Source organism: Cataglyphis hispanica, chromosome 18 (genome assembly GCF_021464435.1).
Source record: "Cataglyphis hispanica isolate Lineage 1 chromosome 18, ULB_Chis1_1.0, whole genome shotgun sequence".
In the NCBI taxonomy this organism is placed as follows: Eukaryota; Metazoa; Arthropoda; class Insecta; order Hymenoptera; family Formicidae; genus Cataglyphis; species Cataglyphis hispanica.
In genome coordinates, this window is record NC_065971.1 from 4,193,131 (window position 1) to 4,337,309 (window position 144,179).

The 144,179-nt window shown below is 35.7% G+C and overlaps 6 protein-coding genes and 1 long non-coding RNA gene across 8 annotated transcripts in view; 4 read left to right on the forward strand and 3 right to left on the reverse strand.

The window, feature by feature from the left end:
* The window catches only part of LOC126856290 (tribbles homolog 2), a 17,025-nt gene extending 11,418 nt beyond the window's left edge, over positions 1-5,607 (forward strand). The window contains exon 4 of the mRNA XM_050604690.1: positions 2,578-5,607. Within this exon, the coding sequence (XP_050460647.1) occupies positions 2,578-3,040 (463 nt within the window). The 3' untranslated portion in view covers positions 3,041-5,607. The remainder of the gene's footprint in view (positions 1-2,577) is intronic.
* The window catches only part of LOC126856328 (uncharacterized), an 8,877-nt gene extending 1,822 nt beyond the window's left edge, over positions 1-7,055 (reverse strand). The window contains exons 1-5 of one of the 2 annotated variants that reach the window (XR_007688347.1): positions 6,620-7,055; positions 2,340-2,429; positions 1,969-2,150; positions 1,005-1,234; positions 181-320 (exon numbers count right to left, since the gene is read on the reverse strand). This is a non-coding gene — a long non-coding RNA (uncharacterized LOC126856328). The other variant, XR_007688346.1, reaches the window with a different exon arrangement.
* LOC126856278 (uncharacterized protein B0303.7-like) lies at positions 6,445-10,885 on the forward strand. The gene is made up of 6 exons (XM_050604676.1): positions 6,445-6,500; positions 7,054-7,132; positions 7,235-7,364; positions 7,690-8,451; positions 8,537-8,803; positions 8,880-10,885. Exons 1-6 carry the CDS (start codon positions 6,479-6,481, stop codon positions 8,997-8,999), a joined length of 1,380 nt encoding a protein of 459 aa, XP_050460633.1. The 5' UTR covers positions 6,445-6,478; the 3' UTR covers positions 9,000-10,885.
* A 117-nt stretch (positions 10,886-11,002) lies between these two features.
* On the reverse strand, positions 11,003-14,112 carry LOC126856327 (uncharacterized). Its single transcript, XM_050604743.1, has 7 exons — positions 13,671-14,112; positions 13,295-13,473; positions 13,042-13,214; positions 12,101-12,314; positions 11,813-11,995; positions 11,554-11,737; positions 11,003-11,402 (listed from the first exon to the last, which is right to left on the reverse strand). The coding sequence occupies exons 1-7, from the start codon at positions 13,772-13,774 to the stop codon at positions 11,069-11,071; spliced, it is 1,371 nt and encodes a 456-aa protein (XP_050460700.1). The 5' UTR covers positions 13,775-14,112; the 3' UTR covers positions 11,003-11,068.
* Positions 14,113-14,236: 124 nt separating this feature from the next.
* LOC126856321 (cysteine-rich hydrophobic domain-containing protein 2) lies at positions 14,237-20,581 on the reverse strand. The gene is made up of 4 exons (XM_050604736.1): positions 20,042-20,581; positions 18,942-19,152; positions 18,730-18,846; positions 14,237-18,632 (listed from the first exon to the last, which is right to left on the reverse strand). Exons 1-4 carry the CDS (start codon positions 20,161-20,163, stop codon positions 18,582-18,584), a joined length of 501 nt encoding a protein of 166 aa, XP_050460693.1. The 5' UTR covers positions 20,164-20,581; the 3' UTR covers positions 14,237-18,581.
* Positions 20,582-60,877: 40,296 nt separating this feature from the next.
* On the forward strand, positions 60,878-108,408 carry LOC126856269 (LIM domain-containing protein A-like). Its single transcript, XM_050604648.1, has 2 exons — positions 60,878-62,762; positions 106,931-108,408. The coding sequence occupies exons 1-2, from the start codon at positions 61,637-61,639 to the stop codon at positions 107,296-107,298; spliced, it is 1,494 nt and encodes a 497-aa protein (XP_050460605.1). The 5' UTR covers positions 60,878-61,636; the 3' UTR covers positions 107,299-108,408.
* A 23,678-nt stretch (positions 108,409-132,086) lies between these two features.
* Positions 132,087-139,161, forward strand: LOC126856293 (homeobox protein Nkx-2.5-like). Its single transcript, XM_050604693.1, has 3 exons — positions 132,087-133,418; positions 137,040-137,256; positions 137,407-139,161. The coding sequence occupies exons 1-3, from the start codon at positions 132,947-132,949 to the stop codon at positions 137,729-137,731; spliced, it is 1,014 nt and encodes a 337-aa protein (XP_050460650.1). The 5' UTR covers positions 132,087-132,946; the 3' UTR covers positions 137,732-139,161.
* Positions 139,162-144,179: the final 5,018 nt, after the last annotated feature.

A 144,179-nucleotide genomic window follows, 5' to 3' on the forward strand; every position in this document is an offset into this window, starting at 1 on the left:
AATCAGTCTTTTCCCGAATGCTGCGTGAGAGAAAGAATTCGATCTATGGTAATTGCTGAGTGCATCACGCGTACATCACATGTCTCGCGGTAAAACACACGCGTCGTTGTCGAGTATGTAATGTTAGTTCAGTGAAAAGCATGATTCGGTCTCGTGACCGGATTTCTCTCTGCCACGTACCTTTCGCAACGGCACGTTGGTCCGGTTCGATGCCGAATTCAATCAGAAGGATCGTCATTCATGAGGTTAATGATCCATGCGACTAAATTGTCGGTCTCGATTCTTCGCACGCGTGTACGAGGCATTCTCTATTCTTGAAACTGTAAATTCGTGACGTTAACTTGAAACGTGAATTTGCGTTTATTTTTGCGTACATCCGGAATTACTTGTGAATTTTTGAAGAATTAAAATTGAAGAATAAAAATAGAATTAAAATGGTCATCGCTTGCAATTATAAAACGTAAACCTTTAATTTTGATATTAATAACGCTAATTATAAAGTCGCTATTTTAAAATAAAAATATGAGAGCTTCTAATATTTAAAGAATTACTATTATTCTGTTTTATATTTAAAATAAATATGTCATAATTTTTCTAATAATAATTTTTCTAAGTATTCATATGAAATTCATATTTCACACATTTCGTGCGACGTGTTTTTTAGTTTTGGATTTTCCTTATTCAACATAAAGATCGATATGATTGCGGGAAGAAAATAATCAAAGTCAATTTTGCTATTTAGAAACATTAATTCACAATCGCATTCGCGAGCGTAGTTAAATGAATTCATTAATGACTCTCATTATTTGCTTTTTTCTCATTTAACTCCACAATCATAATATTAACGAAGAAACAAGAGTAAATTGATTGTATTTAAATAACCGTCGGTTCTATAATATCGACAAACGTTTCGAGTTTGTAAATTTCACAGACTGTCCAAGAAATCAAATCGCGTCTAGAATCCGCCAAGAGGTTCTTGAACCCGGAGTGATATCGTGTCATACTGTACGCGGCTGGCGGTGAAAGTTTGCGAAGAAAGCTGCGGCCTCTCTCTTTCTCTCTCTCTGCAGTTCCGCGACCGCGTTTGGTTCATCACAAACAGTCTAGCGTGCCATCGCGCTGGTTCGATTCATTTGCTCGTGAGAGAGGCCATTGACACTCGTACGGATTGTCAAGATCGTAACTCTTTCGCGTGTATGTTCACCAAAGATGCGTTCCGTGACACTCGAATCTTCTGAAATAATGACGAATTTCAATTAATTTCATTAAAATGTCTTTGAAATGTACAATTTCATAAATTCTATAAATTATATTGTATAAATTAATACAAATTCTATTTTAATCGCTTGGTATAAATAAATATCTTTAACCTATTATAAATTTTTTTAAATGTATACTTATGAAAAAGAATATATAAAAATGTAGATATATTGAGATAAGACGGCAATTAATAGTGTACAAGTTGAGATTAAAATAATACAATACACTTTTACTAGCAAAAATTTGATTTGAGGAATATACATTTTATTCCTGATATTATGGAAATAATTATTTGACATATAATGATAAATTTAATATGACTGGGATTTTATTTCTTTCGATAATTTACTTTTTCTCAACTATTGTCTTACTAATTGCGCAGAGATATATCCTGTATACAAAATTTTAAAATAAATGAGGTATTATCATCCAATAAGTAAAATAGTTCAAAGATAACGCTCTAAAGTATATCTATGTCAGATCTTTGTAAATAGTTTAAAAATAATATATAAGTTTAAAAATTATATATAAATATATAGAGCTAAAGAAATATTTTTGTAGGAGAATATTTTTTTATATGTAATTTGTAGCGCTTCCTCGAGCTGGCTACGCCATTGCGTCTCTCCACCGAATATTGTGGGCGAGACTATGAGAACTCACATCGAAAGAGAGTTCAGAAGTTACCCAAGAGCCAAGAATATTACGTACACGCGCGACTTCCGCGTTGCAGGTTGATCAACGCAGCGGGAACAGCGACTGGCCAGCTGCGCTTTCCTCTCCTTTCCTTCTCCTGTCATCGCGCCTTATTCCATCACTACCGACGACGGACTGAGAACAGCGATGGCGATGGCTCAATCGCGGTGTCCTCTTGCTAAATTGAAATACCTTGCCTTCGGGCGCGTGCGCATAAAAGGTTGCACGATTAGAGATTCTCGGTTTCGCTTCGCAAACTCACGGCAGATCATAGCCAGGTCGATAATAAATGCAAGACTTGGCGCAACACATGCTCGAGACACGCGGAACAAATTTTGCACGACAACGAATCAGAAGGATCGTAAATCTTTAGCAAGATTTAATACCTTATTCTCTGTAGTTTGATCTTTAATCTTCTCGATACTAGGTGCCATTTATTATACGCCCTTGTCAGCTTTTGAATCGCTTTTGTATATCTGAAAAGTGAAATGAATTAAGATTAACGAAAGAAGAAAGAGACATTTAGATAAAATCGCTTATTTTGAAAGTGACATAAGAGACTTGTTTTGAAAAATTCTACACACTTTGACGAATTCTAATATCTTTTTTTTTTTGTCTTTACAGAACACGGCTTCGCTTGGAGAGTCTCGAGGACGCGGTGATCGTGGAGAACGACGACGACAAGCTGACTGATCGGCGCGGATGCCCGGCGTATGTCGCGCCGGAAGTGCTGCGCTCTGGACGTGCTTATTCCGGCAAGGCAGCAGACATCTGGTCGCTGGGCGTGTTGCTCTACACGATGCTGGTCGGCCGTTATCCGTTCAATGACGCCGAGCACGCGTCCCTCTTCGCCAAGATCTCGCGCGGCCAGTTCGCGGTGCCGGAGGGCCTGAGCCCGCGTGCCAAGTGCCTGATCCGTTCGTTGCTTCGAAAGGAGCCGTCCGAGCGACCGTACGCCGAGGACGTGCCACTGCATCCGTGGCTGTCAAAGCCGCTACGATTATACTCGTCGACAGCTTCCGGCAACAGGTCCTCGTGCCAGGACCAACTTGTACCAGAGCTACCTACCAATCCTCAACAAGACTGACTCTCCTTTGGGGGAAGAATCACTAATCTGCGCGCGACGGCGTCATTTTTGCATCCTAGTGTTTCTCTCGCGCCGATAACCGGGCCGAACTATCAGGCCGAGAGAAAAGAGTTAGCGCAATCAAAAGAAGAAGGAAGGAGAAAAATAACTTTCTTTTAACACATTGGCTGTGTCCGTAGGGAATATAGCGATAAGTTTTGACAAGTAAAATGTTCTTCGATCTGTTTGATATAGCGCCTTCGGGAAAGATAAACATGTAAAGGATTGAACGAAACCGTTATCAAAAGAGAGCAATGTGCAGTAAAAAATCTTGTTTTCAAAGAAAAAAAAAGTATAAGTTGAGAAATATATACCTTGGCAGTCAATGTGTTAATGGCAGCTGAATCACGCTTTACTCATATACGTTCAAATCGCGCTATCTCCAGTCTGTATCGAAAAATTGTATCAATATTTACGTCTCAGAAGACGCGCGGTTAAACACGGCTAAAGATGCCGGATCCTCTTTTTTTCGCCGACAAAGAACGGCCTAGAATAAGCTTCGAAATGTACTAACAAAGAACGAAAGAATAAAGTTCTCGATGGAAATTTTTATATAGAGGAGAATAACCAAAGTCTATTTTAAATTCAATTCTTTGTTTTCTTCGTTTAGTGCTGTAACTTTGGAGTTGAATGGTCGAAGCTGGAACTTTGAACGCAAGATGATATTATATCTCAATAAAGGTAAGCTCACTCTAGTCCCGAGATTACTCACGGTTGAAGCACTGAACAACGAAAATAATTAAAGGGATCCTCTGTAAAATACCGTCTCGATTTTGGTCATTCTCCGCTTACAATTTCGGAGACAACGTGACGCAAGTGATTACAAAAGTTTTTATTGGCTAAAGAATCTTAGATTCGAGAAACATTGCCATTACTTGGTCCAAGAAATCATTCGCCTTGTTGCTTACAAGTATATTCGCGCGCGTGCGAATCCTTTGTGATAAAATCTTGCGGATTCTAAGCGACGTATGTGATACAAAATATACAGATTGTTAAGCGAGCGGTTACTTGCAGTCATCTGTGTCTCTGAAGTCCATGTATATTAATTATTGTAAACAATCGAATTCGATGTTTGTATTGTGCGTTAGATATACTCGAGTACATGCTCGACTTTCTTGATATTTCGCATTGCGCATCTACACGGAATGGTTTTTACGCTATACTGGTTGATTCATGAAAAAATAGCTATATATAAATTCGAACGAGCGACTGGAACATAATGTAAATTCGAATACAACTCTAGTGAGCTTTGTATAGTATAGTACATACATAGTATAAAGCGATGAATAAATGGGATTAAAGATTGAGTCGGATTCAAATTAAAAATTCGTATAAAAAATATATATTGTATATAAAATAATACAGTACGCGAGAGTAATTGCTTAATAACAAACGTTACCAGAGCAAAATCGAACAAATTAATGAACGAGTTTCTAATCTAACATCTGGCTCATTCTTCCAAGCATACCCGTTTACTTATCATTATATCACAGAGTCAATCAAATTTACTAGACGGACATCAAAGAAGGGATACTTCTTATTTAGATATGATAAAACCTCGTTCTCTGACCTAGAAACATTGCCCGAAAAGTTCAAGACTGCTTGGACATGTGGCCTATACAATTAACTTTATTAGAAAAAAACACTAAATACATGTTGATCAGTGAATTTCTAACTTAAGAACAATAAAAATACGCTTCTGGATTACTCAAACGACGAGTATCTATGAATATATAAATGTGTTCATCAAGGGCAATGTTTTCAGGTAGAATTCTTTCTAGTTAATCAAAGACACGAGATTTACCCTCTTTTGACTCAAACCTTTGAAGTTTGAAGTCATCGCTTGCGCGATATATATGTTCAGCTCACTAGATAAAATCGTTTCGAATTTAAAAACGAAACAAAATAAACGATCGACGATCTTGTATCAGTTGCACATGAGGCTGCACATCCTATTTTGAAGAATTTTTTCTTAAGAATGAATCATCATAATAAAATTTTCTGACGAAATATTAAAAGATACAAATATTAATAACTTTGGATTGTCGATGAAATTTAGCCTCATGTGTTCCAAAGCTTATAATCTGTATGCCAGGTGACGAAGCATTCTCGTTCGTAGAATTATCGGCTTAGGCATTGAAGTTCAAGAGGAAAGCGCAGGGATGATGAGATTGTCGATCGAGACTGCAACTCGATCCTTATCTTGCTCCCTCATGTTTGAAGAAAGTACCATGTGTTCTTGTATTTAAAATACATACCTACCTACCCGAACTCTTTTCTAACTTTCGCGGAAGTAAGTAAGAGAGAAACCTTTTTTCCTTGTTATTTTATAATTCTCGTCCGGGACAACATCGGTTCCGACTTTACAATTCCTCTCGTATCATCTTAAGTCAGGATACAAACGCCACACGCGTCCATCAACTTTCAATTGTCCTAAGACACGATTAATTATTAAATCATTATCTAGGTGCGACAAGGGAATTTCCTCTTTCTGTATATAGGCAAAATAAAATGGCGTTTATGATGAAGATCGTCGTGTTCTCTTTCTCTATTTTGTTCAATAGCCAATTAATGCCAAATTTCCGATATTTTAAATTTTTTTGGAGGAAGTAAATTTTAATTTGAAATAAACAAATTAGTTAAAAATAGAAAATAGAATTCAGGAATGATCAAATGTGTGCATATAAACATAATGTGTACGATAAATATCATCTATCTATTAGTTATATAAATTCCTTAATATAACATTTGATTTGATGTTATGTGATTTATTGTTTTTCATAGCACTTTGGATAAGATGTTCAAAAATCAGTTCATCAGATCAAAAATCAATTTTATACACGGTCTACAAATATCTTAATCTAACATTTTTACCTTACATGAAAGATCGACTTTTTCATTTATAACAAAGAAAAAATATATATTACACAATTTTTTGAATAACTTGTGTAAAAAATTTGCAAGACACATAGGATTTCATATAAGAGAATCATATTTAAATAAAAGAAAAAGATTAAAACTAACATTTTAAAGAACATAAAAGATTAGATATTGAAAAAGTTTTGAGGAGGAAAGATTTAAATCTTCAATAATATTTAAAATTATATATATCGAAATAATCTGGAGAAAAAAAAAAAAAAAGGTAGAAGATTATTTTTATTACTTATCCAAATTTCTCATAAAACTTTCCAGGATGTCAAATATAGATCAAAGAGATTGCACGAATAATAAGTTTTAAATCAAAGAAATATACAGCGGTATATTTGCGATTGATTAATTAACATTATGTTACAATTTATAACGGATCATAAATTCGAAAGCGGCTTGAAGTTTGAAATTTGCGCTGTCATAATCTTAAAATGACGTCGGCTGGCGCAGCGAGCCGCGACGAATGAAAAAATGGCCGCGAACGTGAGAACAGGTGAGTGATGAATGTAACGAATTGTTAGTGCCGCAGTCTCGCGTTTCCGTTTGCGATCTCGGAGTCGTAGGCGTTTCCGTATAGCGGAAACTCGAAGGGATGACGCGTTTTGTGCTTACGTTTAATCGTTTCTCGCCGATAAAGCCGACCGAGCACTGTGTCGCAGCGAGCGCGTCGAACTCTCGATTTCTCCGCTTATGATTCCGCGAATTTCCCCTGCGATTATCAGCGGACGTGATAAGGCACGCCACGACGCTCCGTGCTCCGTTTATCTGTTCCGTGATATCTGTCTCGACGTGTAGTGGGCGTACATCGCGCGACGACACGAGCCGCATCGACGACGTACACCGGGGCATCTGTCAGAACGTGCGCTTTGTTTTGGAGAATTTTTCACACTTATCTGAGATCGCACACGAATTTTGTGTATGTGTTTGTGCGCGCGTGCGAGAGCGAGTGTGCGTGCGTACCAGCGCGTGCGAGGAACGGATCGCGTCAAAGCTCACAATCAATTGCGTCGTTTGATCTGATCTGAAGTTGTCATTGTCGCTTTCAGAGATGCGAATACCAACGCGCGCGGCGCCTCGTCCCCCTGGCCAAAGTGCGACGCAGAGAGATCCGATCTGGAGCAGCAGGTATGTTAATCTTATTATTTATATAATTCTGACCGAAAATTGTCAGATAATGCTCCTAGTAGGTTCTATTGGAAAGTCTATATATTCTTCTTATCCTTCTAGCAATGACATTTTTGGAAGTAGCTTGATGACGCAATCTGTACAAAAGAAAAAGCCACCTCCACGACCTCCACCTCCAAAATTTAATCAGAACCATATACAGTATCAGAAGGATCAGAAGTCAAGGAAGCCGGTAAGAATTATGATTTATAAAATTTGCTTATAATTTTTAACTCAATCTATTATCATCACAGAAATATTTTTAAGAAATAGTTTGTATCAATAAAACATATGCTTCTCTTATAATAGCAATACATTAACAACAGTGAAAAATATATTGTAAGCAGAATCTGCAGTTTTAAATGAAAACAAAACAAATAAAAGCTTGCTCAGAAGTGTTTCTATTTAAATTGTAGTCTGCATTGTACAGCAATTTAATTTATCAGATGCAAATGTATATTAAATTAACAAACTCAATTTTTAAATCTTATGCATATATTTTATTTTGTGCACATTAGACCAGACCAACAGAGCTACTGACTAATTTCTTTGGGCGGAAGAAGCAAGAGAATCCTCCTTCATCACGTACTACGAGTCAGTTGCAGAATCCGATATTACAATCCACAAACTCTATTGCAACGGTATCTTTGATAGATCTCAGTCCACCTGGATCACCAACATTCACAACTCGTTCTAGTGATGGGGTCAGCATCGATAGTTTTGGCAGTGATGGAAATTCCAATCCATCTGTGTTCACAAGTAGTGGAAACACATCGCAAACAGAAAGTGCCTTTGAAGATGATTTTGATTTTTTTGGTATATCCACCAAGAAAGTAGTGCAAAATGATCCATGGCAAACTAAGACAACAATACAGGATCCATTTGGACCTTTGGAAGAAACATGCTCAAATGTGCCTCAAGGCGCTGGTGGTACGTGCCTCTTTCCACCTAATTTCAACAATCATATAACAAATAGTGTGCCTTCCAATCTGATCACTTCTAAACCTTTCGTCACATCGATGCCTACGATAATCCGAGCAAGACCTCCTAAGCCTCCAGCGCCAAGGATACCATTTAAAAAGCTCGAGCCGGTACCTAAGGAATGTACCGATTTTAAAGTTTCAAAGAGCAGTATGATGAATAAATCATCGGCGATAGATTTTTCTAACGTCTGGACCAATGACTACAAAGAAAGTAATAGTCCATCACCACCTATGCCTACGATTCCGCCACCAGCACCACCTGCGGATTATTTGGCAGAATTGAATGGCGAGCTTAGCGTAAGTATTATAAACTTAAAGTTATACAGTGTGTTTAAGAGAATAAAGTATGTTTGTCAATAACATATAACATATAAATTTACAGGGAGATTCCGAAATTAAACCTTATGGTATTGCGCTGTATGACTTCCCAGCAACGCATCCAGATGATTTAGCTTTAAAAGAAGGGGATATTGTGCAATTAATAAAAAAGATCAATGATGATTGGTTGGAGGGAAGAATAGGAAATCGTCAAGGAATGTTTCCATTTAATTTTATTGATATTAAAATACCTCTGCCAGGTTTACCGGACAACATAGTTACAGCGCTTTATACTTTTGTAGGAGAGACCAGTGATGACTTGTCATTTGAAGTACGAAAAATTTTACAGCAAGACAGTTGAATGAAAGGGTCTATTGTATTCCTAATATATATCTGACATGTTACAGGAGGGTGCAAAAATTACAGTCATATCGAGGATATCGGAGGATTGGTTGTATGGTGAGTACAATGGTAGAAAGGGACAATTTCCAGCAAATTATGTTAATAGACTTCCGCATAATATCTAAATATTTTATCAATATTTTATATTAAATCTATTAACAATTTATTGTTTTACGAGATTCTGGAAATCTTCGTATTGCAAACATTATTTATCAATTATATCTTCATAAATCAATATTAAGGATAATGGAAAAAAGATAGGGTAAAAATGATTTTTTTATGATTGTGTACAAATTACTTGAAAAAAATGCAAATTTGAGAAAATTTTATCAACGGAAAGACTGAATTAAACATACGATTTTTATTGTCATATAAAAATGTTATAATGTCCAATAAAAATAATCATTGAAAGTATAATCGCGATATATTATCTTTAGAAATTAAAAGATAACATTTTCTGCGATATATTGATAAAATATGTACAATTTGTTTAGTCTTTCTAAAAGTTTTTCAATATCATATATTGTTTGCAATATTTTATAAAGATTACTGTTGAAGTAAATCACGTATAAAGTTTCTATGTTTCTTATTTTTGAGACTTTATATGAATCTATATTGAGAATTCTTTCACCAAATATCTTTTTCATATATGTGCCTTATATGTCTTCAATTGTAAAAAGATCAAAAACATCTAATTTTCATTTTCCTATTACACATATATTTTGTACAAGATTGTTTAAGATTTTCTTGATACTGTGTATCTAGTTTTGAAGAATTTATTTTAATTTATTTCAAAATCACTTTAAATATTTCAAAAAATTCTCTGAGAATTTTTTTATTTACAAAGACATTTTTGCAAAAATATATTTGAAAGTGTATTTTCTGATGTGTACAAAAGATAATCATTTAAGCATTAATTTTATATAAGGCATAAAAATGGTTGATCTGCCAAGGTTTATAAATAATCGTAATAATCCAGTTTAGTTTAAATATTTGCTTCCAGTGTGTTAATTGAAACAGTTTTGATAGTCAGTTTTATAAACAACCAAATAATATACTTTATTAAAGTATACTTTATTATGTTCTAGAATATAATTTAGTCAAATATAATTTAGCACGCAAATACAGAGTTATAACTTTTGTGTTGTACATATTATTTGAATTTAATACATCTCTAAAGGTAGAACTATTCTATACATCTTTCTATTTATGCGCTCTATACATGTAAATTTCGTTTTAAGAATAAATTATAAATGATAAAAATGATTATCCCTATATATAAGTAAATATGTTTTATATTTATATTGTCACATTTACCACCATGTATTTTGAACTAATTTAGAATTTATTTCAGTTAAGAGTTACCAACAAAAAAAAAACATAATTGATAATACTAGTAATAATATATATTACATGAGTGCATAATGGTGGATAAAGACAGTTTAGAACTATTCATTTATTCTACCTTTAAGATGAATAAACTCTTCATGTATGTATATTTAATTATATCTACATGTGAATTATGTGTAATTACATGTGACGAAATTGATTCGGTAAGCCGCATTGAAATATATTAAAATATTAGATTTTGTATGCAAAAATTTATCAAATCACTAAATTTTATAAAGAAAAAAATCAAAATTTTTCTCCTACCGAGAAAAATATAAATCTTAATTGTATATATTAATTTATCCGAGAAATTCTCATATTAGTACAGTATTAGCATATTTTTTCTAGTTATTAGTATCAAAGGTCTGTATGGGACCAGGATCTTAGCATATAAGATGAGATTAGAAAAAGCGAGTGATAATAGCAAAATTGATAGTTATATTTAAAATGTAATAATAAATCTTTACCATGTAATTAAAATGCTAATTAATTTTTAAAAACTATGCTGTTCTGCAAGGAATACCTAATGTGCAATGTGATATTTTGCAATGTTTAATGTGTAAACATTTCACATATGTGTGTATGCAAAATAAACTAAAGAAAATAAATAAATTTTCCTGTATCTGAATAAATTCCAGAATTATTTAAGAAAGTATAGATGTATATGTGAAAAAAGAAATAATTATTTATAAATTTTGAGTTGAATGTATGATGTATTTATCTTTTTTTTTTCAACAAAAGATAAGTATGAGTTGTATGCAACATTTTTATCGAAGAGTTTCTTTTTTATAAAATTATTTTGTTTTTATAACTGAGTAATATTGCTATTTCTTTCGTTAGCATTATTTCCCATAATATTATCGTCCATAAATTGTTTATTTCGCATAACAGCTCTTGCCAACAATGCACTAGAAGATCGTACCATCGCAAAATGTTTGTGACAATTATTCCATGTGTTACATTTTAAAATGTTTTTATGACATAAGTGTGAATTCATACAATTTTTCAACGTTTGCGTTACGACATTTCGGAATTTTTTTCCTGCAAGATAATACAGAAAGAAGTTTATTGCAAAATTCCAGTGGTATATGTGAAAGAATAAACCACGGCACCATTTGAGTAACATCTTCTCTTGCAACCTGAAAAGATAACATTACGTCGTCTTCAAATATATGTATGACGCAATATTATTCATGATATAAATGTCTCAAATAGAAGAAATTTGATTTCATAGCTTAGTATAATATTAGAATATTTGTTTAATACTCATATTTATAATTTATTATTTACCAGTGTATATAATGTTCATTTTCTTCTAGATTTTTAGCAGGATGTTTAATTAAAATTACATCCCAATAAAGTTCCAACGTCTCGACGATTCCGAGTGGCAGCATTAAAATTAAATGTACTATCGATACTGCAAGCAACGTCCTACTAGAATTGTGGGTTCTGTTACTTTTATATCTGAAATTATCTAAAGCAAAAATCGCACATTCTTAAATCTCTTGTCATAACATTGTACATCATAATAATCACGATGATGACTTACGAGTTAATTCGTTGTGAATTTTGTAAGACTTTCTCATGCGAATAATCAATAACAAGTTACCGATGGATATAAAAAGCAACGGAAGCCATGTAGATAGAGCGATGTAAAAGTACATAGCATTACCCCATGGTTTTATTTTCTCTTGACATGGTACAAATTCGAAAACGCTGTCTGTCTCGTATCCTATAATTTATAATTCGACGATAGAAATAATAACACAATAATAATAATAATAATAACTGAATTGCAAATAGTAAAAAATGATACGATTATGCGAATACACTTTACCGCCAGAGTACAACTTCGTTAAGGATATTATAAAGCTAATGCAAATTAAAGTTGTAATAATTATAATTGCGGAACAATTTTGGCAACTGCGAGCTCCAAATGGAAACATTATTGCGATAACGCGCGTCCACGTGAGAGCAACGATCAACCAAGTTGATGTAAATTGGAAAAGCTCCATACTCACAGAACTCGTTCCGCATAAAAATCTGCTGTTCTGAAGAAATATCCTGAGTATAATTTTTCTGCTGTCAATGAGTATCTTACTTTAACGTGTAATATTATTACAATCACTATTTTATAGTACGATATTATAAATGAACAAAGTATATATAAAGAAAATTTAATAATTCAAATAAAATTAAAATGTAAAGATTTAATCAATAAGTTTCTTATAACAGAAAGATTGAACGAAGTTTGATCGAATTTTTTAAGAGGACATATGCAATTACGAAATCAAATGACAAAATTATCTTTTTTTTATGTTCCTTTTTCTCAACTGAATTAATATTCAAATAATTTTTATCCACTTTCTTTCTCCAAATATATTTGGCTACATTTTGGTCGGTGTTTTTTGTATGAGATCAATTTTTTGGCAACTTTAATTTTTTTGTAATTTTTGATAAATTTACATTTTCTTCTCTCTTGAATCAAATGATCAAATCCTACTTTGTTTCTAAACAAATTTTTAAAAATTAATGATGGGAAATTAATAATTTCCAAGAAAAAGATACATCGAAAAACACAATTGTAGCAAAAGATTTCAAGGTCTTTGACAAAGCATTATATGTTAAATATTTTTTTATGCTCTTAAATATCAAAAAAATTATTTTATATATTTCAAAAATTGTTTAAGGAATCATTTACTTAAAAAAAAATAATTAAAATTTTTATATTTTAGTCATTGTATCTGTCCCAATACGCAAATTGGACATAATATTTACCATAAAAAGATCATTAATGGATGTCGAGTGCGATTTTGCGACGCTGATAGCATAATTAAAAATTAATGCTCCATTATCCGATATAGCAAGCGCGCTTAGATAAAGTGACAAATTGGAGTCACATAGCACTGGTATGCTCAACATACTAAAAGATACAGTATTTAGCAATACACCTATACGAAGTATACGAGTTACAACTTTATATGAGAACGGTCAAAGATTGTGCACAGTACACAGCGAGAGCATTCCTTACCGAGTATTATAATAAATGGTGTTATATAGCGAAGCAAGAAACGGACGAATCTGACAAACGGCTGCAACGATAGCCAGTAAGAACGTACTTCGCAGGGCCATTTAATTTCTAGATCGGGTTGAGTGGAATTAGGAATAAAATCTAAAACTGTTATGGGCAAGGGACATGTTGAAACGGTGCTGAAAATTAGAAAATACAACATATTACGTCAGTCATTATTGAAAATTAAAAAGAAATAATAAAGTAGTATCTATTTTTTGTTTCCTTCGCATAGCTTTTTTTGTAACATTCGATTGTCATGCTTTCAAGTGTATATAGAATACAAAAGAATATAAAAGAAATAACATATTTAATGTCGTCATATATATTTCCTTACCTGAAGATACACGTAGAGGAGAGCTCATTAGAATTCACTGATTGTGACAGCATATTTGCGACAAATATCAATGCTCGAATATTTCTTTTATGTAGCAATATCATTTTGCACTAATAATAAGCATGTAACAGTCAATCCTAATCAAGAATCTTAAATTTAAGTCTAGTCTGACACTATACTTGGAGAAGTATTATTTGTCTTGTAGCACAGACATGACTAACAATGGACTCCTTTTAATTAGAAGCTGCAAAGCATCTGTTGTCAATTATCATAATGTGATGTAGCGTTCTGATTAACATTTCGAAATGAGCAGTTGTATTGTTTATACATTGTTACGTTTAGAGTGCGTTAACACGGATATCAGAATATATATCTACTACTTTTACTATTTGATCAAAATAAGACTGCGATTAAAGCTAAATTAACTGCATTTAACTCACAGTTAATAAAAAATAGTTTGTATTATATTAGATCAGATTATATCATAAAATAATCTGATTAATTTCCAATTATTAGAAGAGACGTTTTGATAGGAACAGCAAGCTTAAAATATATATATATTTGGCAATTTTTTATAATCATTGTAAAACTTTATTTTCAAACCGAAAAAACACAGTTAACATAATACACAAATTTACATGGTTAACAAAAGGCATACGAGAAATATATAATCATAGCAGAAAATTAGTTGTGTAATAAATTGCATATTATATCAATTGTTAAAAATAAAAGCTTGCCTTAATATATTTGCGTACATTTCTCGTATTTCACATTGTCGCATCCATGAATATTATAATCCTAAAACAATTTATATCCGTCGCAAATTGATGATATGCCATTTCGATTCGTCATGTAATCTTATGCAACGACTTTACGAGTTTGCGGATATTGTTATTTTATATGCGCAATATATATATATATATAGAGGAACCACTCTCATTCTATACAAATATATTTTTTAACATGTTATTAACATATAATATTTACATTTATGATTCACACAAATTTACGAGTGAAAGGCACATGTTGAAACCACGATAGCTTGATAATAATTTTGCTACTTAGCCACTCTCGCGCTAAGAATATCTTACAACTATAATTCTCCTCTATATTGGCTTTAAAATGTGATATAAATAAATGCCTTGTCAATTACAAATCTAATATAACTAAACTATATAGTGCATTTAATGTATGATATGCGATGTTCTACAATTTTTTTTTTTCGTCTAATCTGCTATTAATGATACCTTTCATTGCGATACATTTAATTCGCATAAAAAATATTCAATCTGAAACATAATCTTACTATATTCAATACCAAATCATAAATTCGATTCAAATTTTTTTTGCCAATAATCATTATTCATTGCACTTTCCATATTTCTCTTGTATTTATCAAAAATATATTCTTTTCCTCCAATGTTCTGCAATTTAATCATTGATCTATAAATCTTGCCATGGTATACATTCCACGGATTTATATCTTCTTTACATAGTTATTATTACACTCCTACACATCGTGTCATATAACATCTGATAGTTTCATTTAAAAAATCCAATTCCTGTCCTAAGAAAAAATATTTTCGATCTATACTTTCGAATAATACTTGATCTCTCAAATAATAATAAATGAAACAAATCTGAGATGTAAACCACTTTCGGATAATTGAGTTTCATAAGATATACATCTGTTTTTATAATTCAATATAAATATTTGTTTATTATATATTTACGTAGCTTATTGAATGATATGAGTAAATGGAAGAATTTTTTTTTCGAGTGATGCTTTGACATTTTTTTCCATTCACACATCCAACATGTACATACAATATTAGCTGAGCTTCTCTATAAAACAATACGATTTGAAAAGTAGTTTCAGATTACAGAAGTATATTTGTTTAAAATGCACAGTTTCTAAAGTGAATGAACTAGTTAATTGTTATCAAACTAATGGTCTGATAAGCTACGCATAAACATCGATAGTCTATATCTACATTTAAACTATGTAAACTATGTATCGCCATGTGTGTTATTTGGACAGATAATTTACGCAGTTTTACGCTTATAATTCATTTTTCTTCTTGTTTTCAAAATAAGATCTTTCCCCAAAACACATATAATTTTTATATTTTCTTGCTGTTATTTTATTTAGGTTGAAAATCATTCGCGTTGCTGTATTTAATTATTATATATAATAATTTAATTTATATAGAAAGATGAAACATTAATGAAAAACAATAGGGTTTTTTTTTAAGTTTATATAGTTTATAATCTATGTGAAGAAAAGATTATATAAGTTTTCATATAGACAACATGTACATATAAGCTAAAGACTTAATTTTTTAGTATACATTATCCCCATAATCATATACTAAAAGATTAATAAATTAATAAGCTAAGTGCAATTGTATTACTTATATTTTCCTGATACTTGGTATACGTATTTCAAGAAAACATAATTAGACCGTATTTGATATTTAAATAGAAACACGAGCAACAGAGAATAAAGTTTGTTTCTATTTGTCAGTAAGTTAAGTAATCTTTATTCCTAAAAAATAATGTGAGAATTGTTTTTAAATGTGGTTTAGAATCATATTCTGTCTCTTGCTTTGCCCAATTTTGTAACACAGCCTTATTTTTATTACATACTATCAAGAGAATTCTGATAGCCAGTTTAGAAAGCACATATGTACGTTTCCATATTACACAGTACATCTCGATCTCTATATGTATATATAATTGAATGTTTGTTCAATAATCGATTAGAGGGACATTACATATAGAAATATTGATGCTTTACTTTGTAGAATTATCGGAAAAATAATATTTGCGTAACAATTCGATCGTACACCCGCTCGAAAATATAATAACGTGATTTTTATGAGATCACGATATAATGATCTTTATTATTTGATGTATCATTAACTATTCAACAGATCATAGAGAGTATAATCGTTCCACATTATCTCCATTGAGTGTAATGAGAATCTGTATAAATAATTCTATTTGTTTCATTTTTCAAGATATTAATGATGAATGGATTATGTCCTATGATTTGTGATTGAAATCAGATATGGCAATATATCATTTTTATTAATCTACATGACACGGACGCCTCTACTAATGCAACGCTTTTAACTTTGTCTTAATTATTCTATAGGATAAGTACAAATATTAGAGAAACAGAGTAAATCTGGATATTCTGTAAAAGGCTTTAATGTAGAGAACTTCATGAGATAAAGCACGGGCGTTATGTGTAATTGTTTGCAATACACATTTGAATTCAAAACTAGTCTTTTGTTCTCAATCACAGCCACTGAACAGTAACAGAAACATTTTATAATATTTTTACATGCATTTGCATACTTTCCTACAATCTTTTTTCCTTTTGCAGGCGCCTGGTGATGAGTAATTTTACTCCTTTTATCGGTTAGCGTAAATCCAACGTAGAGCTGATAACAGCTGCATTATTACATGTTAAACAAGTTGTTAATGGAGAAATATCTGTGCGGAACCATATTAAACTGTAATATAAAATAGTATCTACATAACCAAGTTCCTTGATGCTTTACATGGGAGACATCATCCTGATATTCCATCCCTGTTTTATACAGGTAAGAGTATATCATTAACAATAATAAAGTAAACAGTATTATGATAGCAGTGACATTTATAAATTGAGATATATTATTACTTACAAAATTAAAATTTATTGATGAAAATTTTTTCACTTTTCTTAAGATATATAATTTAAACATTAACTTAAAAAAAAGGATATATGTGACAGAAATGTCCTTGCAGCAAGTTTTATTATTATTGACCTATAATCACATGGACAAAAATCACGGCGATACATATAAGTTCATTGCTTTTTTAATCATGAAACAAGAGCAAATAAACTTCAAGGTAATCTTTCCTACGATATTTCCTACGTCCTTCAGCGTGACTATAATTGTGTTATTTGATAATTGTACTGTTTACTCTACTATTAGATTGCTATGTTTCCCAACTAAAATTTTTTTTATCGTCGACATTTTATATTTTTATCAACGAGTTTGATATCTACATTAATTATCTTAATTGCATTATAACAACGCACGCTTTCTTACTTCGGATGTTTCGTTCATGTTAAAATATCTTGTCAAATTTGTATCAGAAAGTAAAGCTGCGCTTTACATATCATACTTTCTAATATCACCATGGTAAAAAAATTAACTTATAGTTAAAATAAGTTTCTATATATGTACATGTACGTATTTACAACATGCATGTGTTGTATTACGCACAATTAGACAGATTTATTAGCGAGATTTTTTCATTTTCACTTTATTATCTGTATTTTAATATGTTCGTTGTACTGAATCAGATTAATTTCTCACCTGAATGCTTAAATTCTAGTTGACGAGTACAGATTTCTGTACATTACAAGGAACTCAGTAAGCATTATCTGAGATTATTACGTTGACACAATTAAAAAAAAGTGACAAATAAATTATCGAGCGGTATTTTCAGTGTGAAAAATATTTAGTAATAGAGAAAATGATAAAAAACTAAGATGGCGATTTAATTTACAAAATTTCAAAATTTGATATAGAGAATATAAAATAAATAATCAGTAGATTTTTATATATATTTCTTCGCTTTAAATTAATTATGATTAAATAGCTGTTTTTTTTCTTTCAATAATTTAAATTTCAATTCGTTATTATGTCGAATTATTGTACTGTGCATTTCTACCCATGGTATTTACAAAAATATGCATTGGATAAGTACCAGAAAGAGTACCTGTTATCATGTAGCGGCACTTTATCTGCTCTGCATTTCTCTGCATGTAAGTGTTGCATTGCACAAGATTTATATTGATGCATCATTAATTGCACAATTTAAATGTACTTTATATTGTTTATATACTTAGTCGGGCTTATAGATTGGAATCTTTGGAATAAATTCAATTAGAAGAACCTGTAAGAAAAAAAAGAGAAAATAATATTGGTTAATATTATTGCACAATATATATATATATTATCCTATATTCTAATATAATTTTGTAATATCTTACATATTCCATCATAGAAGAGCTATCGCATCTCTGTTTTGCCAATCTCCAATGTAATCCCAGTTTATGGTAAAGTCTACTGTTTTCCCATTCTAACAATTTGTTTAATGAGTGTTGGGTCTATAAAAAAAAATATATATATACATTTAAATATTTATATATTTTACAAATGCTATATAAAAATCTCAAGTTTTCCCATAATAATTATGTCTTACCCTTTTACTCAAGCAAATGACAGGCCACAGAGAACATCCTAGGGTACAGCAGCAACATACACAACCGCAGAATAACCACTTAACATTAACAGGTAAAGTCTTTTTCAGTACACTATTTATTCTCATAACGGTTGCCTTAAATTCTTCTGGTGCTACTCGAGATATGAGGCCATTAGGAAACTCCGATTCAAAACGATTACTGAGACCGAATCTAAAAGAAAAAGAATGTTACACAGATTAATAATCTTCTTCTAATATATAAATAATGATATAAATGTCAATGGCATTAGATAAGATTTTTTAAATAAAGCTATAATATATAAACTAGTATATGTTTTTTGACACATGTATAGATTTATCTAATCTTAAAAGTTAAGAAGCCTGGAAAATTCTGAATGTTAATATAATCAGTAAAATTTTTATTAGAAGTATTTAATAAGAGAATAACTTTCGTTATATGCCTATATATATTAAAATAATAATTAGATATAAGTTATTTTATATTATATAGATCAAATATTTAAGAAATACTGATTACAGAAACAATTATATAATGCTGAATAAAAATGCATAAATATCTTTTTATCAGAAATGAGTAATAAATTATCATACAGATCTACGTCATCTACTTATTACATGCAATTAAAAATGCAGATAAACATTGCACAGATAATACACAGATCTCTATCGACAGTAGATGCATTTTATAATCATATGTATGTATGTACATATAAAACATGTGTTTTATTTCCTTATTTATCGTTTAAAATAATATTCATTCAACTTGAAGATTGAATGTATAATGATTTCATTATATGTACATTTACATACAAAATAATCCGCGCGATCATGCTGAATATGCATTCATGATTAAGGAAAAAATTGTCTCAGCAATCCGTGATGTCAATAACAAGACGCGCGTTACGGGACATCGAAATTGACCGAAATCAGGTGATCCATTGTTTGCCTCCCTTTGTGAAAGAGCGCGCGCGTCCTCCTCCACCTCCTTCTCCCCCCGTGCTCCCAGAACAACAAAGAACTTTCTCGTATGCCCGTTTGATTAGATGCACATACATTTTTCAACTGACATTTCAACTTACACTGTCATATTGCCAGCCCCGCGAATTACGATCGGGTCCGGCACCATCGCGACGTAGTGCTCCTCCAAATTTTGCTCGTTTTCCTCCTCCTCCTCCTCGTAGATCGCATCGAAATCCGCCATCGCCGCTACGAATCCGTCGCTTCCCGCGAACGTGTAAAGCGTACAGCATATAAAGCAACGACCACGCGACGTCCGTGTGCGCGTCTCTTCCTCTCCAACTGGGCCAGGTCGACGACGCGCGGACGCGACGTTCTCGCCGAAGCGCGTATTCTCGCTCACATTCCCGCCGCGATGAGCTTCCGGCTCGTCATCGCGCTCGTCCCGTCGCGATGATCCTTACGAGCGACGATCATCTCTCTCCGCGAATACGAGGATGGGCTAGGCCAACAACTGTTAGGCTCTCGCTCAATGACAATGACAACAATCGTGATACTCTTCACCAGTGTTTACTCGTTGCACCTGCACAACCGCACGATGTGCATGACGCGCACTGCGGATATACGCGATATGTTATGTGTTCACAGCTCATCAATTTTTTCCTCGCTGCGATTCCAGGCTTGCCAACATAATCGCGCGCGCGCGCGCCGTGTCAACTAGAGTTCTATATATATATATAATATAAGAAGTTAGCGTCACATTGCTCCTCATTTGAATGTAAAGCGTAAACGGTGTGTCGTCGACGAAAACATTGGCGGCCATCTTCTCCTCCTCCTCTCCTTCCTTCCCTCAGGTATTTCCATCCATAATCTGTAACATAATTAATAGCAATTTAGCTTTGCTAAATTAATCTTTTTTTTACTTGGTCTTGCAAGATATATAAACAAAAATAAATAATACAATCAAATCCACTTGGAGCCCGGATGTGGTACTTAGGGCGTAAACAATAATAATTGTAATTGTAATTGAGAAGGACCTGAAAGGGATTGAAATAATTATAATATATTGTTAATATATTTCTAAATTACAATTATTATTGTTTATGCCCTAAGTATTGCATCCGGGCTCCAAGTGGCCTTGATTTTACTCTTTATTTTTGATTTCATCAACTTCTTTTATCTCTTAATTTTATCGATTTATTGTAAGATATAAATATAATAATAATTTAAATTGCAATTTGGTTTTCTCCCATAAAATTGAATTATCTCTCTCCCTTTCTTCCCCATAAAAATACATATTGTATTTAATTCTCTTCGTAATTAAACCAGAGGATAATTGCAAACGGTTCTTTGATAATTTTTGAATTGATTCGTCTCCGTTTGACTTATTACCTGTTGAGCAATCTTTACTCGTAAGATAATTCTCTTTTAAATAAAGAGATGATAAAATAACAATTGAATATTTTGTAGAATGATAGTAAAATAAAATAAAATCCTGTGGCTAACTATTAACGTGCTTTTTTATGTCAAAATGTAAAATTAAATATCTGTACCGACCGTTAAACTTTTAAAATTATTTCATTAGAAATAGTTCTCGAATTTAGCATACGATGGCGATAGTATTTCGATATGCCATTTGCATTGACACGCGCGCAACATCATGGTGTACAGTGCTAATTAATTTATACTAATCGAAACAATTGCATCAGCGTCGTTGCTTTGTAAGTACCGTTGCTTTGTGTGTGATTATATATTTATTAGTTTCTCTATTTTTATTGGTTTTTAGATAATATATATAATCTTATCAAGTATAAATACCATACAATAACATACGAGAGAGAAAGGAAATAATAATAACAAATATTAGCAATTTCGAAATCAATACGTGTCCGCACGCTATTCAATAATGCGATGATTTGCAAGAAAATCGGATGACGCAAATTATTCGCAAAGTATTATTATTGTTTCGTATTACTCGCGATTGCGTTGTACTTCACATACAACCTCGCCGAATTGTAAGAATAACGCGTATGCAAATACTTATCTTTCAATCGATCCTCTTTAATTGATATTTTACTCTATCAAAGAAAATATCAATTAAAGAGAGGACGGATTAAAAGAAAAGTATTCGCGTTTGCGTTTTTTTACACGAGTCGACGACATATGAAATATAATGTAATTGCAAGTAATATGAAGCAATGATTGATAGCTTGCAAATAATTCGCGTCGTCCGACTTTCTTGCGGATCATCGTATCGCATTATTTAACAGCGTGCATATCGTGCTTGGAGTTGTAACTGCGCTCCTCGAACGTGTACATTGTAATCACGGACGCTCGGTACAGTTAAAATGTGATTAAAGCGGTTACGGATGAGAGTCGCCGGCGTGAGATTGCGGCGCCGATAAAAATCACGGTGAAACAGAGGCGAGGAAAGGTGATGAGATACGATTTATAATTGTCCGACGTAAATGCAGAACGGAGAGTTGCCCCCGTCCGGACAGCTATTACCGCAAAGCTTATAGTGGAATACGCGGGAAGTTTCTTCTCTCAGATTTCAACCGTCTGTCTCGGTGACGATCTCCGCCGCGTCGTGATTACACAGCTTTCCGAATTGCACCGGCGCGATTTGCGACACGCGAAAATGTGGAGAAATTGCGAGACACACTTTTAGCTATTAATCGCGCCGAAAAAATCGTGCAACTGATAGGGTAATGAGAGAGATTGATATGTAAATCGACAAAATTCGAAGATTCTCTCTTTTTTCAAACTTCATGAATTAAAATTTTTTAAAAACTATAATCCTAACTATAGAAAAAAGCATATAAAAATTAAATAAATGTAGCGAAAGTGAAAGGAACGATTTTGTGCACAAGAATAATTCTTGTTTTTTTTTTTCTTTTATTTACATTTCTTTTTTAGATATGTATCAAAGAAAAATCGATAAAACTGTCAATAAGATTATTAGTTTTATTAAAAAATTCTTATGAGTTCATTTCTGTCGCGATAACGATAAATTTCAGCATGACATTACGTACTGCACAATCGCATACTTTCCAATTACAATTAATTTTTTATTAGCACAATTTGAGAAAATTATAATTAAAACTTTATCCCCTATGTATTTTGTCCTGAATTCTCATAAATATCTCGGTGTGTAATTTGTGATAATTTTGAGCTCTGGTGTAATTTAGCACAAAGAGTGGATCTTCTTTTTTAATAAACAAAGGGTTTCGTTGCTTTATGCTTGCGAAGAATTGTTCCAGCCGAACACTAGGTTAATTCAACTGATAATAAGCGCGCTTTTATGTACCGGCAGACGTACCATTTTTATACATTTTTACACGGCAATTTTACGGTCTGCTGAAGCGGCTATATATGGAGAGAGATGCAACCATGGCATCCTTCAACTCGCTTCTTTCACGTATAACTCATACGAAAATTTGGGAGTCGTGAGAAATTACAAAATTATTTAATTTTCACGTTACGTAAAATTATGTTCAAAAGCATGATCGGCACTTTTATTAATTGTATTAAAATCCTTTGTAAATTAAGTCGCTTATTATTAATTTACATATTATATTTGTCTGGAAAATGTAGATGAATTAATTTGCCCAAACGTGCATGATACGCGTTAAAAAATATTTTATCAATTAATAATATATCCAGACGTATGTTATACATAAACACGTTCTCGCGGCGAAAGGAGTCGGTCACGATTTAACATCGCTCATTAACCTCGCTAATAGTCTACATCATCAGGAAATTGATTTCATCTTAATTTAATCCTGACACTATCTTTTCCGTGAGAAATACAGTTTTGTATTTCAGAATCAAATTATATGAATAATTAAATTTGTGACTGAACACTCATCATATTATGCATTAACGTGTATATGGAAAACGTGAAATGTCGATGTTTTAATCAATTCTTCTGATTTAATCAATAGAAATTAAAACTAATATAAAAGGAGCTATAAATATATTTTAAAATAATTTTTATTTTTGTAGTGACTTTTATCTGATCAACGTGCAAAATCATGAGAAAAGCGCCCAGTAATTCGAAGAATGGCACAATGTCTTGAAATTTCAAGATTAAGATATCAGGTAAATGAACCATTAATTATCGACAATTTTCAAATCAAATGACAATTTATTTTTGGCATTTGCAACTCTGTGTATGCCTTGGGTCTTTAAATATTGATACTACCGTCGACCGTAATACACGATGGTTGATCCAAGCCTGTCGTAGATAAACACGAGAACATTTTACATGACGTTTTCCCTTCCCTTCACGTCGTAGGGGGGGGGGGATTAAAAAGACGGCGATTAGTCAAGCGAAATCGTCCATCGCGTCTGAACATACGAAGAACACATGCGACTTGAGTTACGCGGCACCTCTCGAAATAGAGAAAGAGAGAGTGAGAGAGAGAGAGAGAACAGGAGGAAAAGAGAAAAGGTAGCGACAGGGGAAGTCGACGAGACCGAAAGTACCGACTCGACATTCTTTTCGGCTAACCGCCTACTTAATTAAAACAACATTAAGCCGGCCGGCTTGCGCCGAGAACGATGCTGTCCATGGACCGTGCAACAGACAGACGAAACGAGAAAGAGTTGCGGTGGAGCGCGACTGGGTGGGAGGTAGGGTAGTTGCAAAGCGGCTTTTAAATCTCGGCTGCAACTACTGCCGCTGCCGCTACTGCTGCTGCGGCTGCTGAATCGGCTCGTAAAGTCCGCGCTGCTTATTAAATTATATAGCTATGTCCAATCGATTCGTGGATTTTGTGGAATCGCAAATTCGGAGATCGGCGGAGAGGCGGGATAGTCGTTCAAAGAATTTCTCAATGCGTTGTTTCTCCTAATGAGAATGCCACGGCAGGGAGAGAGAAAGACGAGAAATTTCTTTTTTTTTTTTTTCTCCCCGCGATATCATCCAATTTATATGCAGCGTGTCGTAAGTTAGGCGGCTTATTAATTTACGTGCACCTGTCGGATGGATTGGATAACCGTGACGCATTTGTTACTGGAATTTGGCAACGTTTTGTGTCGCCATGTGTCACGACGCCTCTACACTTCGGTTAGTTGCCGACTATTAACAACCACTGGTTACTTAACGCGATACATTTTCGTGCGCGCGAGATGCCGAGGAAATACGTGAAAAATGACAGAAAAGCAAGTTTGTTAAATCGTTTGTGAACATGCGAGCCTCAAGAATCATGCTGCCTGCACAATTTATTTATTATATGGCATTCATTCAAATATTTTCTCTTAGAAGTGTTATTGTATTTATCAAATATTTATATACGTATCAAATATTTATTTAGATAAGAATGACAGAAAAGAATCTTCCCGACAAATATATCAATCATCTAATTAATTAAAATTATTTGTACAGCTAAATAAATAATTGCATATCCATGCTCCACATTTAAGATTAAAAATAATACAGCCGTCTAATTTTCTCAAGTTTTATTTGTTTTATAAGAATACTGATGTGATTAACTTAAACTAAAGATCAAAGGGCTTTATTTAGTATTAAAAATAAAAGGTATATAATATATATACTGGCTACAAAGCACGCGTTAAATATATATTTTTATAACATACCTATTTGAAAGCAGCCTATACGTAGCTTTGTTGTTTCATAGATTTCTTTGTCCGAATAATTAAATTCGTATCTAATTTATGCGCGCGTTTAATCTTTTAATGGTAGATTTGCCGTTCAGGTGGCACACGTGGATATATTTCCGCGAAATCGAGCCGGTCTCGCGCCACATCTCGCGTTTAGCGCGGTTGTAGCGGCTGGTAATGGGCTAACAACTCTGCTCGCTGGAAATAGCGAGCGTATGAGACTAGCCAATTAAATGCAACGGCAAGAGGCTCCTCTTCACGGCCGTGACACTTAGCGGCCTTAAGTAGCGAGATTTAGAGGCGGCAGGTGCTCTGTTCGATAACCTACCACCCTTCGTCTTCATCCTCCTTTTTCTCCATCTCCTACGCCCTCTTCACTTGCAAAGTTTCATCCCGTTTCCCTGCCGGACGCCCCGAGGAAAAACACGTGAATGCTTGCCGCCGCTCTAGTACAAGCACCGCCTCGCGTATTAATAATGAGCGCTTGACGCCGCGCCAGAGTCAGCTTTTGCATCTCCGAAAGAGCCGGGAGAGCCGAGGCGGATGAAGAATCTCGTTGGAGGAGCCACGCGATGCGATGGGAAGCACGCGCGCGCGCGCGTACAAATTCTTCCTCATTTTATTCTGTGAGAGAATTGCGCTCTCGTTAATTGAAGGGACACGGGTTGTGGCTTGCGCGTCTCGCCGTCTCTTCTTATGAAAACTGAATTGTCTCTGGAAACAAATTATTATCGTTCCATTATTGTCTCGTATATATTATATATCGACGATCTAATAGCCTGAATAGCGCTTAGAGAGATTGACGAATGACGTTTCGAATTAAGTCAGAGTACTATGGCCGTTAAACTTTACAGTTTGATAACCGCAGAGTGTCATAAATGTGTCTAACACCTAGGTCCATTTATCTTTTATTGCATCAAGTAAATAGAAATAAATTAAAACGTTTGAAAATCTCAAAAATATTGATAAGGAGATATTTGATATAGAATCACTTTGCTAAAAATATTTTACTGTTCTGTTGCCAATATATATTTTGCAATAAAATTAATATATTTTTTTATATCTAAATGATTCATTGAAAAGCTTAACTTATAATAATAATTTATTAAAAATATGTTATAGTAATATTATAATATATGTTTAAGTGCTTTTACAAAAAAGAATCTATAAAATAAAAAAATCAAATTTTACAGTTTCCACAACAATATTACAAAAAATATTTTCTCCTGTTCTCTAAAACTTTTTGCACAAATATTTACAAAGAATGTAGCGTAGAATAAAGTCTAACTTCACTTTAACGTTATTATACTATTCTTTGTTTCTACTTGATTGTCGCAGTTTTTTTAACTTAATAATTTAAGTAGATCAATTTTTTCGGGTGAAGGGAAAAAATATAAAGACACGACACGAAGAGAATAAGAAGTCCTAATTGCGTGTCAGCTTACGATAATAGTCGTGTATATGCAAAAGGGAGCACCCTCGTGTGCATTCGTATTAAAGATGGCGAAAAAATATAAGGCGGTCTTCTTCTCCTAATATCAGGAAAAATAACCGTCTACAAGTACGTACTTAGCGAGTCGTTACGTCGTGCAGCGGAGCGTAGCTCCTTCGGGAACTCGCTACGTTCATTCGCCACAGTCGTGCTCCGTGTACATTGTGCCCAATCGTTTCGTCCGACGTGCACGTATAGTATATGTGTCTCTTTATTGCGCGAAAGAGAAAAAAAGAGAAGATACAAAAAGGAACGATCGTGCCTTCATCGATCGATTCGTCGTCCATTGCAGTCGGACTTTAGTGGTGTGATATATATCGCATCTGGTTCGAGAAAAAAAATATGTATTAATAAAACTATACTATTAATGAATGTCTCCGGCTTAATAACAACAGCCAAAAAGATGGAGTTTATTTTTAACGCCTACTTGTGTCATTACGTATAAAATATAGCTAAAGGATAGATAGATAGAGAACAACACTGATGTAAAAAATTATCATTTGATTATTAACTGGAAACGTGAATTTTTTATTCAAAGTCATTTCACACAAAAAATAATTTTTTAATTCAATATTAATAATATTTTATTATTAAAATTTTACTTTAATTAAAATAAACTTATAATTTAAAAATTAAGAGATGGTCAAAAACATTATGTGTTATCAAGTTCTCAAAAATCGATTTAAAGATATTAAAGAATCTAGATAAAGAAAAGTTAGATAGTTATTTTATATTAACAGATTTTAGGCAGAGTAATATATATATAAGCAGATAGCTATTTTTGAAAATTTATCAATTTAAATGAAAATATCATCTCCTTGGTAAGGAAAAAATCATATTCAATATACACGTATAACTCTCTCGCAATGTTTTTATATTTAAAAAAATGCAAAAGTACAATTTCTCTTTACTTGTTTTTTTTTTTTTCTATTTGCTATTTCCTATTTTCGAATTTCGTGCAACGTGTAATATGCGATCCATTTTTTTTTTTGTTCGCCGCAATCGATCGAACAGGCGGTATTTTCGTGGCGATTTTCGCCACGCTATTGGCCATCGAGGGAACATCCAATACTCTTGCGGTCGTATTCTCGTTTCCCTCTCAAGGTTTTCATTGGACAATGATCAGCTGCGTCTGTCAGGTGTCTCAATAAAGGCGCGGATATAGATGCTTCCCCCTTATTTTCGACGGATGGATCACCAGTTGAGTTCCTCGAGATCTTTCGTTTCGCTTGCCGTTCCTAAAGTAACGTTAATTCGAAGCGAAAGGTAGAAAAAGGAGTAAACAGGTGGCTGGCACAGTTGTAACATATAATAAAGACATAATTCTCTCAAAAAGATCCCCATATTTCAGGGTTATGGATGGATAGCTCTTTCGCTATTTATATTAATTAATTTGATCCTATGTATCGATCAACAAAACAAAAATATGCCGTCTCGATATATAAGTTTGCCTGTTTGTCATCAATTGGCTCGGCATATATAAAGCATATATATAAAATTATTATCTTGAAGTCTTAAGCGAAAAAAATACTACGTAAGAGTATAAAGAACCTTTGAGGAAAACTCTCTATTTATATGATAAAAAGTAAATTACTCACATATATATAGATTGTATGAAAAATTATAGACTTCTCTATTAAAACATATAAAAATATTCTTAGTTAAATATAAAAATATAAAAATATCTATGTCCATCATCAATTAGTTTGGTGTTTCTAATGAATTGTTATCACATTTTAGCGCTTCTTTAATATTTATGCAAATTTGATGAAAACTCCAACTATTTTGAATGAACTCCAGCGAGAGAACAAATGTACAGTGAGCAATTAAATTCCGTTGTTAACAACTCGCAGTCTCGTTATCCAACGAAGGCTCGGATGCGATGTCTGGGGTAGATAGGCGAACGTATGCACGGCGCAAATTAAATGTTTGGCATAAACCAACGAGGGGTTGATACTTACAATTAGTGAATACTCGGAGAATTTTTCTTTTTTTTATTTTCGTTCATTACACGTGCGCGACGAAAATTTTATTCATTCTCTTTAATGCTAAATGCACATTAACAATTGTATTAAAATATGCATTTGTTCCTGTAATTTTTTTCATATCAATTTAAAAAATCGAGAACTACCGGCAACAAATAATTATGATTTTATCTTATCTCTATTTTTTTTTAAATATAATAATTTCCAAAAAAGTATAATCCACGATTGCGTTAACGAGTTGCAGGCTATTTCGACAGAACGATAAGCTTCGGTTTATCATTATTACGACAGTCAAGTGCCGTCACAATGCGAGTCACATTGACATTCTGTATACGTCGCAAAAAATATCGTTTTTTAGCCGCATCTCGTCCGCGACTGTGGCAGAAGTGCGAAGAAGGTGGGGGGTTATAAGCGTTAAAATTGCAAAATTGCATCGCCATTGTGCGGTGATCGCGCGTTCCGAACTGTCTCGAAGGTTTTTGACATTTATGACGGCGCGTGATTTACGATTTATTTATGCCACGGACTCCTCTTTGTAATAATAATACTAGGCGCGGGAGAAAGAAGAAGAGAGACAGACGATCCTGACGCAGAAAAGGAAGCTACCTCTCTTACGAGCAAACGACAACCATTTTAAGAGACACTTAACTCTCTTTAGTGCTCCTGGGAACAACGGCAATCTCCATATAAAATTCGATTCTCGGCGTTGAGTGCCCGTAGACAGATGATGACTCGTCTCGGACCGAATGCGCGGGCGTGTCTCCCTTTACGGATGCATAAAAGTTGTATTAAGTAACGCCATAACAATGTGTTTAGAGTTGCTTGTTTCTCGCGACACCGGAATTGTTATTTGTAAATAAATCCATTCTTTCTACATGTAAATTGCTAATTTTTTTCATTTTGATATATGCATCTGTTTAAATGTAGAAAATATTGAATAGTACGAGTGAAGAAAGATAAAACAGATTAGTTTTTTTACTAGGTTAATTACATCTTTGAAAAACAAATTTAATAAACAATTTTGGTATGACATGCTTGAGCAACTCTAAATAAAATGTTAACATTTTCTTAAATAATATTTTGATTATTTTTTTAATAAATATTTGACGCACTTTGTCGCTACATGACACCAAATTACACGCATAAAAAGGAGACAGCTTTAATAAATTCCAATTTTCTTTCATAAATTCGTGATATCTTAATATCTTAATGAAACAGTAATTTTCTTGCGCAACTTAAATAATCCTCATTTATCTGGCAAATTATACTTTCTTATTTTTATAAGATCCAAGTGAGGTTTATAAATCAATATTGCATAGTTGATAAATGATACGCCATTTGCTCAAGGAAGGGAAAGCAGCTGAGTGTCGAGATACGCAAGGACACCGTGTTGTCCGTGTGTCTCAAAAAATAAGAACAGAACAGCTCGGGGGCACAATTAATCACGCCGAAAAGAGCGCGGCCTTCCGGGGTTTTATTAACCAATTACTCGGGATGTAGTATATTCGATGCTTCGAATAAATAGCCGGCAAACAGCGTCCGGAATTCATTAGCGGGTTGTTCGGCCACCAACGCCAACTTCATTACTCATACTACGTATTTACGCGTATCTATCAATTAGAGTGCTCAATTTGGAGAACGACGCGAAACAAGATTATTTCGCTGCGCTGTATTAATTTGCAAATAATCGCATATTCCGCGTTTATATTTTTGCATTTGCAAACATTTGCATTTCAGCAAAAATATCGCACTTGAGAGAAGTAAGAGAGAATTAAAATGATTTAACGCTGCGCATCAACAAAAAAGCATTAATTGTATTTTCATGAGGATTGTGACACACCTATGATTTTTCGCAGAAGTCATCCTGTCTTTTAATTTGTGTAATTTTATTATTTTATTGATAATAGTAAGAAATATGCGTTTATTGCGCGTATATGAAAGAAATAATTCTTTTATTAAAAAAAGGAGAAAAAAATTGTTACATTTACAATTAGCTTAAAGTAGACAAATTAAATCGAATGCTATAACTTTGCAAAGTTATATCTTGCAACTAAAAACAATCGTATATTATGACTAAGTTGTGGTTTCTATTTATTGCGCCATTTAAAATACCGATAAAGACACATATGCGCGATTCTTTTTGTCTCCTTTGCTCAAGCCTTCTGCTTCAACCGCGCATACGCTTTTGTGAAATCATCGCCATCCTGCGTCAAATCAAAATTTTGCCAAACCACGATGGTCGGCCTCAGGAACCTTGGACGTATTCTTGCGTGTAAAAGCCACCGTTATTACTAACTTCTGAATGGTATTTCTCGTGAAGATTCGACCACTAAGGCCGGTTTTCGAACTGATTGCAGTATTTCTTTCGTGTCTCTGTTAACGCACAAGATGAAGCATGCAATGTCCACATTGTTCGCGTTGATTACCGCACATTGGATGCAATTCAATGCTCGTGTCTCTAATTCGTATATCCTTAGGTATTATTAATTCTCCTCGCTTATTTTATTCATACCGTATCGGTATTTCCGCAGAAATTTCTTACATCGAAGATTGATAAAAATAATCTTGTAATTTGTGACTCGAATTTTATTTACGGCGCGCGAAGCGACTTAAAAACGGAAGGAAGAACCGGGCCCGAGGTAAAGGCGAAAAGGCCGATAATGAAGGATACTTACTGACATTACAGTAGCGGCAAATATTATTATGATCATTATGGAGGTAGCACGCAGCATCGAATATGTTATTCGAGAAACCTTCCAGATAAACGAGGCACTTCCTTTCTCACCGTTCTCACTTATCTTCGTTAAGCGTGTCAGCTTGACAGGCTAGTATCGAACGCGGCAAGCCCGTGCCGCAGGTACATAAATGAGAGCACACGTACACGCAAGTATCGATGCCTACGCAAGCCATCGAGAGTACATTCGTGTAAATAATTTCTATAAATCATTAAGAAATTCCCTCTTTAGATAGATGCCTATATTTTACAAAGTTATATATATATATATATATATTTCGCGAAAATATTTGATACCTTTTTTAAAAATAAATGTAATTTCGACGCACATACAAGACATATAAAATAGTTTACTCATTGCCAGATATACGTCAATGTTAGAGAAAATATTTATAAATTTTTCATTTGACATGTAGCGAGATGTCAGAGGCAACGAAACATCGGGCGAGCGAATATTACATGTGGTAGCCAGTATATCCACAGTCGGGCTGTATCGTAAAGCGTTAGCGTGGTTAGCACGCGGGGCCTTAGTAACTCGCGCCGCGAGCGAGCGGCGAGCTTAGCGTGTGGCGTGCATACCATCGTGCGCGCGATGCGGTGCGATCTGTGGCGCGGTGTTGTGTTGTGTTGTCTCGTCTCTATGATCCTCTCTCTTTCTCGCTCCCTTCGCACCTCTCTTACCTCCACTCGTTGGCGCTGGGTGGTGGACGCACCGGCGGCGGCACCCTTTGATCTCCCTGGCCACGCCCCCTTTTTTCATTTTTTTCACTCCTTAAAAGGCAGATGGACAAAGTGTATTGTAAAGTGGGCAGCGCGCTCGGAAAGACAGCGCAGGTGGGAAGGAGAGAGAGAATGCGCGGGGGGGAACGAGAGGAGATGCGAACGAGGTAAGGAATAGGATGTGAGAGAGCGAGAGAAGACGAACTCGACGCTGTAGGTGAAGCTGCTGGCTCCGTGTCCAGTTACAATTATTAAGGACTCTCCTCGCCGCGCAGGAGGGAAGAGGACGGAGGAAGAAGGAGGCAAGAATCGGGCGAATGCTCCGCTAATTATCCGATCCCCGCGTCTCGGGGCTAATGGGCCGGGAGGTGAAGAGGGCGAGAGGGAGTGAGAGAAAGGGAGAGGGAGAGAAGGAGAAAGTAAGAAGAAAGAGCGACTGGCCAAGCAATATCCAATTGATCATCCGACAAACCTTCCTGATGAACGAGGAACTTCCTATCCCACCATCGTCGCTCATCTCGGCACGAACTCGCTACTCCAGGATAGGAGATGCTTCTTCGGACAGGCTGATTTCCGTAATTTTAATTTCATTCGCAAAATTTTTCTAACACCAGTTGATTTATTGACACACAGATTGCTAAACTGCATCGCGGAATTAGAGGATACATATTTTGAATATATTGCGAATTTTCACAATATTTAATTTTTTTTTTTTTTTTTTTTGTTAACAAATAAAATAAAAATCATCTAAAAATATGCTCTACATGCATTTAAATTAAGTGATGTAGGGGAAACTGTCTATTCATATCCAATAAAAGCCCAAGTCGCGTGCAGTTTAAAAACGAACGAACGAGACTCGACAATGGCACGGCTAACGTTCGCTTCATCGATTGAATCGTATACGAATTATTGATGGCCGAGAACGCGCAGACATGGCAATTTCATTGGGAATATCAGCCAATGGCGGATGGTTCTCCGTACCATAATTAGTTTTCAACTACGAAGCTAACGACGAGCACAACGTAACTCGGAAGACGTACGATTAAAGGTCGCGACGAAGGAAAGTTCGGAACTGCTCGATCGAAAAAAGACGAGGGAGAGAAAAACAAGGAAAAAAAAAGAGAGAGAGAGAGAAGCCATCTTTTTAATAATATGAAATTTACTCAAGGATGTTAAAAAAGTTGGCGTAGGAAATAATAGTTTCCCCGCGCACACATACACGGCCATATTATCTATTATGTTATTCAACGATTACTACGTAATAAGATAAGGGACATCAACGGTTATAATGTGCAATAAGCTAAGTATGTGTGTGATTCAGATGCTTACGCAGTAGCTACTTCCATATCCTGTCGATTACATTTCGATTTGAGTATGTTCACGTGTCTTATTTTTTTAGCGTAAGAAAATTTTATTAGCGAAATTCCTAGTCATAAGAGCTCTCTATCGAGGGATATGGTCTCGTTATACTAACTGCAAGTCGTCTGAATTCAAGTTCTGTTTGCTTAATTATTAAAAATTTGATGCGAACATAAGATAAGAATCAAATAGACACGTTTAGTATTAAACCATTTAAATGACTGATGAACGTATATTGGGATTTATAGGCTCGGTTTTATCAAGAACTATATATAGAAATTTAATTAAATTGCCTGCATAAGAAGACTTGACAATAGATGAGATGAGAAGAAACTAGAATGGACGAAATCAATTATCGACAAGAGATTCGAAGTAATATATATTATATGTATATCAATATATCACTCTAATGTCATTTAATTAGGGTAGATAATCTAAATTCTATGATGCAATTTTTACATTCGTTAATAAATGTTATACATATAGCATACTTTGCAATTAAGAAATATTTAAATTGATTATGTCAATATTTCTTTATTCGTTATGACAAGTTCAATATTCAATTATTAATTTAATATTTTATTATTGATTGTCCTGATTAATCTACCATTAAAGTGCGAAGATATCGTCTATTTTTATGACTTATCACTTCAATTTCTACATCTGTTTTCACTAATATAATATTATAATAACGCAGTTAACTAGTATAGTATAGAAGAATATTTACTCTTTTTTAATTTTTTTCAAGACACGTTATGTCAACTCATAATTTATAAATTTCAAGAAGTTGATCAAGAACGTGATTTCATATGCAATTCTGTACTATCTTGTGTCGATTGCATTAACTACTTGACTACCGTGCAACGAATACGAGTTCCATGTAACAGCGTAATCGCAGAAAATTTAAATTAAGTAACTTGAAACATAGAATTTTACTTTTTTTATGTATATCATCTGTCATCTGTTCTACTGTTACGATGTTATTGTGGGAGTCTCTTTATTAAAACTTTGCTTTTTTTTTTTAAATAATTGTAATTCGCATAAACTCGCAAATTCAAAGCTCTTGGACGTAACAATGTCTGTCGGATCTGTCTTTATAAAATATCTATATTTTTCGCTTTATCTTTTAGAGTAATTGGCAAGTTCATAAATGAGAAATAAAAAGTAGTACAAAAATGTTACTTCTTTATCCTGCACATCTAGATTAATTTCTTTAATATCTCTTCTATTTTTAAATTAGATAAACAATTCACGCATAATATAAATACGTTTTTTATAGTCTCTGAATTATTCTTATAAGCGATATTCTTTCGCAATAACGTACTTCCGTCATCGAAGCGTATCATCTTTTTGATATAGAAGTTTACCACCACCGCCGTATCCGTTTCAAGCCGCGACGTTTTCGCAATTACATCACTAGGGATATTATGTAATGCAGACAGGAAAATTCAATCACGTTATCGACGTTGACATGTAAGAGTTGCGCGCAAACCGCCGACTCATTCCGCAATTTCTGTCACGTGAGTGGGATCGAAACAAGACGGCAATTAGGCAGCAAAGAACTTTATTGATACGAGAAAAGTAGGCCTCCTTCACATGCGTACCGATGTTAAGCGACACTCTATTACACGTGACACAAATTTCAATTTATACGCGCATTACAAATTTAATGAATCCATTAAATCCGTTCAAATTTAAGAACAATATAAATCTAAGAATTAAAAGTAAAAATAAGAGAAATGAGATTTGATTTATGCATTAAACATTGCAGAATTCTAGTATAAAAACAATTAAAGTTTAAAATATATTGCGATAATCGTGATACGATTTATCTTATTTACGATAGTATAGAAAATCGAATATATGATTGAACAAATCATTCTCAATTGTCATGTAATTAATCGATAATTGCGCTAGCTCGTAATCATCAATCTAGGATCGAATAACGTAATATTACCGATTATTATATAGCACTAAGTCTCTAAATGCACATTATCTCATATCAACGGATCTCTTTAATAAATAGCACTGTGTTTTGTAACTACTTAATTAAACGGGAAACACATCGTGGTTTAACACGAGCTCACGTAAATGCAGTCCCTCGATCGCATAAATACAATTTACATCATTCTAGTCCTTGAAACACACGTTTCACGAGGCACGTTTGAATTTTATTTTGTGCACCTTATGTGACATACAGGGATAATGCGAGATTAACCAATCGTTCGTCTTTATACATTTGACATTAATTATCGACGAAATGTAATTTGTCATCGATCGCTGCCGCGAAGTTCAAGTGATGCAACGTGGCAAAAAATATGCATCCCTCTCTCTCTGTCACTTTCAAGTAACGAGTAACCTTTGGCAGAAAGATCAGAAAAAGAAACGAGGAGGGTCGCGCCTTCGATCTTGACTCGCCATCTTATTCAATGGCTGAAGGATGTGGTTATTAAAATTGCAGGGGAGGAACAAACCACCGACCGGACTTCCTCGAGGTAACGAGTGTGTATGTGTGCGAGCTCGTACGGGATGACGACTTCTCTCCATCGTCGTCGTTCTCCGCGTTGTCGTTCGTCGAACGGAGAGAGATGAGTCTCAGCTTGTTGACACAGAAAAATTTGCATGCACACGCGGCGGCGTGCGATTTACGGAGAGTACGCGATACGCCTCGCGTATGTACACGACGACGACGACGACGACGACGTCGTGCACACATCAACCGTCGGTTCGCATCCATCGTTATACGCATGTAGGCCTCTTTCAGTGTCCCACCGTGTCATTAGCCCAGAGACGCAAAATGGAGCGCAAAAGTGTACAAAAGTCGTGAGAGACGCTCCGCTCCGGGGCGCGCGCGGTCATTTCCCCCCCTTTTCCTCTTCCTCTTTTTCTACAAACCACCGCTGCTCCGTCACGAAACAGTTCTCCTCTCTCGTCGGGCCGTTTTACGTGTTTATACAAACTAAAAACGAGCATACAAATTGCTCGCGGCGCGCATTCACGCACACAAACACATCACACCTCGCACCTCTGGCGACAAATAAAAATTACCGCGTATGGACTTTAAAACACGTTAACTACCATCTTCGAATTGACGAGACGACGTACAGGAACAAGAGAGATGACCACAAAAAGAAGGGGTGGCTTTTTAATATTAACTATGCGATCAGGGTTGCCTCTAATTATTCATGAATGAATAAAGAAAGAATAAGATTATGAATAAAAAAGATTTAGAATGTATTTTTCTAAAATATGCTTGTGCAGGAAAAAAGTAATTATCTTTCTTTTGCTCTTATTTTTTTTTTTTTTTTACGGATTACTATGGCAAAATGACTCATTCTGATAAGATTAAATAAATTTGATTGATTATAACAAATGTAACAGTGAATGAGATTCTAATTCAATTGGAATGTAAAAATAATAAATAATGAATAATACAGAGAAAAAAGAAACGGATGCACTTAGCCGTAGGAAATGTTATTAGCGTGGCATAAAGTGATGCGCGTGTTGCTGCAGAAGTCATGTGAGAAATCTCATGCAACGTGCACTCGCTCATTTTTCAATGCAAACACATGAATTACGAACGAGAAAATTGCCGAAGCGCAAATTCTGCTTACTGTAACAATTTGAGCGGAACAAAGACATTTTTTTGAGGTTGCAATCTCGTTAAAAAGGAATATAACCATCTTATAACATATTAAACCCTAAATTATAATAATATTGTTATTACAATATGCAGAGTTTCGAGATAATCCTGACAGATTATAATATTCCTGTCAATTATAATATTAATTGCAGAATAAAAATTACAGAGTTTTCGCAATAAATTTAGTCGTAAATTGTATATATTGCACGAAAGATTTTACTATTTTTTATTTGCATTGCATGCATACGAAAAACGCAACAATTTTATACTTACGAATATTTATGCCGTTTATGTCACATTTATGCTATAATTGTGTGAAATGTCATTCAGTATAATAGAAATAAATGTCACGCGTACAGTAATTTCTCGCACAAAGACTATATGCGTGCCTTATGTCGTCCACGGACAAGAGTCCGTTGGCCGATAGATCTATAATAGTAGAAGTATCCCCGGACTTTTCTATAGTTATACTTTTATTATACACGGGTTGTTAACCTTGCGCCTTTGTACGTTATACTCGAAAGTTAGTAGGCCGTAGTAGTGACTGTAATGTAAGTACACGGTATTTTAAAAGAAAAGTTTTACGTTGACTATATATATATATATATATATAATTCGTTAATGTATATGCACTTATTAATGCGTTATTGAATATATTATATATAAGAATTGTATATGATCGATGCATGTAAAAAATTTAGATTTGTCGATCATAATGATATACAAATACGTGAATATAAATTTTTGATTCATTTAAGTATAGATTATTTTAACAAATATAAAATTACTTTTTCCTTTAACGAAAAATTAAATATCATCCATCGTTCACTTAAATCTGTAATTAAAAGCGTTTCAAAATACATTTAATAATCGAAGTCTTTTAAGAATTATTAAATTGTTTTAAAAATATATTTTGTCGTCAACTTAGAATTTTCGTTAAACTTGTCTGAAATATTTTAATGTCGAATCGCTAAAATAAAGTTACTCGCGTGTTTCGGCTTTCGAGCAATCGCTACCTCATTTCGATCCGTTCTAAATCGTGTCTATGGAAACAATAGATTTCTAATGCATACGAACATAGTTTGCTCTGAAAAGCGATGTCACATGATATAGTTAGAGTCCGTGGGGAATAAAAAAAATCGTTGTTGCTTATTGCATGATGCACACTCGGCCTAGTCTCAAGATTGCATCCGCGACCGTGACGGCTGCTAGAACGCAGCTCCGTCCGATTGACGGAGTGCACAGAGATACGTGACTTATATACGCGCTGCTGATAATGATACTAGAACGATTACCGGTGCGCACGCGAAATCCTCGTAAGCTCGTAAACGCCATACGTGCTTCGTCTCGCGACAGAGGTGTGCGATAAGACCCTCAAACACAATTCGTACACTCCTGAAAATTATACTTTAACGAGAGAGTCATTGCCGCGCGATTACGTGTGTGTGTGTACAAGCAAATCGATTTTTATGTGAATCGAATTAACCGTAAGTTATAAGAGCATTGCCTTTCTAAGAAAAGCCGTTCAGTCCGCTCCACTCGTGCGAAAGTTACGATCTATATAAACTGCTTCAGGAGAAATTCAATTTCAGAGAATATTTACGGAAGTTTTCATTCTAGAGAGAAAAAAGTTTAGAATTCAGATCTAGAGAGGATAGGAGGTTGTAAATAGCAATGCCATTCAGTTATTGTCAATCATTATCCGTTCTATGGAGGTACAATGAAAAACTCTCTAAATCCATCTTTTGGTCTGTTTGCGCGAAACATAAATTAATGTTGACAAGAATGCAAATGTTTACGAATTCACGAGTAATCTATGAATGTGTACATATAGATTGTCCCGATCGTAAAATCGGCGTTCTGAAAATCCTCTTTCTGTCGCAAAAATAAATTCGCCACGATTTTTCTTATATACAGTATTACATATATTTTGTAATTTTCGTAATAATTATTGAAAAATTATTTAAAGAAAATTGACTAATATTCGCGCTAGTATAAGCGAGAAGAAACCGCCCAAAAAATACGCGTGACGAAGCTTTAGGAGGAACGCTTTACAAATGACAACGGTTACGTGTGAACAATATCATAATGCTGGATCTTTGCATCTTAGCAACCGTATATCAATCAGATGTTCCTTCTCACTGCGGATTTATATTCATGAGAATGGGCTGATTTTTTAAAATTAATTTCTCAATAATTATTCGGAAAATCGCAAAATGATATACTACTATACTTTTCTCCTTAGTTTCACCTGCTTTATCTGCATATGAGAGGTGATACGATTATTACCGGATTCTCTTCTGACAAAGAAATAAAGCAAAACTAAAATAGCTGCTTTTGGAAACTCTCGAAAATTACAAAAGATGCCGAGGGAATTACATATGCATATACATATATAGGCTACCTCATGGACTATTGTCATAAAAAAAACCTCAACAAAGAGACTTACAACAACTCTTGCTGCTGCTTCTTATCGAAACATATTCCTCTTTAATATTTTTAATTGCTTACTCGCTTCATTACTTATAAAGGAAAATAATATTATATGTATATTATTTTAATAATTTTTATGATTTATCGAAAATTGAAAAAATCAAATCTAATATTTTGCTGTTTGTTATAAAAATCAAGAAAGATTTTATTTGTCATATACTTATATATACGTACAAGTTGAATCATTAAAGATGTTACAGACTAATATTTCTGAAACCTTAGTGATAGATTCACTCTGTATATCTACAATACGTCGAATCCTGCGATATGTCGATTCTTGAGGACATGATTTCTTGTGAAGGAAAAGCGCCACGAGAGCGCATCTGGCAGCGCGCGGCATCGAGGTGCAATCTATTACAAAAGCGGAAATTAAATAGCATCGAAAATAATAATACCACGAGACTAGAGTAAAACACGACGGGGTTGGGATGCGGCGGGGTGGGGGTGCAACGCGCGGCTGCTAATATAGTCTATCATTTCCCGTAATTCGTTTCCGGCTACCCCGCGTCACCTCGCTTCGCCTCGTCGCTGAATATTCCTCTCTCTCTCTCGATTCTTTGTAGTCGCGTTGTTGGTGCTAACGGTTCTCACTTCTCGCGCCAATAACAAAAGACCCGACATGTTTCCTGGGTGTCGCGTGATGAACAATTTCGTCGAGGGGCATAATTTTTAACTAACATACGCGCTTCTTTTTAACGACCTCGGAAGGATATCCGCTCACTCGTGGTGTGAATCTTTTCAGGCGTGAAGTTATATAATATCGATCGAGCGATTATATTCTACATATTAAGGATTTTTATAAATGAGAAGAGCCCGAAGATATTCAGTTAATTGTAAAAGACTTTGATTATCGTAAAATTCCTCGTACCATTTTTTTTTTTTTTTAATTATTCATTATATAAAATAAGCAAAAATGTCATAAAAACTAGTATACTGGAAATATATAATATTAATATCTCTTTTTATATCATTACATCGTTTTGCGAATCGAAATACTTCAGATTACGGGAAATTATTACAAAATAAGAAATTTTCTTTTTAATCTGGTACCATTACTTACAGATACTTTATAGTAAAAATATAAAAATATAAAAAACATATGTAACTAAAAATAATATAAAAATATATATGTAACCAATACATATGAAACATACAGAGAAAACATTATAGAGATGTTACGGAGAGCGCGTAAAATGCGGCGTGAAAAGGAGAACGCGAGGCGACGTTAAAGTAGCAAAGAAGCGACACTGGTCGCTTTTTTATTAAAATTGTGGGAAGAGTAGTTGGAAACTGACAGTTTAGCCATATCAACGATCATCACGGGATTATATAATGAGCTTCTATTTCTTGAATATTTGATACATTTACGGCGACGGCCATCTTATCCGCTGTGCCGTGAAGCGTTAAACAACAAGAGTTGTTAGTCTCTCTTTATTCTATAGCCCCGATCGACCTTAGTCCTTTGTCTGAGGGTGCGCGCGTCTTCTAAGAACGGCAATGATGCGTAACTTGAACTTTTCGTATGATATATTATTGCTGAATAACGATGGCAGATCTTATACACTTATCTATAAAATAATACGCCTTTTATAAGAAACTATTCGAAACTTTTATATATATATATACACGATATATTTAGAATAATGTAGTTTTTTCTCAGTCTCGTCCTTTTAAAGAAAATTTTTTGATAAGAAAATTTGTATAATGATAACGTAAACCATACCGTGAAACACAAAGAGTGATTTCAATTTTCTCCGATAGAAAGACTGATTCTTCTGAACGCTTGTGTTAAAATCGATAGTCTCTAAAAAATTTGCTACTATGTTGCCACTCGTTTCAATATTTTATGATGGAGTAAAAGAAGCAACGTGTTGCAACTCTTATGATTATACCCTTTACACCCTACGTTCACTAGTGGATAATACGAGGGAAGACAAGAAATTGCCTCGTTGAAACTAAACTTCGCCGTTTGCTTCCAAAGACTCGATGGCGAGCGATGTGCATGGCGGCAAGAGAATTCGCTTCTCGAATAAAATACATATATTATAAGGACAAAATCAATATGCCGTTTATTGCGGCTTAAACACATGTTGTAAACGATAAGAATTCTCCTTTTCTCTCTAATTTCTTATAAATCAATATACGAATATAAATTAATCATCTAAAGACACGGAAAAGTAATTCTAGCTTCTCATAAATTCTTCACATATGAAATTCAGAAGGAAAATGTAGCAGAATGTCACGTGCGGCATTCGATCAGTTGACGGAGCTTCTTGACTGAACTTTTAATTACGAATTGAACTGTGTTAAGTTCGACGTAATACAATTTGGATGCCGCGATACGATATATCGCGATTATGTTTAGAATCAAGCACGTTTCGCGCATTATGCGCGCGTCCTCAAACGTATTATTTCGCGACGACTTTCTCCTTCGAAATCTCGATTTCAATGTGACGTAATTGCACGTTATCGTCGTGTATTAGAATTCGTATTTATGGCCGCTCAAAGCAGCTCCGGTCTTTCATAAGATTAAGATTGCAGCCAATGCGGCCTCCGCGAAATGCGCCGTTTCACATAAATCATCGGCTGCTTTCTTTCGCCCAAACGAGTAACTATCAGCGATCGCGATCATTGAGATTTATGCGTGCATGTCTTATGTGCTATTTTTATTCTAAAAATAATCAAAAGCTTTATACTGATAGTGCGCCACAATTTATCATTACTTCTGTGACTATCTACTTGGTACTTTGACATCTTCAGTGATGGAGGGATATTTTTTAATTAAATATGAGCCTTTAATGCGAGACAGTTAATATTATTTTTAATGTTAAATAACTTGATATACATATAAATAGCAAAAATATTTAAAAAAATTCTTTTCTTGATAAGGCTGAAATAATACCTCGGCAAATTTTTCTCCCTTATTTCTTTTTATTAATTTAGTCTCAATTATATTTCTCAACATATGTATTTTCACACTATAAATATTTTGGAATCTGATAAAAGAATTTTTACGTAAAATATTTTATACTCATTGAATCTATACAAATATATTCTAGCACCTCAAGATCTTTTCAATCTAGACATTCTCAGTATCGCGATGAGTAAATGCTTCGTCGAAAGGTATACGTGATCAAAGGAACTTTGTCATAACGGCGGGATTCCCACGAAATTGGATGGTTAAACACGATTGACCTGCTCTCGTGACGGTATCCAGTAAAATTTGAAGTGCAAATAGAATCGCCGCGTGGCCGGAGTCGCTCGCGGGAAAATTGCAGCTCTCGAGGTAATACTTCGGTAAATCGAAAGACTCACGGGGTGTTGATGATCACCATTACAACTCATCTGCATCGTCGGAATTCGTTTCTGACATGAACAAGAGGAGTTATTTGAATGCCAATTTCTTCCCCCTCTTTACTTTTGCGATTATTTTGGGGAATATTCAATGAGAGGAATAGCATCGAGAAAAAAATCTATATATGTTATCAGAAAAAAAACTATATACAAGATCTTTTGTCCATATAAATTATATTTTACAAGAATAAAAAAGAATATATTTTTATATTTTTATTAAAATGCAATTTATATATATATATATATATATATATATATATATATATATATATATAATTGCACGTTATAAATAAAATATAATACTATGTCACATATATCTCAATGTAAAGATACAATTTTATATATGATCGTTCGCCAATTTCGACGAATCTTTAACGCACGATTGACACGTCGCACAATTTCACTGAGAGTCGGAAAAAGACGATGACAAGATAATATAAAGGAAGACCGACGAAAGGAGAAAAGGAACGTCGTAATCGACGGCGCAATGTGAGCGCTATGGTCTTCGGCGATTTTTTCGCCAGATTAATTGCCGTCGACGCGGCGCTTTTTCGTCATTAAAATGATATTATACCTGCTCCTGGAAACGCGGCGAACAATTTACATGCGGGGTAGCGGGCACCGTAATGAAGAGGGATGGTGGGAAAGGGAAGAGAAGGGAGGAGGGGGAGGAATGGATTGAGGGAGCGAGTGTATACGGGACATTACGGTATTTCGTTGATTGCCTCGAATCGCCCGCGCATCGTCCCATCCGCGCGGAATTGCCGCGCCGTCAACGGCAGCACGTATAACAGCACCGGATCGAGACTGTTTGATCGTTTTAATTACACCCGTGGCCCCGACACACACACACACACACACACACACACACACACACACACGAGGAAGCTGCGCGCAAATTAGCCTTTTCGCGGATTTTTTCGCGATTCAACGTTCCGCGTGCCTCTCGAGCCAATCGACTTTTTACCGATTTCTCAATTTGACTACCCATGAATCCTTGATTAATCGAGCATTTTTTAAATGCTTTTCAGATTCTGGCGAATGATTGCTCCGTATTTTTATCCGTTTATTTTTTATGTATCTATATTTTCTATTATTTATTTTTGAACGACAACGGAAATTATATTTAGTTTAGAATATACGGTGAAAGTGGCAGTGGTTCTTTTTTTTTTTTGTTCTCCATAGGCAACGTAGCTTTGCATGTAAGTACATACAATACTACATGCTCGATATTACAAATATTGTAATTAATGATTGTGAAGTAGGAATTAAAGCGCTGAGAAAAACGCAGCTGTTATGCAGCTGTTTTGTTTCCTCTGCGATTTCGTTCGCTGTCCCGCAATGACAGAAATTTGCGTCGCCGTCACAAATCATTGTGCGAATAGATATATTTGGAGATATATTTCGATTATAAATCGAATAATATATCGATCGCGACTTTACTGGCAGTAGAATTCATCTCTCGCGGCTTTTGTACATGATTATGCAAAAAGAACTATTGACTAACGATAAATTAAAATTATTAGCATACAATGCTCTATTTAACGTCATGTCCGCTTGTGTAAATAATTTTATAATTTATTACTAATAATTAATATCCGATGAAAATCATTCTACTGTGTTATTAATATGACGTACATCATGCATATGAATCACTACTCGCACTTTTTCATAACGTGACACATACGTATCTATATGTATGATAATGAATAATTTATAATAATAAATTTTTATCACACAAACCACACATATATCTTTGTAAATGAATAGATAAGATTATTCAAAACATCGCTTTTAATTATCCCATTTTAAATTATCTCTGCAAAGAGTTCATTTTTCAACTCATACATAAACAAGAAAATGCGAATACGCGAGTCTTGTTATCAGTCTCGTTCCTCTAATTTACAAGTTTGAAATTGTATTTTCTTTTCCACGTAATTCGTAGGATGACGCAGTGACAAGTGACAAACTTCTATTTCCCAGAAATCACGTCGACGATGAGTATCGTGCGAGTAATAATTGGAAGATGATGCACCGTCGTCGCCTTGAGCGAGCGGGGGGTAATTGCTTGTGTAATTCTTAATTTCACGTTACGCTGGAATTCCGATTGTAACGTTCCTTTACATACCGTATCTCGCATCTCGTGTTAAGCCGTGCGACGATGCACGTGCACTTCGCACGCTGCGCAGCGCGAGGCCACGTTGCGTTGCCACGATAGACAAACGCTGACACGCTTCGTTAACGTACGCGCGAGCGCGCTAATTAATTCGTAGATAACTTTTGATTTCGCGCCTGTGTAATACTGTACGGGTGATTTATGACGACGCGTTCGCCTCGTCGATCGTTAATCGAATTTCCACGTGTGCGCGATGATTGAGAAAAATAATTGCCGCGCGAGATCCTCGATTCGATCCAAGTACAACGATATAACTCGGATAAATAATAGCGAATAAATAATTGACGATAACTCGATCATTTTTTTTCATAGAAAAGAAGAGATAAAATCACCGACCATTTTTTGATATATCGCCAGACAATATAATCGCCTTTGCATTTCCTAATTACTAGGTTGTGCATTCAACAATTACACAAACGTTATAATCTTTCTTAAATATAAGTTTTCTTAAAAATAAGATTTTATCAACAGTCAATAGATTTGATTTAAAAAAAGATTCGAATAAATTATGATTAAAATTAACCAACACTAGATTACCAATTTCTGTTTTCAAATATTATTTTTACTCAATATTTGTGGAAAATGACTGTCATTAATCATGCCTAAATTAAAACGGAACTTGGATCCAAAGATTAAATAAGAAAAATCAATTAATAAAGCTTAAACGATTGTTGTCCAACGGAAATGTAAACGAATGTATATGTTAATGGGCATATGTCTTAAAATAGATTGTTAGACATTCTGAAAGAGCTGCGCTGCGTGTGTTAACGCTTTAGCAATTTGTAACAGCTCCGCAGATTATCAAAAGCTATTAAACCTCACTATAGCATTATTAATATATTCGCAGCTAATAATATTGCGTACTTTCTAATAGGAGTTATTAACACGTTACGCTTACCGCTCGAACTGTTTAACGCGATTCTCGCTACGATAACGCGCTGCAATTGACGGAGCGCATCTTTTCACGATTCGCTATCGTCGCCATTTCTCGCGCTCGTGAACTATAGCGCGGTCACGATATTATCTCTCCGATTAATTACTTCTCTCTTTCGCGTCGCATGGAGGGTATTATTAGCTCAATTATTATTATCATAATTAGCGACGATCGTCGGTTCAACTTGCATGCATAATTCGCAGAATGGGCGGACGGTGGTGACTTTTCGGGCCCTGAAGTTAATAATCCCCGAGAGAACCGAAGCGAGAATGTAACGAAAAAGTGTCAAAAGAAAATCTTTTTATTCTGTATGTAATGTATGTAATTTAAGAAAAAAAAAAAAAAAATGACATATATTCTTCTCAACAAAATGATTTAGCGGGATTCTTTAACATTGGTTGCGAAGCTTAAATCATGTTTCAGGCAATCATTGATTGTGAACTGCGAATTGAAAAAGACACGAATACGATATTAGAGGATTGAGTTTCATCAATTTTCGTACAGATACGCCCTTGGTAATTGGTAAAATGGCCGATGGAGAAAATGTATCGCGGGGAACGGAGGGTAGGCAGGAGGGGTGGGGGAGGGGAGGGGGAAAGGGTCCGGTCCCCGTAGCGCAGGAGAGGACGAAGCTTGCATGGCGAGCGAGGGGGGCTCGCACGGTGAAGGGGAGGACGGGTGAAGCAAAAGACGGTAGAGAGAAGTGACTCCCACCCAGGCGCGGGTAGGCGCAACATCAAAGGGAACCGACTTCTCGTTCGCGAGGTGAAGAACCGGCCATCTCCGGGCCACACACGAATTGCTTTATATACTTACTTTACGTTCTGTACCACTAAAGTGTGTAATACCTTTTCGGCTCGCTGCGCCGCGTGGCAATGTATGTACACGCGGGATTACGCAAATTTTGTTTACTAGCAGAATGATTAAAATATTTAAAAAATCTTTTATTTCATGCTTTTTCGGTTCATCTTCTATTCTTTTACGCTTTTGATTTTTCTGCATTGTAAGAATGAGAGAGAGAGCTTTAGCTTAATTTATGCAATTTATTCACTTATTCAATTATCAATATATTGCATTGTAAAAAGTTATAGCGTTGCATTCTTGACAAAAAATATATTCATTTAATAATCGATAATAAAAACATCTTTTAAAATTAATTCTCAAAAATTATGACTTTTTAAAGATTGTAAAACCTTTCAATTATTTTTTTCTTGCTAATCTTTTTATTTCCTTTGCATAATTAATTTTTTATTCTTAATGAATTCTTCTTCTTTAATTATTCTAAAAGAAAACTAATTTTATTTTAAACAAATTTTATGATGATTTTTATTAAACTTTTGATATACGAAAAATAGCGAGAGAGAGAGTTATTTTTAAATTAGTGTCTTAAATTTCTTCATTGAAAAAATTTGTAGAAAATCTGCAGGGAGAAATCTCTTAGCTCTGAAATTGCAATTATATTAATTCATAATTACATTGATCTTCCAAGCAAACTTTAATCAGCATCATGCTAATGTATTCATGCAATAATCAACTGCAAAAAAATTAAAACTGCGCTTTAAAAATACATCAGAGGCTTTAATTTATTTGCGCACAAACATCGGTAGATTTCGCAGCTGGTTCAACAACAAAACAATAATTGCGATTCGTTCATATTTAACTCGATTATATTACGATAAATTATTTGTCATCGCTAGCTTGTTGCAATCGAAAAATCGATATCTTAATTTTCAATTGAGAATTGTCCGGGCTCTAACTGGAGCACTTCTACAAAAAAGAATATAAAGCAGCGCGTTGCGGCGCCACAACAGCTCGCCGTTCTGACTTCCACACCATTCGTATGCCGAGTATCAAGTCATCAGCGACTATTCAGACACGTCCAACGACGAATCGCACTCTACGGGCGTGACGAATCCGTGCGGGATCCTTCATCCCCCGGTCGAGTTTTAAGAGGTCACACGACGCGCCGGGATGGGCGCGGTCCCAAATGTCATTACGGATCAAACGGACAGCCGGGGCCCCGTGCGAGGTGTGTCAAATCATCACGACACAGGGCGAGGTAGGCGCGAGCGGGGACGGAAAATTGATGGAAGTGACAAGCTGCTCTTCAAAGAGATCACTTTTACTTCCCTACGCGCACGGGCCACCAGTTCGATATTTCACGAAAATCCACAACGTCGTCCGGGCTCTTGAATGGCCGCTGGCAACTCTCGGCTTTTTCCCCTCCGGACCGAGATTGGGGGAAGATGGTTAGTGAAACTGATTCGAGTTAAATGGAGCCTAAATGGTACTCGAATTGACTGCTAGAGCCGTGCCGCGCTTTTGTGTAAAACGACATCGGCGAGATGTTTTGTAACCACCGTGAAGCTAGCTCGACCGCTTCAATGATCTCGAGCGGTCTCGAGTTTTAGAGAACTTTGGAAGATGGAAAAAATTTGGGAAAATTCGTCAAATTTAATGTCTTTTTTTTATTAAAATTAGATATTACTTTAGAGTTACAAGGCACAACTAAATAAAAGTAATTTTTTTCTAAATTTGCAATAAATATCATGTATATAATATTAATAGAAGAGTAAAACTACGTAGGCAAATGTAAATCAAACTTTTTACTCAATTTTATTCGATAAAAACATTTTATTCAATTAAAATATTTTTAGCGCACATTTAAATCATTTTTCTACATAGTTTTCACTAAAAGCTAATCATTTTTACCACCGGATTGATAGTTTTTTATTTTCGTGTGATAAAAAATATGCTGAGACTTATTTGGCATGAATTCTTTCATGTGCAATCGGTCTTGGATAAGTCCTACTACTTTTTATGACACAAAAATAAAAAGCTGCTAATCCGGTGACAAAAATGCTTAGATTTTAGTGGAAACAACGTAGAAAAGTGACTTGAGTATGCTAAAAATATTTTGATCGAATAAAATGTTTTGGAAAAAATCCGGTTTATATATTTGACTTGTCCACGTATATATCGATGATATGAGAATAAAAATACACGTATATCGCAATTATTATTAACTTTGTTGCTATAAGTATAATAATTTTGAATCAATGCTTCATCTAAGTTTTTTTTTTTTCAATATGAAGGAAGTAAATATAAAGCTTGAATTATTGGAGTCTTCAAAAGTCAAATTGTTTGGATTTGCCACGCGCGCATACGAAATTTCCCAAACAACTTTTTGTCGTGCAGTCAACAGAAGCAAGGTGCAGCGCAATTAAATTCAAGTTCGAAGGTCGGGGACCGTTCTGAGCGTGCGTGCGAGACGCTATCGAGGTTAGTGTTTTCGACATGCACGAGAATGACAATAGCAATAGGCGATTCGAATAGGCTGTAATAAACTCTCCTTCGTACGGCCTGGCATTATGCTAAGCAAAAATAGACTCACGAAGCACTTGAAAGCAGCTCTAAAAGTTTCTTATCGGCTGACCCCGCAAAGCTATGCACGATGCCAGTCGTTTATTCGATTCTAAACCATGACACTATCGCTATGATTTTAAATAACAAACATGGCCGATGCGTAAAACAGCATTCTCGTTGCAAGACGATAAAATATTTAACGATGCATAATCACTGAAGCCATCAACAACACTAACTTTTTACGCTTCGCAAAACAAAGCTCTGATTTTAAATAATTTTCTTTAAACAAATATAATTTTCTTAAAAAAAAAAAAAATTAATTTTCGAAAAATTGCAGAAATTAATCCAAATTTTTTTGACATATTTTATTTTTAACATGACATATTGACATATTGATATTTTGACATATCATATTTTTCTTATATATTTTATCTTATTATATTTCTATTGAACATTTCCTTAAAGAATACTTGATTGAGCGATTTTATTGTTTATTTTCTAACTTTTTAATAATAGTGTAATAATATAATAATAATATTATAAAAAAATATTTATTATTTGTTTTAAATCTTACACATATATCAAAATTATGATAAAATAGATTATGTCTTATATTTTTTTAAAAACCTTTATTCTGATAATTCGAAAGCTATATACATACTTGGACGTTATTATTAAAGAAAAAAAAAATCGATATATTGAGATATGTATCGTGGTATGTAATTGAGATATATCGAGGGGCGTATCGACAATAGCGTTCTAATCTTGAAAGGATTTGAAATCGAACAAACGATTGTGATGAAAGTACTTTTCCCATATATATTACGGAAAGTATGCCGACTCGAAACAACGATACGCTTGAGGCTTCGAACGACTCTGCGAAGTGCTTTTCGATACCAACCGCGGTTCACCGCGCGCTCGATGCACGGTCGCCATACGACGTCATAAATTCCTTATGTATTTCCTGTCGCGGTTACCGGCGCATTTTCAGACAAGGCAGTTGCAACCGAGCCAGCATGGCGACGTCGCGTATGGCGATCTCGCTAATCGATCCCGAGACGCATAGGATATGCGAAATTACCCTTTCAACGGAGGATGCTCGTAAAGACGGGCGATAAATATTTTTTTAGAGACCAGCCGCTCGCATGCGTGAGGCCTCTCTTCTTATATCAGGAACTTACGTTCGAGAGCGTGACAGCTCCTTCACCGCCGCAACATTTAATTAATTTTACTATCGCCGATTATGCGATCCGGAGCAAGCCGCGATGCGACTTGCGGATCGACAAACTTGATTCTTCCGCGTGATTTTCATCTCGCTTGGGAAAAGAATTTTTAGATACTCAGGCTAGAAAATTACATATGTACCTTAATACTTAACTAATCACGTAAATTTCCATACGATTTAAAAATTAAAAACGCGTATGCACGTAGAAGCTTCTCTGTAAATGGAGTCTAAATAAAAATCTAAAAATATACCATAAAATTTAACATTACGAGGCTAAAAATACTTAGTAGTAACGCGGTTGATCTTTTTGCGCGGATCGAATACACGTCCGAGATATCGAGATCCCGAAAAGATTGACTTAATCGAATTCAAGTACCACGCCATAAGTAACCGCTCTCGGAGAAGGGAACGAATTACCCCCGCATATCACCCGCCACACCGTGAGCCCTGCAACGAGTTACCGGTCGGCGGATGATCTGTCGTGCGGTCGTATAGATGTGATAAATAAATTATTGACTGTGGTTTTGCCGAGCTCTTCCTCACGGACAATATCCGCTCCTTCTCTCTCACCGCGAGCGAAATAAGATATTCCATCACGGTGAGTTACATAAATCTCCTCATTGAATGGGCCTAATTATTGCCGGAGGGGTTGCCGAGCCGAGGGGATAGATCGCTCTCGCTCTTCCGGGGACTTATTGTCAGCCTCTAGTTTAGGGCAGATCCGCCGCGCGAAGGGCGTGTATGTGCCCTTAAGGGCATCACCACCCCTCCTCTTTCCTGTGCCCCCCCCATGTAGAGATGCTCGTAACGACGCGAGTTCCTCGGCAATGACTGCCCAGAAGAACCAAGTAGCTCTCGCGCACGCCCCTAATCGAAAACACTATCATGTTAATACGTCGCTGCGAGCGCTCTTGCATAATAATTTTTTGTGTTTTTTTTTTTTTTCTCAAGACATGCTATCAGCGTAGACCGAAATGCAAGAGGCTTCTATTTCAGATATTTCCATGAAATAATTACATCCATTTTTTTTTACCATGCATAAAATCTTTACGATACAAACATCTTCGGCAAAAATATGCAATTATTGATTTGCATAATATTTTACATTTATAATGGCAAATGAATATTAATGTTATCAGAATTCTAATATTGTAATTTATACTGTTTAAATGTCACATAAAAAGCGCGCGTTGTTTCAATCAACATCAAATGGGCAAAGAACGTAGATTCATATAATATGAATGCGAAAATAATAACAGCAAGAATAGTAAGAATTTGGAAAATATATCAATGAGGATCGAATGTAACAGGCTTATCGCGATCGCGACAAGATGGCAAACGCCACGGTGTGCGAAATCATCAGCATCGCGGCAAGATTCGTGGAAGGCAGGATGGAGAAACGCTTCGTCGTCGGAGTATCGCGAATCGATCGGATTCAGAGTTACGCTCGCAAATGAACGCCTCCGGAGGGCCGAAGGAAGCGTCATCGTCATCGATGCATCACAATCTTACTATGCAAAAGACGGTACGTGTGAACAATCCGAATCGTTCGATGGATCGTCGTCGAGCCAATTCACAGATATAAAGTAGACACAAAGTAGGCAAGCGTGTCTAACGTTCATCTTAGTCGTCAGATGAATCGCGTTCCCTGAAAATCAAAAGAGAGCACAGATATTCGAGGAGATTTTGTAACAACACGTCTCTCGTCCATTTGAGATTTACATGTCACGAGCCCGAGCGATTTGTCGCGCACAGGTCGGTCCTGCGAGCACACAAAAAACCAAAGAAAATCGGCACAGAAAAGTACCGATAGACTCGTCCGATTCTGAGACGTGAAAGAGCGTTGATTGCTATGTGAATAGTCAGATTGATGGCATTATATTCATGCTTGTCCGTTAATCTGCGCGCGCCTTCGAATTAGTGCACGCAAGTGAATTGGCAATAATATTTTCTACCCAGAAGATGCAAATAAATTATTTATTATCACAATTTTGGACATGGGAAATTATTCTCTGCTTATGTAATTTATTCTGAAAAGATTATAACATAAATTTATATGTATATATATATATATATATATATATTTAATTTACAATTTTAAAATGGTAAATTTTAAAATGTAAATCTCTGTTAAATGTAATTATTTATATATATTTTTATTGTTGTATAAACGAAAAATGATATTTTATGAGCGAAGGAGCTTATAGGAAGATTACATTTAACATATTTTATACCGAGCTTTATATTTCAAGATTGAACTCGTAAATGGAGAAGACTGCTCTTATCGATCCGATGTTACGAGCCGATAAAATTTTGCAGTATCTGTGACGAAGGCGCCATTCAATTTGTCACCACCCCAGCTGTTCTTCCATCAGACGTTCTTAGGTTATATCAAATCACTTCCGGACGATGAAGCACGATCCCTCCGTCCTCCCTCGCTCTTTTCTACTGACAAGAAACCCAAACTAAGAGACTCGCCCTTTCAATAACCAGTATTATCTATTATCTATTATTCAATAGTGAAGCAAAAGACGAAAAGTGTGAAATAAACACAAAATTGAAAATAAAATATCAAAATTGTAATTATTACGTTTGTGTTGAAAACAAGACTAATCTATTTATTAAAAACATTTACAAAAAAAATTTATTTAAAAATCTCTACAGTCAAATGGTGTATGATATTAGCGTCACTCTATGTTAAAACTAAAATCATGTCAATCTTTTCAGAATAAATCTTAAGCAGATAATAATTTATGCAAAATAAATTTAAATTTTGTACGTATAAGAGGAAAGATTATTGCATAATGTTAATGAGAGATAGCGGATATCAAATTGCAATGTGAAATAATTTAATTAGCCAGATTTTAATGTTTATCAATCTGCGCAGCATGTAAACCAAAAGAAAAAAGACTAAAAAATATGCGACAGGAATTGCTTGTACATAATTCACGCAAAGCGTTTCGTCGGGTCCATATAAATCTTTCGTACGAGAACGCACTGAGAGAGATAGAGAGAGAGAATCGGAAGATCACACCGACCTATTGTCTCCCATTCGATTCACACAGTCGTGCCGCAATCATCTTCGTTCTACGAGGGTCGCGTGCCTAATAAGTGATGCTTTGGAGCTCCGTCACCTTCGCGAAGGTTAACAAAGCCGACTCGTTTGTTCGATTGGTCGCGGCCACTCAGCCGTATTGTTCGGCCGTTCAAAGACCGCTGGTCATCTGCAGGTATTTACCTCGACAGCCAGAAAACCTAGGATCATTTACTAGCGCCTTCGATCCTCATTTTCTAGTAAATTTGTACAGACAAAGATCTCTTCTCTACGTTCTTCACCATTTCGTTACCTATAATGTGAATCACATGTTTTACAATAGTCGAAATCGTAAATTACAAAACAATAGTTTATCTTGCGAACTTGAAACGATCCATTAGTATTATTGAACTGGTTTCTAATAATTTTTCTCAAAGAGATGAAAGCTGATAAAATATACACAACATCATTATAAATGAATAAACAAAAAAATCTTTGTGTTGAAATGTTTAATAACAAATCTTTTGGCATTTATTTTGTCGTCTCGTTATCAAGAAAGAAATAATATTTGAAAAAAAAGAAACAGCATAACGCACTAGAAATATAACACATTTTCCGACTCTTTGGAAATTAAATACAAGAAAAACAATATATTTTAATGAAAAATAAATCATAGCTAGATTTGCCCCTCTTTTCTTTCGTTTGTTCAATGTTTTGAATAAGGAATCAAGGGGGAGGGGTGGAAAGCTACGCGTATGCGTTTCGCGAGAGCGTGAAAATTTCGGTGCTTTATCGTATCTCCGGCTCAAGCGAGCGAGCGAACAAGGCAGCGGCGCGAGAAGAGAGGGAGCAAAAATCTCCCGCGATATAAATCGATTCGCGGGACGAACGTCAAAGGGCCGCTCGACCAATCAGCTGGCAGATAAGGCGGTGCTCGAACAGTAACGTGCCGTTTCAAGAGAACAGAACCATGCCGCGCCGAGAGAGAAGCTGAGTGCGTGACAGAGAAAGTAGAATCGCCGCGTTCGTGGAAGGGATACAAAAGCAGCGGGCATGGGCGAACGATGGGCGGTCGTCCTGGGTAGGGTACGTGATGGGTTGCAGCGAGTGGGGCAGATCAACATACACGCATCGAGACACACGGTATATCGCGAAGAATGGGGAAGACTGCCGCCCGTTCACCGCGCTGCATCTTCGGTGACCTGTCCCGAACTCTCGTCAATTACGACTAAATACAGGTATCGCGACCTAATATGAAAGACATAGCGATGACGAGATGGATCGATGATAGCGGCGGCGAATTTATTCTTGAGCGATTGAAGGCACTCTGTGCTTTTAGTTGCATCCCGATTATCTCGGATTAACGTTGATTCAATTCGTCTTAGAATATTATGTAGATGAAAGAATTGTACCTGCATATCATATGTATCAACACTCAAGCAAATAAACTTTGAAAATTCAGGTAGCTTTCGGATGAATTAGCGATGTATTTATATAGGACCTAAACGTTCGTATCTGTATTTAACGTGCGTTTGATGATGTCCTTCTTTGAATGTTACTTATCTCATATTAGGATTCCGTTAAACGCAGATATATGAAACCTGTTTTGATTGAGTATACACTGTACGAAAAACATTTCACAGATTTAAAATTTATTTTGAAATCTAAAAGAGACATCGGAAAACTGAGATTTGCATATTTTGAATGAACTATTATATTTGACGCGACTTACGATGCAATTATACAAACAAATGTTTAATTAAAAGTTAATAAATGATGAATGTTAGCTTTTTTCATTAATTATCGTTCTTATATAAATATAAAAAAGTTATCTAATATTTATCTAATATTTTAGGAATCTAAAGTGCCGTTTATTTTACACATTGAAAAAAATATTCATTTTATATATCAATTTTTCTGTGGCCAAGGAAGAGAAGATAGATATGTCCTTAGAAACAGCTAATGTGGTGTGAAACACGATTAAATTAGATTGGCCTATAGATATATAATTTTCATTAATATTGAATATATTTTTTTGAAAGATAAACATCATCTGTTCTGTCAACGCAAAGTGTGGGAAATATTGAAGTTGCGCGAAATTAAACGCATATTTTTAAATTCACATCTTACGATAAATTTTCCTCGACTTATCTGACATTTGATAGAAACAGATACATCGTAAAATCTGCGCAAGATATCTGATAAAATTAGTTCGAGAAGTAGTGGGTAGACTCGCCTCCTCCCGATTTCCATAACGTATGCAATGACCCCTTGACATTCTGGCAAATGTCACTAATTTTTACGAGAGAAAGTAAAGCCGCGCGCGCGCGTTTTAAAGAGCTCTTGACTGCGTTAATCCTTGTTAATTGCGCATTGCTTGTATAATTAATTTTACAAGTTAATATATATATATTATCTTAATGTTATTTTACTTTCCAAAAGTATAAATGATTTTATAAGTGTAAGCAAAAATAAATGCAAAGTCATTAAAGTCATAAATTTAAAACGTGAGAATAAAGAAAGTGGTAATATAAAAATAATATCACTTATGTGACATTAAACTTTACTTTAAAAATGACTAATAACACGTCTACATAAAAAAAGGAAAAAAATATTGTTTACGATATTGCAAATCAATTTCAATAAAAATTTAAAATGTCATCTTGTTACGATGTAAAACAAGCTATTTTTTATTGCTCCGCAAGTCCGTCTCGCAAGTAAACGCGGTGCGTGAAAAAAGAAATTATCAATCAAAGACCGGTGCTCCCTCGTAAAAAATGTCTTAATGTAATCCGCGTTCGCGTGTGGCCCAGGAATGACGAAACTGATGCGGCCGATAGAAGCAATCAAGCGAGACGAGAAAAGGAAACGAGAGCGGAGGCAGAGGAGGAGGGACAGAGAGAGAGAGAGAGAGAGAAGCGTAAATTTTTCGAAAAAAATCCTCATTGATGGATAGTTTATCGCGTCCTTGTTCTACCAATAATTCCTTCCCTAAATCCTTCTCCCTTTCGCTTCTCTCGTCTTCGGTTACACGTACACACAACACACACATACACTCACACCATCTCTCCTCTTTTACTGCACGAGGGTGCCCCCTCCAAGCTTTCCTGGACAACAGAGCCTACCTAAATATCGGGGGATCATGCTAAACGGCGGCAGATCAAAGGGACCGACAGAATCCGGTGGCGAGCTATCATAATAATTAGGCTCGCTCGCGCCTCTTTGTATCGGGATAGAAAAGCCGACGTGGAAGGCCGAGAAGAAGAAGCGAAGACGCAGAAGAAGAGGAAGAAAAAGGGCTGCGGATGGTCCGGTTGGTCGAACTGGACGGGAAGAACGCTCGGCACCGCTCCTGCCCGCTAAATTGAACCTAAGAGGACTCTAAAAAGATTTTACCGATTTCGATGAATGAGAGATTGCTTGCGTTCCTCGCAATCAACGTATTCCGACACCGCCGGATTTCACGCCGCGGTTAATTGATTCAATAAATGTTTCTCGACAATTCCTAATCACCGAAGCGATGCTAATGCGCGTGTACGCAATGTGTAGCATATTAGATATTAAATACAGAGTGTCCGCGAAATAAATGAGCGCTTCTTTGATCAATCTAAAGTCGATTTTTTTTTGTAGAGAAAGTATCCGCCGAGACATCAATCGTTTTATGTCATGAGTGATTGATAACTAATATCAGTACGCTTGTTTGCAGAAAATAAAGTCTTATTTTTTTATATACAACTTCAAGTGTGGACTTTCTTTTAGAGAAATTTCAATCTCTGAAACTTCAAATCATCAAGACATTTAATATTAAAAATTGGTGAAAGAATATTTTATTTTGGCCGTATTTATTTTTTTGAAAACATTCTATAAAACGGATGTGACGGAATTAAATATTTTCCATCGACAAAATCCATTTCAAAGCAGGACTCTTAATTGTCAATGAAATTTAAAGATAAGATAGCGCAACATGTGTGGGAGAAAGATATTTTTTTCTCACTCTCTCTCCTATCTTTTCACGTATCATATATCGTGAAAAATTCTATAAAAATTTGTCCTTGTTTATATTAATGTTCAAGCTCAAAAGCACTCTCTCTCTCTCTCTCTATTACAAAAATCCTATCAATTCTGCGCGATACTTGCATCTTCGCTGAGACAATTGTACCTCTACACATGTCGCATTAACGCAGCATATATTTTTCAGCTCTATGCTACTTGCAATGAAATAACGACTATTAATCCGCGACAATCTAGATAGGCAGGATGTCGGTAGGATTAGATTACACGTTGTGCACGCAATCGCGCACAATTTACTATCGTCGTATACGTTAAGCGCGGTAAATTGCTTAGCGCGATTTATTACAATTATCGGTGTTCATATTACAGACTCGCGAAATCCGCTTCTGTGAAATTCCGAAGGCACGAAAGCGATTCGTCGCTCGGTGAAAGCGAATTGTGTTTCTCGGTTGTTATATAAATACATCAGAAATCGATAGGTGATATCGATTTATAACGTAGAGAAATAACAGAAATATATACTATATGGGTATATGTCAATATGAATATAACACGTGGCGACTGACAGAAATTTTCATTCAACTTTCGCTACGCGTTTCTTTCGTATAATGATGACAATTAATTTTCACCCCAATAACTAAATAAAAATTTCGTTTCTAATGCTGATTTATGTATTAACAATAGTTATTCAATTGATATCGATTATTAATTTCCGCGAATGAGAGATAATAGCTTTGTTATTTTCTTAAATATAATACACAATTAATATCTAATAAAATTGAAATCTAGATTAAAAAATTTACTTTTTGCTTTCGGTTCTTATTATCGATGAAAATTGAAAAACTTGAAAATATGTATAAAACATGGCATAAAGTAGATATGTAATGGTCCGTCGGAAGCATCCGGTGCGATTCCATCGGCCAAAAATCACATAAAAAGAACAAAAATGTCATACAGAATTTAACAGTCTTCCTCTCTGCTCTCTTTAAATTGAATCTGTTCAATGGAACATATACCTGTTCTTTATTCATCAATTCCTACAAAAGATTGTCACTATAATTAGCAACAATTCGATAAACAGATTTGAGGAAAATTTTTGTAGTTTGTCTTCAAATTTCAATTACCCATACAAATTCTGCAGAAGATTAAAAAATTCTTCTTATTCACAATCATATATTTATAATTTTATATTTATAAATTTCATTAATTATTAGAAACTTTTAATAAACTCTTATAATTCTAATTCTTCTTATAATTTTTATTGATAGTATTTTTTTTTTTTCTGGATAAAAGTGAAACTACAATGTGATTTTAATTTCATACATAGAATAATTAAAATTCCAGTATATCTAAGAGGTATATTTCGCAAGGAAATCAATCAAAAGAGAGATAATTGAAATAATTAAGAAAGAGTACCATGTAATTAATTTGCTTTTCACGTGTGAAAGTCTTCAACTCGCAGAATTTAATATTTATGACAGAAGAGTAATACCGAGTGAGATATCAAGACATTGACTGTTAGTTGACGACGATATTGCCGCAATTATATTTAAATCGATTCTCCAATCGGACTATAGATAATGACATATAATAGCTGCGATAATTTTTTAATATAATTGTTACGAATCAGCAGTCTTCCGCGATATTATCGAGTCATTACATTTATTACAGCCATGAGTCCGTATTCTTTGACAATTTGGCTTATATTCGATTAGTAATTTCCGATTCGCTGGAGATATTTCCGCTTATTTGAATTAATCTGACAATTGATTTTCAAATCCTTAAAAATCAATACATATCACAGCGACTGTAAAACATTTCTCTATTGTATATATGAGAAAAAAAAGAATAAATATGTGTTTATTTTTGAAATTTTGACAAGCTTGCCGTGTTTATTCTGTAATGTTTGAAATAAAAAACACTGAGGAAATATCTCTTCTTTCTCTCGACGGTTTTTTTTTTTATATCGTATTATATTTTATACTTTTAACGTTCAAATAATAGATAAAGTGGAGAAAGACGTAAATAATAATAATAATAGAGGAAGTAACTGACAAACGCAAATTATAGAGACGTTGCGCATAATGCATAATATATAATACTAGTTCTCCTAGAAGACAAGTCCTCAGTTTCTCGTATGGAGTACATCGCGCTATCGGACGTATTTTTGTCTCGAAAGTCGTTTATCCTGTATGTAGATGTTAGCGGATGCATTAGCTTTTCGTTCGATAATCCGTATCCAAGCCCGCTCGCGGCGGAGGCCGAAATCCGTACTCCGGGTGGGACGAAATCACGGTGGGCCCTCGTTAGTCGCCCTTCGCGTCGTGGAGGGTCACAGTCCCACGTCATTCGAGCGAGAGAACGTGTGCGATACGAGGCAGCGCAGGAGGCGAGAGAAAGAGAGACGAGGGCGAGAGAGGGAGAGTTACTCCAGGGGTAGAGAGTAGAGAGACGAGAAAGAGCCAGGACGATGAGGAAGGAAGGAAGGACGGTCGTACCGCTGCGCTGCGGGACGTTAAATACGTCTCGTAAAAATTCCATCCCGTAGCGGCGTCATTTTGCCGTACTCGCTACGTTAGGCATCATAGGCGGGGTTGAATCTGGCTCGGCCTCTGGGTCCGCCAAAGGGGCACGTCTCTGCAACGGAGGTGGTACCCGGTACCGTGGCAGCGGCTTCGAAATGTGCGGCTGAGTTCGAACGTTTCCACCGCCCTTCTACGCGTGCGCTGAACCGGTCGTGAGGAAAGCGCCTGCCCAACGCCGGCGCCGGGGGATCCCCGCCGTACCATTTCGCGTCACCGGCTTCGACTGGCCTGAGAGAGGAGGCACCCCGGCTGCCTCCTTAGCTCCAAAACTCGTTAGAAACGACGACGTATTGACGTTTCGCGCGCGTATCTCGCTCGCAGTGGGATCTAACATCAGAACGCGTCGCGCTGTGTGCTGGTGTTCATAGTGATGATAGTAAATGGGACGAGAACTGACATCCGGTCAAGCTTCTATTCTCCATCCTGGGAACAGGTTGTCGTAGAAATTCGAGGACGAAATTGCTTCGAAGCTCATTCGCGCGATGAAGTTCTTGTATAATATCCTGGTGTTTAGTTCAGAAAGAACGGTGATAGTGTGCTAGAATGAAGAAGAAAGACGCGAGCCGATATCTGACGGAATGACATTCGATGTAAATTACTGATCTCAAGGAAAATGATTCGGCGGAAGGATATGAGACGGATCCTCCGATGCTGACGATGAGACTCGTGTATTGGGTTAAGCGCGATGATGGAGAATACGAGTGCAACATTGACGGATTGTCGATAGTGTTGACAGGTTTTGTGCTCTCTTGTCAAAATCCTCAAAGATCCGGACATGTTGGAGCAGTGAATGAGATTCGATACGATTGTGCGGCAATCTCGTGAACAGTTTTCGAAGACAAAAGTGTACGTTGAAAGAATGCATGGTGTTTGAAGAGTTAAACCTGTCGCGACCTCGACTGACTGCCAAAAGTCAGACAGGCGAGTGTCTCGGGCAATTTTGTTTTTTAAATTAGCTTCTTTCACCATCCGCGCGGCATGTGTACCACGGAAATGACGGAATCGTACACGATGTCGCCGTCGACGACGGTATCTTCCAACGCCGCAACGCCTGGCTGCATAAACGGCTCGCCGGCGCACCGACGGACATCGTGCAAAAGCTCGCCAAGTCGAGGAGACGTCCAAGATGACGAGGATGAGATCTCCGTAGGCTGTCCTAGCCCGCTGCCACTAGTGGTCGTAACGCCAAACACGGAAGACGAGTTGGCCTCCTCCAGGGAGGACTACGCCGACCGGCTGAGTCCCAGAAGAACCTACGCGCGAAATTCGATGACGGAGGATGAAGAGAGAGATTACTCCCGTAACGGAGAATACAGGATGTCAAATGGACGAACCGGTAGCAGAACTCGCGAGAGCGGCGATTCGGCGATTACAACGCTCAGAGACGACGAGGAAGATGATGAGGAAGAAGAGGTAGACAGCAGGAATGGTGCGACAACCGCCGGCACGACTGACGATTATTTCAAGCCGTTGAAACGTCTGAAAATGGTGCAGGTGCAACACTCGGACGAGGAGGACGAGAGAGAACGGGAGTCCAACGATCGCGGGGTCAAATCCTTCAGTATCCTCGACATCTTGTCGCATCGGCCAAAAGCGAAGATTGTCCGTCCCTGGGACACGGTGGATTCCGGCCTCAGTCAGCACCGTCATCACCTTCAACAGCATCAACATCACCAACACCATCTGCACCATCATCATCATCATCATCATCACAGTAGTCATCCGAGTCACGCGGCCGGACCTCGGGACCTCTCGCTGATGGGTATGTCACTCGCATCCATGTCCGGATCCATTAGCGAGCCGCCCCTCAGCAGCTCCTCGTCGTCCGGAAGGAGCTCCGTGTCGGATTCCGGTAGCCCGGACCCGCTCGCCCATCATCACCATCATCACGCCGCGCTTCATCACGCGGCCATTCATTCCAGTCTGCATCACCCGGCGCTCCAGCAGCCGCAACAGCAGCAGCAGCATCAGCAATTCAAGAGAAAAACGTCGCAACAGCACGGCTCCAACCAAAATGGCAAGCGAACTACAGGACAGGGCAGTCCCTTGGATGCTCTCTTCCAGATGACTAGCAAGACCTTCGATGCGGGCGAGCATAGTCAAGGTAAGCACTTCAAAATTTTTCAATACTCTCGGATTTACTACGCACCTGGTGATTGAATTTACGCGTGTTTTGGAAATACAATTATTTTCTCGCTTATCATAGAGAAAATTTTGGAAGAAGATATTACATAAGTTGACGTTATCAACGCGCGCATCTGATTATTAATGATTGTTGAGATGTAGATATCTTAATATCTCATCAAAAAAAGAAGAACGGGGGCGGGAGGGAGGATCTTATTTATATAAACGAAACTCTCAATGAAAGTTCCGATATGATTTATACAATACATTTTGTTCAATTATTAATACTTTTTGTAAAATCAGCTTGTTTAATCAATCTAAATAAATTGCATAATTTTATTACATTATATGAGATAATAATTCCATTACAATATAAAAATTCTTAAAAAGGAATGTTTCAGAGCTTTAATTTTATATGTTTTTAGCATAACTGATTGGTCAATTATTTATCGTTATTAATGCAAAATTCTTTAAAGTTAAATAAGTATCATATTAAAATCAAAATAAATAACTCACATAAAAATAAATGTTTTGAATAAGAAATCACTTGAATCAATGATATTTATTTATTTTATTCATTAATTTCATTCCCAAATAAATTTCGCATATTAAAATATGTATAATTTTTAATACATTACATATATGTATATTTTGATATATTATATATTTTACATATATATATATAATGATATAAATGTTTTACTTTGAATATTATACGTGAAGCTTACACGATTTCAGTGAAGCGACGGCAAGTTTATCTACTAAAAGCAATGAACAGTTTTAAGAAATGTGAATAATCTTATTTTTTATAATTGTGTTTTTATTTGATATTTTAATTGCGACGTGTGACTTTTATACGTTTACGATGATTACTGAAATTCCAATCCCTTGCATAAGGAATTAATATTAGCTGCAATATAATCAGCATTATATTAAGAAAAGAAATGCACATGTCATATCACTTTGAATATTCGACTATGCAATTTTAGATTGCTTAAAATTCCATCGTTACATAACGCCTGCATTTTAACGAGATACGAATACGTGCGCGAAAACGTGGTCGCTCGTAGAATCTATCGTTTGTAATTGGCAAGCTTAAATATCGGCGATGAATACGGGCTTTAATTTTGATTGATGCTCCGCTCGAGAGTCAGGAAGCGCTGCCCGCGCTCAATCCTTTCAAAAGCGGCGCTTTACTTTACTCTTTTACAGCCCCCTACACGGCCCGACATACGGAACGTTTCGAATTTCGTGGCGCATTAGGTGTGGCAGGTGCCAAAAATACGAGTCAGCAAAACGTTAATCCGAGTTTGCTCGAATCCTTAAATTCCTGCAACTCTTTCAGGTCTGCAAATATGCAGCATCGTAAGAGTGACGGATTAATCGCGCGAATCATACTCGACGCAATACTAATCTTTCAACATTGAGCTGTAATCAATGAATATTAATAAAATTTTACATGTAGGCAACAAAAAAAAAAAAAAAAGAAAAACATGACGTTCGATATTAAATGTAATTTAATGTAATTAAATGTAAATGATAGGTGATGGCTATAATTTTGTACATGTGTATTATATATCGTCATATATGTATGTAAATTATATTTTTAATTGGCAATACATTACTATCGATATTACATTCAACATTATATTTGACGTGATTCTAGATTGAAATAATTCACGAACAATTCATTGCAACTTTAAGGAGCTTTCAAATAATTAATAATTTCAATTAATTCCTAAATTTTAATCTTCGAAAATTGCGTTTAAACTACGATTATTTAACTGCATAAATTACGCTTGTTTATGTAACAGTAAGACATGCCATAATTAATTATCGTTAATGGATAATGCGTTGATTTAGCGTGCAGATTACAATATTACTCGCGGGTGAAAAAAACGCATTATTGGTCTGTATACATTCCAATAATAGTGACAAGCATACAGATATATATATATATATATACAGAGATATTTCTCTTCCACTGTTTTCTTCATGAGTTTTCGCATGACGGAAATGTCGGGCAATAAATGTCAGTCGAGATCACGGTTAAAGACTCGAGAATCCACGCGTTATGACGATCTTTAACTTTCTATTGATTCCTCGCTCGTGGATCACGCATCTGCGATGTCCCGAAGCGACATGTGAAAGATTATTACGGGGAACAGCCGTCGTCTCTTCCGCTCTGTTCGAGAATCCTACGACGCGTGACACACCTTCACAACGTCGGTAATAATAACAGTTTATAAGCGCGATGTGACCGGAACTATTTTGTAATTGTATTCGTGATATTTTTTTGTAGTGCGTTCTCTGGACAAATAATGTTGCTGAGATGTTGCTTCATTGAATAATTTGCAATGTAAAATATATTAACAGTTACTTTTTCATTTCTTAGCATACAATTCATTTATGAATTAATCAATCAATTGCCGATCGCTACTTCCAGCATTTGATATTTAAATGATATAGGAAACCTAGAAAGTCGCACAACATGGACTATCTTTTATATTAAATTTTTTGTTGCCATAGCCGCCAGTTATCCGCATCGACAGTTCATTTATGTATACACTATTTTTTTTTTTTTTTTTTATTTTGATTGATATTTTTTAATGCTCTCTTATAAGAGAGCTATATTAAAATTATAAGTGCAGGGAAAACAATGTCTGCTGGTAGATAAGAATTATTTAAAAGGAATCGTTGTCTAGTCTAAAAAAAATATAGAAATAAAGTTTTTTCAGAATGATAAAAATTTATGATTAATATTGTTTCAACGATATAAAAGAGATGTAAAGTGTCATAACAAAAAAATATCTGTTTAGCTATTACAAAAGAAGTAAAAACGATTTTAGAAGTAGCAACTATTTATTCATGCTGCTACTAAAAAAATCATTTAAAAAACAAGACTCATCAGAGACATAATAACAAGATTCTAAAGAATTAAATTATATAAATGTGATATGTTACTAGATATTAGCCTTAATTCTAATAATATGAAAGTCATAAACTAGCAATTATATATATATCATCCGCATTGTTATCAAACAATCATTCGAAAAACAAGCAGCAACAAGACTTATTAGAGGCTACAGCATCGAGATCATGACAATCACATTCAACGAATGATTGTCTATTTCTTGTCTATTAGAAACGATTTCATTTTTAATTCTCACGGTATGAAAATCACGCCAGGTAGCAAATATTCGCGTCGCTACCAAAAAATCGCTCAAAAAGCGAGCCGCAAGGTACGGCCAGCGGGCCGAGCGTGTCGAGATTGCAACGATCGAATCCCGTAAATCGATGCGCTCCTACCGCGATTCTCATTCGGGCATCGGCAGGCATCATCGGATCAAGTTACGGTGTCGGGTGGAGAGAGATAAGGGGAACAGGAGAGGGGAGAAATAAGAATGCCGCGTAAGTATAGAGAGCATAATAATCAGAAGTAAATTGCGAATACGTGAGGCTACCGTATTGTAGGGAACCCGAGGGAATCCGCGACTATACGAGGGCCCCTCCGTCGTTCCCGCCGCGAGGCCCCTCCCTTAGCGATCGGCAGCATTCATCGTTCCTTCCGTAGGGCATCTCCGTAGGACTGCTGCCCCTCCCTCCCACCCTTCCTTCCTTCCTTCCTTCCCAATACGCGCGTGTCTCTGTGTGTAAGAAATATATATGAACGCGAGCGTCTGACCTGCCGGTAATCTAATTTGAATCTCGCGAGGCCCCGGTCAGGTAATGGAACACGTATCGAATAATATTACGAGCGATTCGATTCGATATCATTTGTAATTCCGGGAGACCGCAACGCGGGTCCACGGGGGCCAGCCATCCGGGCCCGACGCGTCCTGCGAACAGTTCATTTTATCGCGCAACATGGAATAGCGGCGAATATATAGCGAGACGGGCAAGAAGAGAATATATCGGGAAACTTTGGGACTTTGTCCGAGCATGCTCGGAGTATAGAGATTAAATCCTGCAGCCTAGTGGTGCGCGCATAAAAAAAAAGTAAAAAAAAAGCAAAAATGACGTACGCAAAGGTAACTTTAAAAACAAACGTTTTTAGCTTAGATCTTTTTCGAAAAAAATAAAATATTTTATATATAAAAGAATTTCTCTCTCTTTCATTTATAGATTTTCAAAATAAATTAGCATTTTTAAAAATTTTTAAAATGTCTCATTACATTTTTAAAGAAAATTAATTAAAATTAATATAAATTAATAAGAAATTTTTTTTTTTTTATCAAACTTATGTCTAAAATTGTTGGATTACGTTATGATAATGATTACGCGGAAAAAGAGTAAATTTCTAAAGTAAACGGAGCATTATCTTTTTGTCACACTTATTTGCGTGTAGCTTTCGCAGCCGCCGACAGTTAATTAGCCAATCAGTTATATCGAAATGTAGCAATCAGCGTCGCGAGTTAATTTCTAAGAATCTCGGCGATTTTACACGCTTTTCTTGTTTCGTGTATTAACGGTCAGTTACAACGCTTTCCAGACGAGACGTTCCATGAAAAAACATAATTAGGACATGATTCTATCAGCGTATACTCTGCCATTAGAAAATAATCAACATCCTCTTGTTAGTAACCCAAAGTTAATATAAATCGAACAAAGCAAATAAGGTATTACATTTTTTTCCATTAATTCATCTCCAATTTTCTAATCTACTTTTATTATCGACAAATATAATGACGTAGCAATAGTAAAAAAAACTTTACAGTCATAGAAATAAATTTGTCGGACCAAGCTGTTTCTCCATTTTTCGCTCAAAATTCTTTGAGAAAATAAATCGTCAGGTTGTTCGGAAACAAAAAAAAAGCAAAACAAAAACAGATTTATTTTTCTGTTTTCATAAATTGCTGGTTTCTTAGACCCGTCGTCTCCGTCGTGAGCCTCGGCAGTAAACATGCCTGTTTATTATACCGGCTATACACACCGATGATGGGGCACTGGGGCGCTTTTGTAAATTGTGCAACTTTCGAATATAGTATTGACGATCTACTTCCTCTCTTTCTCTCTCTCTCTCGAAGAAGAAGAAGAAGAAGACGACGATGATGATGATGATGATGAAAGAGAGAAGGAGGAAACGCGGAGAGAAAAGCGAGTTCTCCGACGATGCAGGCGGTCTCCCTTTTGTTGAAATTTTTCACATATTGCTCGCGCCGTCGGAAGTCGCGGGCCACGTTTTCTATATCACGCTATATGCAAATGAGACATATGCTCTCGCCGAGCCACGTAATAAATTACACATATATAGGTAGGCCTAAAATTACGTATCCCCGGCCCTGTGCACCACACGCATGCACGACGCACAACGCACTCGCCCGCTCGCGGCACGTAACACATGTCATGGGCGCGTACGCGTACGCATACACGAGATCCGTGTCTGCTCTCGTCTTACGGCAGAATACCGTGCTTTTTACACAGACGGTCCAAGCGCGCGCGCGCGATGGCAAACTGCCCTTTCGTCGCAGCCGTTTTAAAGAGCAGACTCGCCTAGTCGATCGTCCTAGTTTCCCCCGAAATTATTACGATATGTCGCCATCAAAAGAACGAAGAAACTTGAGTGCTTGCGATAATTGTAATTTTTTTTTAATTTACATTGGATAGAAAATGATATAAAACATCTGTAGGATTTTTTTTATTAAAAAAAAAAAAAAAAATCAAAGAGGAAAATCATTTTCTATATAAATCTGTTTAATTTTAATAATTAAATAATTTCATATTTACAAGTAGAACGTATTTTTCCTAAAACACATAAAATATATAAAATGGTAACAAAGGATTTTCGACGGAAAGCTTCCGAATTGGACGCCGAGTATTTCCGTTCCGACATGTTTGCCAAAGTGCGAGTTGACGGTCAAAATAAACGTGACCCTTCGAAAGATTGGATTTTCTAGCGATAATTGGAAGAAGTGTCTCCCGCGCACACGTGTACAAACACTAATCGATCTCTCTCGGTCGCCGGTAACATTTTCTTTAATCCAATCACTTGAGCGCCGACAAGAAAAATCTAGGCAAAGATCTAGACAAAGGTGCTGGCGACATTTTTTTTCGATGCGATCTCTTAAAGACTCATAAAAGTCTTCGTTTCTGGTAACTCAAGATCACTTTGTCGCAAAAGCCAGGACTCGCCACAGTTCTCGGAATAATAAGATAGTCAATTCAGAGAAAAAGAGAACTGGATTTCACGATAATCATCGTGGAAAATTAAAGGTTCACGTATATAATACAAGCATCGTGGAGTATAAGGACATGTCTTTATGCATATTGACAGGCTTAAAATAGCGAAAAATACTCTGAAAAACTTATAATCATCCATATTTAAGTAGGTTCGATAGAATTGCTTTATGATGCATTTCCGCCAATTTCGAGAAAAATAAACATTCCGTTGTGCCGACAGAAGCAAACATAAATCGAAGTATTTATAGAGAGTAGAAATAATTAGACATCATAATAATTGGAAATTTTCATATTTTTTAACATAATCAGAAGCGTACAAATTGACTAATATTAATTAAAATTAAATCATTCAATACACGTAGATTATTAATAAAATAAAACCAAATAATAAAAACAGATTGTAATGTATAAATCAGCATATTTTTCCCACCGTTTAATTTATTCGATACAATATATTTTTTCATTTTCATATAAATAGTAAATTATCTGAGAAACTGAAGAACGATAGTGAATAATTTTTCAACGCAAATCGATGATGTCGCTTTATCAAAATTAAACCTTTAGCTATCCAGACATGAGATTAAACGATATCGCCAACTTATCCCATTGATACACTATAAATTTTTCACGTAATATCAAGTATGATGGTACTTCTCGATAATATTTGATACGCGAAATCGAATAGAAATGCCGATCGATATCTGCGTGATGATAAATGCACCCTGGCATACGACTTGGCCAATGTACTTGTCCATTAATCTGGTCGCGTAATCGCGCACTAATCCCCCTCCTTCCCCCTCGTATGCCATCATCAGTCGTCGCGACAACTTTCTGGCATGTCCTAATACTTCTCAACTTCGAACGTTGAGAGGCTATACGTTTAATAATATCATCCGAAAAAAATAAGCATACATCTGAAATACGGCATATCGCACGCTACAGTCTTTGCACGCGCTAATGTAAGAAAAGGTCATTTTCCTCATTTAATTGCGACACATTCGAAACGCATAATGCTCGTAACGACCATCGTCAATATTAGTATAATTCGTAGAAGTGTGTGTGTGCTTTTGAAAAGCGGTTAACGCAATGCATAGAGCTCGTGTTAAGCGTAAAGCGATTTTACGCCACGGCAGATTGTGCTAATTTTGTTGAACGCTAATTTTTCCGCTTAAAGGCATTTGGTGCGAATGTTTAAATAAAATAATTCTAGCGTTAAAAACATTTGCATAAAAAGTTTTGATCGGACGTTACATTTTCTAATGCTGCGAATGTTATATATATTGCTGCTAGAAATCATTTTCAATACAATGTTTAAAATGATTAGAATTTAATCTTTTTTCCTCAAAATATATATAACACTCTTTTATAATGATAAAATATTTAAATGTTTTAAATAGAATGACACACTTGCTATTTTTTCATTACTAATAAAACTTATTGAAATTAGATTGCTCATTCTTTATTTTATATAATAATATCATAAGTGGAATAATATTATAAATGCTAGAAGAAATTAATTTTCTCAAATTTGAGTTTTTACAGTCTAATAAATAAGCAATAATGATATACTCTCAGATCCCTATTTAAATTCATTTCTTTTATAATAAAAAATGATAAAATTTTCATGCGGAAAAAATATAATAAAATTAGAAGATTGAATTTCTTATAAAAAAAAGCATGAGAAAAGAAATAAAATGTGCACATTTCGCTTTTTCGAACGAGAAGTACATCGTTGCCTCGTTTTCGTATGATAGTTACAAGGACGAACGTGACTTGGACAAGGACAATGGTTTTTAACGCGTTTCGCGCTTCGTGTCTCGTCCAAGAGGGTTTTTAACTACCCGTCCGAGTTTACTGCACAACTTAGGTAGGTGCTTACTGCGAGGAATATCTATATACGTCATAAAAGCTACAAAGTCGGCCGTGCGCCGACTACTATACGCGGCGGCGTCCATAAACAGCTCTCGCCGGTCGGTGCCGCTCGTTCTTGCTCGTTGTTAATATTGTACGTATACCGAGAAAGATATCGCGAGAAAAATTGAACCGAATAATCGTACCGAAAATACGTATGAGTCGGCGAACGTTGGTAATTTGTCGCGAAAAATCAAGTGTAAAAAATATCCAAGTTATATCATTTATTCCTCATTTGAGATATTGTGAACCATAGACTTTTATTTTTCGTAACGAATTTAACGATCTCTGCAATTTATTTTTTTTATAATGAATTTTGAATTTTTGTAATTTTTAAGTAGTCTATCAAAAATTTAACTATGTCGTCGTAAATAGTATTTTGTACATAGTATTTTGAAAAATTTAAATAATTTTAATGACTTTTGAGTTTGATGTTCCTACAAGCGCATCAATGCTCTTTAAATTTTTTTCTAGTTTCCTATATTTTTTGACGTAAAAAAATTAATCGAATAAACGAGTAAAATGTTTATAAAATAAGATTTTCGCACGGGAAGGTCGATATCTTTGGTAATATTGACCTGCTTCCGGCCGAAGAACTCTCGCTTTTTCTCCGACAAAACACGTACATTAATCACATTTGAGTACCGCGACACGAGTCGCAGTGGCACTCGAGTTTCCAACTCTCGAGAAAACGAGACGACGATGGCCAGAGGGGGTGGTTCCTCCAGCTCGAGTTGTTGTGACAGTTTGCCGAACAAACAAAATATCAGCGTCCTCTCCACCTACCGGCTAGTTGACTCCGGATGCCGCCAGATTTTTTTTTACCGATTGTGAAGCGAACACCCCGCTGCGTTAAGTGACCATTCGGTTTTGAAATAAGTGTGCAGCTCTTTCGAGACACTCGAGACATGGTGGAGTAAAAGCGGCCGAGCTGACTTTTCGATCCTGTTTCTTTTACTTTCAGACCGAACGAAGAGAGTCCAATTACATCGCGCTCAAAACTGTGACTATGTGCGTTCCAGAATTGCGTACGTGAAATGTATTTTATCCCTTCGCGTGTTATAATATTTTCATAATGTTTATACAAATCTATGCATTCTTATCACAACTGTGTATAAACATTGTTTACAAGGATTATTTTCCATCTCTTTTAGATAAATCAAATCTCGCGATGTAAGAAAGCCACTGACATTTTTTTTTGCTCGTCAACTACTTATATTTATATAAAAAATTGTATTTAAAGAAAGAAGCTTAACTATTTATTCGAGGATTAACTGGTTATAATTATTCTATACAAGCAGCACTTTCAAGTAATTCTGCAATAGCTGTAACTAGCCATCAAGTTTCCATTTTCTGAATCTTAACGAGATCTAGAGATATCGAATTGTGAATTTATTTATTTAATGATTTAATTATAGAATTTAAAAAATAACAAGAGATAGAGAGAGAGGGGAAAGCTAAGTCAATTCTAATAACTTAACACGAAAAAAATATATATATATATATATATATATATATATGTATGTATAATTTATAAGATCTCTCTATTCGTAAAAATGTATATATACTCTATTAAAAAAAAAAAAAAAATCACAGAAAATATAGAGACGAGTTAACGGGAAAACGTCGACTAGCGCGTTCAAATCGCTTTCCTTTCGATATAAATTACCATTTCATTCCAGTTCGAAGCATTCTGCGCAATACCTCGTGAATTCAATCGAAGCGTCGGTTTCAATTGGGTTTCGTCCCCTCCCCCTCTTCACGCGTAACTCGCGGGAAAATTAGCCGGGTAGATGCGAACGAACTCGGCTCGGGATCTCGCAGTTACTATCGCGGGGAAATAATTCTCAATTAGCTGCTGGAGATCGCGGTCCGCTAAGTCGTATTTATGTCCGCCGATGGCGTCGACGTCGCTGCCTTTGGATTTATATTGGACCGAGCGCCGGAGATTTATGCGACCGATCCGTCTCAGTTTGTCCGTGGATCTCCGCGCCCCCCTCCCCCCCCATCTCTTTGTCCATGGCACAACCCTCCTCCCTAACTTTCCACCCTTCCGCTATAAGCGTCGTGCGCCTTTTGCCCCTCCTTGCTTTTGTATTTACGATATGCAGATTGAAAATTTTTACAAACTTTATCTATGAATTCTATACAAACATTCGAGTTTTGATTTAAAAAAAATAATTTGACACGATAGTTATTGACATGAACAATCGCACGCATATAATTTTGATATATAAATAACATTAATATATTTTCCGTTTTATATATCTAACATTATTAATTTGTTATAAAATTGTTATTAAAAATTATCGATAGTTGATTTATTTCATAATAAACGGCTGTTCTTTGATGAGACATGAGCGAGATCACTCCCTTGTGGAACGTTAGAAGGATTTCTCACTGGGGCCAAATCATGGCTGACCCTCGAGACCAAATAGAAATAAATTCGAGGCAGATTACACGCTCGAGGAACGCGGTAGTACGCGTCAGGGGAACAAGCACGTGCGCCTACGCGTAAATCTCCCTGATCTTTATTGACACATTTGTTGCTAATGTTTCCTTTTCGAGACTTCGCCAGTGCGAATGAGATGATAATATATCTTAATTAAATCTAAAATAATCCAAATCCCTATCTCTAATTTTTATATATTCGCGTGTCTCCAAGATATTTTTGCGATAAAATAAAAAAGATCTTGTAATAGTTTTTATATATAAAATTTGTTATGTGGAATCTCGTGGAATTATATACTATTTCATCAGCTGATCATGCAAACAGTTATATAGAATATCCAAAGATTCTTTCCGATCATTCCGAAAATGACATAGTTTTATGAGATGCATAAAAGATATTAAAATTTTTTTACAATTAAAAAAAGAATCAATTCGGTTTTATGCATTTTTAGAGTTTTAGGAGAATAGTGTTTTGAATTTTTTATCTCGAACAAATGTGCGTCCTACGCGACGTCGTTCATTTGAGAATCGACGAGCGAATTCATTGGCGGATGTAATACCGCTCACGCCACCCGGTCGCATTGCCGAAAAGCCGCAAATCGCTGCATAAAACATCGTTTAACACCCAATCCGCAGCCACAGGAAATTCGCACGCTCCACAGAATTGCATATATAAGCGCGGCTCTCTCCTCTCGAGTTCCTCCTCACGCGCGGCGTAGAAGAAAGGACGCGTTCGTCTTTCTCCCTCTCGTCGGGGCACCAATACAATAGCTTTTACGGCTAACCCCGTCTGAGCCAACCGCCGTTGAAATTGATTTTCGCGTGTCACGTATTTTTCGGCAGTCCCGTCTGATTGTGAGAGATGCCCGCGGGAGCGGCGTCCTTTTTGTCGGATCTCGCCGACTGGACACACCGACGCACCGACACACAATCGGCGAGAATCCGACACGAAGATGCAACGGGTGAGAAAAGTGGTGCGAGGAAAGAGGCGCGAGAAAGAAGGTGAGAAAAAGAGGGCTGTATGCGAATAAAAAAACTGCGTGCGGAAAGAAAAAGAAAGACGGACAGAAAGAGTCATCTGTTATTATACTTTGTCATTTGATCTCGGTCGATCGCGAATATCAATTTGTGTACGACACGCAATGTGTCATTGTATGATGATGTTTTTAAATCCCCTTATTTATTTGGCGAAATGATCTTTTCCAAGTTGTTCGCTGTTTCAGCTATCTATAATTTATATAATGTATCAAAATTATTTTCGTAATTATTATACATTAATTATTAACTATCTTTTTCGTTATCAAGCACACTCTTTGCCTCCAATCCTCATATCCTCGTATGCACAGTGTTTTAAAAGTCTTTACGTATGGTTTCATTGAAATTCAAGTAAATCACAACAGAATATGTATGATGTCATACTTACTCAGTTGTCAACGTTGTATAAATTATAGGTAGCTGAAGTTACAAACAACTTAACTTGGAGAAGATCATTTCGCGGAATAAATAATGGAATTTAAAAATGTCATCACATACAATGACTCAAAAATGTCAGGATCATACTTTTAGGCCATAGAAATTTTCTATGGAAGAAACGAGTGCAATATAATTATATATGTAATCAATTCAATAATTTTTTAAATATCCTTACATATAAAAAATGCTTCAAAGTTAATAACTGACTTTTATATAAATCTATATGTCATATCTACATTGTCACACACAAGGAATGAAAATTAAATATCACAATTAAATAAAAACTAAAAAAATTAATTGCTATATATAAAACAATTGAGAATTAATTGTATATAAAAATTTAATTATTTTATTTTTCTTGTATCTATTCAAGAATAAAAATTTGTTCAAGAATGAGAGAGATATACTATTACAAAAATTTAGAAATAATATATCGAGAAATAATTGATGATAAGATGCAAGTTTTCGGAATTCTATTTTCACAATACATACTGCCTTTGGCTTATGAATTAAACAAATACTATCGATGCGTTATCTAGTGCGAATAGGCTTCATCATCAGGTGTAAAATTCGTCTCGAGTTTCTAACCGAAAGGCCAGAACAGGAAGTCGTCACAGATGACGGTAGGCGATATGAAACGTGCGGAAAGAAAAATCGGCCGTTTCTTCTGTATCCAAAGTGACCTTTGCGATTCAACTCGGACCTTTTGTTTCACTTAGCACCTTCCGTCCGCGCCCCAACTAATTAGCGACGTAATAAAGCTTCGCGCGGAGGCCCGATGCTATCGAGCGTAAAGATGGCTACCTCGAACTGATTTGCATATGAAAACGGGCGAAGCGCGACGCGAGATCGACCTCCTTATGTTCTGCGAAAAGTTTTCAAAACGTAGCGACGAATTAATTTCAGTCTTGAAGAGTTCTCAAAAAGATTTCATCTCGTTTATCGCATCTCTCGTTCCTAAAGGATAAAAGATCCCTTTTCTAACAATAATAGCTAATTTTTCTTCCCGAAAAAAAAAAATATTTCTAATATATAAAACTTCATAAATATATCGATTGTTTGTTTCGGAGAAGTAAATAAAAAAAATAAATCTTACACTAAATACGTATAATCATATTTATATAAAATTAAAATTTTATTTGCAACGTATTCTGATCAAATAAAAAAAAAAAAAAAAACACGACATGTATATTATTTTATGATACTACATTGTAAAAAGTGGCGAGAATTGGACAGACTAATTTACGTCAGCGATACCTTTGTCTGCTATTTATCTCACGCACACATACATACATAATAGAGACAAAAAATTTCTTTTCAAATAGCCCACAAATTTCTCCGAAGCACATCGCCATTCAAAGAGCTCGACAGCCGTTTATGAATGCGTGGCAATATCCCGTGTGTGCATCCATCGTTTCGCTCGCGTGTATCTTCTCGGTTAATAGGTGGGGATCTGCCCAGACCGAACGGAAGTCTCGAATCCGAAACAATGAGCCTCTCGCGAGCCGCGCGGTCTGACGCGAGCAGTAAAGCCTTTATGGCTCTATTTCGCGGCTCCGTTTCTCTTTTCGTTCGTATTGGTAACTCTTTTTCCTTTTTTTCTTTCTTTTTCTCTTCGCGTTTCTCATTCATCTCCTCATCTCTCCGTCCTGTCTTCGTGCCTCTTCCTCTGTCTTATCCTCTCGTGTCGCTTCTCTTATCCGCACGATATATGCGATAACATATTATTATACGCGACATCGCGATACAGAAATAATTCAAAGAATGGCAATTCGAAATCAACTTTTGCGCGATTATTCAACGTTAAAAAATTCCGAATCATAAGAATATCTTTTGTTTTAATTAAAAGCATTTATGTATTATTAAAATATTAATAAGACAACTTACTACACGTATCTAAATAATTCAACATTCAACAAAATTGCTCAATATAAAAAATTATATAAAACGAAAATAAAAAAATACTTATGAGGGCATAAAATTGTAATTATTAATAAGAGCAGCCAGATTCGCTCGGACATTGAATCATAATCTTGCTTTGAAAATTTGACATTTTTCCGAGCAGGAAGGATCTGCGCGGTAGCTTTTAAAGATTGGCTATATACGAAGCATTAGCAAGTACCGGAAAGGACTCTCGACAACATAACGCAGCACTGTGCAATCTGGCAATTTGTAATTGATAGATGTTAATTATGCCGGCGCATCCCCTGTGATTGTGAAAAGAAAAAAAAAACAAGAATCACTTAACGTCACTCGGCCTGCGCGTTGTCTCGACAGCTGATGTTCGTTCGTGAGAGGATCATCTCATTTGATATTATCCGCAAGCATTTTATAATGACTAATATTACGAGTGACCTTAAACCTCGCGCAACACATGTGCTGTTAACATTATTAGTTATATAGCTTAGCGCGAATTACACATAACATCATGCGAAAGCGTTTTACGAGCTATAAAAATTTATTTTGTGCTCCCGTGTGTGAATTTATAGTTCTGTACGTATCGATATATATTGCATTTCGCGGCGACAGCAATAATTGAAACTCGATTTTGAATCTGTGCATTAATAATGTTTATAATATTTGTTTCTATATCAATTTATCAAGTATAATTTTAGTTCTATTTATATCCAGTATCCAAAGCGATGAGATAATATTACTCGTTTCGTGAATGTTTTATTTTTGTTTTAATTACGAATGTACCGTTATTTATCAAGAAGAAAAATTAGATCATTATTTTTTAACTTGACGTATTAAGTAATCAATGGAAAATTTAATTTCGAATTTTTGAATCGCCCACGTAATTGAAAATTGTAATAAATAAGTGTGAGTTAAATTCCTCTCAAAATTAAATCGCGCTTCCTTTATTTAATTCACGGTAAAAAGCAACGGGAGATCCCGAGATTAACGCATTCGGTTCGTCTAGTGCGACTTGCGGCGAACTTGCCGACTTGTCTAATTAAAGAATGTGAAACGTGCGCTGTTCATGTTCACGAGACATTAATCTAGCGCAAACATGGACGGCCGCGTATCAAACAGGCCTATCATGTCCGATGTGCTAATGACTGTAAGATCGATTTATTCTTACGCTTTCTCGATTATTCGCTACTGTTTGTATTATATAAGATTGTGATGCACAAAAGCGTCATAGATCATGTAGCGTGCCGTTAAATAATGAAGATGTGGCTATAAGAATCCGTAATTATATATCAAAGCTATAAGGATAAGGTGCGGACAATATCTATACGCCAGCTCACAAACTGTATTAGAAGCACTATATTAATAATAAGACGAAAGAGTAGTTAAAGTTCATAGTTTGACAAGTCTCCAATGACAGAAGTATAATACAATACTATTAAATAAATATTTAAATGAGAAAAATAGTCAAATGTTCATATAATGAAATATATAAATAATCTCGTGAAATTATTTCAAGAATAGATAAAATTATTATTTTCTTTCTTTCTTTGGATATTAGGTGGCTAGATGATTTCTTCTTAATCGTGACATTTCGTTGTAAGTACACAGACGTAAAGACTAGTTATTTGCATCTGCGAATAAAGAAATATCATTTCTTCTTGTTGTTTAGTTAATTTTTTATGTAATTTTATTCTAAAAAGTAGACGTAATATTATTCACCTGTATAACATTATTATAACGATAAACTATAGAAACGAATACGCGTATGAGTTACGGGAAAAATTCACACTTTCTTACGGCTATAAGACTGCCTTTACATCTTACGAGACTATGTATCGCGCTTATGTTAACTAGTCCACTTACTATGGTGTGTCCAATTCAATCGAACGACCTCACTTCAAGTGAGACGAGTGAAATAAATATAAGATGATTGTACGTACGTATGTGTGTGCGTGCACATAACGTGTGTCCATAAAGTTATACGTATTATGCAACTGTGCAAGTGTCTCCTATATCATAGTCTAGTAAAATATGTACGATCGTCAAATTATATATCTTGGGAATAGAGGAAACGTAAAACTTTTTTTTGGATCTTCAAACAGAGAAAGAGAAAAGTTTGTGAAAAATTAAAGTTTTCTCAAAAATTCTCGCCGTCTAATCATATCGATACTTTCGCAATGTGTTCATCTTAAAAAGCAAATGCCTTTATTAAACAGACACAGACACAGGTAGTTTCTATTTTTCGCTCACCTATTTCTGTTTCTCGAAGAACTTGTGATATTTTTATTGCACATTGAACATAATGATTATATCATGTTTTATCTGTTTATTCTTACTTTTGGAGACAACGCGATGCTGAGATAAATAATTCGAAAGACATACACGTCTTATGCAACCGCAGTTACTTACACACACACACACACACACACACGTATGCTACCTTCGCTTACTCTAGCTTTGGTAGCTTCATCATCGCGCGGCTGACGATATAGCCGGCAAAAGAAACGATTTATGATGTTGCAGTTTAGTGTGACGCGTCTTAAGGAGCGACGTCGTACAAAATTCAATTCATAATTTGACATGATTTATGGGTTATATTTGTGGAAGTGCCGAGAAAGTGTCAAGTCCCTGCAATTAAAATGGCTTACATTTGAATATCTATTAAGCTAATATTCATATTATGTGGGATTTTAACTGGAAATTTATTTTACGATGTACATAGTTAAATGTCTTCATGTACGTTTAAGTTTCTCGTAAAGAAACATTGCATTAACTGGAAATCTAATTTGCAATTTATCGTGCTTTAAAAGATGAATTGATACTATTTTATAAGATAATAATAATGATAATATGATATATTCACATATATAAAGTAAAATAATTATTTAAGTAAATATCATATAACGAGTAGAAACATATTACATGTTGTTTTGAAGTGTGCAAAGCAAACTGACGTTGTTTAAAAATATAACGTACAATAAAACGTTAACAATATACAGGCACAAACAGGATATATTCTAAAGACGAGACTATATATGTAGATATAATATATGCATCAGTTCTGTAATGCGATTCGTATGGATTGGAAATATGAACATTGGCGAAAACGTCGGTTAACTCGGAGTTGGATATTGTTACCGGCGCGAAACTAGAGTTCTTCCCCTGTAAAGGTTAACGAGTGTGTTAGCCACATTATAATAACGAGGTATCGAACGAGCGGCGGGATATCGCGTTTCACCCTTAAAGAGCGGATGTTTCAAGATATTACCGCAGAGAGAAAAAAGAGGAAGGAAGGGGGGAAGAGGGTGTTGTGCGAGAGGAAAACATTGCCGACATTCGAGTATCTAACCTCCGCAAGGGGTACACGCGATCCTCATTACACAGAATAGCGCGTCATGATCGTTATCAGAGAGAGAGTCTCTTCCGGAATATTATATTATCATACGAGATAATAGCCGCACCATTAGAGATGTTCGACTTGATAAAATCGTGGAATGTGAGAAAATTTTGCACGCAGCGAAGATTTGGCCATTAATGTGCAATGCTTTTTTCCCAAAGTGAATATAAATCTATGAAATAAATATATTGTACTATAATATCAAACTAAATATTTATCAATACATCTGATTGTATAGACATGTAAATTTTACCAGCATTTTATTGCTATATCTGATGCCGTTAAGTATAAAAATTTATGAAATTTAATAAAATGTAATATATGACGTAAAATATCGCGGATGATCTGATTAAATTCAATCATATATACTATCAGATTTATTGTTTGTTAAAATTCTTCTGGGGTTCAGATTTTCTCTTCCTCGTCATATTGATAAGAAGCTCTCTCCACTCCCTACACACCCTCTTTATTCGATAGACGAAAGGCGTTTAAAGTCCCGATATCGATTTTCTGCCTGGTGACGATGACAATAGCGTTGACGCGGAAAACAAACGAGCGTCCAGGCACGCCGGTGCTAACAGCGAAAATGAGCTTTTCCCCAATAGCATCGTCTGTAAACGTTGACGGGCATTCTCCCACCACGTGGCAATGCCGTGTCGATGTGGGTGTCTTCGGAATAACGGATAACGGTGATTGTGTTTACCACCGTGCGCGTTGATGATCGTTGAAGATCGATCGAGGGCTGTTTCTCTTTCGTCATTTCAACATCAAAGCATCAACGATACCACACAATATTGAAAATTAGATTTAATTGAAATTTTGCCAAATTAAATTACAAAAAAAAAAAAAGATATTTAAGAGGAATTCATCGTGCGGAATATTTGACGTCAGAGATTAAAAACTTACCGCCCAAACTCTTTCGCGAATAAAAAAATCTAATTTTGACATCGTTCTAGAATTCTTTGTTTTTTTACGAACAGCTGATATATTCGCTCAAATTTTATGTCTTTTATTTACGACTATATTGGAATCGCTGTATTTCGCGAGCACGGCAATTTGACGCTCTCTCCTCGCCGGCAATTTGGCGTCGCTGATGCTAGTACCACCATCCTCGTTCTTCCGCCTTGCATCGATGCGGAAGGGCGAGGCGGACGAACGGGCTGCGTTTAGAGGGGAATATCACTGTCGTTGCTGGGAAATCGGGCGGAAAATGGGAAATCCAGCGGCCTGGTGACAAATGGTTGATCACCGCGGGGGTGAGAAAGAGAGAGAGAGAGAGTGCCGCTCGCTCCGCCTGCCTCGTATTACGAGGGCGACGACAAGGGATGGGGCAAATACACCGCGGTCATTGGGCAGGAACGCGAAACTGTATGGATGCGAAACTTGGGACGGTGATATACGCGGATGCAGGGCCGCCCGCTTTGGTCCCGGTAACTTCAAATGTACAACATTTTGTGTGTCTCCTTTGCGAAATGATTACGAGAGAGAGAGAGTATCAATTTTATCAGTTTTATATGGTCCACTAACAAAGATTCATATTGCGATGAATTTATTTATTTATAATTTATTACGCAACAAATTTTGAATTTCAAACAAATGATAAAATTCTACATTTGAAAGAAAATTTTTGGAAAAATTTTTTATACGAAAAAATTTACAGCAGTATCGTACGAGAATTGAGATTTTTACAACGAAACGTTTTAATGAAGCTTTAAAATGCGCAATAATAAAAGTCTCTTTAATGTCGTCGAGTTCAAGATTAATAAAGCTATATATCTACAAGAAGAGACATCTCACGATTGTAAATAATCAAAACATTCAGAATGATGATATCTGTCGTCGTTATGCGATAATGAGATGTTCCAAAGGAAGAAAATTATGATATTAACCGTTCTATATGTAAAATTATGTCGTCGAGATGACTTTCTAAATTAATCCCAAAGATTTCTGATCATCTTTCAATAATTTCATTGCGCGAGCGAAATTCCATGAAGATATGTCAAGAGATCATAAAAGTCTCTTCAAATCTCAAAATTTAGTCGTGAATCGTTTTGTACGTGAGGATTTTTACAAGATAGTATTACATATTCATGAAAATTCGTGAAAGAAGATTGTGCCTGGAAACAGCGATTCCATACGTCGATTTTATCGCGGCAATATTACAGGAAGGTCTATCGACGTCGCTGAGACTCGATTAGCCACACTTCAACAATGTCTCATAAACCGGACCATTTACTTTACGCGGCAACGCTTTTGTCACCTCCGATAGGAAGATTTTTTTTTTTTTTCACGATGAATGACAATGTCGATATCGATGTGGAGGTAGGCGAAGAAATAGGCACTTGTGTGTTACGACGAGAGCGATGCGGATCAACCTTCGAGCTATGGCCGCCATACCATACGATATAAGAGCGTAGGGTGAGGAACCCTCTTCTGTGCCAGGGGTTGTGAAAAGTGGGAGAGCGATAAAACGGAAAATTGCCGGATTCCCGGGGAATAATTAAACGGCGTACATGCGTCTTCGCGTGTAAACGCGTCGACACACGATCACTGTATGGCGCTACTTTTTACGGTAAAATAATTTTCGTTCGTACTAAAAAAAAAAATGAACAATTTCTCCCCATTGTAAAAGTGAAAAATGTTTAAGAAATTAATTAACTACTGTATCCATAATAAAATTAGAACGTTACGAGAAGACTTTAAACAGAAGAATTGTATTTCGTATTTAAATTTCGATTATTAAAAAAAAAAAAAAGTCTAAAAATAAATAACTTCTAAACTTTTAAAATTTTCGAGAAAAAGATTCCTATTGTATGTTGAAATGTTAAACGTACGAAGCGATATTTTTATAAAAAACGATGGAAAAGTTTGCCGGCCAAAAGTAACACGGTCTAGGAATCTAGTGAAATGACTAGCAGTACGTACGCGACAAAACGGAAAATTGCTGAATTCTCCGAGGATAATTAAATGTCACCCTCTCGCGCATTTGCTCCTTCTTCTCTTCCTTCTCCGCATCGGACTCTCCTCGGTCTCTTCCCTAAACTCACATCGTGAATCCTGCGAGCATTACGAATCGGTTACACCTCTCTGTGCTAATATCTCGTCCCTCGTCGAAGGACTTCGCATTTCCCGCCGAGGGTCGGCAAGCGGAGGAAAGGAGACAATGCGCCCAGATAATCGCGCAAAACGATTTGCTCTTTTCACGGCCGATTAAGTCCGCAATCTGTTGACGGAGCGAGAGAGAGAGAGAGAGAGAGAGAGAGAGAAAGAAAAAGAGAGAGAAGGCGTTGGTATATACGCTGAAATAACAGGCGGCTTTCGAGCTGTCGCGACTTCAACAACTCGGGCGTGCATTTGCGCGCTTAGCCGTCAATCCGCGAACACACACACACGCACATTTGCGCTTAATTCAAGATTTTATGTTACGTTAACTCTCTAGAATATAAATATAAACACACATAAAGAGTAGGCACATCTAGAATATAAATATAAACATAGATAAAATAAACACACTTTCCAATGGTTTTTCGGTTTTACATCTGTACAACTTTTGTGAATTATTATAGAGTTGCAACACTGACTTAAAGAATAATGTGATTTTTCAAATTTTTCTTAAGATTATACGCGATATAAAAAACAGACAATTAGTTGAAAAAGTTTAAACTAGTTTACATAGTGAAAAATATCTTCGTATTTTTCACCGTAAAAAATATTTAAAGGAAATATCTGTCTTTAAATAAAGTATAATTTATCACAAAAATAAACGTTTATCCACTTTTTATATATAGAGTTGAAAATAAAGTTAAAAATAAAGTAAAAACGATATAAAAATAAAAAAATATTAAAAAATATAAGATATAGAAATATATAAAATATATAAAATTAAAATAAAATAATGGTAAAAATTGTTGATTTTTATATCGCAATGAAAATTCAGATGCGCAAATAAAATATTTTGCCAATTTAATTGATTCCTTTTACCTGATAAAAACATTAGCAGGTAGCGCTGGACCAATCAACAATTTTTTTAAAGGTTTCAGATGGTGGAAAGGGTGGTTCGCTCGTGCGAGCGGCTGCTATGACTAGACAAATGATAGAACGTATCGTTAAGAGTCCTATATATAGAACGAAAATATATCATAGAGTGCTCGTGATGTACTAATTATAGAGAATAATCGACATAGAAAATTGATATTTCAATTGTTTTTTTCTTTTTCAATTGTTTGTCATTGATGTTTTTCTCGCATAATATATTCTTCCTTTCTTGCAGCAAAGATATAAAAAAATTTCCATGGCAATTAAATCTAATAATAATTAAAAAACGTGAGATTTACAGCGATGGTAATATATAGTAATATATAGTAGGTAATATATATGTATTAATATATAGATAGGTAGTAATATATAGTAGGTAAATCAGAGTGTAAATAGACAGAAAACAAGAAAGAAGACTGCATAGTTTCGTCATCCATGCGAAAGGAACGATTCGTCGTAATCATCGAGGGAAGGGTCATTAGCTGCGGCATAAAATTAATAAACTCGTAAACAACCGCGCGCGAAGCATCTCGCGATAGCGCCTGAAAAAGCGCCTTAATGACGTCAGATTATCGCGCGATAATAAGTTCAGGGTTCAAGGTCGCCAAGGCGGTGGCGGAGATGACGATGACGGCGATTAGCTCCTTAATATGACATGCGCGTTTTACGAGACATTAATCGCGCCACATTGATCGTAAACCGATCAGGAATATATTATTCGTCTCTTCTCTCTTTTTTTTTTCTCTCTCTCGCTTCCGGCACGCGTAAATGTCGCTCAGCAGCGGAATGAAAAACGTCGCGGGGCAATGAAGAAGGCGAATCACGCGCGCGAGCTTGCTGCACAATTAGCATTTATAACGTAGTAATGGCGTAGTGCGAAGTTATTGTTGCAACGCGCTCGAGCTGGAGTTAGCCGACGCGATGAAACTGATGATGCTGAATAATCACACGGTGTGAATGGACTTTTTGCAGTAGCATGAAGCTTTTTGCGGTACGAACAGATCGATCCGGCTAAACGCTGGATTTTCCTACGATATTTAATATCAGAGGAATACGGATAATTTCAAATTACAGGAACTCATCTACTGTCGTATTAATATTGTTTTTTTTTTTTTTTACGGAATAATTATAGCGAGCTATTAGCACTTGACATTAGTGTAATATAATGGCAGCGTGAAAATGTTACATGAAAAATTTAAGGTATTCCAGAAAATAAATTTAAAAATTATTATTAACAAATTTAAAAATTATTTTCTCATTTCATGTGTTTTCCAGAGGCCGAATTAATCACCAAGTCAACAGAGCGTTCAAATACAACGCAATTCTAATTATATTAAAAAGGTTCAAACTTTTCACGCGCTTGGAAAAAGCAAGAATTAAAAGTGCCGATTGTACTAGGTACTAATTAGACTTGGTGGCATCGCAATTAATGAGCCAGAATTACTCGTTCTGTAATCTGCGTCGTCCTTGTTAACGTGCCATTGACAACTGTAATCTGACAAAATAAAATTCATGATTTTGCAATATTGCTGAATTTCGCGTCATTAATATAATGAGAAAAATAGAATAAAATGTTATTAAATGTTAGAAAGTCAACTAGATCTTTTTTTTAACGAGTAATATTATTACGAAATAACCGAGAAAGTGAAGATTTAATAGCGATAACAAGCTTTCAGTTTTCATCTTTATTTTTACTTTTCCTTTTTTTTTATTTTTACAAAACTATTAATTCTTGAAGAGCTCTCTAACATAATTTATAAAACAAAAAATACTGTTTTATATAATGAAAATTTTATCTTTAATTAAATATCGTGCCTCTTAGCAATCGAATGACTTTGACATATACGTAGTTCTTTCGTCAAGCTTATCGCGGAAATCACTCTAATCGCCGCAAAAGAACGCATTAGAACGGCAGAAGGATTCTCTGTTCGACCACACGTCTCTCATTTACTTGCACTAAAATAATATGTGTTATCGTTAATGACAGAACAGTTGCGGCGTTGCGGAGCTCTCCGCTTTAATAGCTCCGCAAGAAGCTGCCGGAACGCAGGCCTGAATTCTGTGTCCGATCACCGTGAAATAACCGACCGGGCCGGAATCGACGTGCGTAGAACATAATGCACGGTAGCTACGGCCTTCCTAGTGGTATCTCGGCGATAAGCAGGTATGGGACAAGTCCCGGAGTCGCGGCGCATTAAGGCGGGCAGCGCGGAAAAAGAACTCTATCGATTTCACTGTTATGTGCCGTTAATAATACCGACGACAGACATTTCATCGACTGATTCGAAAGCGAGAGGCGTGTGATATGTTAAATCTGATACCTTTTCTTCGTTCTTCTACCTCGCTGTGTGTTATTTATGTGTAAGGAAGAACCTTTCTCTCTCTTTTTTGACTGTTTCTTTATATGGATTTTCAAAGGCAGCCAAAATGTATACAAATATAAAATAAATCTATTTTGTAGAGATATTTCGATAATCGACAAACAAATACAAGTCTCTCAACAAAAATATAACAATGACCACGGAAGAATAATTTAAATAGATTTTTTAATTTTGTTTCAATATTTCATTCGTTCCTTTGATAGCAGAATAATCGCGGATATATTTTTTTGTTTTATTTTGATCATCGAAAGATTCAAAAATTTATGTATATATTCTGTTAATAGCAGAGAAGTTATTTTTTACTACTGAAAAAAAAAAAGAAAAGAGAATATCGATGAACAAGCGTAGAGAGAGGAGAAACTTAAAACCTGCTCGACAACATGATTAGCGCTCAAACTTCTATACTTATACTATGATGGCTTATATGTAGGCGGAACATATGCATTATGACATATAAGGTGCCTTCGCAATCGTGCCCTTCCTTCGGATCACCGATACTTGCAACATGTAAAAATTCGGGGATCATCATTCAAAACTGTCAATCTTTCTCTTTTAGTTCTAATCAACTTCAAAATCTTGAAGCTTTCATAAAAGATATCCTTTCGTCAATGTGATTTAAAGCCAATGAATTAAAGATCTCGCGGACCTAGAAAGCATAAAGAATTCGTCGTAATGAATCTTGTACAAGTATCAGATATATATATATACACATAATTGATAGTTATTAATCTCAAGATTCATTCTGGTATATATGACTTTTCTTGCGTGACATAGACTCGCCATTTCTTACACATTATTTAATGAGACATGATGTTACCATATTAACCATCTACCATCATTTACGTGTGCGGTAGATGAGTAATATGAGCGACATCTTTACAGGACGTATCGATTTCCTTTCACTGCCACTCCCGGATGCCCTATTACTTGTACCGAGTATTCACCATTAACGTCATTCAATGATGGAGACATGAGATTAATTCAAGAAGAACGGTTAAATATGGAAAAATTAATTGCACCGGCACGATGACATCCTCTATAAATATAATTTAATTCTTCCATCAATATCACTTTTATTATGCACCGAAGACGTATAATTATGTATATATATATATATAAGCGAAATATTAGAGATGGGCATCTAATATTTTTTTTTTTAAAGCGCATGATATTTTCTCTTTTTGAAATATACAAAAATTCTTACGCATCCTTAAATTTATTTGAATCGCATTTTATCACGTCGCACAATAAAAACAATAATTTGCCTATTACCTGTTTTACTTCATCTTGTTGCTTTGCTTCTTTGAAGATCATCAAAGCGAGGAAAATGAGTGGGGAAAAGGGCGGTAAGACACGGAAAGAAGTTAATAGCTAGACAAGCTTCGTGAGATTCTATACTACGTTCGTCGCGCTTCGTCGAGAGAAAAGAAAAAGAAACAATGAAAGAGCGTTTCTTGATCGCGTTCTTAATTTCCTGTCCGACTGTTGCCAATCGGCCGTTTGTGTCTCTTTGTGCAATGCCGAACCTGTCTCTTCCCGGGCGAACCTCGAATTAATTATGTTGGAGCAAGTAAAAACTAACTGCCTGTTCACACCTGAATTTTTTAAAAAGCGCGTAATATTGACACAGCAGAATTCTTGAATAACATTCGTTCGCGTGAAATTTCGCTCATCCTGTGTTTCAAAGCGCAGAGAAAGATTATTTATTAAACACATTTATTAAACAATCCTTCAAATAAAAAATTCGATGATTGTTAACGAAAAATCATTGAAATAGCTGGAATAGCATTGATAAATCTCGCTTTATTTTGTAATGTGTAAATAATTAATATAAAATTTTCTCTATTTCAGAAATAATGCACAAATGCACTGATTGTCTCTTTACCGATATAAGCTCTATTCGATTAGAGAATTTTTCTCAAAATACAATACATACACAGATAGAATAATTTTTTTACTTTGTAAAACAACCGCAAACATTGCTCGACGAGATTTCCCTTCCTTTGAAATCTTCTTGCTTTTCTCGTTTGGACTGATCCTATATTTATTTTCGTCGGCGCATGGAAGCACACTCGGCGATGCGCGACAAACAGTGCAGTCTAATTAGCAACCGCCTAATCCCTCTCATAGCCGTGTAAATTTGCAACCAGCCTAACCGCCGACAGTGCTGCAACGTTTCTAAATGCTGCAATCACGAATGACTGGACTAGGCGAAAGCCAGCCATGTAGCATTGCAAGTATGTGTCCAATTTTTTTTAAAAGAAGGAGAGAGAGAGAAATAAATTTTCGTTCAAACTTTAGAAACATTTCAAAAAAATATTTCTTCGCAAATTCTAAAAATATAGTCTTGAAAAAAGTCTTAATTTAATGTCTCTTCAGTTTTGAAATGTTGTCTTTTTTAAAAGTTTATTTATTATAATATATTATATATGAAGATATTTATTTAAAAACGCGATAACGCACAATTTATATGCCATCAGATATTTGTATAGAATCATAGAAGTGTTTTAATAACAAGGAAATGGCGCGGTTTTTTTTCGAAGAAATTTATTTCGATATTTCTTAACACATTTTATGTACTTTACGCGAAGGCAAACTAAGCGCTTGATAAAGTTTACGTGACGAGATAAATTTTCGATTTTTACGAGCGGTGTTAAATAGTGACGGTCAAATAACACACAGGAAAAAGTAGCTGCCTTGTGTTTCAACAAGCGCATTTATATCAATGACATATATACATCAGATGTATTTATAACACATATAACATCTTAAGAGAACTGTACGTTATACATTTTGACAAGTGAATTTCCTTTTCACTTTTTCTGGATAAGAGTTCGACGAATGGGCTCGCAGACGGTGTCCGCTGCTTTACGAGAATCTTTACTGCATCTCTCTCTCTCTCTCTCTCTCTCTCCTGGACGAAGAGAGCAGACGCTCCCGCGTGAGCGCATTAACGGTGCATTCGCCGCACAATAGCTGACGTAATATCACGATGCGTCGCTGTTAGAAGGATCATCTAGACGATCAATTCCGCGGGATACATGCACGCACTTATGCGTTGCATCGCGCCAACGTGGCGTTAAATTGGAGCCATCGTCGGCATCGTCTTCCTCATTATTGCTAACGCATTGTTTCATTATTGCGCTTCAAATTAATTCTCACAAGCAAGCAAGTGTCTCGCGAGCTTCGAAAGAAATTATCAACAATTTATTACCGATATCGTTTGTCAAGAAATATTTACGAAATAAAATTATGATATAATAAGAGAGAAAGAGTAATTTTATATCAAAAAGTAAATTATATAAGTTGCATATAAATTTAATTTACATATTCTTCTTGTCTCTGTCTCTAAATCTTTTAAACATCGCTAACAAAATAATGTTAACTTAATTTTACCAAAGAATAGTATCTATTGTATATACTCGGGAAGACATTCTACGCCGATGAAAAGGCCGATGGCGGCTGGGAAGCTCAAGGGATCATCTTTGCGCACCAACTGAATCACCAATCTATTATGATACGAATCCTTCGATCAATCAATTTCGTCGATTATAAGGAGGATAATCGCACGCGCCGCGTGAAGACTCGTACGGGTGTATCGCGCCGTGTCAAACGTCACCACCTGTGCATACCGTGGCTAAACCGATTTTGCTCTCGCCTTAACGCGTCCCGGTCTTTCCAGTAGATTAAATCCCGATCCCGTAATTGGATGTTCGACGACGAGGAAGCAGATGTCCGCCGCGAAAACGCTTGGCCGACTGAATACACTGCGCCTTTAAAAATCGTCCGCGTCTAATCGCGACACGGGATATATGTCGCAAACCGGAAAGCGTTGGCAGCCTTTGTTTTTAAACAATTAGAATATATTTCTGATGAATCTCGAATGTCTATGTTTAAGGCTTAGATAAACAATAAATGAAATGTTATTCTAAACAATACTCGTAAGTTATATTATTGAAAAATTGTTACAAAATGTTTAATTTAAACACATGTTTAAGACGTTTAAGGAAAAACAACAACATGTTGACGATCGCTGAATTGTTATCTGTACAATAAATATCATTGCAAAAACTCGTAATTATGTATCAGGATTTTTATTACTGCATAAAATATCAAAGGCAAGTCGTAAATGGAAAAACTGGCATTGGACTATCTATATATATTTGTTGTCTGCGTTATCTTTATAGAATAGATATGTATAAAAATGTAAAATATATAAAAGTAAAATATAGAACAGAAAAGCTAAAAAAAAAAAAAAAAACTATGTCACGCGGCAAGTTTTGGAATATAATAATTCGTATTATTTGCAAGAATTCGTATTAATAAATATTCGTAATTACATTATTATTTTCGTTTTGGTGATCAAAAATACAGTTCACCTATCGTTGATGAAATAATGTTGTAAAGAAATCAAAATTACTTTAAAATTAACTTTATCTCAAATAAATAATGAGTTCACAAAGCGTAATTTTTTATGTAGGCAATTGCATAAAAAAAAAAGGCCAACCAAAGTAGTAAAGCTGTCATAATTTCGATGTATCAAATTATATCGAATTTAATTAGAATCTCTCGATTTTTAGTAATCTTTGAGAAAATTCCCGTACCGTTGCCCGCAATCGAAAGAATCAATTCCTCGCAATTTGCTCTCGGAGTTAATTACAGAAAGCGTACGAGGCTTAATCTCATTACGAGTTGACTACGCGGAACATGATTAACCGAGCGAAAGTGCATCAAAACAACGACAATCGTGTCCCCATCCTTCCGACCGATTGAGCTCCGTTCACGCCTTCAAAAATGCACCGGAGAAAATGTCCTAATGGACGTTAGCAGGTGTCTATTTCCACCAGAATGATCGTATTGCGACTCGTCATGCACTGGACGCGCGTGTCCAATTTAAGTGCGCTCGAAGTCAACAATGACACATGCAAATATCTTATTCTAACAATAAGAAGAATTTCTTCCTTTTAATATTTAGTTACTTAAGTAATATTAAATATGCAAGAAGCTCCATAATAATTAATACGTGTATAATTATATGTTTTTCTCTTAGAATATTTTTTGAATATTTTTGTACTCTTCTCAGAACATTAAACGATTTAAAAAAAAAAAATGAAATCTGAATAATGGCTATTAATATGTATCAAATTTATAAAGAAACAATGTATATCTCTGTATAAACAGATGTCAATTATCTTTTCCTCGGAAAAAAATGTAAATCCTGCGAGAGTTCACCATATATCGAACGAGTTATTTTTCGAGGCACGCGGCAATTTGTTCACCAAAATGATGTTCTATATTTTTCGTCGCTGACGGCTCTCACCCGCCGCTTCCCATCCCCGGTAAGACGAGAATATTTTCCGCGTCGGCTCTACACAAATCTCTCGTCATGGCGACGGGATGGCCAGAAGGGTGCGAACGACTTCATTCCTCCGGGCTTGCGTGGAATGTTAGTTGAAACTTGGTGCTTGTGTGAAATACACGCGTGCGGAAAAGCGTAAAAAGCGATTCTTGTAGATGCGCATCCCTTTTTACGGCACAACACGCGCGCGCGCGATCTTTTTTGCTCGTAAAGCTCGAATTTGCAAGCCGCGAGTAGTAAGGTCGGCCTTTATAATTTTCGTTTGTTTTCAACCATTTTAATTTAAAACTGCACGATTAATGGCGACCGCGGGGATAGCTATGAAATATGGGATACACCCGCGTATTAAAGGCGCGGAATTCGTGGCATCCTTACACATGTAAAACATGTAAGCCGAGCGAAACTATTAATGCCCGCCTGCATGAGACATGATTTTTTAAATATTTCGCCGCGGGTAGAGAATTATTATCGAAAGAGTTCTACTTCCTTTCTAAATTTCTCAGGACTTTTATCTAATTACTACAAATGCGACGCGCAAAGATTTGTCTAATCAAGCAAAAAGGATGATGCGAGCTCAGTTTCTCTCTCTTTGTTTAAGAATGATATATTTTAGCAGTAGATAAAGTATTCAGATTCATTATAAGCCAAAACACGAGACGAGAGAGAGAGAGAGAGAGAGATTCCTCTTATTAGTCTATTTCGAAGCTGCTATCGTTCTATTTCGCGTGGCGCATTTATCTTTCTCTATTTCTCCTCTCGCGTTAACCACGAAGAAGCAGATGACAGAGAATACGACATGTAAGTATGCATAAAGCGGTATGGGTGATTAGGTAATAACTCCTTTAGCACTGGAACACCGCCAACACCCGGCATGAAACTACCACCGACGACACTAATGCGACACGCTGATAAAAGATTTCCTTGTTCCTTTGTCGCGAGTCGCAAATCCGCGCGAATCCTCATTACCGAATCCTCATGCCGGTAATCAACGCCGGCTTGATTAGCGCGTGCGTGATTCGCGTCATTTGGGTCGCAGTTTTTAACTCGTTATCTAGGCGCGCAAAGTCTTTCCGGTCGCAATGAGAGCAATGTAAAAAAAAAAGAATATTATAAAGTACCGTGAAGCTTTTTTGCCAGCGTTCGTTAGCGTTTTATGCGTTTCGGCGGAATTGCGTTTAACACGAAGCGTCTTTCGCGTCTAATTAGATTTGTCACGAAGCGACGCGTCACGCGCCGCGACGATATTAAGTAAATAACCGAAGAGACATCGTCGTCGAGTAACGAGGCGATGACACATTTAACGTTTGGAATAGATCCAGCATTTGGCATCGCCAACTAACCACATCGCCAATACGCGCTCTTCGGCATGGCCCAACATTTCGATCTGTAATTTTCTTTCCAACAGATCGCAATCGTGTGACATTAGTATGGAGCACGAGTTCGTTAAATGTCTACTTTGACGTCTATTAGGTCTTCTTGATGTCTTCTGAAATGTACAGATATTCCGGAGCGATTAGGTTGATATAGTTGTCGACACAAATTTGGCAGACTACTAGTAATTCGCAATGTGAGGAATAAGTTTCAATTGAGCGTTGTTTCTAATTGAAGATCAAATTATATCTCAGAGATTTAAATCTATAAAAATATAATTAACAATTTATTTTTGTGATAACAACTTTCTACATTAAAAAAAAAAAAAAAAAGAAAAAAAAAATGCAAATTAAGAAGTTTGAAATAATTCCGACTTTCTTTATATTCATAAAAATATTCTTCCTTTATATACATATTTGCGCTCTCAGCATTCTCGATAAAACTGAACGACGTTTCAAAATTCCGTGTTTAAAATACATTCGCGTAGCGTTTTTGCAATTAAAAATTCGCGCGATCGCTTCGATTCAAATGAAAGTGTTCCATCAAATCTCGTTAGCGCTGAAAAAAAATGGAGATGACTACGATTAAAGATCGTTAATGATCGCGCACGCACCGGCTAGATCGTTCGATCGAGCAGCTCGCGATGCTTTATTTGCATCATTGACGTCTAAATTGGACGCGTGAATGGAGGTCGCCCCGTGGCGAGCGGGCTAACGGCATCGGCGAGCCTATAAGAGAAGCAACACGAGACCAGAACTCGAGATAAGTCCTCAAACGTGCCGCCCATGCGAGTATCTGTCCTTGATTCGAAGCAGAAGCCTCGTTCACCACAGGAGACGCTTCTGCTTATCTGCTCTGTTCACCGCTATGACAAAAATGGCCGTACAGATTTTCCATAAAGAATTTCCGCCCCCGTCGTCCCATCTTTGCCTTTATTCGTATATTGTAAACCTAATCAGTTAATCGCATCTCTGAGGTATGATATCGATTATAAACAACAATACAGACACTTTTCCAAATGGAAATATGCGAAACTCTCTCTCTCTCTGGATAACAAAAACTTTAGCGCTATTTTTTTTTTAAATAAAGGCAGACTGAAATATTCTATATCGAATATTATTAGAATAAAAAATATCGCGAAAGATAAGGTGTGACCAGCATATATTTAAAGTGTAAAATTCAATTAAAAAAATCTCGCGTTTATGAATGTATAAAAAAACCTTACAGATGGAAAATTTAAATTACATAATGAATGAAATGTGTTGATAGAAATTGATGTCTGTAAGAATGTGACATGATCTGAGACAAATTGCCGGGATATCCTGACGTTATTAACTGTAGTCTGAAAAAGGACACGTTGAGTCAAATTATTTTTCAACAAACACCATCCCGTTACGGTGAGCAATGATATTCGACGCTTACGAGCCTACATGTTCTGTCGCAATATTACACTCAAGGGAATTGAAACTATTTCCGGGTGGACATGTGTGGTCCGCAAGGAGAGTAGATATCCGAGAATGTTTGGACACGCATATATTTTCCGTTTCTCTAATTTATATTTTTTACAAGTCAGTTAAATATACATCTGAAACGCGTTTGAAATGAGTTTTACTTCATAAAGATGTGTCAAACGAGCTTTATTCCAGCGAATTTTATCACAAAGGAGAAATCAATTTATATATAAAAAAAAAAAATGCTCACATTTTGTAAGAATTTACACTGGACTATATCATTTCGCAACGCGACGTGTCTCATCGCGGTCTTTACAATGCAAATATGTGACGTAAATTTGATATATCCAGACAGTGATCCGTAACAGTCATTCGGATCGAAGGCACCTATGATTTTTCACCTCGTGTCGTTATTTCCGTACCGCCTGTAACACGATGGTCGTGCGATCGATAACCAGGGAGCTTTATAGCGTCGATCCAGCAACTATCGTCTCCGAAGCGTGTATAATCTTGCTTACATATGCAAATGTGCTCGGTAATATAATTGCGAAAAGTTTCTCGCCATATGTAACTTGCTACCGGCATCGACTAATGACAGGCTACGAAATAAAAATGTATTTTCTGTTGCCTAAATAAAATTCAGCAGCTTTTATCGATTTTCCATCATTTGTCCTCCAAATTTATTTGGAAAACTGCAGATTCTTTAAAACTCGAAGAATACGATGAATATTTTTGGTAATCGATGTTAGTATGACATTGTTTAACGATAAAATATAATATAAAAATAGACTGACATTTTTAAAATAATTATCAATATCTCGTCAATTAAACTAACTTACTTAAGATACTAAGAAAAAGGTAAAACGTGTAAAAAAAAACTAATAGAGAGAGATTATAAAATAAATTAAATTTTTCTCAAAATAATCTTTACAGAAGCAAATGTATGCACACTTGCTCACAGTTCGCAAGTACATTTAAGATTCTTCAATTGATTACAACGGTCGTTTTAATTCGTAGACCCTTCTTATCTCAATCGCGCGCGCTCGCGGGAAAATGTAAAAGTGCCGCTGCCAAATTGATTCGCGAGGTAAAAAGGGAGCCGCGCGATGAAAAGGCAGCAAGACGGAGAGGAATAGACGGAGAGAGAAGGAGGCGGAGCAGGAAATAAGTTCGGCCGCCATTTTGGGTGAGATTTGTCTTCATTAGGACTTCCTGCGGCGCCACTAACGTCCCACCTGGCGTTATAAGGTGTTGAACCACTCGAAGCGGTGATATTAGCGGCTGATGAAACGATATTGCTCCTGATGGGTGGTCCCCCACCTCGGTGTCGTTGATGAAGACGCGAACAGTTGCTTCTCCTTCGTCTTCCTCGCTCGGACTTACGAGCTGACTTATTCACCCCTGTGATGTGGATTTACCAAGGCGACCCTTTGCCGCGTATAAGGCGTATTTAAAGTATATGTTTACGTTGAGCATCCGAAACATTTTAATTTTATAAAGAGAGTGTGATCTTCCTAGATCACATTCACGTATATACGATACGAAAGTAATAAAATAAACATTTTGATTGCGTATGCAGTGATAATTAATGTTCTATTATGTCTTATAATTAGAAGGAGAACTCCTGGGAATATTTAAACGTATTTTTATGTTAATTCAATTTGTTCATCCATCCGAGAGATTATTTTACATGCAGTTTTATATAAATTTTATTTTCCCTCCTTTCTTTCTTTCTCTGTCTTTATCTATAACTTTTCTCTCTCTCTCTCTAAAATATTTTGAGATATATCTGATATACCCTATATCGTTCCAGCGCGTGTCTACCTGATCAAAGCGGCGCTTATCATTTATTACGAAATTACCGGACGTGTCGCTACCTCTACTCGACTCACCTTAACATAACTTTGCCTGTACTTTGTGCGACATTCTCTATCCGAATTCTGACTCGCCTAAAAGAACGTATCCGAAACACGCGATCTCTTACATAAATTCGGCCCTCCTTTGGAATATTTTTCGAGCATATTGATCTAAATTCTTACTATACATTTAATCTATTAAAAAAAAAAAAACAATAACAATCCTTATAAATAAAAACAATAATTAATCATAATCTTTTTCAGTTTTTATTAAATATTATTTAATAGTTAAAAATTCAAGGAGAATATTGTAAAAAGTATGTCTTTAAAATATATAAAGCAAATATGACAATGTAATTATCTCTCTCTAATAAGATTTATATTAAATATAAAGTTGATCTTTTCATTACATATTTATATGAAGACGATCTGTATGCGAAATAAAATTCAAAAGGGGGAGGAAAATAGCAATGAGCGTTGATGAAAATACGTGATGAAAATATAGAATCGTATCTGTAATGGTAATAAGACTAATTACAGAAGATCTCCAAGTCTCTTAAGAGCCTCGAGGAAAAAAAAGGGACAATCTGGTCGGGCTAAAGAATTTCTCTCGTAATTACGCTAATCAGCGGCACGTGAATCGACCGCCTGTTTTTCAACGGTTTCAAAGCCGCTAAAAGCGAATAAAGGACCACAGGCGCCGGAAATAGACACGAGAGACGCTAAAGGGGTTACGAATGAGACGTGTACACGGAGACGAGGGAGATAGAGATACGCGTAGCGAGAAAGATGAAAATCTGAGAAAGAAGTCTGAGCTAATAGGATCAGAGAGCCCGCGGTCAAACGATCCTTGAAGCCGCTGTTATTTCGAGAGATGCAAAAGAGACATCTCAAAATGACATTACGTCGCGTGTTACGTGTTCTTGAAATTCGAAGGATCGCCCTTTACAAATGTCGTTTCGCGCAAAACTTTATGGCATTAAACTTTACACCGTGCTGCTATTTTTCAATTTAAACTAATGCGAAGCAAATCTTATGTATAAACAGCTATAGTCTTGCATATGAGATATCTAAAGTACTATTTCAAACAGTTTAAGCAGACAGACAATGTGAATTGGCGATTCTACTATGTTGTTTGCTAGTTACAGTGCTATCGTATAAAATGAGAATTTCCATATTCTCCGCATTTAAATGATAGAATGTAATAATATATAATAAAATGGTAAAAAAAACCAATTAAATTGCTTATAGACATAAATTTTTCTTCACACTTTTTACATGAGATATTTTATTAAAAGAAAGATTTAAAAAATTTTCAAAAAACATTCTTACATATAAACGTTTTAATATTATAATTCATGAATAAAGAAAAAAAAAAAAGATTAAAACGCGTGATACATATATGCGTGTGGCTTTCATTACAATTGAAATGAGATACGTAATCGTTTTGTATATTCGTTCTCTAGTGATAGAATTATTCTCTGTAATAATAAAGCTCGCGTAATGCATTCCTTGTATCGAAATAAAACCGGTGTGTGTGTGTGTGTGTGTGTTTGCGTTTTGAGTTCTGGAAACCGCGACGAATGGAAGAGAAATTTGTCGCCGATCCGAGAAAGTGACTTTTCTTCCAAGTACTTAAATGGCCCGCGTGGAAGGACGAACATCTCGTCGCGACTACTGACAAAGGATGTCGTCTCCCGGTCATTAGTTACGGCGTCGTCACTTCTTCAATTAGAAGCCACTAAGCATTTTTTTCACTCCACGCCCTGTCTCACTCCCTCCCTCCCTCTCCCTCCCCCCCCTCTCTCTCTCTCTCTCTTTCAGTACGAAACTTTATGAGGTTAGCCGTAGCGTGCGCTGACACATCGTATTCCCGAGGGGATCTCCTTATGTAGCAGTCGAGTTATCGTATTTTACGCTCTACGCGGAAACGAGCCTCTCGCACTTATAGTTTCTTCGTTAAATGACGAATCGTTAAACACAACATCCGTTATGCTTCGATAGCTAATCGGCCGAGGCGGTTTCGATGTACTCCGCAAGCGATTAACTTAGAAATGGATATAGTTTTTCTCTCAACGAAGGCAGTCAATATATTTGCATGTCTCTTTTTAATATCTTGTTTAAAAACAATTTTTTTCAGTATACAAAAATATAGAACTATCATATTTATATATGAAATCAAAAAATAAAAAAAAAATTGTTTAATTAGTTTTTTTTTTAAATTATTTAATCTTAATTTTAATTTAATATTCATATATTTAATTTTAATTTTAATTCTTTAATTTTTTAAAATCATCTGGAGAGTAAAATGTTTGTTGAACATATACTTTTATAAAGATTTAATCTTAATCTTTATAATGTCTCTTTGTCTTCTGGATATTTCAAAGAATAAAATAATACCTATATAAAACAGAATATATATTTTCGAAGTTAAAGATATTTTCAGAACAATAAGAATATATATATATAAATTTTTACTCGAAACGTCACAGATATATTTCTAGACAGATGTGTGTTCAGGGCTCTTTTTAATCGATTGTTAGAAACGGCGACTTATCGATCTCAGATTAACGACCCCATCTCTCTCGAATAGCGCAATAAGAAATCGCAAGATAAACGGCGTCATAATTTTGTCGCTTGCACTTTGGCACAAGGACATAAGTTGGGAAAGAAAGAGCAGGAAAGCGAGAGTGGCAGGTCGCGTTTACAAACCGGCGAAAAATCAAACGATAAATCTCGAACTCGGGGCTGCGGTTATGCCCTTGGGTCTAAACGACTAAATAAGTGTTCCAATTTCAAAATTACCCGCTAAACGATTTGTGGGCCGGCAGAAAATATATCGTTGACATGTGGGCAAAGCCCCTCGGGTTAAGAGCCGGGGTAGTAAGCCGAGGCAGAAGCAGGAGAGAGAGAGAGAGAGAGAGAAAGAGGGCGAGCCGGAGAGGGGCGATAGCAGGGAGAAGAGAGACTCCCGGAGATGCTGTCGGGAGACAAATGACCGTCGACCGACAGAAGACACTTCCAAATTGCTCCACGGTGTCGCAGTCCCGCCTCTTTTTGCGTGTCTCTTCGTATATATTCTTCGAATGCTATCTTGTAGCGGGCGGACGACTTATTAGCGAAATACCGCGGGACGTGTGGCACGAGCAATAGTTTGTCTCGCCGTTTACATTATTTCGCGATCCTATCTCCGAGAACAGTTGCGAGACTGACATTTCCTACTTTAACACGCCGATACACGCGATCAAGCTACGAAATTTTCTTTTTATAAATATTGATATACATGAGATGATTTAAAATAAGAATTTATTTTTTATTTATTATTTAAAATAAGAATTTTTAATAATTCTTTAAATGAGATAATTTTGAATAACGTTCTTTCTCTCTCTCTCTCTCTCTCTCTCTCTTATTTAGAAATTTACACGGTTCCAAGTACTGTCTACGTATTCGATTGAAGCATATTTAATTTTTTTTTTTTTTTATTGCAATAAGTTGCACTGGGTGATTGTCGTTGATTATTACGATTCCGAAAATCAGGCCAATAGTACTCTATCAGAGTTGGATAATATATAATATTTGTTGATTTTTACGCATAAAAAAAAAAATATAATTTTTCGAGAATCGTTTTATCAAAAATTTAGCTTTCAATTCTTATATAATTATAAAAACAAAAAAGTAATCTTAAAATTTGTGTGATTATCCAATTACTTGTTTTGTTTCTTCTATTATTAATTAGAAAGGTTTTTTAAACAATTATTTAGATCCTATCAATTTCAGAAAAACACGCATTATTTCTTGGATGTTCCGAACGCAAGCATATATAAACGCGCGAAATATCAAGGATATTAAAATATTAAAAAAAAAGTCTGCGATAAAAAACCGGAGAATTGTATCTTCTATTATTAATTAGAAAGAAAAACTTCTTAAACAATTAATTGTCATATAGATTTCAAAAAAATACCGTTCATTCATTGGATGTTCCGAACGCGTATAAACGAAGCATCGAAGGTATTAAAACATTTAAAGAAATGAAATTATCCGATAAAAAACTAGAGAATTGTATTTCATCGCACAATGACGGCACAAAAGGTTGCCGCTGGCGTGATGCTTGTAAAAAAAAAAAAACGCAAAGTGTAGGAGTACCGTTAAAAGCACGCCTAAGACAGTGTAACGACTTGATTTTTTACTTGCTGTTGCGCACATCGATAAAGACATCAAATATCTCGAGAGACTGGTTATCCACAATGGCAAGAAACGTTACGAGAAACCTGTTACGCCACTAATATACTTACGAGGGATTCGAGTGATGCATCGTACATACGGTCGTTAACCTATTTCCATCTTTTCTTTTACCGCGATAGCATTAAATTGCCGGGAAGACACGTCATGGCGAACCGAAACGTACGCGCTTCGAGCTATCGAGCGATTTACATTCGCGTTAAATCACCCGATCCATTTCTTATCTAGTAGCATTGCTACACTTTGCAACCTTAAAATACCGCTTATGGATATTTGCCGATGCTGTAACGGAGTGAGGAAATACTCGCAAGAATCTAATATTTATCTCTGCAAGAACTGTGTAGAATAATAAATCTCCAAAGAGTGGAATAATTAAGAATAATTATACGATAACTTGGAAATAAGATTAATGCTGTGATATTGCAATATGTAACAATATTATTTTTTTTTTCCGCTTCTAAGTCATAGAATAAAAAGGATTACTCTAATCGCAACGTATTGCTTTCGAATCATATAATTATTATCAGAAGATTCTATTAGTAAATTGGAAAGAGAAATTTTTATAATGAAAATCTCTAAATATAATTAAACTGTTTTTAAATCATAAGCAAGTAAGATCTAAATAAAAATCCTAGATCTTAAATTGTCAGCTGACTTGAGCATTGCGGATGTCAAACATAATACTAATATAATAAAATAAATATGACAAAAGTGCAACTCGTTAACGGCAATAAGGATTTTTTCTTCCTACATCGCTTCCAGTTTGACCGTAAAATTTAGCTAACAAGAAACTGTTGTCGACGAAATGCCAGTTAGATTGTTTTAAGATTGTCGCGCCTCTTAACTCCGTCACTATTCTACTCGAGTGAATTCTGCTCGAGCGTAACCAAGATGGCTGCGAAAACGGTTTTGTTAGTCTTTGTGAAACATATCATGTCGCTTCGCGTTATATCGTTTGCTTCTAAGGCCGTTTTCCTCTTGTGTCGCTTTCTGTCATCGCGTCATAATAAATTAAGTTTCAAGCATTTCTAACATGTCCTTCGCGATACATTATCTTCATTCGTCCTAAGTTACTATATTCGTTATTTAATTATAATTCCCAGTAATTATAACAAACGTCTTGGATTTTATTAATTATAAGACAATTCCAAATTGTGGAAATAAAGAAAAACTTTGGTTAGACATTTTTGTGTAGGCAACTATTTCAATATTATTTTACATAAGTCTAGCTGTTTTAATAATTATGACAATTTTCCAGATATGAAAAAGATCTAAATACAACACTCACATTTTCTAAAATTTTACAATTTTATATATTTCATTGGCCTTTATAAATTTATAAAAGCATGATAGAGAGAGAGAGAAAGATTTTATATATAAAATGATTTTATAAATAAATATATATGTTTTATATATATACTTAGCTTAAACCATGTAGCCTACTTTTTTGAAAATTCGTGTAATCTTTACGGATTACATCACTTAATGATGAAAAGTCAATCTATTATTAATTATTGCGATTAATTATGAGACCAGTTTGTTAAATTAAGTGCAGAAGATAAAGGCACAGATACGAAAATATATCGGCTCGCGTAATTAAACCAAGTTTTCGGCCAAGTCAGCATATTAATCAAGTGAATTTCGCCGCCATCTGTGAGTAGATGTACACGGATAGTTTCTTTTTTTTTACGCACGGCAGGTGGTCGCGTCGGCTATTCTTTATCAGAAATTTATTTTTATACAATTTCTCAATGTGTAAATATATATATGTCACACTTTAAATTCCTAATATTTTAAATTATATATAATTTAAAAAAAATTGCCAACTAATTTCAATAGAAAATAAAATTCGAAGAGTAAAAGAAACGTGCATTTTCTTTTATGAATATTGTTAATGAAATATTAAATATTCCAAAAAAATATATATATATATATATCCTGGTGTATATGCACATATAAGTGATTTAGAATTTTTGCCTTGAAAAACTGAGAAAATCTTAGGAAAGAAAGTCGACGATGACTATTAAGATTGTTGGAAAGCTATAGGGAAAAAGAGACAAAGAGATTGCGGAGATGTGCGAGTTGCGAAAAGATAGGCGAAGCGGCGAATTCGTGAACATCAAACGAATTAAATCTCTGCGGAGAGCCGACCGCAGAAACTAATATCTCGACGCGCACCGCTTCTTCCGTCCGTACGTCTGTTCGTTTACCGTTTCATCGTCGTGTCTCCATGTCCTTGTCATGCAAAAATCGTTCGCTTCGATTTTATTCGTATTGTTAGATCTTGGTCTGATTTTAAATACTAAAAACTAAAATAATTGTTATCAGAATTCAGAAAGAAAATAAATGTGAGATGAGATCATGATTCTGATGAAGAATATACAAATTCGATATTACATCATTAAATTAATCATGAGGAAAATTACAATTAATGTATATAGATTAATAGAAAATGAACATATATGTATATCAGATTAGAGTATAGAAATATTACAATTTGGACATAGATTTTTCAATAGTTTTCTTTCTTTTTTCTTCCTTCATAAATGAAGACTTGACTTGCAATATGTGTGTATGATCGAATCAGTATATCTTCTACAAAAGCCTCGCCTTTATTACAAAGTGCTTGATGGTCTTCAACTTTTTAATTATTTATTTTCCTCAAGTACATAAATTGAAAATTAATTTTCTCTCATATACGTATTAATATTTTTATCTATCTACTTCGATTTCAGTCATAAACATATTTGAATTGATTGATCGATAAATAGAATATTGGATAGACACCTGATTACATTCTAGTGGTAACCAATCTATTTCTCGCATAGAGAGCTGCATTTTTTTCTATTTTGATATAATAATTATGTGCCTTCGTCAATTGAACCGGATGTTTTCGCAAGCAAAACAGCTTGAAAATGTGCTCGATAGAGAGTAATAAAATTATGAATAACGTATTTATAATTAACATTCCTAATTTCTTCAGGCGTGTATTATTTGAAATATTTATAATTTTATTAATATTCTACTCTAAACATAAATGTCAACTTTTCATTAAGAGAAACATATGATTATTAAGTATAAACATTTATCGCTCTACATTTTCAACTTATATTTGACGCTAAGTATATTCGTAAAATTTTTAAATTTCCAAATAATGAAATTGATAGGATTAAAATGTAAGGCAGGAATGCGGATCTTAACGCATTTAAATAAGATAAACTGTCCTGCCAGAAGCGCGATGTGTCTGATAGTCATATATATGTATATATACATGACATTGCTTGTATCCGCCGGTGAGAATTTTTAAGGCGGACTGTACGGTCAGGTTGCGCAGGTGTGACCGATGGCGGCGGCCTTTGATCCTGGAGCGACTCCTCGGCTACTTTGTCCACGACTCATCGCGCCCGCCTCGCTTTTTCGTCATTCCATTCGATTATTTCCTAATGGCTAACGCCATTGCGAAAACCATCACGCGTACTCTCCGCTAAACAATATGCGAGATAAAAAATGCACAAGGGCGCCCCGGTTATTGGCTAATGACGTTAATTGATAATATTTTTCTCGTTCAAGGGTCAACGCGAGCATAACCAGAAATTAAGTAAAACGGGAACCGGTATTACGCGGCGTCATCCACATAATGAGATACGACGGCGGTGATTATTTTAAGCTGCTTCACCGGCAAACGATTAATGCATATCGGCTAGTGAGCCGATAGAATCGATACGGCAATTTTCTTGTCGAGCTTTATATCGCCGAATGGACTTTCAAACATTTAATCGCTTAACAATTTTGAAATTCTCCAATTCAACAATGTACTTTAAAATACAACATTACATACGTCATTATTAATATATTATAAATTTTTTAAATAAATTAATTTATCTCAAAATAAAGTTTTTTTTTTTTGCAGAAATCATTTCGGAAACCTATAGTGCATTAAAGCTAATAGAAATTAATCTAACTTTTATCACATGTTTTTCAAGTTTTAACATTAATATTTAATATAAGAATAAAAAATTGCATCATAGTTCTGAAAGTATATTTTTCACAGAAAGATTGAAAATATATTATCCAATTTTCCGTGTTTTAAAACTTGGTGAATCATACTGCACAACACGTGTATTCTAAAAACTAAGCTGCAATATGTTCACCATTATTGTACAGAGTCCGATAAGATACAATGACGCAGATGATTACTTTAACTGGGTGCTCTTTAAACTGGCAATTAATTTCTAATAACAGGCCGATTTAAGAAAATTACCGCGATAACATGTGCTCGCGATAACTAGTTTGATAAGAGACTGTGGAAGTTAGGAACTCTTAAAATGGCAATCCATTCTCACAAGAGAACCTATTTATAGATAAAGAAAAAATTAGAATATGCCTGATATTTTGACATTATCTCTAGAATTTAATCTCGATTCTTCAATTATTTCATTAAGTTCTTGTATTTCATTTAAAGATAGCCTAGATATGAACATGATCAATTAAATAATGTCATTTAAATAATGCATATTCTATTTAAAAGTAAATGTTATACGAATGACAGAGTAATATTGCAAAATGGAATTATTTATATACAATCTATTGTAATCACGAATTGCTTTAGACTCTAATACCATGTAAAGGCGAAGGAGAAACATTTTGAATTACAATCTTAGCTAGATCACTGGCATAACTACGATAGTTATGGCTCTCGGAATTCCGTCTGAGCACCGTAACGAATGCGTAATACTTTTATGGGGAGAGCCCGTCTCGAAAATACGTTTAATTTGTAGAGACCCTTAGAAATGATTCTCTAACCACAATTTCAACTTGGTCGCCTGAAAAAAACTTCGATTCGTTTTGCATGTCCCGCTTTCTCTATCGCTACGAGATTATGAAATTTTAGTATTTATATTGTACATTTGTGTACACACAATATTTTAAAAGTTACGCTCGTTTTTATGGAAGTTAATATGATAGATTTTTTTTGGAAAATTGATATCAACTAATATTGAAATATGTAAGAAAGACGAGTCTCATGTATATTTTTTTAAGTCTTACTCTAATATATTAAATGTGTAATGTGTAAAAGAAAAATTGAAAATGTATAATCGTTAATCCTGTTTGTTAGAGAAACAACTGCTCCCAAAACACCGTTATTTACTGCACAGCTGCGTGTTCTTTAATCTCTGACCGGCATGCGGCGTTGCTGCTTATTGGCAATCTCGTGTGGAATTAATTGGCAATTATCTTGTCCCTATTATCGCTACATATATATTCTGCATTTACCAACATCTTTGAAAATTCATGCAATGTAGAAAATAAATTTTATCGCATCCATTTTATTCCCACAAATAGAATTAACTGCGCAAACGGTTCGTTAAGTAAGTGGCGAGAAAACACGCAGGACTTTATAGTTCAATTAATTCTTCTATAGTTTTTTTTTTTTTTCCATATTTTCCATATCATATTTTACGTCTAACGCGTTTACGCGAATAATTTTTCCGCCGCGTAAACATCCGCGAGCAATTACTTAGGCGACGTCAGCGATAAAATCTTAATACATCTATACATATCGGTAGCTAATTATCGCATCGCATTTCTCTCTGAGAGAGCCGCTCGCTGAGACGAACGGTCTTGTTATCGGCAGGATTTAATTGCTGCTGAATCGATGTTTCGTTTGCGGTCTTGCGCATTACGCTTCGCTCATTCATTATCTGCGCGTAATGACCGGTAATGTAGTATAAGTGCTATCATGAGAGAAGAATTACTTTCAGAGAAATCCTTCGCGAGAAATCATGTAAATCGTTTATAAAAATAATATTCGGATGTAAAACGCTCTTTTGATTATTTTTAGTACCAAAACTTATTCCTCTCTTGCCTCTTAACGCTAAAACTCTTCTTGTCATATCCTTTACAAAAAATTGACATTTTATATAACGTCAATTTAAAACCAAAATCAATTATTTTGCATTGATTTAAATAAACGATTTTTCGCGCTACATGAATCGAAACTTTTGAAAACAGCCAAAAATCACATATTGATCGAAATTAGGAAAAATTTAAATTTGGCATACACAATGATTTACATGTTAAGGAAATACATGACACGACTAACCGTGTCTAATTTTTTATGTTTCAGAACAAGCTAATCACTTGAACCTGTTCAACAATCGCCAGCAACCGAAAAAGAAGCGCAAGAGTCGGACCGCATTCACGAATCAGCAGATCTTCGAGCTGGAGAAGAGATTTCTGTACCAGAAGTACTTGAGTCCGGCCGACAGGGACGAGATTGCCGCTCAGCTGGGTCTCAGCAATGCCCAAGTGATCACGTGGTTCCAAAACAGAAGGGCAAAGCTCAAGAGGGACATGGAGGAGCTTAAAAAGGACGTGCAGACTGTGAATCCACTTTTGGTCGCTCAACATCACAAGACTTTTCTAGAGAATGTGCAAGATCTGGGAATTCTAAAGAAACGACCATTGCCAAACACCATGGATGAGAAATCGTAGAGATCGATTTGCAAAATTCCTCTTTCTCCATCTTCTGTGTGCAATCGGGACTCGATACACGAATTGAATAACGGACAGTTACTCGTATAATGATAACTTCGATCGTGAAGAAAGATCGAACAGTGATACGATGTCGTGTTACGACGTACTAACTTCTGAAAGGCATATACGAAAATTGTTGTTTTATGCGTCAATTTTGTATAGATTTTTTTATGTGCGATTCATCCTTTGACGTAATTTAGTATCCTTACTTAAAAAGAAAAAAAAAAAAAAAAAACACGTGTGAATAAAATCTAACAATAGTCATCTCTTCTCGAACTTACTTAGCATTGTTTAGTAATATATTACGATTAAACCTTCAAAATTATTTCTTTTAACATAATTTACACTGTTATTGCATTTTTCGATAAGCAAATATTCTCTACAATAGTACAAAGCAGTGACAAAATCGTAAATACTATGTAGCAGAAGAAACCATAAAAGTAAAAATTATAAATTTCAATAGAAATTTTCGTTGTGCTTGTTAGAACTGAAAAAAAAGTAGCATTTTATGTCGTAATTTATCGGCTTGAAAAATGGAAGGTGTATGATCTGCTGCAATTTTATGAAACGCGGAAAACGCGATGTATCATATTGTATTTATTATCATCTCGCGAAAAAAACAAAAAAAACAAAAAAACAAAAAACAGAAGAACGGGCCGTGCGAGGAAGGCCGATTAAAGCCGTCGATAATAAATTATTAAGCAAATATTATTCCGTAAATTATAAATAACCACGCATTCTGTGGCGCCATTGTGTACATATACTGTATATACGTATGCATCGTTCCCTTGATAATATTACGTATAGACATGATAGAGTCGTTATACATGATTAGGATAAAAAAAAAAAAACGATCGTAAACATATATAGATGGGACACTGCAATATACCTGATTATGAGTTTAGTTAGTAAATTTAGGCGCGAGTATATAAGATGTATATCTACATACGGTGAGATTCGTAAAGTGATAGTGTGAGATGCGTGAGAGTAAATTAGGAGCGCGTATATAAATCGACTTAGTACAGTGTATAGCGAAGCTAAATAAATGGAAGAAACACATTATTGAAATTATTTGTGTGTAAACTTCTTCATCTTTAATTCACATCGTCTTTTCTTTTTTTCAATCCTCCTATCAATGTCCCAATGTCCTGTATATACGATATTTGTTTCTTGATGACGTAGATGAAACTTGCAAAATAAAATTATTGACTTTCATAATTAATTAGAAGCCGAAGGAATTTACGCATTCATTATTACAAAAATGAATTCTGTACAAATGGCGTTTGTAAGATTTAAAAATGCAAGAAAATTTATATACACACAAGAATCGTGTCATTTATCTTTGGACCGCTTTAATGGAGTAAAATTTACATTTTATTGCGTTTTACGTAATACCGTGCGCGGCAAAAAAGGTTCGACGCGCGTTGGCGTGCATGGATAAAGAATCACAAACGCGCGCGTGTACACAGAGATGAAAAGGAATTATTCTCCAAAAATAGCATGTACCACGCCGTGGCCCTTCTGAGAATCTTTTTGAAGCCATTCGCGAGGTTTACCCAGAGATATAATTTATTAAGATGAAGTCATTTCGTCCCTTTTCTCTGTTGTATCCGTTCGTGCGAGGTCTGGTACTCGTCATAACCGAACGCTTTTGCTGCCGATAAGTTAAAGCTCGTGCCTGCAAACTGAGAAGTTTGCAAATTCGAGATCACAAAGCAAGGTCTACAGACTTTTTTTTTTGCCTATATAGAGATTTACTAAGCAAAGTGAATTTTTCTTTACTAATGACGAGTTCAATAAGTGATTATTTTTAGTTTTCAGAGAATTAAGGATCAAATTAAAAGTTTGTCAAAATAAAATCTATTTTAAATTGGAAAATAAATAATTATCCAATTGCAATTTAATTATACTTTCAAAATTTAATCATCTAACATTGTTTGTTTATATATATATATATATATATATATATACAAAAGTAACTTGAAGAAAAATAAAAGAAAATTTTATAATTTTAAGTTAAGACAAGCTTTTAACAGATAATAGTATGGAAGCAAATGTTTTAAATATAATAAAAATGTTAGCAACGTAAACCTGCAGAAGCCGCCGGCCACTTATTAGAAGTATTGAGGGTGCACGAAGTACACCAAGACATATAATCAGCATATACTTGAGGCGTGTAATACACGTAATCATATCCGCTATAAACATCCTAGATTCGACTCGATTAATCTATTGCGCTAGCAGCAGCACGCGTTTTATATCAGAGATAATGACGACAGGTTAATGATAGACTCATTAACCAGGCCTCATATCAAATAGTTCCGTTTAGCATCAGATATTCAAATAACAGGAAGCGAGTTGTGATAATGTCCACCTATCTGTTCGTATATCATACATTGCGACTCATTGTTGATATGCGAATTAGCTGCTCTATTTATGTATACAAAGAAGTTATGTATATATAAGCTTATATGTATTTTATAGAATATTTCCAACAATTTCCATCCGCATATTTATATACGTAAATTCAGTCTGCGAGGATTTGCAAAAATTTTGCAAGTATCCGGTGCTTTAAAAAATCGACTGTTTATTACGCTCGTTATGATCGACCTGATCGATACATGCGATCGTTAAGAAGCGAAGGATTCGATAATCCAAAGAGAGGGAAATTTAAAAAGCGTAAGATTTAACAGGTAAAGAAATTTTGAACGACTAGTCGCAAATATTTTTAAGCTCGTAAAAAAAAAGAGCGCAAAAGAATGTTCCGTACAATCGTCGATACGAGCCGAGAAAAATATAATGCGATTATTGACTTGAACGTATGCGAGGCGGCAGCTCTCAAGCCATCGCTGAAATCAATGGGCCCATATATGAAGCAGTAAGCAAGGTAGCTCCTCGTACCGCCCTGTAATTCAGACGCCGCAACATCCAAATAAAGAATTCATAATGGCGATGATGACCACCGTCAATTTTCTCGATATATCCGATACACCAATAATTCAGGCGATCTTCGACTGGAATGTGCAATATCATTCATCGATCTTCATGCACCTCGGAGTGCATTAGTTGCGACTCTACGAGATCGCGCGAGTAACACACGACATTAACAAATTATCGATTAATCGCAATAATCTATAACTGATATTTATATCCTTATATCGTAAGACTTTTATTATTATCGCTATCGATATCTACTCTCGATATATTGGATGTAATTAATTTATGTGGTCTATTTGATTCCAATTATTTTTGATAAATATATTGCTCGTTATTAAATAGCATTGCAAAATGGTATTCGTTAATGCGAATCCCGAGAAAAAAAATTATTTATTCAAATTTATTCCACGTATTAATATAGAGATAGGTTATACGCGAAATGAATGTTACCGGATTATCAAAATATTAATTATCGATCGATTGGTAGCAGGTAAATCGTACTTCCGTTTAATCACCGAACTTGAAAACGAAGCCTTCTACTGGTTCGATTAAAAACTGGTTTTTTTATTTCGTTTAATTGAATCTCACGATAGTTTCGCTTCAGTATAATTTGATTCATAATATCGAGAAATAAAGAACAATTGAAAATATCAATCTGCAACAAAAGGAAACTTTAAGTATCTCAACGCAATATCGTTCTATACATCTCAATATTACCTTGATTTCGCAAAATTATTAAATGTAGATTAAGATAAAAAAAAGTCTCATAAAATCATATTATTTTATAAATATTTATGTAAATCATTAAATTTTAACGGCTGGATGCTGTTTAAATTATTTATAAAAATGACAATGTGATAATAAATGAGGTTGTCAGAGATGTCAGAACTTTCTATTATACATATCTGCACATTCTAAATGTATAAACTTCTCGAGATCAGGTAAGTCAAGTAAGTTCAATCCGACATGACCTCAAACGTGGTCTCATCGACACATACTAATTTATCTCTATACGAAAACACGTGCAAACGTGTAGTCGACCGTGGCGGCAAGCAAGACAGGCCCATGCGAGCGAGCGTATTACCCGGCGTTGTTTTGCATAATCTGCTCAGAAGATACCTCCTCCGTAAAACGGCTCGCGTAGCTCATTTTCCCGGCATTGACACGCCCACGTAATTCGGACTCATTTACTCGTTGACTCGCTTAACCCGCAGCCAGTCATGCGTCAGTCAAGCCGGCGCGGCCGCAGCGCTCAGACTGCCGCAGATCCATAATTTCGATTCGAACCGTTTCAGCACGCGAGAAACGAGTTTCCCTCGCTCTGCGCGGATGTAATTAGACGTGGATCTAGGCTCCTCGGCCCATCAGCGAGCCTCGTTAATGCGATATCTCGAACCTCGCCGAATCCTCTCGCCTCGCCACGGCGATCCTAGCGCGCCCCGATCCTCTCCTGCCCGGCCCTCGCGCTTCTATTTCATCCGCTCTGTCCTTTTTTTTTTGATTCTTCATAGACTGACTTCTTTCACGTGGCTGATTTCTACCTGCGCGGTCTTTCATCTCGTCTTCGCCAACGAGGTCCATTTACACGGCGGGAGGACTTCTTTTGGGAGGCCTAGCTGTGCTATACGGTTCTAACTAACGAGAGCTCGTAGCCCCGACGATGGAAGATTAATACGTGGGAGTGTTTAGGCAAGAGTGGGTGGGTGATCAAGACGATATATTATTCGCGCGGTTGGAATCTTGCAAAACGTTGCTTTAGTTAGATAATAGATGATGCTTGGATAACGAGTTTTAATAAGCATAATGTATAAAATTATTCACGTGTGTATAAAAATATTTTTAAATATATTTTAAATAAGTTTAAAAAATTTCGTAAGTTTTTTAAAAAAGCAAGAAAGAAAGAAATAAAATTTTTACAGTTTGCTTATTAAAAAAATATATTTTTTAAATACATGTAAATAATTTTTTGAAATTTTTTCAAAATATTTAATCAATTTCATAAACCACTATATATTATAATTTCTGTTTTAAAGGAAGAAGTATAAGCTTATCAAAGTGATTTGTACAACTAGATTCCGAAGAAAAAAATTTAAATGATCTTGGCAATATATATATATGCGTGTAATTTTATAATTTTAGGATTGATATGTAGTGTTTTACAAAAATGTGTGTACGTAAAATACATAAATTTAATTTTTCTTCTTGATATTAATATTGTAATTTTACCTGTCCTTCAGCTTTGTTTATATAAATATATCCTGTTTTCCTGCAAAAATTGAACAGCCCCACGACTGTACTAATTATAATATTATTAATAGTCGTCCTAAGGCAGGGTTAAGCAAACGAAGTCTGAGAAACTGGAACGCATTAAGAGATCTTTTCACACGCGTTATCGGATAAAACGCGTCTGGGAAACGCGCCGATACGCGAGAGCCGCGCGTTCCACGATGATGGAAGCGGATAGATGTACGAGCCCCGTTCGTCGTCGGCATCGTTGGCGCGAATGGGACAGCTGATGGGCCGGTGTCCCCGAAGGCTATCGGCCGAGACCAATCAGCGTTCGTTCGTCCGTCCGCACCCTAATGACACCTGCAGGCTAAAAAGCCATGATATTCAACAGCCGGACGCTAACGAACTCTACTGCACATCGCATGAAACACAAGGATGGGGGGACACGGCCGCAATATCGTGTAAAAGCGCAATACATATGCTTTGTCAAGCTCATTATTACTGTAAAATGCAGTTTCTTAAATTTCTCAGAATTTTAATACCGCTACTTTTTTATAATTATTTTTCTAACCATTATTATTAAGATTCTTTAAGAATATTTTTTAAAAATCAAAGCGAAAGAATGAACACGCGCGAAAGTAATTAATATCTCATTTTTTAAATTCTTGTGTGTAAAATTATGTCTATGACACAAGAGACATCGTAGCACTACTACTCAGCCTGTTAACAAGTCGGTGCAACTCTCCGAGAAGCGATAATGTAATAAGAGCCGATTCCGCGCAAAAAAGCCGTCCCGTGTGCGTTAATTCCACCTTGTTTCGCGGATCACTCGAGGTGGACGACGATGGTGTCCGCGCGAGGCGCTATGCGTATAGAATGATCACGAATTACGATGACGTCAGGTTGACGGAACGGAACGGGTACCAGGTTAATGGTAAGGAGGCTCTCCGGGATGGAGGCTTGGGTCTGCCAGCGGCTCGGCTCCTGATTACAGACCACCGGATACTCTCTACACTCTCGCTCTCACTTCGGTTATTGTACCGAGCGGTGTCGGGGCACCACCACTATAGATCACCGGCCATCCGGCAGTTTGTCCGAACGTTCGGCACGGCGGCGGCCGGAGAGGAGGTGTTGTAACGTGGAGGTGGTCCACGGCATTCCAGTTTCACGAGAAATTTATCGGTGGCGTTCTCCGCGCTAATACACCGTCGCTACGCTTGATGAAGCTCCGTGGTCTTCCTGGCTCTCTGTAGATCATCGGATCAGTTTGATCCAGCGAGTCATAAACCTGCCACTTCTCCGACTAGGATTCTTGGAATGCATCACGTGCTCGGATTTTTTAATTCTAATATCTCTGACTGAAATTTTTTAAATTACACAATTTTAGACAACTCTGCATCTCTCCATTGAAGTGAATCCTCAAATTTTGTAAATTTTGACAAGTTGTAGATATTTTCACCATCTAAAATTCTTAATTTTGTAATTGTAAGGTCGGAATTTTTGAATTTCTAAATTCCGAGATTTACGTGAGATAAATAAATTCAATCATAACATCATTCTCTCTTTCTTTCTCTCTCCATTCTTCATTCGATAACGATGTGTTGTTGTTTAAATAATTCTATATGAATTCCTTCGGGCCATTGTCGATACAGGGCTGCTCACGTCAGAATGCGTAATATTTTGAATACGATCGTTATGCACAGCCTGCCCTCCAGTTAAGAGAGATTTAGATTTAGGCATAGGTGGGATCGAGGTAACGTCCTGCTAGATGCGCTGCGTGGCGTGTGTGTATGTCGGCTCAGACAGATTAGAGGCTGCGAGATAATTAAGTAGCGCCTTCGAATAACGCCCAGCTACACAACACGCCGATGCCCGATATTCGTGTCTCGGATTTCCCTTCGAGAAATTTTGCTCTTCCTCTGCAATTCTATTCTGTAGTGACATCTTCGTTGAAGAAGATAGTAAAGAGCAAAAATAGAAATAATTTGCTCCAATTTTACACGTTCAATGATTTGTTTTATGGCAAATCAAGTGGTTGAATAATTAATTAATGTTTTTCCTCAAAAATATTAGTATAAATCATCTCAACTTTATTTCAATAATTCTGTCATCAAATGTCATGTGAAATATTTTCAGATGTAAAAATCAATGTTTAATAATCCGTCAAATACATTGTATATAGAATGTCCTTGTATATATAATGTATATATATATATATATATATATATATATATATATATATATAATGTCTTAAAAATTTTTTGTTTTGTGTTTTGTATAAAAATTAAGAACAAGTTAATAAAATAAATTATTAAATTTCAGTTTTATTGCACTCGATACCCGAGAAGATGCATCTGTATGCACGAGCGAATCCACGGCGGCCGACGCGCTCACGGCAGAGACAAAAGGCGTCCATCGCCTCTCGAAGGATTCCACGGATCCCTAGAAAAGGACCACAGCACGAAGCTTCGGATTATTAGTGAGCGGGTAGTCGTAGAAGGTGTGATTCTGACGTGTCGGACGCCTCTTCTCCGCAGGTGAGAGATCACGAGACGAGAAGAAGGAAGCGAGAGGGAGGGAGGGAGAGAGATAGAGAGAAAGAAAGAAAGAGAGAGAGAGAAGGGCGAACCGCGTGAAAACGAGAGAGCGAATGGAGCGAGACGACGATACCGCTCGACAAACGAGCAAGAACGAGACGTCACGGGGCCCAAAGGGGGAGGGAAAGGGGAGGACGGCAGGGGGGTAAAGGACCGTTCCGGGGTGGGAGAAGATCAAACGAGCCGACGAGCCACGGGGTGGTCCCTACCCGCGCTCTCTCTCTCTCTCTCTCTCTCTCTCGTGTTTCTTCCTTCTTCTCCGCCGCTGCCTACCAAGTCTCTTCGGTCTTCTCTCTTTTTCTCCCTGCTCTCGTCGGCCCGCTCACTCGTCCCGTCGTCTCTCTTTCTCGCGCGCTTATATTATTCATATTTCCACGCTCATGTTCTTCGACGACTATGTGGTTCGACGATCTACGTTCCCTCCGATCTTCCAGCGTCTGTTACCATACGGCCGTGCCCGCCGCAATGCCTCGCGAAATTGTTCGACGGAAAGTTGCATCGCCGATCTCGACCAACCGGCTTGATGTTTCGGAATGAACTATAGGAATCCTGTATAAGTTTTTCCCATAAGAACTCATAATTTTCCAATCGACAGATTAGGAATCTTAAATTTTGCCTTTTTCTCAAATCTATCGATTATAAAATTGGACAATCAAATATAATTTTGGGGATTTAAAATACCTCGAATCTTCTCTCTTATCGCATTTTTCTTATCACATAGCATTACAAATAACGAATTATTCGAAAAATTCGAATAATTATCGTATGATAATCATAACAATCTCCTTAGAGTTTGTGGAATTTTCTAATATAATTCATATCCGTGTAATTATTTATAAATTATTGGATTCAAGAGAATTACCTATAATTATAATATGATTTAATGAAAGAGGCGAGACTTGCGTTTTGCCATGAAAATTCAGAAGCTCGATTGAATACGCACGTGTACCGAATTCCGCGCGGCCCGAACGCGATACGAAACGTCGACGCGCGTTCGATCGTCGCGCGAGAAGCGCGTCGCATTAATAAATTCACCGCAAATCACTCGACGAGGAGAGTGGTGGCGAACGCGGGCAAGGAGGGCGACGATTTTAGTTGCAAATCGCAAAGCGCCGCGAGAACCGACAAAGGCCCCATCAAAAGGACCGCTTTCCTCCCCCTCCGTGTACCTCGCGTCGCGTCCCTTTCCCACCTCCTCTCGCTCTCTCGCGCTTCTCTTCTCGTGCTTCTCCACTCTCTTCTTCGTATCCTCCGCTTCGTGCACTTCTTCTCCTTCGCGTCGTCCTCCCTTCCCGGCTTACCACCGGGTCCTGGTAATCTCTCTCTCTTTCTTTACCCCTCTCTCTCTCTCTCACTCTTTCTTTCAGAGTATCTCTCATTTCTCCACACCTTCGCCATTATCATACAAACATTAATGACGAGCCGGAAAAGTACTGCGGTCAGGAGACCGCAACATTATCCTCGCTAATCGTATGCCGGCTCTGCTTCTTTGCTTCTACGCGATAAAAGATAGAAGAGATGTTCATTGTGCACACCGAGACAGATTGTCTAGAAGCGCTAAACAGAGGAAAAAGCAGTGAGAAAGATGTTTTACTTATTATTATTGTAAGAAATCTTATAAGACTTATCTTTTTCTTGTTTTAAAGAGAAGAAGCATAATATATTATTTTTCATTGTTTGAGTATACTTGATAAAGTGCAGAGAAGATAACATTTTATTGCCCTTGGAGTATTTTATATATTCTATAATATAATATAATATAATATATTTTAAGAGAGAGAGAGAACAATATTTTAAAATATTAATATGTTAATAATAATATATAATATGTTAATGATAAATATAAAATTGAATAAAAATCTCAATAAAAGATGATTGTAGCTTTAGATATTATATAAACTGTCCGATTTTTATTTATACATATATATAAAAATACGCATACACACACTACACACTATACTATCACACACACACACGCACACGCACACGTACACGCACACACGCACGCATATGTAGATACATTGTATATTACTACAAAAGAAACGCAAATGCAATTTTAAATGCGATTGTACGACGGATAATATCTCTGTATTTATTGCATTGCCAGTAAGATGACAAAGGGATGTTAACGTCTTGTAATAGCAGTTAACGCGCCGGACGTGTCTCATGCAAATGAGGACGTCAATTAAACGTGTCGGTTGCCGCCTTTAATACAATGTCGTCGCATCCCTCGTATTATGATGACTTCTCCATTCGGAAGCACATTTTGCGGAGAGATGTTGCCATCAACGTCAAAAGGCGTTGTGTTTGACGCGAATATCGATCACTTCACGAAACATTTTCAGACAATGCCATCCGCCATCTGGACCACCATTACGAACGATCACGCATCAAACTGGTGGATGCTAATGGCAAAAGTACTGCGGATTTCGAAACCGCCTCTGTGGCATATATTTCGTGAATAAAATCAACAAAAGTATCTTACTTTGCATCCGCAAGAATTAGCATAATCTTTTAAAAGAGTTTCTTCCAAACGCCAGATAATTATGATAATATATATTCTTAAAAATAAGGTTCTTAAAAATAAGATTTTCAAAAATATTCAATATTTTTTTAAAGTTTCTTTAACTACGATAAATATAATAATTAAATTATAGCTCTTGTATATTTGTAAAGTTCTTGCTTATTGCAATTCGCATTTTTTACATTCACCTCAATCATCGTCAGCTGATCGAGAATGCTCGCGCATGGTACACGCGTAGGTGTGGTTCCGGGCAAGCTGGACACGCAAAACAAAGAAATGAATTCGGGCGCATCCGATGCGTAAATACGCTCGCGCGAGTCGAAGCGGTGGGTGGAACGGGCTCTTGCTGGCTCTTTACGGCCGATCCGAAGATCGAAGCCGGCTCGATCGAAGGCCCCATTGTCTCATGGGCCCGATAGATATATGAGACGCGAGGAAGATCATCCTCTTGCCTCCCCGTTCGCGCTGCGAACCATCTCTCACCCTCTCGCGCGCTCTGTCTCTCACCTATGGTGTCCCGGGTCAGGTTCACTCCTCCGTTCGTGGATACCCGTGGTCCCACAAGGAAGGACCACCCACCCAACCTATACTTAGCGAGGTGTCGGCAAATTGAGCTATAGATGCCGAGGGTAATGCAACGAGGAGGGAGCGAGGGGAAAACTGCAGGGGTGGCAAACCGGCATCGTCAATACCATCCACGCTATTAGGGACCTTGAGGGCGAGAACGCCCGTGCTTGCTTGGCTACTACTAATATCTTACGCCACCTGGTCCATTCTTCTACCGCAAATCTCTCTCTCTCTCTCTCTCTCTTTCTCGCCCCTTTCCAATGGTTTCATCTTCTTTAAGAATGGAAAAGGGAGGATTCAAAGTATAGTTGCAATCGTGTTGCCAGATAGGAAACAAAATCGCCGATTGGGTGGTCTTATGCGATACGCGAGATAAGAAGCACATCAAATTATAATTACTGATACTTCTCTATCAATGAATGAGGTTTTATAAAATTATTGTAAATATAAAAACAGAATATTACAACAAAAAATATTTTTCGACGTATACAAGTCAAAAATAATTAATTCACATCCACATTAAAATTGAGTGAAAAATAAATTTTCGAAAGAGAGAAATCAATGAAAAATGTCTAATCAATTTTTCTTTTCTTCTGCACAAATATAAATTATAATTTTATGTTGCGTGTCATTAAAAAAAAATGTACACATTTTATAAATGTGATAAATATATACACAACTATACATTACGTGTATATCCATTCATGGATATGTCAGCAGAAAATCGAGAGCTTTTAAATTACTTTTCCACGTAGACACACTTCTCGTTAAGCATGCAGCGTGCACGCTACTCAGCGCAAAGCAGGTTACCACAGCGCAGAGGGTCAAATAGCCGCGAACTTCGTCACGAGAGAAGATCGTTCGTGACAGCTCGGCTCGGCTATTTGAAACGACGATGAAACCCGGGCTTTGCCACTCTCGTTGGTCGGCGCGTTGGCCGAGGTTGCGTTTTAGCACGCGAGCTTTTGCAACTTTACGACCGACACTATGCACACCCTACCTCTTTCTCGCGGCTTCCCCCCTTCTCTCTCCCCTCCCCCCCCTCTCCCTAACAGCAGTCTCACCCGATCGTTCCCGCGCGGATACGAAAACATGTGGGTGTTTGTAGGCATCGGACCGCTATAGTGCGCCGTACCAAGCACCGTGTCGCGGATAGGCACGTGCATGGTTGGAGCAACAATAAACGCAATGTGCCATATTTTAGGTCCCGAAATTGATTTTTAATCCTTTCGTTAGTAAATTGTATTCGCGTAAGCGCGGAATCGCGAATCTCTAATTTGTGACATCCATTAAAAAAAAACAATCATACAATTGTCAGTGATTTTTTACATCTCTCAACTTTTCGTCAATTGAATAAAATTATGTAAATTTTATCTAATCATTTTATATATATATATAAAATTTGCAATTGTTATATATTATACATTTAAAGAAAAATTATATATTTCATCCTTAAATGTATAAATCTCACATTTTATGTGTGTGTGTGTGTGTGTGTGTGTGTGTGTGTGTGTGGGTTTATGGTGAATACTTGCAAGAAAGAAATATTTTCTTCGTACATTGTTACGATGAGAATTTCTAATAGGCATTTTCCAATTTACCAGAAATGGAATAAATCAAGCGAATTATGTATCATATATTATACTATGAGTATACGATTCTTGAACGAAGAATATTTTATCGGCGCATATGATCGATTCATGCAACGTAAAAACTTGGACAAGATAATTAGCCGTTTAGTCACGGTTAACGATTCGTATCAAAACGCGCATGATGCCGGCCTTCGATCCTTTCGATGCCTTCGCATTACCATCGTATTAATAAGCATTTACGTGTCTAATAAGCGTTAACAAGTTGCTCAGATCATGGACGATAAGTTAGATTCATTACGCAAGCAATATTCTATATAATTGCTATTATAATTTTGATACTTGATGCAATCCAGATTAATTAAAAGATTGTTAAAAATTAACAGTTAAATACATTTGAAAAAATGTGATGCATAGGCAAAATTATTAAGTGCGCAAATTTTAGACAAGAGTAAGAGAAAAAAATATTTAGATAAAAAAAAAAAAAAAATTATATGTTAAAAAAAGATTACGCGTTAAAAAATCAAATTTTCAAATCAAATAATTTTTAACATATTTATAAATACCGACATGTAAAAGTATTTATACAAAACGATAAGTAATCGTAGTTTTTCTATCGCAATTGTAATTTTCCTAACTCAAAAATTTGTCACTTGTGCAATAAAAAAACCACTTTTATTTGCACTAAGCCCCGTTCTTTCAATTATTCTCGACAATTCACCGCTAATCAACGAATCATATAATTAACCGCGAGTCCCATCAGCTTCCGTGCACAGTCGTCACTGTCGTTTCGATCGTTAATTAATTTAAGCGCTTAATCCTTTTCCTCTTTTACCCTTCCCCCCTTCGCTCCCCTCAACAACCATCGCATCTTTTCCATGGCGCGTTCCGCGTGCCTACGATCATAATTCTCGATTTTAATCGATCTCTGAGCGCGCGAGGGCGCAATAATATTTTCGGTACCGCGGCCGCATCGCGCGGTGCGTGCGGCCCTGTGTGACTCGTGTAATTGGCTCCCAACTGGACTTCAAAGGGCGCCGCTCTCCTTCATCCGCGCCGCCACGGGCGCGAGAGAGCTCGACGGCTCGCTCGCCGGCCGACGGCTGAGAGCGAGAAGGAACTATATGAAAATTATACGCGCCATGCGCGTCGCTCGAGCGCGAGCGAGAGAATCGATCGAGGAAGAGTGAGAGCGAGCGATGCGAGGAAGGAAAACACGGCGAGTCTACCATGGATCCATAAGAGAGAGACACAACTATTAGAGGGGAATTCGAGAACGAGAGAGAGAGAGAGAGAAAGAGACAGAGAGCAAGTGAGTGATAGAAGGTGTGGTGAGCAAGGGAGATGTGTGCGACAAGGACGACCGGTGGGCATTGCGCTGAGCTATATAAGCGGGACGGGGTTAGAACGTGTCATGGGGGTGTGACTGAGATGAAGCGAGCGAGGGAACGAACAAGACGGACGAAATCGCTCACTGGTGTTTCGACATGGGCCAGATAATGTTCGATACGGGGAGATACCCCTGTCTCGTTTGGTTAATCGCTCGATATATGTGTGTATATATGTTTTTTTCACCGCTTCTCGACACCCGTCGCCGTGGGATGTCTACGAGGTGACGTCTATGCCGCGAGGAAGTGTAAAAAGCTGCGTCTGTTTCATGAATTCTCGTAGAAAGTTACGAAACGTGACAGCAAAAATTATCCCTCACTTTCTCTGTCGACATCATGGATTCGCAAAAATAATCGGAATTCCATAGACAGACGGCGCGTGTTAACCATTCTCTGAATCGAAGTCTGGAATGTCTAGAATATTTATAGCATTCTGGTAAGAATCGAATGATTTATAGTTGAACGACAAATTATATAAGCTCGAGAATTATCAAATTTCCAGTTATTGTAAATACATATCTTGTTAGATGCGAAACAAATATTAAAACGAATAATAAAAAATCAAACATGAAGCTCTGAAATATTAAAAAAAAAAAAAAAAAGAAAAAAAAATATAGACATGTTATAATATTTAAAAGTTGTTTAAACATTTTTAAATGTTTTTTAAATTTCTGTTGAGACTTTTTGTTGAGAATTTTTATTATTTTTTGTGATTTGTTGTTGCATGTTGTAACATTTTAATTAGATCCCATTTTAAACAATTTCGAGTTAAGTTTCGCGCACTTCCGTTTTCGCGGGTGCAAAAATCGTGGTGACTCCCACGGCCGGCGTCTCCAGCAGTTGGGTAACGAGGAGGCTCTTTTAGATTCTACGGCGAATCCGGGCCCGATCCAAGGAGAGCCCTAACACCCGAGGACACGGGTCGTTTAGGCGGCTTCTTTCTTCGATCATTAGTCCGGTCCGCGGTCGACCGAGGGTCGTAAGTCCGCGAGGGGGCCTCTTCTTCTTTCACATTAACTCCGCTCGCCCCCGCGCGCGCGGCTTCGTCGTCGTCGTCCGTTTTTTGTCTCCTTCCTCTTTTCGCGTCTATCTTATAATCCCGGTTTCGTTGCTGCGCTTCCTCCAATCGTTTCATGGTATCCGACATGTATTTTGACAGAAGCGTGTCTGGTAGTTCGGCCTTTCCACGGAAAGAGAATCGATAAGAGGGTTGCGGTTTGTTGTGATTGCATTGTCGCCATCAATAATCTTAAATTACTGGGTGTGCGAACGCTCAGTTCCCGCAACTTTCCTCGATCAAAATTTTTCTAAATTCCAAGTTATTTTTTAAAACAATTTTTATGTAAAAAAACAGATGGTCATATTTTGCTTGAAATAGACGACTGACTCTTGGAATTCTGAATTCGTAGATCTTGTGCTGATTCGAGATTATGCGAAACCGCAATAACTATTGAATTTCAAAAGAGTCATTTACTTTCCTTCGACACGTAAGCTGGAATTGTTCACAGTTGGCAGCCGTCACTCTTCCGTTTCACAGAAACAGTCGAGACGAGAGTACCGGACGCATATTATATGCTCTATAAGTACGTTTCCGTGAAACGCTACATTTAGGCACCATATGACGTATTATGCGTACGCGTGTAAAAACGATAATTCAGTGGTAAGCATGTTTATTGGCTTTTTATTAAATTTAATAAGCGCCGCTTAATCCGCTGCTGATTTTAGCCTTGAAATATGCTTGTAAAAAAAATTGAATTATATGCAAATTAAATATTCGTCTTTACCGAATCTCTTGTCGATCGATGTGTCGTTTGTCGATATCATCTATTTCGAACAAACTCTCAGCTCTCCTTCGTCTCTCTCATGCTCCAGCATCGATGCGCTTTCTCTTTTCCCTTTCTTCTTCTTACCTCCGTCTCTTTCTCTCTTCGCGAGATGAATAAGGCAGCGGCAGTACACACAGAAAATCTCAATCATCTCCGGCCGGTTTCTTTTGTACTCGGCGCTCTAAAGGCGGCCGCTGATTGGTCGAGGGGCGTTCAAAGAGCGCCGCCATGACTCGCAAAGCGGCCGGCTTTTGTTTGTGAAACAATGGTGCTCGGTGCTCACCTCACTTAGCGTGCCAACCAAATGACAACCTCTTCCGATATTTAATCTATTAGGGAAATTAGCGGGTCACACGAGTGCTCGGTCCCGAAGGCGCGACAAGATCGAGCGATCCTGGAGAGATCGAGACCTACCTGCCTCCCTTCCTCTGCTGCCCACGGGCAGCTTAGATCTCACGTAGATACACGGAAACCCTAATTAAACAATTAGTCGAGGAGTCTTGCCAGTAATTTTCTCACTACTCGATGACAAGATCGATCGTTTCGCCGCGCTGAACTTGGAAAATTTTTGCTTATCCGCATCAACGATCTTTTCTATCCGATTATATCTTCTAAAGATCATCTTTAAGAGATGTGGCTTTCTTTCTGGATCTTTATAAATTAATTGTATTTGGCATTTTTTTTTTTAGATAATACGTCGAAACGAAATATAAGTCAATATATGCGATGGAAATTTTATATGTAAGAAAGAACGGCTTAAATCATTAATGAAATATGAAGTACGTTATCTCTATATTTCAATGCACATCTTGATTGCGATTCTTAGACTCATGTGTATCTACAATCTTCGAAGAATGAAAAAAATGTATGACTAATCGAATGACTAATTGTGATTGAATCTATAAATAAATATGAGCAAAGAATCTCGCAATACTTTCTCTCGCGATTTAGCACGTTAGTCAATCATGAAAGAAAACTATGCTATCTATATTAGGGATATAAACAATTATGTTATAAAATGTTACAATATTAGCCAAACTAGTCATTGCCGTTGAAAAAAAGATGATCCGTCGATGTGAGTTTATCATCAACTCGCACGATTAATAATCATTTAATTAATCGATTATCCTGATCAATTTATCAAGCAATTTTTCTCTTCGTAATATAAAGTTGTAAATATCTCACTAAGTAATAACTAAGTCAGGTATCTCTGATTAATAATTCATGGCAATTCAGTCTCTCGTGAATGCGGTACAAGATGCTGGACAAGAGCACAAGAAAGTTTTCTTCGATATAATATAAGATTGTGTTTATTTCGTAATTTCCACAAGTGTCAAATCATGCGAATACTAAATAAAAAAATTAAAACGATAAACTCTTTTGTGTATGTAATACTTATATACATTATTAATCGATTTCAAAATTCTTCAAGTCTTATACGAAAAAAAGATAGAGAAATATTAAGATAAAATTGAACATTTGGTTTTTTTGAACACTAATTCAAATATCAACAATAAATACATTTCCATCTTTACTAATTCCTTTAATACTGTTCTTAAATTCCTTTAGTACGTTGTCGGTATCTCTATTAATTTTTATTTTGTGTTTAAACACAAATATCGATATACTGTTCTAAACGCAGTGGTTTTCTCTTGACATTTCTCTTTGCCGTTTGAGGAACGTGTCGGTAACGGACAAGGTACAGAACTTAAGAGTTAATTAAATCAAAGACTGCCGACGCGGACTATCGTAATAAAAGTAAGAACACGTCCTAAGGTATGTATTGTAGGATGCAGCAATAAAATAAAAAGCTTTCAGAAAGGAAGAGATAACCGCCTTGAGTGATCCGAAGGGTTTGTGCGGCCGCTTTTGGACCTACAATAAAATTCGGGCTTCCTATGATTGAACATGCGGTGTGCGTCTGCGTGCCAAAATATGCGGATACCATAGATATGATTTCAACATTACGATTAGATCTTATACAATATATTGCAATATATGTACACGAGTAGTATTCGAAGCTCGCGGGAATTGAATTTATGGTTAAAGAGAATAATAAAATATATTAATTTTTTCACTAGAAAAATTAATTGAGCTTTTTAATGCCAACAAACGAGAAATATTTCAATAAAATTCAATGTTTTTAAAATTAAATTTTTTTTCCATAATTAAATTTCAATATCGTATACACTTAATTAATTATACGACCTAATTACATGATTGAATAGATCGAAATAGGTCGCTAGAAAGGATGAAGAGAAATACTTTCATTCTTCAATCAACATAATAGAATTTGTCGGTTGATGAAGAATTGCGTTACGAGAAACAGAAGACAAAGCGGAATCCAAGTGCGGTACGATCGGCAAGGCAAACAATCGACGTGATCGAATTTTTTCGAAAATCGGTTGACAGTGCGGTCCGAGCAGCGGATTTAGCCGCGTCATCGGCGGCTCCTTTGGGCAGCTATCCTTTTTTTTTTTTGCCCCGGACCTTCCCCCTTCTCCTGGCGTCGATTTTTAAAGGGGATCCCGAGATCGCTAATTGATTAATCATGACCCCCGGGAGTTATCAGCGTCCCGCCACGCTCCGCGTCCGCCATGCTCTTTATTTCTTCCTTGCTCTCTTCCTTTCGCGAATCGCTCATTCCGACCGACCAATCTCCTCTTTTTCTCGTCCGTAGTCCTTGAGGTAAGGTGAAAGGACTATCCGCGAAAAGATATAACGTTGATGATGACGACGTTTCAACGAATCTACCTGAGCTTGTTAACTTTTCACGTATATGCAATCTTGCCCAAAATAATCTCAAAAACGAGCGTATTTTAATCTCAAATGAACTAAAAGCTCCTCAATTTCCTATAAGGGAAATATCATAAAAAATAAATGTAATACTTCAAATTTGTCTATACTGACAGTTTTTTTTTCATCTAATTTAGTGACGATTAAAAATTTAACGTTAGTTAAGTATTCTTGAATATTTGATGTATTTTTAAAAATAAGTATGATATTATATATAGGATCGATTAAATTTTCACTGAGAACGAATCAGTATCCAAATATAAAAGAAACATGATAATGAAAATTTACATGGTATCTAAACAATTTATAGCAATATCATTTATAAATCACATAAAAAGAAAAGATTATATTTTGAAACATATTGACTATATTTGTTTTACATCTTAATATACACATTTTAAAGTATTTAATATTATTATTCATACTCCAGATATAATAAAATAACATATCGTTAATTAATAAGTAATTATGTAATAATCAATAATTTATTTTGTTCGCGATATTATTACGAAATAATTATATTATGTATTTTTATATGTCAGCGAATTTATGTAATAATTAAATTTGTTTGCTTCCCTTTTTTAATAGTACATGCAAAGTGCATTCTTAGCATTTGCGAAGGTTGAGAGTAGCATGTGCATTTCACAGACGATCTACCTCGAAGGTGCAAGACAATTAGTAAGATAAAATACATGTATTATTACGCGGAACGTCATTCTGTCCGAGGTTTTAATTTTGAAACGATGGGGCTTCGGAAAAAAAGCCTTCTGCGGTGGCCTAATTACGACTTGGAAAGATAATTATTCGATTATTCACACTCGCTTGGTCGAAAATAATAAAAGGAGCCGATGCCTAGAGAAAAAAACGGGGATTTATGGGCTATTACGATTCGTTCTACTGGTAAAGCTGAATGTGCAGGAGAGATCATTCAGGAGAATACAAATTGTGGACATCTTCAGCCATCTATGGTGAGTTACTTCGAAGTAACCCACCGCTGCTAGCCTCCCGAGAAATCTGCTTTCACATCAGCTGATAGACTGCAAGATGAATGCCAGAGAATGTACCATTAATATATATGTGAGAGAAAATTCTCTCCTTTTCTTTAATATCTTCTAATGATAAAATAACTATCTCAAATATCTCAGTTTATCAAAACAGATATCTTTATTACTCGATGTAAGTACAAAAATTAGGTACAAAATATATATATATATATACACACACATCCATCAGAATGTTATTTTTTTAGTCTCTTTTGAACAAAAGTATATGTATGTATATTTATATTGTATTTTTAAATTATTAAATCAAATAGTTATTTGATTATTTAAATATAAAATCCAAAATTATATAAATCAATCAATAAATAATCACTTTAAAATTGTAATTAGTATAGGCAACTAATAAATACGAAAGTAGACTACATCCACAATATAATTATTACCTACAAAGATTTCGGAGAAAATCGCAATGTGTAAAATATATCAGAGTCAAAATAAATAAAAGATCTCTCCACACACATAACTCTGATCTTTAATAAGATGCATAAGCAGTTTATTACATTGTAAATATTATTGCACTTTCTTTATTCCTCTCAAAATTTAATTCAATTTTATATTTTAAGTTAAGAAAATTGAATTATCTATTACCTATTGAATTTTAAATTTATCTGCATATATATAATCTTATCAGAAAGATAATAATAATAAACTATAATAAAGTCTATCGCACACATAAATACATGTACATATAAAATTCGTGCACGATGATTCTAAATATTTTGCAATAGAATAATCAATCCTTTGAATGATACCTAAGAGAAACAATTTTTGCAGCGACAAAAATTGCTCTCACTTTGAGGAGGGCTCGACTTGTCGAATCTCCCTCCGTCGACAGGAAATCTCTCTGCTTGCTTTCGGCGAAGACGAGCAGGAAATTTCGATCGCTGTTTGACGACGCGAAAGTAACCAGTAAGACACGGGGGAGAGAAGAAACTTACTCCGCGCGAGCGCTGGCGCGCGATATGGGCGGCCGTGTGCGTGAACGCGCGCGCGCGCGCGTAAGAATATAAAAACAAGAAGACCGGATGACTGCTAACTGTTTGTTAGTCTTGGGTTTTAAAGTCCGCGCGTCTGTCAGTCCAGAGACGTAATATTAGTGCTTAGTGTATGCTGCGCCGCCGCCACTCCCGCTCATTCACTCTTCCTCTCTCTCCTTTCTTCCTCCTTTCTCTCTCTCTCCTATCATCCTTCCCTCCTATCTCTCGCACGATCCTCTCTCCTTTTCCTACGTGTCTTCTTCAACTTCTTGGATCGTTATTATCGTCGTATATTTAACTATCATATGTTAATTAGAATTCACAAAGTATCTGCTTAATCGCGATTATCTGATACTTTAATAATTTAAAAAAAAAAAAGAAAATTTATTTATATAAATTTATCGATGTATATAAACGAATAATATAATTTCTAATATCAATATACGATATCGAGAATAAAATAATTTTTCTAATGGTTAATAATAATTGAAATTATTATTTTTCCGGCTTCTAAAAATTTCTTTTTTTTGATATGTCAATTGTATATATAATTATTCAAAAATTCTATAATACAAAAAGATATATAAGTTTCGTTGTAATAAAAGTTGTGAAATGATATGCATTTGAAATTTTAATTCAAGTTCTATAATAACGAAAATTTTAAAAATATACAAATTAGTTGAATGCTACACAAATAACACATATCGAATTTGAAGTTCAAGGTACAAGTTATTTTTAAATTACCTGATTTTTGAACATATAAATTTGTATAATTATATATTAATAGCATCAAATAACAAAATATAGAAAAATTGAAACAAGAGGTATCTCCCGTTTTTGCAGAAAAAATAATTGAGCAACTTTTGAGAAAATTTAATAAATTAATAAGCACGTTTTTTCACAATGCATTATTATTGGCAATTTTTTTATTATCATAAATATAAAAATATATAAGATAAATAAATAGCCTCTTCGTACTTGCACGAGAAATTAAGATTATTTCGTAATAAGCATTACTCATCGAGATTCGCGTTAGCACCTTCATCGTAAAAAGCGCCTTGATAGCTCGTGGTAGGTGGACCTCGTTATAAATAGTCGAAATTACTCGGAGGACCCGGGCAAAACGATGGTGTTTTAGCGGGCATTCTGGAAAAATAAACGACCGCGGCCGCGTAGGGAACAGATGACTCGCCACGCGGATGCCAACTCCTCGTTGGAGTGACAGCCGCCGTAGCCGACGATTGTTTTTCAGTTTACGTTAACGTTTCGCTTTCGTTTCGATACGGTCGTTGAACGAGCCGCTCGGCCGGCGCTGGCTCACACACAAGTCTTTATTGACTGTCGGTTAAATCGGGCCTCGGAAGAAGCCTCGTACGGAACTATTTGATTTTATGGGACATCTCCGGCCGCTCTCTTCGCGCGACAGGCGACGACGAGCTTGTTAAAAGGGTAGCCGCGAGGCTTCGAGACGAACGTCGAGGCCGGTGACTTTTTGCACAACGGGACTGACTTGTCGCGAGAATGACAACTGCTGAAGTCGACGGACGGATGCTGCCGAGATGTGCGTTTCACTGACAGAGAATTCGTTTCATAAATGACTAACACTTTGGCCCTTAATCGGTCGACGTAATTCAGTGACTTATGACATGTTTCTCGATAAATGTTTCTCACCCGCTCTAGATGTTCGTCATCACGCGATCTCGATATTTCGAGCGATTGCTCACAGTAGAAAAGAAAAAAAATACCCGAGTGGCAGAAATTCGAGAGAAGAAGGAGAAAACGAGAGGCAACAAAGTATAGCGAGGCTGAGCAAAGGACGACGCGGAGGGCGGACGCTGGTCTTATTCGGGGGTAACTGAAATAAGGTATAATTTTCCGCGCCAATTAAGGTCTTTAAGAATTGCAACCAATTGAGCGGGAGGGTCAGAGCCTTAGCTTTAGGGGAGAGACGTACCATCGCATCCCCCTATAATTTATTATTGATTAGATCGGATCGAGAAAAAGAGGTCTTGGTATGTAGACTTAAGATTGGCTCGAGATCATCTACGTATAACGGAGTGTAACGAGCAAATGGCGAACGTCGTTTTTTCAATTTCCGATCCGGATGCTCAAAGCGTAATAGTAGCACTTTATGCCTTGTACAATCTTTTATTTAAAAAAAACTTTTACCCACAGATAATTATCAGTATGTAATTTGTATGTCATCTGCAATGTCTAGTTGCCTATTGCTTATTTCTAGTAATGACAGATTTCTTTTATTGTGATATAATTAAACGAAAATAATTACATAAATAAAAATAAATCTTAATAATTAAATAATATTTTAAATAATTATATATTTGATAATTTAGAAATATTTATTTGAGGGAGCAGCAGCGGTCAGGTTTTGTTTAAATATTCTGTTATTTATTTTAAAAAATATAAAAAAAAGTATTCTTAGATCGTTTGATCATGTAATGATCATTGAAACATTACAATAAACATTCTTTTATTACTAATGCTATTGATTTTTATCTTCTTTTCAATTTTGCACGATTAACATGAAAATTTCAATCAAGATAAAAAATAAATAATAATAATCATAAATGAAATTTATTTGCATAAAATATGCTTTATAGCATATTTACAAGCATAAAGTACAGAAATTATTTTCTATACTTATTAATATCTGCAATTATTTTTGTAATTATAAAATCCACAATCGACATGCATCTTTCCGACGAATACGAATAACGCATCTCGCCCAATAAGGTGGGTGGCAAAAGTATTTTCTCATCGATATCTCGTGCGCGCGCGAGATCATCATCGGGTCAAGTCAGGCGTTCCTGCGGTTCACACTTAATTAAACCGCCATAGGAACTCGGGTGCTAGCACGTGGCGGACAATGCCGCGAGTCTTTAGCGACGATTGTTATGTAAAGCACACCCTATATATGCACCGCGCAGTTTCTCTCGTATCGTATCGAGACGAGAAAGAGAACGTAGAAACGAGAGTACGTAGGTACCTAATATTACTTCGCTCGTACCTATGTACAGAGAAAGAAGAGATGGAGAGAGCGCGAAGTAACTTTTTGAAAGCATTAGCTGTGATTCAACTGGTATTCGACTTCGATCGCTTTTTATCCATCAGCGACGTGATCTCTCGAATCGTAATTCCTGTCATACTTTACGAGGAGAAAACTTTGATGTTATATCGAAACGTTACATTTTTATAGCATCCCTTCCAAATTTTTCTCCTAAAAAATCGGATCTCTATTCAGATGTTATCTTTAATGTGTGCTAAGATATCTTAATGTATATTTATCAATATATTATAATAAATGAATTTTTTATAGACTTTATATTAAGTATTTTAAAAATGTATATCTAAAAAGAAACTTTTTTTATATTTGTGGGGGGGAATTTTATTAAATATATATTAATATATATTTAAAGATAAATTAAAGTATAAGATTAAAATATTTATCGGTCTTGCACAAATCAAATATCTAGAGACATAAGGATTAAATATACGTTGTGGTCGTGCAGTCATGATTAATATTTTAATATTAATTCTTTTCAAAATGAATGAGTATGTAAAAATTGGATCAATAAAAGATGTGGCTAATGTACATCATAATAATTAAAGAAAAATAATATGATATAAAAGACAAGTAAAAAAATAACTTTAATAATTATATTATAATATATTGATTAAATATGTAGGATTTATTAAATACAAACCTAGCAATTTTATTTTGCTGCAAAGAAAATATTTTAAAATTTAATGAATTTTAATCTGATTGAACTAGATAACTATTATCTTAATATATTAAAGCACACATTTTAATCAAATATTAATATAAGTAATCTCGATTGCGCAAAGTACACATCAATTATGAAATTATTGACGCATACGAGGACCGTGAGTGATTGCTTCGTCGCAAAAACTTAAGGAGCCTTTTATCATTCCTCGCTGACACGGATGAGAAAACGAGAAAATCTCTAAAGTGCCCGTACGATTCCGGCGGGGTCGCGACGACTACGATGATCTAAAAATCTCCCGCAATCCCACTCCGTCGCGGAATATTTCCCGATTCGCGCCTCCGTCTGGATTGGCCATCGCGGAAAAGCAGAGTCGAGGGAAAAGCGACGGATTGGTTGTAGGGCGAGGCTTGCGTCGTAACGGAAGCATCGCATCCGGTCGCACGTAGAACATCTAAAGCTCCACCTATCTCAGAACTCGCGTGTGCAAGCTCGGGAGAGTCGGGATCGAGAGAGGGTGGGCAACGAGAAGCACCGACGCGAACTCGTCGGTTAATGAGAGGAGAGGTGGATCATCTCTTCAATACGTAGCGAGAGATCGATATTCGATGAGAACATAGTCAGAATTTGATAAACGTTGAACTTCGTCAAAATCGTTTCGCGATCATCTATGTAAAACTAGGGAGACTTTCATGGAATAGAAAGAGACGGAAAGAGAGAGAAAGGCAAAGAAGAGCAAGCGTCTCTTAGGTGGGGGTTGTTCGGGCAAAAGAGGGAGGCTCTTTGCGAGGGAGGAAGGGAGAAGTCGCGGGTTGAGTGTGGTAATTCGAAAAATAAGTCTCCGCGGGCGACAAGCACACTTGACCGAAGCACACTCGAATCGAAAGGGTCGAGGAGCACTTGGGAATAACAATTAATAACGCCAGTCGGCCTACCAGCGATCCTCTGGCTGCTCGAGAGCCCCCAGAGATTATGTGAACGCGGAAGACATCTAGCATTCGTCGGTCGATTCTCCGCTCCGACGTGTCGGCGACGCTGGTAACGAGCGAGAGTGACAGTTGAGTGATTGAGAAAATTCGGTGTATAATCTTTCAGCTTCAATAAATTCGTAACAGGTGAAAAAGAACTATAAAAATTAAAAAAGAAAAGACAGAAGAGAGTGAAACTTGGTGACCATTCATATGTCATGTGACGCGACGAGTTTTCTCATGTATGCATCATAATCAACAATCGTAATTATGAAAAAAAAGATTGAAAAAATTTAAAAGAGACGATTAGAAAGAGTGTGAGAGAAATCATTTTTTAGACAGTTTTTAGGCGAGTAATTATTGCGAGATCCGCGAGAAAGCTCGTAGTAGCGAAATACGGACTGATGGAGGACGATAAGCGCAGCGAAGCCTCGCCGAAACCTTCTCAACCGACTCCCTTCAGCATCGCCGACATCCTAAGCCGGAGAACCTCCTGCGCGGATTCGAGAAGATGCGACTTGGAGAAAATCCAGGCCGTGGTTTCCGCGCCGATGAGACGACACAATCGGGATTACGAGCGCGTAGCAGAGAACGAGCAGCTCGACGGAAATTACGATCATGATCAGGGGATTCATTATCCGAGATTGCCCACCCCGGAGCTGAGTATGGCGCACGAGCTGGATATCCTGAGAAGAAATCTGGCGGAAGCAAACTTATCGAATTTTGGAAATATCCCCCACTTAACCCAGGGAACGTTCAAGCATCATCTCGAGACTCTGGAAAATCTGACGGCGTATCAGCCTGTTAAGGAGCCGATGGAGACTTCTCACAGACAGCAGGACGAAGCGTTGGACATGAGTAAAAACAAGTATTTAGGTACGTGATATTGTTCGCGAATTAATATCCCTTGCGCGATAACGCGACAAAAAGCGTGTTACAAATCTTGTCATTGAAAATGATGTCAAAGTACCCCATCAAGATTCTTCTCTCGTATATCAATTTTATATTAAATTAAATAGAATAATAATGTAGATAAAAAATATAATAATTTAATAGACATAAGGATATTGTATAAAACCGTGACCGTTACAATGATCAGTTATTAATAATGAAAAATTGAGAAAAATAATGTTAAAGAAAATCTCTTCGAAATCTATAGATGCTAGAAATTATATTTTAATATCTCACGCGAAAGAGAAAACAATATCTTGGAAATTGTGGAAGACGGTGATCTGCCGGATGATTTTATGTCGGGCACGAGGATGCGGGCTTAAGAGGTCATTTAAGCAGATACGCGCGTAACAGGCGAGCTCCTTCAAGGGTTTTTAAAGTTTAACCCGAGCGCAGATAACATAATTGAATGTAATTTTAGTAGCATAAGTGCCACTCGACTCGGCAGACGTCACGAGTACCGATTACTTCTTGCACTTGTTCAATCTCTGGCCACACTCTGTTCCCCTGTCTCGAGAGCATGCAAGGATCCCCGTGGATTACCTCAAAAACTCTTTTAGATCAAGGTTACGATCGCTAACTATTTCCGAGTAAATGTTCACGATTGATTTATTGATGACAGATATAGTGCTAGGTATTATACACAATACCAATAATTCTTATCATTAATCGCTTATATCCGCTTGCACTATATCTACGTTGTGCAGTATATTTTGCACGTAGAATGGCATATATTTTCTATTTAATAAATTAAATTTATATGAATTTATTTTTTTCGTATAGCATATAGTGATTGTTTGAAACAATTTGAAGTGTAGCAAAATCGTGCTCATTTCTGTCGCCTATATATATATATATATAAGTTTTATATAAAAGCCCTTATAATCAATATTGTATCGTAAAAGTTGAAGCGTAAAAGTTAATACGAGACGATCTTGAGACGACATTAAAGTCAATGAGAAAAACATGCGTCAACAAGAAAAACATGCGTGCCTCAATAAACAACTTTCAGACGAACCGCTTTGTCATCTCCTCATAACAACACATAATAATAAAGAAAGTCACACGGAGATAACAGATTTGTCATTTTGAAGAGTCGAAATCTTTTGAGAAGATCGCGTTAATAAAAGCGGCGAGCGATGGTCAGATCACAGATTGCTTTCGAATTCGGAACGCAACTGTTATCGAAAAATTATCTCCGCTAAATCAAAGTTGCTCATTTCGAGTATTATTATTAATTTAATTTTTGCGCGAATTATCGCTACAACGATATTTCCTAATTAATCTTTGTATTCCCTCGTACCACATCCATTTTTTCGTAATATATATTCGCCCTCTTTAGTGCGATACGAAGAGCAAGTATTGAATTACATAGCCGAATAGTGTTATCTTAATATAAAAGTAAACAGAGATATTTTCCCTCGCACTGGCTGCTCGAGAAATCAATCATGATTAACAGCTTTTGTGGTGAGATATACACACAATTTCTATCCTTATAGAATTGTTATATAATAATAAAAGATTTTCGCAAGATTTTGAATATAGAACTATATAATTATAACTAATTGTAACTCTTTATTTTTATTTTTGTATTTAGCAGATATATTTGGTTACGATTATTTGTTTAGAATATTTCAAATATTTTATAATAATTGTGCTCCTAAAATTATGTCGATGTGTATTGCAAATAAAAATCAATCAGAAGAGATTATAGATATAGAGAAAATATATGATTATAAGATTTCATTTAAAAAATCTGATAAAGATAGCGTCACAAAAAATTATACGATAATTAACTTTACGAAGACACACCTTAAATGAAAAATCGTCACCTGAAACCGCACGAGCCGCGTACGGTAGCATATTGTTTGCAGCGACCGGGGGTGAAGAGACAGGCACGAGCTGGCACCGATTCAAGGTGCACTCAGAAAATTATGAGTTCACTTTCGTGAGGGAAAATCTCTCTAGTCATTTAATATAATAATGGACATAACCGAAAGACATATCGACGTTGTCGTAAAATATATTATTCTTAATTTTTTATTACGGTAATAAGTGGGAAAATTCTTTCCAATATTCGCCCATCGTCAAGCTAAGCTAAGACAGGTAGGAGGAACCAAAAAGCGTTTTAGTGGTTTCAAAGGATCATCGATGTAATCACAGAGTCAGTCGACGCCACTTGCTCGTCTGGAACTGAACTCTCGATATAGATGCGGTGTAGGATGTTTGACGAGCGCCGAAGGATGGACGCATTAGCCGGACGAGATGGCATCTAGTTGACGTCGAAAGTGATCAAATATAGATCTCTCTAAATGCTCCGTATCCCCTGCTGACCACCGACGATAAACATTGACGTAGGATGAGCGCGTTTTAAGCGCGAAATAATTATAATACTTCATATAATCGAAGAACTTCACCATTAAAAAATTCGCGAAAATCTACTGATGTAGAAAAACTTATTAATTTTTGTGTTTTTTTTTTATCTATTAATTTGAAAGTTATAGAAGTAACAAGTATAATTATTTATATTTCCATATAAAATTTAATAAATTATAAAAAATAATTTTTATAAATCTTCTTTAAATATGATATCTCGTTGACAAATTATTATGATTCTAGAGAATTATTTTTTTTCTATCAAAGGCACAATATTTTTTAGATATTAAAATTTAAACTAAAGAACTTGAATTCGATCATTTCTTCGATGCAATCTTCATGAACAAAGAACGGCCAAAATTGTAACGTTACATCGAAACAAATTTACAAAAATATAAATTGAATCTAAAATAATATACTATTCTTAATTAATATATATGAATTTTTTATGAAATGAATTCAAATAATTCAAAAAAAGGAACATACAAATATACCTCGATAATGCGTATAAAGTTAACAAAGAGTACGAGATATTTTTGTCAACAATTTAATTTTATTCTTTTGGTTAAAAAATGGTATATTACTTTTTGTTTATAATAAGATATTTGTATTGCAAAGTAGCAGATCAAGCGCATTGCCAAGTAGAAGAAGCTAGCGTGATCTGCAATATGATTGTACTCTAGTGGCACTGGTTAAACTTAGAGGAGAATTACCGCGGAACAGAAGCGTAAACATGTCGGAGTAGCGAGTACATGTGTTAATGTTTGTACGAGACATCAAAAGCAACGAAGCTCTCTCTCTCTCTCTTTCTCTCCCCGATCGTTCGCCGTTTCTATGGCCGCTCGCTGATGGTTACTCCCCGACTTTCGGGCTAAACGATTGCTTTACTGCTTATAGTTGCAGATTCTCGCGTCAATCTAAATATTTATCCGCAAATGAATTTGAGCTCGGCAAGTTCGCGTTATTTGAAAAATGGGGTTTGTTTGTTGATATGCAAAAGATTGAAAATTCTTCTCTTTCGTTCTCTCTTTTTTTTTTGTAATATATTATAATAAAAATAATTTAAAATAAAGCCTCTATTAACTTAACGTTATCCGTAACAGAGCATGTAAAAGAAACTGTGAGAGATTTTATTTCTAAAATAAAAATTTATACGTCCATATCTTACAGATGAAGTGGAAGACGACGCATACGAAACGCAAAATTCGGGGCAAAGTTTGCAGAATAGAAAAAAGCGCAGCAGAGCGGCATTCTCGCACGCACAAGTCTATGAATTAGAAAGAAGATTTGCCGCACAAAAATATTTGTCGGGTCCAGAAAGGGCGGATTTGGCACGCGGCTTGAAATTGACGGAGACACAAGTCAAGATCTGGTTTCAAAATCGACGGTATAATTTTTTATACATCTACGTTTATACGTCAAATTAATTTCAGATTTGATATAAAAATTTCGAAAAGAGAGAGGCCGATTTTATATTACACGGATTACAAATCTCCTTGTCTTGCGATTTTAAATATCCTTGTTGACTTTACTTCAGATACAAGACCAAGCGGCGCCAACAGCAGGAATTAGGCGCCCTCGTTAATTCTGGAAGCGCCAGGCGCGTGGCTGTACGCGTCCTGGTACATCCGGACGAGCATTTGAGGGGATTGCCTCTTCGTGGTTCCGGACAACTTCCCGGCCAAATGTCGAGCCCGCAAATTCACCCCGCGAACAAAGCGCTCGGCGGTTTCCCATATTATTGTCTCCCGTATCATCCGCTACTCTGTCCGCCCCTACACGCCACCCACGTTCAGGTACAAAGCCCGATCGCGTCTGATTTTCATCCAAATCAAATCTCGAAAATCAAGAACGAGAAATGAACGATAGATCGCTCGTGAAAATTTCGAGTATCGTTTCATATCATTCAAACTGATCACTTTCGTGCATCATGTAAAATACAATCATATTTATAGAATAACGATATCTTAGTTATTGCAAAATATCGTGAGAGAAGACTTTTAAAATTTATGACTAAAAATGTGTTTAATGACTTGATCATCAAAACTGATCTAGGTAGCGCAAACGAATTCCAATGTTAAATTTATTTCGGCGAAAAGGATATATAATTATTTAACAAATTGTTCATTTAAAATCAAGATATAATTTTTATAGCTAATATTCAAATTTATCATATATCTGCAAGAGAAAAAAATACGGTAGAATCACCTCTTATATGGTTTTCATTCATTACATTTCACATATAATAGCATATTTTTCTTGAAATAAACAAAATAGATTTAATGATGATTCTAAAAAAAAAAAAAGAAAATATTTTATAACATTAACACTTTATATTCACAATTTAAATTCTCAATGTTAAAAATTCAGTCAAAAAACACTGATACATTAGTCAATTAAATCAAATCATCAATCAAATTAAATTTTTAGATATTTATTTGTTAAATTATGAGGTTCTTCACAAAAAAGTGTATCTTGCATTTTTTTATAATATCATATCAAAGGATATGTTCAAAATACGACTACACTAAATGTTACTAACAAGTTATGATATTTTTCAGTAGCTTATCTATAAAATACGCTCTCTTCACACTTACTGTTAAGCCTTTCAATTGTATTTCAATATATGAGCACTTCATACAAAAAGTCGGATTCTTAGACTCATAATAATATGCATAATAATTGGATTTATTACTCATCTTAGAGCTATTTGAAATTATCAGATATTTATTGTAATTCAGTAATGATGTAAATTAGCCTGTAAATAAATGTATAAAATGCGAAATATTGGGTCTCCTCTATTTCCTCTGTTATCTGGGATATCAAACTTTAAATTTAAAAAACTGGGAAAACTAAAATATAAAGTTTTCACAAACTGCTAATTTAATGTTTTTTTTTTTTTTTATTGACTTTTTGATGTATATTCCTTAACTTTAAAGTTTCATATCTCGAAGGGAAACGGAGATGATATTGTATACAACTATTATATTGCAACATGCCAAATGACATCTAGTGCTTTTTACATTAATTGGGAAAGTATTGGCAGACGTATAAATTGCGACGCATGATTCTTAAGTGAAAAGGGAAAATGTGTTCTTCGAATTACCTCTAAAACAATGTGCAATTACTAGCGGACTGTGTGCAATGTATAAAAAGTATAAATTAAATATCTAATGCTAATGCAATTTGTTTAATGTGCGTCACGAGTGTACTATGTTCAAATTCAATTTATTGTTTAAGTACACCCAGATGATCACGTAAATGTCTTTAAATATATGTACATCATCCAGAATCTACTGCGTATGTTCTCTCCACATTTTTCCTATTTTCCTTCAATTCGGAAAAAGCGCAACATTGCAGGTGGAAAAATGAGTTTTCTCATCGGTATTGCAACTGACTTTCTCATAAGGGTTTTAATGGTTGCATCTGGGTGGGCCGAGCAGACATCAGATATGTTTATTCAGACGCGGAGACGAGCAAGCTTAACCGACGGACGAGAAAAAATCTAGATCTGACACTCATCTGTTGTAAACAAAAATGTTACATTCCGCTCGCCGAAACGCCTTTTACATTCCGCCGCATAAATCCTTATGGGGCGGTCTTCGAGATGTTAAGAAGAGAATTAGTAGTTTTTAATTTATTTGTTTAGACTTCTTAAGTTTTAATTGCATGCATACATATATAGCTTCATTTCTCATGGAAGTTATATACATATAAAATATTTTACAAGCTATGTATTATTGCAATATATTATTCTTTCAACAACATTAATTTACGATGGAAATTATTCAAAGAAACGAAAAAAAATAATAATACATTTTTAAATGTTCTAGATATCTGATTAAATAGTTTATAAAAAGTTAAAAAAAAAAAAAAATAAATAAACGGTACATTTTATACAAAAATATACAAAAATTCCCAAATAAAAAATCATCTATCCCCATTTCGTAATTCGTATTTTTGGCATTTCTGAGTATCAACAAACTATAGTGGTCAGTATAATTTTCGTGACGCAAGCCGCAAATTATTACGAGTTTCGGCACTAATAGCGATTGTACATCGACACAAGGCCTCGTTTAGCACGAGAGAGCATTATGACTTTACAATGTTTAGAACTGTTATAAACGAAGCAATAATGGACTGCAGAAGCGACTATAAAGTCTGCAGCACCACGGATTTTCTATTGCGCACGTTTCAACTACCAATACAGACTATGGATAGAAGTCGTCGTATTAATTAATGTAATTAAAATTGTATCGCATTAACCGGCGATATAAATAAATAAAAATTGCTACAACAATATTACGAGTCTCCTTATCCTATGACGCAATCGTTATAGATATAAAACTAATACGTTTAATTAATTTTAATTAAAATAGGTCTATTAATTAGTCATAACGTTAAAATTTTTAATTCTAAATATTTCTGTCTTTTATTTAAAAAAAATTCAAATTGTGTCATTATTAAAATTATTATATTTATTTTATTATTGAAATTATTATATCACTATTGACATTATATCAATTGTATCAACGTTTTGTGGATAAAATTTTTCCAAAAAAGTGTCGATGCCTCTAACAATAAGTTAAGAATATATGAGTGTGACAAACCATTTTCAATCCTAGACTCGAGAATTTGCTATCGGCTGTAACAAGCTCGCAATTTGAAGCGGGAGTACGTTAGTTCGAGTGCACCACTGTGACGGACTTGTCTCGTAAAATGAGAAAGGAACGATTTAACGCTCAATCAACCGACGAAAGCTAATTTTCATTAGCTGTTAATAGCGCAAGACCACCCTCTCCCTTGATCATCCAGTACGGGTTCTACGCCTTACCCCTCGTTACACCGTTTCTCTGCAAGCGCATCTCTATCGTTTGTTAGTAGAAAGCTTCGCACATTAAATAAATGGAAGATAAACTAGCAAAGTTAAACGTAAAATCTATTTTGCAAATATAATATCCATGAATTATTTTAGCATAAGATAAAGATTCGCAACTTTATGCGCGTTTATCATCATAAACAAAATGTTATTAAATAATAAAATCTTTTTCCTAGATATTATATATATATTTGCATATATAAAAATTTTTATAAGTAAAATATCATTAGAATCTTATATAAATATTGTTGTGCTCTGTATAAATATATCATTTGATTATAAAACATTAAATTTATATTATCAATATTTTTATTATTTTTCTTAAATAAATTTCTTCACATGCTTGTTAATATTCAAACGAATTTTTGTACTTTTTGATTTTTTATATTTTAAGAATTCATTCCAGTAATTATTATAATTAAAAGATAAAACTCCATATTATTAAAAAAAAAAAAAAAATAATAAAAATATATTTGATATAATACTTTTGATATATTTTTGGCTAAATATCTTTCGTGATTTAATGAATTCGCAGACAAGTATACCGAGAATCATATTTACCGCAAAAAGATTATTGAAGCGGGATCAATTTGAATTTCATGTAAAAAATTGTACAAAGAGGACAATTCAGCTGCTCGAGGCTGCATAGCGGCCATTATCAATTTTGCACGAGCCATTTGCGTGCAGGGTAAAAAAATCCTGATTTTTTCGAGCGTCCGCAGTGTCTTACTAATAAATGTAAAGCGAGCGAGTAAATTTAAAAGTATAATTAAAATATTTTTCTACGTGAAGCAAGTGATATTTTATAGTTTCGTATTAAAAATCTTTTTTTTTAATTGTAAGTCAAACTGTCAAAAAGATTCGAAATATGTAGTCAGTATGGATCAATTATTAAGACGTTAAAGCAATGGGAAAAAATGTGACAAGTTTTCCTTTTTTATTTTCATGAGTAAAACAAACGCACGAATCTGATTTCATCATCCCCTCCAAGTAATATAAACGGAATTGCCGGTTCCAAGTTTGAGATTTCAGTTACTTTCGTCTTTGTCGTCACTCTTTCATATCTCTCTTATATACCATTCTTCCGACTTCTGTGACACGCGTTTCAATTGGGATGGTTGCCAAGGAAACCTAGGAGCCGGAGTGTCACATGGACTATTGAAAACGTTAAAGGGGACACCTCTCCATTTCGCCGAAAACATTCGAAATGTCATGTCGAATAAGATTAAGTATAATATGAATTTTCAAATATTTAAATTTCCCATGTTTTATTTTACCTCCACGTGTATATGTGTGCGTGTGTTATTCTAGATAAATATATTTATTTAAATAATTATATTTCTCGACAAGCAACTGTCGTAATTAAACCTATCGGATGAATAAGAGACAATATAATTTTCTATTAATATAAAATTAACGCTTATTATAAAATTATTAAAAAATTTTGAGTGTATTTTTATAATCATAAAAAAATTAAAAACATAAAAATTTCAGATTAATCCTTGCTTTTATCTAATGCGTTCTAAAATATATTTTTTTCACTGATATAAGAAAAAAAAATTTTAATGTGAAAGATAATTATCCAAGCTTGAATGAATATCTATTATATCGAAAGAAAGAGACAGAATTTCTAGTGCAAACGTTACGCGGTTGTAATTATTCCCACACGTGTGAAAATGTTTTTTCTTCCCGAAATGAATGCCTGTTTTGCTTTGAATTTATGAAGGGAGAAAATCAGCTCGAGTACATCGCGGATCATCAAGCGACGCCTGAAGTCTACGAAGAACTTGTCGAGCGAACTACGGAGGAAACCGTTTCCTCCGCTTTTCCGGCATTTCAAAGAAGCAATTTAGCGATTTTTCGTGGCGAAGCGCCGTCGAGGAAAATTGGCGTACGAGCGGCCAATCAGCGGTGTTTCATGCAGCCGCCACGACTCAAAGAAATTCTTTCGAATATTTCTTGTACTTACGAACTACGAGGATAGACGTCAATAACTTCACCAGCATATGTTCCACAATACTTCGAGCTTCTCCTCATATTCTGAAATCAAAAATTTTACTTATGTTAGTTTTTTACTTTCGCAAGACAATATATCATACATTTAATCTCGTAAATATAGTACGTATGGAAAGTTAGTTAAATTAATAAATTTTATTAAAATCTCTTTCTCTTACTGCTTTTAAAATAATGCATAATAAAATAATAACAATTATTAAGTACAAAATCGATGAAATAAAAATCTTATCTCATTGATAATATGAAAAAGAGAGAGAACACATATTTTTATATACATGTATAAAAAAAATTATTTTTAAAAAACATCTTTTTTATATCAGAATGTAGAGTGCAGGACATGTCAGTAGCAAAAATCATTAACTGAATGACTGTTTCGCGTGCTGGTAAGTTAGACATTTATATTTAAGTTTCCCTGAGAGAGAAGCAGTTTCACATCCCTCGTTTTCTCAACACACTGATGCGAGCAACGCACGGTTATAGCTTGACGCACGTTGATAAAGTAGAGTTTTCGATAATGAAAATATTTCTTTTTTAAATATTATTTTTACAGACAAAAATATTTTATATTATTCTTTATGAATAGTTATTAAACAAATCTTTTTCTATGTACAGAAATTATTATTTAGATAAAAATTAAGTATATGCATATTCAAAATATTATTTCTGTATTATATTTTAAATGATTTTAAAAACATTTTAGCATAATCAATAATTTTAATAAAATACTAAAATTATAGAAATAATACAAATATATGTTCTGCTTTTTTCAGATAAATGCACCACTTGATGCACTCATTCTTTAATCTGAATATTCGGCAATCGATAAGGTGCAATGTTAAAAATATAGCAACGCATAATTAGACTATGAATATATTTATATTAATTTTTCATTCTATTTCTTTTTTATTTGTAAATATAATTTTTGTTAATATAAAATGTAACAAAATCTATGCGATTCATATCATTGTAAAATATCTGTCCGGAGGATGATTAATGATTTTCTAGACACACACATATATGCAAAAAAAAATCCTCATCTTTAACTAAAATTATTTGATTTGTAGACATTGGCCGTTTTATGCATATGATCGTCTATTTGCACAGCGTCGCGTTCTTCCTCTCTCGGGATCTCGCGCAAACGTTCGTTCCCCTTTGGCTTACAAGCAAATAGGATCGTATTTCTATGTTGAGCGTTTCATGATTGATTATCTGAATACATCATATCGTAATGGAACTATAATGATTAGAGAACACTACTATATATGGTGCATGTGTGAGTGATGCATCGACGTGCGTTTTAAGTGTGAAAAACGCAATCGATCCTGAAGGGATTTAATTAAATCAATGAAAATTAATAACATTTTAATTATAACTATAACATAAAAATTATGTGACTCATTGTTCGATTTTTCGAC

Excerpts from the sequence above, each read along its gene's own strand:
- LOC126856278 (XM_050604676.1), top strand. The coding sequence starts at position 6,479 with ATGGCCGCGAACGTGAGAACAG. Across the intron at positions 6,501-7,053 it reads GGCCGCGAACGTGAGAACAG|AGATGCGAATACCAACGCGC; the intron begins GTGAGTGATGAA and ends TGTCGCTTTCAG. Across the intron at positions 8,804-8,879 it reads GTGATGACTTGTCATTTGAA|GAGGGTGCAAAAATTACAGT; the intron begins GTACGAAAAATT and ends GACATGTTACAG.
- LOC126856327 (XM_050604743.1), bottom strand. The coding sequence starts at position 13,774 with ATGATATTGCTACATAAAAGAAATATTCGAGCATTGATATTTGTCGCA. Across the intron at positions 13,215-13,294 it reads ACCATTTATTATAATACTCG|GTGTATTGCTAAATACTGTA; the intron begins GTAAGGAATGCT and ends TACTTCGTATAG. Across the intron at positions 11,738-11,812 it reads AATTCACAACGAATTAACTC|ATAATTTCAGATATAAAAGT; the intron begins GTAAGTCATCAT and ends TTTTTGCTTTAG.
- LOC126856321 (XM_050604736.1), bottom strand. The coding sequence starts at position 20,163 with ATGGCGGATTTCGATGCGATCTACGAGGAGGAGGAGGAGGAAAACGAG. Across the intron at positions 18,847-18,941 it reads TCATTTGCTTGAGTAAAAGG|ACCCAACACTCATTAAACAA; the intron begins GTAAGACATAAT and ends TTTTTTTTATAG. Across the intron at positions 18,633-18,729 it reads GCTCTTCTATGATGGAATAT|GTTCTTCTAATTGAATTTAT; the intron begins GTAAGATATTAC and ends TTTTTCTTACAG.
- LOC126856269 (XM_050604648.1), top strand. The coding sequence starts at position 61,637 with ATGTGTACCACGGAAATGACGGAATCGTACACGATGTCGCCGTCGACG. Across the intron at positions 62,763-106,930 it reads TGCGGGCGAGCATAGTCAAG|AACAAGCTAATCACTTGAAC; the intron begins GTAAGCACTTCA and ends TTTATGTTTCAG.
- LOC126856293 (XM_050604693.1), top strand. The coding sequence starts at position 132,947 with ATGGAGGACGATAAGCGCAGCGAAGCCTCGCCGAAACCTTCTCAACCG. Across the intron at positions 133,419-137,039 it reads GAGTAAAAACAAGTATTTAG|ATGAAGTGGAAGACGACGCA; the intron begins GTACGTGATATT and ends CATATCTTACAG. Across the intron at positions 137,257-137,406 it reads ATCTGGTTTCAAAATCGACG|ATACAAGACCAAGCGGCGCC; the intron begins GTATAATTTTTT and ends ACTTTACTTCAG.